Here is a 106,989-nt window from a genome sequence, read left to right on the forward strand (position 1 = left end):
ACGTTTTACGCCAGCTCATCAAAATCAACAATGTTCTCACTCATACTTCTTTGGAAGACACCAGGGACCAGTGCCTAAGCAATTATATTCAGTTAAATTTTGCCTAGTCTGGTGAGGAGGATTGCAAACTACAAAACTCCTTTTAAGGTCTGTCTTAGTAAGACTGCAACATGCTAAAGCACTAAATAAGGAAAATGTCAGGGGCTAAATTATTTGAGATGACAAAGGTAGAAGAGTTGCTGCATTGTTCCTTTTGCCTAGAAGCAGAGAAAAAAAATGCAAAAGACAGTGAAGGAGGCAAAACCAGAAATTTAAAGAAAAATGTAGCCATCCTGGAGCTGGGGACAAAGTAGCCATTTGGATAACTGACTTATTTCAGTGATCTTAATAAAGTCAGTGGAAAATTAATAAGCATACTGCCCCTTTGAGAAACCCTGCTCACATTACATACTTTCAGTGTGTAGTTGCTAGTTCTTAAGGGCACCATGTTATTACTAAAAAAGGCTTATCAGTTAAAAATTAATGCTCATTCAGAAGCCTATTGCACTAAAACATACTTTAGTAAGTAGGCAACACCCAAACTAATTTTACAAGGTTTTTTTCCCACTCATTCCTACAAAGCTTTCATGAGTTGAAAGAATATTCTGCTCCAGCTATCAAGGTTCCCAGGTGTCAAGGAAAGAACTCAATTGAAAAAACTGAATGTGAACATTTAGATTCAGCACAGCTCAAGTCATAAGTAGTTTGTAAAAGAACAACAACTTATCAGTGAAAACAAAATATTCTTTTTCATCTTCCGAGTTTTGGGAGAAGGTAAAAGGATTTTAAAAAATGAAAAAATCTTCTGGTAGGAAATCTCTTTGAAACTGGTCTTTCTGATGCCTATGTAGTAATCTTATCACTCCAGTATCAAGTATTTTCCACTGAGTAACGTATGGTATGCAGCTACCACCCATAGGCTTTAGTCCACACTGCTTTCTTCTTGAACTCTGCAAGAGATCTTAAGGCCAGAAGTGTAACTGTGAAGACAAAACCAAATTTAACAAATTTCATTAATTTGTGAAGTTCTGACTAGAAAAGATGTGAGTTCTCACTACTGATTTTACTAACACAGTAAGTCAGTTCTCCTTTTACTGACTCTTCATTACTTTTTCACTTAGCCCGACAGTTTCTGATGTTACTTCTGTGTTCACTAGATACTCTAGTCTCTACACCCATCATCTGAAATGTTATGTTCTGCTAAGCTTTTCATCTGCTTTATGGCATATATCCTACTGAAATCACATCAGCTGCAAATTATAGCACCTCTCTGGAGTGGCATGTAGGTCAGCTGACACTGCAGCAGGGTTTAATTCAATGAGTAATGATGCAAGGTGGGATGCACGGGGAAAAGATGGGGAAAAAAGTACAATATTTAAAGTTCTTATGTACTAAAGTTCAATGTACTGATCTATGCTATTCAATTCGAAAAGATGTGTAAAGGCAAAAGTCAGCAATCAAAACAATCACATTCTAGTAATCCAAAAGGAGGCTTAATGTTCTAGTACTTTAAAGAATAAAAACAATGGAAAACCCAAGGGAAATAATGACTCATCTCAGTTAGGACACGCTGAAAATATACTGATCTAATGTGCAGAGAAGATTCTCCAATTATCCTTAGCATCGTTTCCAAAGGATATTACCAGACACAGCAGGGGAGTTCTGAAATTTATCACAGACTGAATAAAGATTACATACCCTCAAAACAAGGCTAATTAACTTAGTAACACAAAGACCTTATAACCTGATTTTGAGAAGCCATGTTTAAGACCAACAATTCAGGCAATTCCCTTTATTATTGGAGAAAACGTACAAGCACATTCACTTAACATATTCGTGGTGTCCTCTTAAAATTACTTCAACGAAGTGTATTGACAACCCTACACCTCTAGGAGAGCAGTGGGATGCATGATAGGGCCAGCAGGCCATTGCTGTAATTCAAAATATGTTTTCCCACCTTTTTTTTCATAAGTCTTCTAGTAACCATCATTGCTCTTTCCTTTTTTTGCCAGACCACTCTATCAGGCTGTCATTGCCTGTCTCCTATCCCTTCTCCACAGTTCAGTCTTCAGTTGCACCTGAATAAACTGTTATGTGATTGCAACTGTAGTACTGAAGTGTTTCCACCTACTATGTTGCATTTTATATTTAAGGATAACTTCAAAAACAGTTGATAGATCTGTAAGTGAATTTCTCCAGTAGGACCAGATGTACCTTTAGGTCATTAGGTACTTCAGTTGTACATCGTAATTGTCTGCAGATGAGAAGCGAATGTAACAACGTGTTACAGACAGGAATGTTACCTTACCTATGAAAGTTTCCTTAAAGACAAAATACTGTTCTCCTATACATGCTAAGAGCATAGATTCATCTCACTCCTTTTAACAACTGGATTTTGAACTGTACTGAGAAATAAGGACCCAATTAAAATATTCTACCTTTCAGCAGGTCCACAGAAGTTTTTGACAATACTTCCTCAGGACTTCCCAGCATATCGATCATCCAGTCAATAAACTAAAAATTGAAATATGAAAAAAAAAATGAATTAGAAGAGCCTCTGTATAGAACACCACAAAATCTTTTCAGTTTGACCAGCAAAACCTGATGGGTGCTAAACCCACAGTTATCTAATCAGGGGCAGTGGTCAATCAAGCTTGGGCCCAGGCTACCCAAATGACCTAGAGTGTCAGTGCAATGTCTGCCACAGCTAAATCTGAAATTCTCTTTGTTCCTCCTCATAACCCCAGCAATAATTCCTTGAAACGAAAAAGGCACAGTATCTCTCTCTACTTGTTCATGCCTTTAACCTAATAATGTGATACTTTGTAAACAGTCTCTAGTCCAAATGTTTTACTGCAAATCCTTCAGAAATCCTACTGTCTCTGTCCCTCTTTTGACCTCTCTCATTTTTCCCTGTTTTTCTGGCAGTGCAGGGTGCCTAGAGGACAAAGTGGTATTTCAAACTTATCAGGATGATTTTTCAGGCACAGTCTCAAATTCTTTCCTAAAGCTTGATTAGACACTTGCATATTAACAGCCCACTCCTACATTCCTCCCATATTCCGAATTCTGACTTCATTTGTAACTCTGAGTACTGGAGTGTGCAAGAGCAGTCCTTTATGGAGTATGGTTTGCACAACCCAGCTAATTATTAATCTACTGGTTCATAGCAGTATTTTCAAGTAAAACAAGATAGCAACCACAAGAAACCTCCCAGTAGGCTTGCCAAATTAGGCACAATTTTCCACACTTCTTGTAACTTATACTTAAAAATAAATGACATGCACTACAAACAGCACAGATGACCTTTGATTGCCCTAAATTACCACTGTGATGAACTGCAGAGTATCTGCCTTTCAAGTGTTCAAAAGACTGGCTTGCTACCGCCAGCTGCCAACTCTCCTCTCCAGCAGTACTCTTAAAAATTTGAATCCCAGTACTGGAAAGTTTTTTGTTCGTTGCAACTCTCATATTTCAATTAAGAAACTACATCCAAACTTTTGAGACAAGTCATATCTGATTGCAAATAAATAACAACAAGATCACAAGTCAGATGCAGCAGATACGGAGGAAATAACTGCTCTATTTTAAAGACTTGATCTGACTTCTAAAACCAGACTGCTTTCTGGCTCTTTCAAAATGCTTACCATGACATGTAATTTTACCTTTGCTGTGTGTTCCTTCCAAGGCTCTTTAGCCAGCAAAAGGGAGATACTCCTTGGAAGAAGTGTGAGAATCTCTTGCATGGCAAGCTTGTCAATGGGGTGATTGCCAATGTGATCCTCAGGTAATTCTGGTAATACTGCTTGGTGCTTCCATGGGGACCAGTCAGCACTGAGGCCAAGCAGTAATGGTGTACCATGGTCAGCCCAGGCCACCACCAAAGCTGCAAAAAGCCACAGGAGGAAATCTACGGACTAAACAGGAAGCAGGCAAAAATACATTTTAGTAAATTAATAACACAGAGGGGAAACACCAAACCAAACCGAACACAAACAAAACAAACCAAAACATAAGCCAAAAATCCAGAGGGTGGCTTGCTCTTCAAAACAATCTTCTGCAAATTCAGCTAACATTTAAAATGCAAGAAGCAAAGAGTTCTTAATATTCTCACACCCTTTGAAACAGCATGAGCTTTGGACATGCCCTGGTTTGGGTTTGGGTAGAGCTGATTTTCTGTCTTGTGATTTTGCTTTCAGCTAAGTCTCTCTTAAGGACAGGATTCTCTTGACAGGACTATGCTCCAAATTAAACTAACATGTCTACAGAAAAAAAAGTAAAACTATGCTTTTCTAAAGTCATCCTTTAGGTTAAGGCTGATCTACACTTCATCTGAAATTAGGAAGCAAACCCCAAGCAGCGCCACAGGCTGGGCACAGAGTGGTTGGAGAGCAGACAGACAGAGAGGGACCTGGGAGTCTGGATCGACAGGAAGCTGAACATGAGCCAGCAGTGTGCCCAGGTGGTCAAGAAGGCCAATGGCATCCTGGCCTGTATCAGGAACAGTGTGGCCAGCAGGTCCAAGGAAGTGATTCTGCCCCTGTACTCAGCACTGGTGAGGCCACACCTCGAGTACTGTGTCCAGTTCTGGGCCCCTCAGTTTAGGAAGGATATCGAGGTCCTGGAGCAGGTCCAAAGGAGGGCAACCAGGCTGGTGAAGGGACTCGAGCACAGATCCTATGAAGTAAGACTGAGGGAGCTGGGGCTGTTCAGCCTGAAGAAGAGGAGGCTCAGGGGAGACCTCATCACTCTCTACAACTCCCTGAAAGGAGGTTGGAGCCAGGTGGGGGTTGGTCTCTTTTCCCAGGCAACTTTCAACAAGACAAGAGGGCACGGTCTTAAGTTGTCCCAGGGGAGGTTTAGGTTGGATTTTAGAAAGAATTTCTTTACCGAGAGGGTGATCAGGCATTGGCATGGGCTGCCCAGGGAAGTAGTGGATTCTCCGTCCCTGGAGATATTTAAAAAAGAGACTGGATGTGGCACTCATTGCCATGGTCTAGTAACTGCAGCGGTAGTGGTTCAAGGGTTGGACTTGATGATCTCTGAGGTCCCTTCCAACCCAGCCAATTCTATGATTCTATGAAAGCAAGCTGACTGTTAAGGGAAATTAGCGATGGCCACATTTGTGGTGCTTCAAATGGTTGGGAAATATTGTAGCAATGTTATGAATGACTTTCTGATCTAAGCAGTAGATTATTTTATGTTCTTAACTAGAAGACTTAAAGAGCTGAACAGATGTAACAATGAACAAGCTCACTAAAACTGCCAAAGCCCTCTGTGCAGCTGCACAGTTTTGACCAGCATGGACAGTTTTACTGGTGATTTCAAGTTTTGCCTTTAACTGTTCTAATAGCTTCAAATGTACTGTAGTTATTTCCTTTAGCTTCTATCATAAGTTAAATGCCATGGTTATTTTAAAGTAAGAGTTTGAAATACAAATACATTCATGAAAATTGAGATATATTTCTTTATGGAGGTAAAAATACAATCTTCTACAATACAAAAAGCCTGATGAATAATACTTATTGCTGAGGAAGTCTGTGAAACATATCAAAACCTCCTTTTTTTTCCTGAAATATACAATTTAGTTTCACAGCATGTACCTCTTTAAGACCAACATGTCCTGAGACTGTTGACTTGTATGCTAAATTTCTGATGTAGCCCATGAGGTCTAGCAGCCAGTCCCTTCTTTTCAGCACTCCTAAAAGAACAAGAACATTGCCTCACATGAGACATCAGGATGCACCATTTTCCATCAAAATGTAAGCACAGGCAATGACTACAATGGCAAAGCACTGACTGTGGAAGAACCACCACCAATACCACTGTGACATTTGATTCAAGGTTTTCATTGACAGAAGGCATGCAGGCACTTAGACATTACAAAATCTGCTTATAATGCAGGCACTGGACACACAGAAAAAGGAAAGCTGTGGCAGAATTATTTCACCTAATGACAGCCTGCAGGTCCTACTAACCCTGTCTGCATATATAACCACTACAGAATTCAAAAGCCTCCCTGAAGTTTTTGCTCCAGCACTGATATCATTGCACATCGGGCAAAAAACGTGGGGAGCCCTGCAAAAATCCTTCTACAGTGCAGAAAGGATCAGTAGGACACAGTCAAATAAAATCAGCCACCAAGTGAAGAATGGAACACATTTCATTGAGTCAGATTCTGCTGCCCAAAAAACATGCCACAAACTATCGTCCTCACCTTTCAGACCATGACACTTCAAGACACTGCCATCTCCTTATAGTCTTTACATGTGCACTCTTTTATGTTGCCTCCCTTCAGTCCAAAGGAGCCTCACCACTTCACTCACTCAAAACATAGCTGGCAGCTAAGTCATCTAGCAATTTAACACTTTGAAGTCATTCTGTGAATACAGGCAGCCAAAGATTCTTCTGCAATGAACTCATTCTTGCTTCCCTCTCTTTTTAGTCCCTCTTGCATCTTCCTGTGTTATTCTACTACTTCCCTTGCATCAGCTTCAGTGCTTTATCAGACCCTTAGCTGAGCTAGTCCAGCTCATTAATCCACCAGCTAACTACATGGTATGCTTATGAAGAGGCAGAAGGGCAATTTGTTTCCTGTGTTAATGCAATGCAAGAATTTCAGCAAAGCAAGATATCTGCTAGGTTCAACCAGCCTCATAGGAAACTTCTCCCTACACACTGTGTCACAGTTAAGTCAGATATTAGATCTGAAGGCTAGCAGAACTGCACTACTACTGGTCTCTGATGTACATTTCTAACACTATCTTACACTGAAAATCCAAAAAGACTAGGAGACATGGATCTAGTCAAAACTCTGGTTTGCAAACCACCTGGCTCAGATAAATGACCTGCAGCTGATCTACAGGAATATAACTAGAGACAAACATTAACCCAGTATTTAATAAAAGCACTGGAAAAGCAGAAAAAAAATCTGAAGATTGAGTGGTCTCTAAAATGAAAAAATCTTGAAACACTTGGGTTAAACCATCTGAAAATTATCTTTAGAGTATCAATGTAGTTTCATTTATTTCTGTTTACTTTCCAGCTGATTCTTCTTTAAGCCTGACTTACCTGTGTTTTCGTGGCTCACAATACGAGTGTGATACAAACCATGCAAAAGCATCCATAAAATACCATCCTTCTGGCCACCTGGTGCAACAGTATCAATCACGGCAGTAAAGTTCAAGAGAGGCAGTCTGCCTTGAGAAATTAAATACACTTTCATGAATGTGACCTTCTCTATATTGTTCTGCAAATGAAATTCAAAATATGTTAAATTAAAATATGCCTTTCTTGTTGGAACAGTAGATGCTACATTCCTACTTACAAAAAAATGAGGTAATTTCTTTGATTATCTAGCAGGCTTATCTTTCTGCAAGACAAATTATGAAACAGAGACTGTAATTTTACATGCAACTCAGTTTTCATACTACTTTTAATTTTACACTCCATTTTAAAGTGAAATGAGACAGCTTGACAGTTCTGGATGCTCAAGTCTTCTTGCAAGACAGATTCACTGCAGTGACAAAAAAGGTTTTCTCAAATGGTGTTTTCTAGTGTAGAAATACGAACTCAAAGATACAAAGAAATGACAGTTCTGCGTCTCTGACCTATTTAAATGCTTGATTGTCTAGTGAATCTTCCAGAACTCAGAACAAGGTTTTATCTTACGGATGCCTGCTTTTAACTGTCAAGTTATAACATCAAGTCCTTCCATACAGGTCAGTTCCTCAGCATTACAGCTGCTAAAAATTTCACTGCCAAGGGATTCAACTCCTGAGCTAGAAGATGAAAGTTTTTCTATTCCACTGTCATCCTTAGTTATCTTGTCCAGCAGGAAACATTTGAGTGGACATGTAAATACAGCACATGAAGTCAAGAATGAAAGGTTGTTCAGTCAAAATCTCTCACATTTTTAACAGAAGAAAGGATCTACATTTAGTCACTGGGATGCATTTACAGTCTGTTTCAAGTAGCTGTTTATGTTAACCAAAGAGATTCTCTTTGCACCAATGGTATTGCATTCAGAAGATCTAACACTACTGTTCTAACAGAGCCCCATCCAAACTTCATCATGTTACTGAAGAGTCTCCACTTCCCAGGTGAAATCAGTAGTACCTCAGTTGCCTTGGTAAAGTTTTGGACATGAGCTCTTATTACATTTGCTTCTCTCTGCTCCCTGATAATTAGAGTCAGAATATTCTTACTTGCATGGCAGAAAAAACAACCATTGTCGCAATGAGCTAAAACACTTCAGTGTTGAGCAAATTGGCAAGGCATGCCTGCTTCACATGATTTAGTGATAAAGGACTAGGAGTAAAACACCATTACCTCTGAGAACTGGACAATGCGCTCAATCTCTGAATCAGACATTTCTGAGATACATTTTGCTGTGTCAATATACATCTCCAGTTTGCCTCTCTGGAAACATAAAAGTAAATGCCTGTTTAGATTAATAAGTACAGATTTCTTCACCTCTAAAATCTGTGAGTCTACAAACTTTGTTAATAATTATGATGAGTATTTTATCCAGTCTATAGTTTAATCTTATTTATTCTATTTTAGAAATTTGCTGGGGACTTCAATTTACTTAATTTTTAAGGAATATCTGTCAGCTTTCAAAGAGTTTGTTTTGTTTTTAATCAAAAAGTGCCCTTCCTTTGAGATCTCCTCTGTAGCTGAACAGTTTCTTTAAACCACTCTGACAAGCCAAATCCTCCAGTGAACAGAAAAAACCTACCATCCTGATTGATTTGCTTGTTTCCATAAGACTCATTTCACTACTAACACTGTATTTTTCCATTTATGAGGGAAAAATGTACATTAAATTAGTTTTGCAACTCAGTCATACTTTAAAGGATATCCAAAACTAACTTAAATAAAAATTATTCAGCAATCTTAACTACTGCCATTAAAAAATGTACATCTACTTCATGTTTCAAATATGATGGATCAGTGCAAAAAGATGGGACTTACCAGAAGTAAAAATACCCAGTGACAGTGCTTATGCACCTCATACTTTCTGCTTACCTGAATCTCATTTGGTAGGAGCTCAAATATTTTCTCCACAGCCTGGCACAGAGAGCTCCAGCAGTATGGGGCAGGGTTGGGGAGTTTCATTGCTTGCATGAGCCCCTGTAAAATACACTGGCAAATTTCTGGGGTTTTTGTGTGGTTCTTCACTTCAAATTGTTGTATCAGAAACACTTTTGTAAAAGACTGTAGTTTGTCTTCTGCAACATGTTTCATCCACAGAGCCAGGGACTTGAAAAGGTATTCCTGAGTTTTCATCTGAAAAGCAAAAATGTTTGCTTAGTTTCAGATTAAAGCTCTTCATTGACCTCCAACTATTGATATAAAGGATGAAATACAAAGTGGCTCAAACACCACTTTAAAATGCACTTGTAGTTAAAATATTTCTCAATTCTTCTTCCCTTTTTTGATGAATTTCTTGAATGTAAGAGTTCAAATATGTCAATATTTTATTTTCCTTAAAAACTGAGGAACTTTCTTCCAATGAACCTTAGGAATCATGCCTCTGTGCTGGCAGAACAATTGTGATTTTCCTACATGTTGCCCACTGCATTCCTACATAAAATACACAGACTGACTAGACAGCCCAGCACAGAAGTATGGTACTCTCTAGTACCATTCATATTGCCAGCAAGTGAGGAAGGAATCTAAAGCATACACACTTTGTGGCTGAGCTCATTTTGTGACCTCAAATCCCAACTGCAGAGAGAAACTGGTATTCAGAAATAAAATCTCTCTTTTTCTGGTAGCTTACTAATTCTCTATCTTAAAATTCCCCCCAAAGATTTCCATGTCTGTAAAATAAAATTTATGAAACAAAAATACCCCTTGAACTGGAAATGATCACAGAAATCCACAATGGATTTTCTCAGAACTGTCATGAACCCATTCCTTAACTTGTATAAACTCACAGAACTGCACAGTGGCATTCAGGGCATTTTACATACTGTATCAAGGAGTTCATGTTATACGTCTGTAACAAAGAACTGCACTGTAGTGGAGTATAAACTCAAATTTGACTATACTATAGGTTAGCCTATGTGTACAGAATCAAGGTAAGGTTTCAAGAAGCAACACGTTTCACTAGATCAAGAAAATTGTTGGAAGAAGCAGGCAAGCTCTTAGATAGCCAGGCTGCATTTATTTACTAAGACTATCAGCTGGTGAAAGAAAAGATTTTTCTTTCTCCCTACACTCCATGAATTCTTACATCTCTTGATTTTTAGAGCTATAGCATGAAGAGAGAGGAAAAAGGTCTTAAGCAATCTAAGTGAAATCAATGAAGCAAATCTTAAGTCTACCTTGAATTTCAAGGACCCAGAATAGCCTTTCTCTCACTAGAAATATTTGATAAACAATATATCTGCATAATTCTGAATTTAGCAATCCTCTTCTGGTAAGACAACCTAAACATCATCACTGGTGAACCTTATAGGAAAGAGGTGCTGAGGCCCCTCATATTTTCTGGAATACATACACTGAGACTGTAGACAAGGGGAGGTGTGACCCACATCCCCAAAAGCATTGCTGCATTTTGAGATGACTGGGCCTGTGTCACAGCCACTTGAAGGCAGAGATATTTTACCTCATCACCTAAAGAAGAAAAAAAAACCAAACAAACAGAAATTATGAAGAAATTATTTTGACATTAAATTTGTCCTCAACACATAAAATAAAGGGAGGGCTATTGTCCTACTAGAGCACTACATTAATATTTGCTTTTCTGGAGATGCTAATTAAAACTTTTAACACATACATGTTAGAAGTATGTTGTCTTCATGCACTTGCAGCAAGAAATCTCTGGATTTGTCCACATTCATTTCAGTTCACACAAGGTTAAAAAATGAGGGAACAGTAAGTAAGAATTATGAAACTCCTTGCCAAATAAAGAAAAGATTTAATCAATATTTATTCATATGTTTCTACTCTTCCAGGTACACCATGCTCACGTTCCACATCACAGAACCACTGCTACTGCTGTGGGTGCTTGATAGCAGCAATCTCCAGGTTAACTAGTGGGAAGAGCTTATGGTGCCTAAAGGTTACTATGGTTATGGAATCCTTATTGGTTTCTCTTTAAAGTCCCCTTAATGACAGGCTGTTTCTTAAGCCTGTTTCTTTATAGAATTACTAGTCATAAATATGCTGAAGAGATACTTTAAGCAACAGCATGGCTTCCACATGGTTCACGATTACTACAGCAACGTAAGGACAAACAATTTAAGTATTACACTAGCATTTGACCCATATCTTTCTGTAATGAAAACAGAAATCTACATAGTATGACTTTAATAGTTCACCAACATCAGTGCATGAGCAAAGCAAAGACTTAAGAATCTAGCATCAGGATCTTTGAAGTAAAATACATGATAAGTCATTTGCAGAACTCTGAGGCCGTGATATTGTAAAAGAATACTTTGGTAATCAGTTAAAAGTTCTGTCTTACTAGCATGAACTGCTAAAACAGATTATGATTTGCCTATGACTGCTTACTTTAGGACACTAGTGAATAGTAAGGAGGTACAACACTTTAATCAGGTTATATGGTTTCTTCTCAGCAATAACTGCAATAAATTTCCTAAGATAGGCAAGCAATTTGTTGTTTTAAATATGTTTACTGATGAACAAATCTTCAAGTAGAGTTTGTCGGACATTTAAGGTTTACAAAAAGTAATGAATTCTCAGACATGAATGATGGTGACCTAGAGAATCCATGAGAATTGAACATACAGCCTAATGTTCAATAAAATTTTCATGATAGAGCTGTTCCAGAAAGTGTTAGAGTGGCACATTTCTAGGTGGACTGTTAGGTCCTGTTCTGCTAGCACAACTTAAGTATTGCTCACGAGCACCCAGCAAGACCTATTTCTGCATGTATATAGAGAAGGGAGTGCAACTTCCACAACCCTACAGAGGGACAGTCAAGAGAAATTATGTATAAAAGTGTAGACTGTACAATGCTGTCTGAAGTCAATAAAAACACAGCCACAAAACCAATTTACTGTTTCCATTGGAATTCCCCCGATTCACAAAACTAAGACTCTTAAATGAAAAACAGGAATTAAAAAACCCCCATACATTTAACAAGTTTCAGCTATTCATAAGGTTGCACACAAATTTGCATCAGCATGGACCACAGAGATTAACAGGAAATTCTTTGATTCTTACAAAAACCTTTATAATCAATTGCAAGAATATAAAATAAAACAGAAGATGCAGCTCAAGTATATGCTAATATTTTTATATACAGACAAATCTTTCTGCATCTAGCAAGTAGTTGTTCCTCACAGGACAGGTAAGTGATTTCTAGTGCTCTTGCAAGCACTCTGTAGAAACAAAATAAACACCAGAAATAAAAAAGAACAACCTTCCATATTCTGGACTCTAAAGCACATCAACAAGTCCAACAACAGTACTTGCTCAACTAAGTTGTAAAAGAATCTGCAAGGTACATAAATCAAGAGAAACACAACTCAGTGGAATTGAAGATGGGAACACAAAACTTTACACAGCAGTTTGCTGGATTTTTTAAAGGAAATGAGTTTGAAACTGAAGATACTGATATGAACAACAGTAGACATGGATGGGTATCTTGTATAAAAAATTTTACACAAGCTGTCCAACACAATACTTCAGGATCAAAGCTACATGGCACCATTAGAAGAAATGTTCTTAGAAGCACTGACAAAACCAGGATCACGATGGAAAAAGGTATATGATTTTCTCTACCACTCAATGTGACTTAGTAGGAAGTGTATTTCAGACAAGTGATAGCTAAACAAACTACAGCACTTTAAACTAGTGATAAAGCTGCCTGCAGCCTTTCATGCAGGCATTGAAACAGCATTTAGTGGGTACTGAAAATAAGATACAATTAGTTGAGTTTCATGATGGGCTCTTCTTACTGTGATGAGCTCAAAGGAAAAATTCAGTTCAATTTCACCTGAGTTTTAAGGAACTTCCAACACTGGTCCTCACTTCTCAGTTCTGATTTTATCTAGTCTTTTCTTGAGTTAAAACTAACTGTGTCCATGAGGAAACCACAAACACATGCCTGAAAACACTAAAGGCTGGTCTTGAAAGCACAGTAAACACTTCAACTCCTGCAAGAACTTCATGGCCTGAAGTGGGCTCTGAAGTTTGTGAAAGCCCTTCCAGTAAAGAATTCCTGTGCAAGTCCAAAAGACTTAATAGAAAAATATTAATCTTACCAAAGTTTAGCCTCATCAAAGGAGCTAGAATAGATGCCCAGTTTACAGGTGGATACTGATGGCTTTCTCCAACTAATGCAATGGGTGCCATCACTACTTTCACCAGCTCAGCCTCGACAGATTCTGGGCCTACAACAGAAGATTCAATCAGTGTCTCATTTTAGATACACACATTTGGCTAAACAGCCCAGGAAAGAAATGTGAACACTGTAAGGAAGACCAACCAGTAGTGAAGAACTGAAAAGCATTATAAAATTACTATTATTTACTTCTGTATCTGAGAATTATCTATCACTTTGTATTTATAAAATTCATGTCCTATCAAATAAGGCTTTTTTCTATTGATAAATAAAAAATTTCTTGAACCAATTTATGAGTTAATTACTGATATTCCTTATATAGTCATGTACTATTTTTTCATTTGTTATGACAGAACAGTTTTGTCACACCGCTGTCCTTACACACCCTTGTAAGGTGTGTAAGTGTAGGCCACAAAAATAACCAGACAGATCATAGAATCATAGATGGTAACCTTTGTGGCATACGGTATTACCCAAATACCGGGAGTTAACTCACTCAGACTCTTCCTGGAGAGTAACTGAAAGCAAACCCTGATTCATAAGACAGCAGTGAGATCACTTAGCTCCACACATGAATAAACTCCTCTGCTTTATCTCTCTTAAGACTGTACTCCAAGACAACTCTCTTTTATTAGCATTCTTTATGCAAGAGCACACTTCCTTCAGGCTCCTTTGCATTTATCACACATTGCAGTGAGCCATTTGAATACCTCTCTGTTACAGAAAATCTTGACATAAGATCACTGAAATAAGGGACAGCAGAAAGTCTACCTGATGATGGAATATTTCTGAGGATACGTGGTTAGCATGTATCACTAAAAGTGATTTGACTTTCATTCCCACATGGAAGATACATCACCTGACAGGCACAGTGGGAAGAAGGTTTAAAAAGTCATAAAAATTAACTGGAGGTAACTAAAAGCCTAACTACACAATTTTATCTTTTCATGATTAATCTGTAAACAAAAATTGAATAAATTTCCCAGATTAGTCAAAAGTTCAATTTACTATTTACAAGAGTTCTCTTGGCAAATAAAAATGGGTTATCAGGATCCCCTTTAATAGTCATAACAATTTCCCAGAGCGATCCCTTCTTACCTTTCTTTCCACTTTCAATGGCAAAGTCGATAGCTGCTCTGATAAAGCTGGTTTTAGGCAAGTAGCTAAAATCTGGAGGAACTGTGAAGACAACAAGATTTATATACTAAAACATATCAGCAGAAATTATACCATTATTGTAACTTCTGTGTGGTTTTTAACCAGCAATAATAAAGCATCTTACCGGATGACCTATTCTGAGTAGAAGAAGAACAGGACATATGAAGGCACCCCAGAAGTCCTGCTGCATTTGTCTGAAGGCCAATCTGCCCTGAAAAACTGATGAGCTGTTGAGACAGTAAGCCACCATTTAGATTGACTTCCATATGTTGCCTCATCCAGGCTAGACCCAGACATTATGCAGTTTCTTTAAAAAGATTTGGTCTGTGCGTGCCAAGAGGCAGAGTAGCCTAGTGCAACATCCAAAGCAGGAAACAGAGGCTTCTTACCTGTGTAATAGTTCTGATGACTTCATTCAGCTTACTTTGAAACTGGGAGGACTGAATGCTTTCAGATTTCAGCTGCCAGAGAAAAAGAGAAAACACTTAATGTGATTTTTTTTTAACGGAGAAAAAAACAAACAACAAAACTGAGAGAAAGTGCTGAGAAGACAGATTGTATTTGCATGCATGTCTTTTTGTTGTCTACATGGCTGTAAATTTTTCCCCAGTAGCACTGCCCATGGGACACCTAATGTAAAAATGATACAGACCCCATTTTACACCTTGTACTTCTATCCCACTTGGTTCATAACCAACATGACTCACAATTGATTCAATGGGATGCCCTGGTATATAACCACTGCCATAAGGATACGGTGGAAGTAATTCCATCTTGCTAGAAAGATGAAAGTACCATTTGTTGTGTGTGTTCTCACCTGTATCATAACTTCTTCAGAGCCCACCAATGCAACCAGCCCATTGACAGCAGCCAGACGCTGCATTGTTGGAGAACCCTGGAAGAAGAATTCAGGATCAACAGGTTCATGTGGTCACACTGCACTACTGTAGGACAAAACACTTGTGTCTTCCAACTTAAAACCCATAACTACTACCATTTTCACAACTCTCATCTCAACAACCTTTTCAAGTCAGCCTTCAGCATGCTGTATAATTATTCATCCCTCCCTTGGTGAAAGAAGGCTTTATATGGAGCTCCACAGACCAAAATCATCATGCATTTCTCCCTAATAAATTACTTTCTCCTAGCACAGCCTGTATTCCACAAAATATGTCAACACAATTCACTCCAAAACACCGTTTCTTTATAGTAATTGAATCTTTAGCTTCAAATTTAATCTGTAAATCTAGAATTTTATTTCAAATAGTGCATTTTTGGTACAGGGAGATAAATGAAAATTAAACAGCTGAGTCACTATAATCACCATTCTGTTAGTCTAATTTTGATACACAGCACCTCATTTCAAAAGACATTTTAATTTAATAATCTAGTTTTTATCCTTGGATAGTATGTAGTAGTGAACTTGGATACCACATAAGCAAAGATGTTCAAATTGAGATCTAATTGAGATGATTATTTCACATAAATCATTCAAGCAGAGAAGAATTTTTTTCCCTTTAGGAAACAGCCCCCAAATAGATTTTTACTTCTAAATATCAAATCAATAGTCCTAGCAATATTCCTGCATAAGCAAGCAAAATTATGTCCCTACTGTTCATTTAAAACCACCTCCACCACAAGAAACAGGACATGAATTCAGACTCCTTTACCTCTGCAAGCACAACTTTTATCCAGGCAGTCATTAGTCTGTGACTCAGATCTTCTGCTCTCCCATGACCACAAACTGACAATCCATGTACTATTGCACCTAGAGCTAAGGCAAAACTATGGGTCTGTAAGGTGGAAAAGACACATTAAAACCAGATATTCCAAAGGATTCTGTATTCTTTTTAATACTTATTATTTCCCAATAATTAAAAGTAATGTTTTTGTCTAAAATACTGAATGCTTTCTTATTTAATATGTTTTCTCATACCAAGTAACATGATTTTCTGGTATTAAATATTGATCTTTGGAACATAGGTTGCTCTGGAGCCTTTATTTTAGAGCAGACTTTTTAGGGCAAAAAGCTGAGGCAAAGGTAGTTTGTTTTGACTGCTTTCCAGGCTTTGAGTCTAAATGGATGACTTTTTTCTTTACTCCCCTGTTTCTTCTCGTAAACATTTAATAAAAGAAGAGCATGTAATTAAAAATGGAGATTATTTTTGGCACTTTGAGAGGGTAACATTAGGACACTAGGGCTAAAGCAGCCACCTGGAGGAGCTGGAGCTGTCATTACCATGCACTGTTTGGAAGCTAAGGGGAAGATAAAATCCAGACAAATGCTAGTGGATGCATTTGTCTATCAAGAAAAGTAATCTAAAGAACATGTTATAAATGACAAATTTCAGAATGCAGCGATTAAAGAAATGGAAAACTCAAAAGTAACAACTTCCTGTCTAAATGCAATCAAACAAATAAAACTTGTCTTCATTTCACTATCTGGTAATTGCTATACATCTGTAGACAATACATGAATGGATCAACTGGTATTCTTGGCAGCTTTACAGTGTGCTCAACACAATGTTAGCTAATGCTGAAAGTACATCAGTATAATTTTCTTGAAGTTACAGACTGGGTAAAGCACAGTACTAAATAGATACGAGAAAAACAGAACAGAAGCAAAGCCAAACACTGAATAATGACCTGCTGATTATTTTCCACTAAGGTCCGTAACTTGTTCATGGCCTCCTCAGCCTCAGCTGCTTCTATGATTCCAACACTGAAAGCAGAGACACAGGAGCAGGCCACAGAATAGGCAAGAACCTGAAAAAACACAATTAATTCTTTTTATGAGTGTCCCCTCAAATTTAATGTAGCAATATGCCAGCATGATAAAAAACCCACAACATTTTCAACTTATGCTTTCAGCTGTTTATTCCCCTTTCCGAAAGATTCTTTATTGATGCTAACATTAATAAACACAAGTAAAGCTTAGAAGTACTTCTGATTTTATGTAGGTCAAACTCCTGATCTTCCACACAAATTTACTTATCCTTCTCAGCACAAGTACCTGATCATTATTTATGTGGGCACAGACAGCATGCTGTGATCCCATCAGAGCTACAAGCATGAGGCCAGAGGAGGAGCATGCATTGTAACACAATGCATGACACTAGCCTCATGTCCTTGCAGAAGGATTCACAAGCAACACTGCTTTAGTGTTCTTCAATCTTAGACATGGAGAATAAGGAAATGAAGCTTGAACTTTCAACAAGACAACTGTGCCAACCTCCCTTGTTTAACCTCCTTTGCACCAAAGCTTAGCAACCGAGCATCACACAGCTACAGGCGAAGTAAAAAGCAACACTGCCTACTGGGCAAGATTAACAACAATTTGACTTTGAGCAAGTAATACTCAGATTGTACCTCCTGCTGCAGCAGGACAAGTTACCTTTGAATGCCAAATGTCAAACAGCTCTGAAACTCGTGCACTTCATGAATATAGTAGTGTGCATCCTAGAGTGCTGGCCAAATTCTGCTCAAGTAATTATCTGCACAAGTCCTTATGGAGTTTTTAATTGAGAAAGACAGGTTTTGATTCTCATCCCAAATGATCTCATGATGTTAAACAGCCACAGTTTTCCATCTCAGAAGTTGCTATATGACCCCCAGTTTAAGTTTAGTAAAGCACTTTGACATCTCCAGAGAGAGATAATTATGTCATTATAATGCATGAATCCTAAACTGCAAAAGGCTAATTCCCAACACATTTGAACTGCCAAAAATTTAAACTCTATGAAAGACAACCTTACATAAAGCAATACAATGAGGGAAAAGGGAATAATACTTACTACCAGTCTCTGTTAACCCCTAGTCCTGGTTTGGGCCAGGATAAAGGTGATTTCTGTCTTGTACTTTTGCTTCCAGCTAAGTCTCTTGTAATAGTTGCACTTGCTGAAATTAACAGCAAGTTTCTCAGACAGTGTCTGCTTCTAGGATTGATAACACTCGATGTTTATAGTTACAGCCAGAGACTGGTGTGCAGAGCCAAGGACACTGCTCAGCTCTGAGGGACATTTTACCCTACAGAAGGAGAAAGGGGTCCCACATGCAGCCCTCCTTTGGGGAGGAACAGACAAGATAGATGCCAGAACTGACCAAACAGAGTATTCCATCCCATACACGTCATACTCAGTATAAATGTGAGGGATCACAAGGGTCAAACCCCTTCCTGCCCTTCCTGCTTTCTCTTCTTCATGTGTTCCCTGTTTGCTTCGCCATCCTGGGAGGATTCTGTCCATTCATCTGCCTGTGGTCCCGAATCCCTGCTAGTGCCTCTAGGCACTGCTGCTGACTCCAGGAGTCCAGCCTGGACTTTCCCAGGGCTGCCCTGAAGCCTTGGTGGTGGCGTGAGAGTTATTGGGGAAAAGGGGGGAGGAACACAGTATCAATTTTCCTGCATATTTGTATATATTTAGTAATTTTTCCCATTTATCATTACTGTTTCATTAAAGCTGTGTAGTTTAGTAGCTTAGTTTCCATAAGTCTCTCTCCCTTATTCTCTCTCCTTTCTTTATCAGGGAGGAGAGGGGGATTAATAGAGAGCATCTGGCATTTGGTTTAATTGCCAGGCCAGTGCTAAACCATGACACCCATTTAGAAGGAACAGAGGATTACTGCAACTCAGCTGTTGAGCTGATGCAGGCTTACAGCTGTCAGGTAAAGGGTTGATTTTTTTTTGGGGTGCAAAACACCTGCTTATTCCAATTTTTGTTTTCTGTTGTAAACTCCTCCACTTTCATGTTTTCCTTAATTTTTACCTCAGCAAGGTTAAAGACTTCCTGTACAGACATCAAACCTTACAGGACACACACTGGCAAAATAAACACATGAACAGCGCTCTGCTAAGCTTGAGCAAGTTATAAACACAGTTGTAAAGAGAAAAGCAAACAGGGCCACAGCAGCATTCACAAGTTCAAGATTCACATTAGCTAGTTACAGCAGTGTTCAAAGAAGGACCCAGAAGACATACTGAAGGAAGAAGTGTTAGCATCAAGGTTCTGTAGAACATCAGATGAGGAGTAAACTCTGTATGAGAGATTCATACCCATAGTTACACAGGACCCAGCTTTCACTAATTTAATTTGAGGTTAAGGAAGTAAAGAAGCACCTTAAAAAATGGCACCTATTAACTTTTTTTAGGCAGCTTCTTAACGTTTGTGCAGCATTACAAGTTATTTTATTACTACTATTACTGTTTGCATGGGTACAAATGAAACCATATGCTGTGAAAGAAATATAAGACACCAAGAGTTCCAGTAATGCAGATATAAAAAGCTTCCATAAAAAGTCTACAGTTACTAAAAAGGAAGGCAATAAAATAAAATAAAAGGACGATTTAAAACTTGCAATAAAATAGGTCATACCTCCTGGACCCATCTGCTTTGGTTCTCACTGGTATCCAGAAATTTGCAGAGTTTTCTCAATGAAGCGGAAACATGCACTCGTGATTCTGTTTGGCTACTGTAACTCATAAGTGCAAGAACAAGTCCTAGTCCCAAAATACATCCAGTGCTTAAAGAGAAGAGAAAACGGATTTAATACACGTTAGCTGCTCTGAGCTCTCTTTTCACCTCAACATTGGTTGCTGAGCAAAAACACCTCTTGAACTCGCCTACTAACTAGCCCTGTGGATAATTACTTACCACAGTCAATTTTACAAATTATTTTTACTTCACATGTAGGTGGTGCTTTATGGGAAACACAGAATAAAAGAAGAGCAGAAGAAAATACTCGTTTAAAATAGTAAGTCCTACGCATACAGCCTCATTATTCCTTTTGCCCTGAAGAACCAATAACCCCATTAAAAAGCAAATCCTCTAGTATGAAGGAAGTGCGAATCCAAGATGTGACTGATTTATACTGCTACCCCAAACTCTGGTATCACAGCTAAACATACAAACTGCAAGTTTGCTGGCTGTATTTCAGTCTGTTGCTCTCCTACAAGAGATGTTCCAGTTTGCAAAGATAATGAAATCAATTACTGAGCTGGAGAGGGGCTATGGCAGCTCTATGGATTAAGGTATTCACCTGCATTTCAGAAAATGAATGTCAGATATACATTCTAGCCCATGTGCAGTGAAATACACTTAAGTAACAGTTTGATGCTGAGGATACTTAAAATTGCAACTCAAAGAATATAGCCTCAAAGTACAAAATTTAATAGGGCAGCTGGCACAAACAGCTTCATGGTCTATCTCCTAATATCAGGAGTAACTGCAAAGCTTCTAAAACTCTGCAATCTATGGAACGGTTTCAGTTATGAGCTGAAGAAGCATCATACGAACATGCTTCGTCATCTGAAATGTTTTTCCCCCTTTAAAAATTATGAGTTTCAGTTTTGGTGGGTTTTTTTGTCCCTGTGTGGTTGCAGCAGATAAAAGCATATTTATTGATTACCATTTCTCTTACAGTGTTATTTTCTGAGAGGAAACTTTAGAGTATTTTACTCGGCTTACACAGAGATTCTAACAGAAGCTAAGTGGACTCTCACCGAGCTAAAGGACTGTCTCAGGGAAAAATTCTTAATATTTATTGAAAACAATCCTTGTTCATTCCTCTTATACCATTTCCCCTTCCCCAATTTTCATAAAAAGAGGATTTTCCTAATTAAATGAAGAAAATTACATATAAACCCAACATTCCTATCACGGCTGGCATCATCAGTGAAGCACTGTGTGAGTTCCAGTTTGCACAGCACAGGCACCTTCTTAACTAGATGGGTTAGAAAAATAAAACAAAATGAAAATCCAGCAAAACATCTCTCTTTCCTGACACCATACTTGAGAGTGTGAGATGCCTCACCTAATGACCCTGAAGAATTCTGCTACTGAGCAGAGAGGCCCCTTTTGTAAGACAATCAGGAGGCTTTGCAGGGAGACAGGTGGGGAGCAGACCCCTGCCAGTCAGCTGTAACCCCCTGGCAGCCACAGGAGTGTCTATGCATGATTACCACTGGCTGTCAGAGAAAAGGGAACTCCATCTACACATAATATACCTACTCTCAAAAAACTTGCAACTTATTTTAACGGAAAAATAATTGCCATTTTAGCACAGGTGAAACACTGATGAGAAGGTGAGTGCAGCATTTATGTGCCACAGATGGCCATGCCTATCATACTGGATGAAACAGTAGAGAGGCCCTGGAATAGAAGTTTTAAAAGGGTAAAAATTACAAACTTGGTAAAGTCTGCAGCATTTGCAGCTTTAAATTACTTCTTTGTTCAGAGTGCTCACATTAGACATCAACTTACCATTAGATTTTCAACTCAGAATAAAACTACCCAGCCTTCAATCTTCCCTCTCCTTCCTATCTGAGTTTCACATCTTCCTGGCAGCCTCTCACTACCAGAAAAGTCTAGTTTGGCTTTTCTGAGTAGCATTTATCTCCAGCTAACAGGCTACATAAACAAGAAGCAACAGGCATAACAAAGTGATGGAGCTGATACAGACCCTGTGCACCATGACTCTCACCCTCTGCCTCACAATGATCAACCAAATCCTGATTGATCTATACGAGTTCACAGCCCAGAGGTGTGCAACTGTGACCCCTTACACCTTTTTGGAAGGTCCAGTGGAGAGGTGAGGGCTGAGGCAAACAGGATTTATTTCTGTGTTTCCTTTGATCAGGGAAGAACTGGGCAGAATTATGTTCAAAATAAAGCAAAATTCTATGCACTCACACTGAGGCACTCTAATATACTGCAGTTCCTTCCCTGATTTAAAAGAGAAATTACTGCTGTGGAACTCACACACTAGTATGTTATGTTAGTTGCTCAATAGCAACTGACACATGGTTTATTGTTTGACTATTCTATGTTTGGCAATGCTACTAATTGTGCAATACCTTTCAATAACTTTGTGCTCCACAGCTGGGCTGCTCCTTTCTTTGAGACACTTAAGGGCCAACTCCAGTTGGTTAAATATAATATATTTGCTTTACTCAGTATTCAACAGGCCATCCACAGCTGTTAAATTTACAGCCTGGCTCTCTCAGATAAATAACCCATGTGAGGCACCTGTTCTCAGAGCTCACATTGTATTAAACAGACATGGATATTCTGGTAACAGGCTCTGGGCTGTTTCATTTAGCTTTCATTTAACACTCTGGCAACTACCCAAGAGCACCAAGGGAGGATCTCCAAAACATCTTTCATTAATGAACACACGCAGCTAAGACAAGCAAACCTATTCCTAGAATTGCTATCTTCCACCTGCACATCTGTAAGACTGTGTGGTTCTCTGTACACTTCCAAGATGGGTTGGCAGGGATTAGGATTGGCCATTCCTCCTTTTCACCTCACACTAGGGACTGTGTGAAAAAACTGTGTGCTCGATATATGCACCTATGCATGTACTTATGCATGCTCATGTATAAAGTATTACTAAATATATTTACTTATGGACACACTCACTTAGAAGAGACAGTACACAGAGAAATAAACCGCAGAATCATTGGAAATTCAAAAGCACCAACTCGCAGTCCTGCCACTGGCAACAGACAGACTGGGACTTGAGGGGCTAAGCATAAGCTCTTTGTGGACAGCTCTGGGCACTAGTGGGCAGCACTAGTGAGCTGGCAACATACATGCACCCAGGCAGTGGTGAGGGCCAGCAGTGCAAGGGCAGCATGAGCAAGACAAAGACATCAGAGCCAGGAGAAGGTCACCCCTTTACCGTGTGCTGATGAACACACCTGGTATACTGCCATAGTTGCAGGAAAAGCACCAACAAAACTGGAACAACTTAATGGGAGGCTATCGAGGCAACAAGGTGGAAGCCCTCAGTTCAGGGCAGAGGCTGTGGGACTGCAGCTGATTCACCTGCAGAAAGGAATGGCTCTGGGAGCTTCCAACAGTGTCTCCAGAACTGACAGGGAAGGACAGAGGTGATGTTGCTGGGCTCTTGGATGGTGGGAGGCTGAGAGGCAGCAGGCACAAGTTTAAAAATCAGACTTTCACATGGGGATAAGCACAGCACAGAAGTGGAGTCAGGGCCCAGAGACACTTGCTGTCTCCAGATCTGGGGCTTTCAAACTATGACTGTAAAGCCTTGGGTAACCTAGTCCACGTTCATTGCCAAGTCTCTTCTGGGGGAGGGGTATGGACCTCCAAGGGTGCCTGCCAGCCTGCATGAGTTGGTGATTCTATGCAAGTAATCAGAACAGGCTATTTCCTTATCCTATCCTTATACTCTTTGTAGAATTAAGGAATATGAGAATGCACTTAAAGCAAAATACCATCAGCAAGGAAGAAAACTCACTTATACTCCAGACTGGTGTCAAAGCAGCAGTCTTCTAGTGCATCCAGGGACTTCATTAGGACTAAATTAATCTGTTGACCAGATACATCACTGCAAAAGCAAAAGCAAAAGAAAACAAAATTAGAAACATATCTCAGCTCTTTCAAACATGTAAGATATTAAACATCATGGTAAGACTGAACGGGCCAATAAATAGAGTTCTTTTCTTCAGGAGGTTCTCATACTAGTCTTTAAGCAATAACTATGTGACTGGTCAATTGTGTTGTAAGTACAAAGATACACTTTTACACAACTAATAAAACAATATTCAGCTCTTAACTGGCAACCATTACTGCTACAAGATGCAGAAAGAAAACCAGAGCCTAGGATTTGTAAGATGTGCCTGACAGTAGGAAGAGAATACTGACAGAATGATTTCTTGTAAGCTGAAAATCAATGAAATTTTAATATATTAGCTTCATAAATCTCTCTCTCCACCTCTTCATCTAACTTACTGAAAAAGAAGGAAGCATTTACACCATTACAGGGACATTACAGGGACTCCATTATTATAAAACATGTGCGGTTATTAATCTATGATTTGATATGGGATATATCTACATTCCTATAAGTTTTGCTGTTGTTACAAGTCAAAGCCTTGAAGAATGTGCATGATTAAGCTTGGAAATTATGCAGGGCAGTGGAAGTGGTAAAACTGACACAGTCTGTAGGAAATTTTTAGATACAATTTACTAATTTCAATACCCCTCATCAAACAAATGAACAAAACCCAAAATAAAAATCCAAATGCCAAACTGATCTAATGTCATTTAATGTCTTTTAATACTTGTGTGTAGGTCAGTTGTCACCACTAATCATCCAGAGGTAGTCCATCACCAGACAACGTGGCTGCATCAGAGGCAGCATGGCATCAAGACACCAAAGCATGCAGATCAGAATGGGGAAAAGCTGCACCATGTCTAAAAAAAGGCAGGTGTGTTTGAAACATTAGCTCCATTGAGCAAATTAACAACTGACAGCCAAATTTGCTTGATAGCTGTGCTTATGCACAAGTTAAACATGTGTTATGGGTATACAGAGAGAAAGAATGAATCCCTAGCAGTTCGAGGAGTGTAAAGCCAAACCTACTTCTTTCTTTCTCAGGAATTTTGCAACTGAGATACACACTTCGTTTAAGGTAGCATCTTTTACCAACTTCAGAGCATCTCTATTGCCAACGTAGCTGTAGCAGCACACCTTTATGGCAGTCCATTGCACTACTTCTGCTGCAGCTCCATCCCCATAAACATAACTCACAATGCAAGTGGACACTACCTAGTGTCCAGAGGACCACTTGAATTGTTTAACAACTAATCTCCTCGGGTAGCTATTTCCCTTTAAAAGCAAATGTGTGGCTCCTGTAGCTGACTGCTTTGTACATGTGTTTAGGATATTATGAAGATCAACCATTTATCCTGAAAGAATGGCAAAATATCCAGGATAGCACCTAGTGTGTGGAGGTTGAAGACTGATAACAAAAGATACTTTCAATTCATGAGGGACACTGCAAAGCCCTTCAAGAATCATTTGCCTATGACTTGTAAATACTTTAATTTCTTATAACTTACAGGTATATGTAGAAAAAAGGAAGTTATTTCACACACTCATTACATGTTATAATCCTTACCTTACTTTTTCTTCATACAAACGTGAGATAAACATCCCCAAACCAAGGCCCACGTGGACTTGAAGAGCCTGAGACTCATCAGCATTTGGCTTCCCAGGTAATCTGTCAGTCAGCATATTCAGGACCTCCTCAATCCTCTCCTTGCATGACACTACGAAAACTGGCACCAGGAGAGACAAAGCAGTGGCTGCACAGGAACGAGCGATAATACTCGCAGTATTTTCACCTGAATAGGATTTCTAGAAAAACATTAAAATTACTTTATTTTTTCTCCTGGCAGAAGGAAATAAAATTCCTTTACAGATAGTAATACTCAGCATTTTAGGAATTATAAATAAATACATTTATAGCAAACAGCAGCACAAATGTATTGCAATAAACAGTATTTCATGGAATTGCCTGTGATTACATTTTTATTTGCCTTACCTTGCAGGCAGCTAAAAACTAGGGTAATTCAGAATATACTATCTAAGTGTAAGTAAGATTATTAAGTATGAAACTGAAAATAAAGGATGAGATAGGATACAACTAGACTTTAAAAGCCATTTTGTGCATAAATACATCCGTCTACTTTATTTTTCACCTTCCTTGTTAAAATATCCAGCAGCATGATTAGAAGGGCAAACAAAAATCAGCCATGATCTTAATAAACTTCTGTAATTACAACACAGGAAGAACTTAGTGAGCTGGAAAAAGCAGTAGCTCAAAAGCACCACACCTAACATGACAAAATACGCTATCTTGCAAGATAACCAGTAGAGATGCTTTCTAGCAGGAAGATCCCTTAAAAAGGTTTTCAGTTCCGCTCCCTTTTGATAAGCAAAATACACACAGCTACCTCTACTTATAAAAAAGTGGCTTGATTCTAATTAGCCTAATCTATATTTCTCAATTTCTATATGAAACTTTGTAAACGAAAAGATAAAAAAATCCCATCAGAAGGAAAGGCACCCTAAGATGGTGATTGCTATTGTGTGCTTTAAAATTCTGAAAGCATGGGTTTTTTTTCATTTTTTTTATTAGAGTGTATCTTTAGAAATTAAACATTAACACTTCATTCCATCTTAAAACTACCTCTTTTAAACAGCATTATTTTAAAAGGCAGGAGTCACAGACAATTTGGCAAGAACTGCCAGTGCCAACCTAGCAGTATAATCTCCTTACATCCAACCAGTGTAGCATTTACTTAACACTACAATTGATTTCGGTGATCTTTGTCCCCTATCACTGATGACAGAGGTCACACGCCAGAGACGACTCATGTCCACCAGTAATTTTCAGCTTTTTGATGCAACATCTCACTGTGGGACTTACTACAGTTCATGAATGCAGTTAATAAAATCCCGGATAGAAAACATTAAGATAACATCAGAAGGCTGGTATTTGGCACTGTACAATTCAAGTTTCCGTCTTCATCCATGACACAAAGTCTCTCCAAACTGGTCATCTGGACCAAATATAGTCAAGAGTTAGAAATACCTCTCTCTTAAGGTCTACACTAAGCTTTCAGTCTGTCTCCACATCCAACTTAAGAACTGCCAGATACTTACATGACTTGAGAATTTCAGGCTGGTTATCACACTGTAAGGACATTTGATTCAAAGTCTACTGGCCCACAGAGGTTCAAGAAATACTGTATAAGATACTGGCTTCATAACTAGTAGGTTTTAAGAAATTATAACACTTCAGAGCTCTAATGGATGGTGTCAAGAATTTGATACTGTGGTGTCCTGGTTTGGGCCAGGATAAAGGTGATTTTCTGTCTTGTAATTTTGCTTTCATCTAAGTTTCTTGTAACTAATTGCACTTGCTGAAATTAACAGCAAGTTTCTCCGACAGTGTCTGCTTCCAGGACTGATAACGCTCAATGTTTATAGTTACAGCTAGAGAATGGTGTGCAGAGCCAAGAACACTGCTCAGTTCTGTGGAACAAATTGCCCTCTGGAAGGAAAAATGGAGTAAAAAGGTCACACCTGCAAACCCTCCCTTAGGGAGGAACAGACAAGACAGATGGCCAAAATTGACCAGAGTATTCCATCCCATACACGTCATACTCAGTATAAATTTGAGGGATCACGAGGGTTAAACCCCTTCTTTCCTGCTTTTCTTTCTTCACCTGTCCCTGTTTGCTTCAGCACCCTGGGAGGATTCCATCAGTTTATCTGCCTGTGGTCCTGATCCGTGCCAGCCTGAATCTGTGCGTTCCTGCCTCCAGCTCCCAACTGCTGCCGACTCCAGGAGTCCAGCCTGGACTTTCCCAGGGCTGCCCTGCAGCCTCAGTGGTGACATGAGAGTTACTGGGGGAGAGCGGAGAGGAATGTGGTATAAATTTTCCTGTATATTTGTACCTATTTAGTACCTATTAGTACCTATTTCTTCCTTTTTATCATTACCATTTCATTAAAGTTGTGTTGTTTAGTTTCCAACCCGTAAGTCTCTCTCCCTTATTCTCTACCCTTTCTTTATCAGGGAAGGGAGGGGAATTAATAGAGAGCATCTGGCATTGGGTTTAATAGCTGGGCCAGTGTTAAACCATGACAGATTTATTGGCACCCAACGTGGGGCACATTGCTGGCAGTGGGACCCTGCTGTGCTGTGCCTGCACAGGCATTTCCCATGGACCACATGGAAAACACCAGCTGCCCTGACAGGCTTGAATCTGACAACAGGACGCAGTGGTCAGGATGGCCATGGCAGCAGCAGCTGCCTTTCATGATGAAGTCACAGAAGTCATAAATTTGAAGAGGCTCCATTCCTATTAGAAGGTTTCCTATTCTGGTTTTGTACACACATACTCTGTATTCTAAGTTTTCATGGTATTTTTGTTTTTAAATTTTCCTTCATTTAAGTGTCCTCACATGTCATTTTTAGTCTTTTGGTAATAAGGCTCAAGACACTGAGCCCAACTGAGCCAAAACTCAAGACAACCCCAAATATAAGCAAAAAGCACAACTAAAGGAAAAGACAAAAGCAAGAAAATTTTGATTTTCCTGTATTACAACTACTAAAGGGAGAATAGAACCAGGAAATGCTAAGAACTCCAGGTATGAAGCACAGATATTTTTTTAAACAAAACACATACCTGATAGAACCATGGGAAGACTTGACCTTTAGGCTGATAGCGGCTATTAACAATACTAAGGAGAGTCTCTGTGACCATAGAAATCCATTGCGTTGTGGGAAGAAAATCAGGTTCAGTCTGCAAAAATCACACCCAAAAATTCACTGTTATTCTTTATTAAATCAGTTCATACCTAACAGAAGCTCAGCAGCTGATATTCCAGCTATGATCCATGAGAAACGACATTATTTTCATTCTTTAGTAAGTAGCTTAATTTACTTGCCAGTGCTGACCCTCTGCAACTAATTTTAATCATACACAGCAAGCAAAAATTATGAGAAAAGAGGATTACTGGGTTTCATTGTACTCTAGCTCTGTATCTTAACTGGCAAAACTGACAAATGTGTTAGTCATTATGTTTCTTGTGAGAAGGGACCGACATGTTCTACCTATTTTTGTATAGATCACACAGCAGCTACCAGATGGCATGCATGCATTTATTGATTCATTCATTCAGCAAGGTGAAATTTGAACGTCAAAATGTGAAGTACTCACCAGCCTCCCAAACATCTGGTTATATTGCTTCATTACAGATCACTTAAAGTAGAAATCTCTTTCTCAGATGGACTTACCTCAGGCACCCCTTCAGTGTCTGAGGAAAGGCTGCTTTCGTGTTTGGCTACAGCAACAGCAAGTCCAGTTAAGGCAAAAATAGAATTTCCCTTCACCACTGGGCTCTCTCTGGACAGAAAAAGAAAAACAGTTCAGAAGCATAATAGATTTAACAGGAAATAAAACATATATCTCAGTGCAGGAAAAGTTATGCTACAAGTGATCCAGGAAGGAAAGCCTTTGAACCAAGCAACTTTATTTTGCTGAGCTACATGACAGCTCAAGTTTTTGCATTTTACCTGCATGAATTAGTGAAATAGTGGGTGAGAAAAGAGTTTCAGCCTTTTTTTCTTGTCTATCACATAAAGCCTATCACACAGAAAGTTGTACAGAAACAGAAGCTTGCTTCCCTTATAATGAGGGCTGCCAGCCCTCAGGACAAGTACCAATCACAGAAATGTTAGAATCACAGAACATTTTGGGTTAGAAGGGAGCAACTGGTCTACAAGCACAGACTGACAGCTCATATTAATCTTCTGGTCCATCATCACCCCCACATTCTTCTCCTCATTCATTTTCTTCTCCCAACCTGTGTTCATTCATGGGATTGCCTCAACACAGGTGCAGAGCCTTGCAGTTCTTCTTGTTGAACTCATGCATCAAACGAAACATCGGAACCCATAGTTTGCATAAGCCCAGGTCTCAAGCCTGTCAAGGTCCCTATATATCAGTAATGCATCAATTGGTCCTTCCTAGTTCCATTTTCTACAGAAGACAACACATCTCTATCTTCAGACAGAGAATACAATACAGGCAGGGGCCACTCCACTGCAGTGGTAGCTGTTCAGAAGATTGAACAGAGCAGCCATCACTAAAATCTCACATTAGAAAAAGGTTTTGGTTTAGTTCCCTATGCTGTGAAAACATTAACATAACAGAAAACTATAGGTTTTAAAGAATACTAACTTCTACCACAGTGCCAATTTTTACTTTTAAGGAAAGAAAAAAAAAAAGTCCACCACCTAACAAATGAGAAAAATCAAACTGTTCAGTTTCATGAAAGGATAGATGTCAATATGCCAGTCATTTCCAGAAAAACATTTTGCAATATAATGCTGCTTGAACTTTTAATTATTTTTCAATAGCAGCTGAATAGTACAATGTACTAGATCACTTGTAACCTTGCACTCGATCAGCACAGTGTACTACACCTTTTGCTTTGTCTTCCATTTCAAAACACTTCCTCAACTGTTGCTGTAAAAATACAACCCACTAAAAATTTAGGCATTTAGCCTAGATCCAAAGACTTTATTTTCACAATAAAAATATTTTCTGGACTCAGCGATCTTCAGAGGACCCTTCCAACCACTGACATTCTATGATTCTGTAAGACACACAGGTCTTAGTAGTATATCATTGACCTCTCCTGTCTGGAACACTGGAACTATTCTCTTCTTAAAAGATATCTACAAATTACACAGCTAGGTGCTTAGTTAAGTTCTGTAAAGTCTCTGTGTACATCTTGTCTTCAATAATTTACCAATTTATGTGCAGCATGTGTTATTCATCAGCTTCCAAAAAGGTTATATTTCACGATGTACTTCAGAGAGAAACTTCTAAACCTACATACACAGAAAACTGGATGCTTTAAATTTAATGAAGGCAAAACTCATCACCTCAACAGGCTCCATGAGGAAAAAGAGCAGTGTCTTACTCTATATTGAAAATATTTGGGAAAAGCCCAGTATTTTCTTAAAAGAAAGTCAGTAAGCACAAGAATTTCTAGAGAGGTGATCTATGGTCAGGAAATCCCTCTGCTGTTACCTAAAGAAAATTCACCACTCCCTCATAAATTAGCCCATGCTTCTACCTTAAATAGTTTTTTGCTGATGAACTTCTATATCTAAAATCATACCTTAATTGTGAGACACAGAATATGATACATTTAAAGTTTATTATTTTGTTCCTTTTTCATTTATCACTTTCTGCTTCCTTATTTTAACACAGCAAGTTATTGAGTAGCTTAAATATCAAATATATCTTCCTATTTCATCCTGTTTTAACTGACTACTTCAAGATGGACTGATGTGCAAGGAAGTGGAACCAGAGGGACTACTTTAAATACTTGAACTTGAATACTTGAATACTTGAATACTAAGTTAAAGAAGGAAGAAGTTCAAGCCTTTGCAGAAAGTCTCATTTAAAATCTCTGGAACTTTCAGTGCACACAGGTACTTCAAACTAGCCTTTTCTACAATTACAAGAACAACAATGTTGGAATGGTCTATGAGATGGCACTGTAATTCTCTCACTAATGACACCTTTATGATTTTCTAAGTACTTGTTCTTATGAGGATTTACTACTTCTGACACTTCTGCTTAATCTGATGCAAGTAGCCAATTTCTAGTTAACTAGCAACAAAGCATTAAATAGGAAGAAGGTAGCTGCCACGGGAGGGCAAAAGGAAGAAATCAAAACACTTCAGTAGGCTATAAAGAAAGATTAAGACTCTCACTGCTACCTGAAAGCCATGTGCTAGTTCTAACAACAAATAAGTAAGCCTAGCACAATCTCACCATTATGTAATTTCCTGTACTTAAGGGGCAACAGAAAGACACCTGACAAAAAAGTGGGACAATTTTGAAGCATCCATACTCCAGTAAAGACAAGTCAATTTATAGATAAACCTACCTGAGGCAAACATTCTTCTTGTTAAAAATAGAATAGACAATTAGTGCATATAGCATTATGCATGCTTTACTCAGTAAGGCATCAGCCTTTCTAGTAGATATAGTCAGTGGCAAAAAATCTCAAACCACAAGGTGGCAACAAGTTCCTTTCCTGAACAGCAGTCATATGAAATAATAAAAATGACAGGATCACCAACTGCAGAAAACATTTTCTTATATCTTTGTTACAAAGATAAATCATTATCATCTGTAATAAATTTGCTGCTCTTACTTGGAAGCAACCTTGATGACATCAGTCAACATATCTCTGACCCTGCAACAGAAACAGAAAGAATTTACACATTAATAATATCATAGCATTAGCTCAGGTAATTTTCCCATATGACTTACATGTGTCCATTCTAGGTTAACAACTATCTCATCTAGGTACCAGGAGATATAGCACAAATGAATCACAAGCATTAGAATTCTAAAATTGTAAAAAATGTACCAGTCAACATTTCTTCATGATCATGTACACTACCAAGGTTTATAAAAGGTTCTTATTTGACATTCATACCACTTTTTGTAAAATGTAGGTACATGTGATAGACATGTGTTCTTCCAGTGTATACACAGAAGTTTCCACATAAATGCTATTCCTTAGCATAATTAAATAAGAATGTTTTACAACAGATTACTATTTATCCAACACTTACTATACTCCTGCAACCCTCTATGGGCTACTAAACTACTAGGCAGTACAGTAATCTGAATCGATTTAAATGAAAGCCATAGTTGTTACAATCTTTAAACACATTACTACAGTCAATGTATAATAAGCTACTTGTCTGCATTTGTTTAGTTTTGCATTCATATCAAGACAGAAGAAGAGATGAAGTGAAATGTCTATATTGCCAGGTTTGAGTGAGGAAGGAGATCCTCTATATTAAAACACACGATACCATTCTGGCCATGACTGTAATCCCACAGAAAAAAAGATATGCTCCAATCACAGTTCCACAACACATGATTGAAAGACTAAAACTGAATGCTTCATAAAATAGGACCATGTTAGAAGACTGTTATTCTCAGGGTTTAAAAGAAACCTTCTCAGGCTTGCCTTGGCAGCTGTATTGTTTTTGCACACAATTTCAAACTCATCTAACACTAGGAATACACCAGCCCGGCAAACAGTAGTGCAAATTGCACAGTACTTAATCAAGCATGGACACAAATCTGTACCAAGGTGCCCTCAATCAGGTTAAACTCAATAGGAAAAACTAATGCTTGACAGGTATTAAAGTTAAGAGTCCTGAAGCACCAATAAATAAAAGGGGAACAGGAAAAGACATGTAAGACATATAGGGCTTCCAGTTCACTTACTGCTTTGATTTCTCAGGGAATTTTGTTAATTTTTGACATAGGTTACATTAACACTGATCAGGAAATACAGAGCAAAAATTACTTCAGGAGAGATCTGCATATGCAGCATTGTTAGAAGCATTCTTCTCACCCCAAAAATGTTCTTCCTTTATACCCAACCAAGAAAGGGATCAGGCAGAGAAATGACAGCAAATGTTTGCATTACTACATAAAGAGTCTCTCCTACAATACTGTATCACTCTGGATCTTACTGTGAAACCCTCCAATCTAGAATTAACTGGAATAAAAACAATAGACACAAATTTTACATTCCTCTTGAGTGGCACCTGGTAACATCTTTTTGACTTAAACAGGCAAAGGGCATTTTGGTTTTCTTTGTATATGCTTTATTCTCAATGAATTTAAGAACAAGCATGGAAACAGACACTTATACTATACTCAGATATACAGCTCCTCTCTGTGAGGTCTCCCACTTTGTCTCCCACCTTGTTTTCCTGGCCATGTGCATACATGGGTAAACCCTGACAGACTGAGAGATACTCCTCGGCTGACTAAACCAGAAGTAGTCAAGGATGTGCATCAGGATGTGCCCCATATGCTTGGTTTTAAATAACATCCTCAGGCTCAACATTGCTAACTTACCACACCAACTGAGGTGTGCCTCAGTTCACTATGACATACATCATACAATGGCTTAGATTTCTCTTATTGAGGCATTTTTAGGAAGACAGCTTACTTAATCTCTACAACTAAGTTTTGCTCTCTGCACAATCCTTCTGCTTTAACAATGCAAGATAGTTTTCCATTCCTTACAGTTGCTTGTCCTACAAGGTTTCAGACGTTACAGAGCTGAGGTACCTATGAACCTGTGCATAAGGGAATCTTGACAGTAACCCAGTAGTCTCTTTCTTCCTGTTCCCCCTACCACCTTAGTTATTGTATCTGCTGTTGGGGTTTTTTTTCAGTATTGCCCACACAGTCTCTACACCTGCAAAACTAAAAACTTTGAAGACTTGCCTTCCTCTGCCACTTCAAATTGACATGACAAGTGAACAGGAGCAGACAAGCATTTCCTTACCAGAGCCAGGCTGTGAATTTTTTGTACTGCACCTCTTCGGGGTTGTCTTTTCCATGTTTTAACTGCATATCCAGCTCTGCCTGCCTCCCCTGTGGAATTACAGAATACATTAGAAGGGGACCTTACATGGCCAATCACCCTAAGATTTCTCAGAGAACACTTGGGTAACAGATGTAGCACTTCACTTAAGGGCTACTTCATAAGTGAACTTGACTGCTTTCATATGGAATTCTTCTGTAACACACAATATGTAACATAAAAGAATTCATAATTTTTTATTCTGAGTAAGGAAAACAAGCTGCAGATGGCATAAACAGACACATAATGAGACATTTCTCCCAGTTCATTTGAAGAGACAAGTTGCCTTGAAACATGGTAGAGCAAGCAGTGAATGAGATTTAGAAGTCTGCTAGCTAGCAGCAAAACATTACTATCTTGATTTGCTACTTAAAGTAGAATTTATCCCCCATTTCTGTTCTGTGGTCTCAATCTTCCTGTGACCTCCTACAACAGTTCTTTCTGCACCTTATAGGAAATTATATGAATTCTGACCCTAACACCTGTTAACAGAACATAATAAGGAGCTTTTCTTTAATATTCAGTCTCCATCTGTGAGACAACTACGTCTGAACTTGTTTGGGTTATCAGTTACTGCTTCATAGTAGGTTATTAAGCTTTAAATGAAAAATACAGGCAGATAAGCTGTGTTTTGCAGGCACTGAATGCTGGTAGTTTGCATGTGCATAAAAACCTAAGAATACAAAACACGTCAATCCTGTAAAATCCTGATGTCACTCAAAAGGTCCTTCTTCACAGAGATTAAAGAAGCATGTAAAATACATTAAAGAGAAGGATGCATAACAGCTGTGCAAAAATCTAGTGCAATGACCCCAAACATGTCAACACTGGCTTAGGTTCCGAACTAAATCAAGACCTGCAGGGTCATCATGATGACATTGATTTCAGTATCAAAAACATTCTGAACACATGAGCTGGCAAAGGTGCTTAACCATGTGAGCAGACATAATGAAGGCAAGAGGACTTTTAAGTGTCCAGAAGTAAAAAAAAACCAAAAACTAGTTTTTCAGTGAAGTTGACTCTATGAACATCTACCTCCAGACTGTAGAAGTCATCACTCTACTCGCTGTTCAGAAATAATTATGTAGTAAAAAGAATACTAATCTTAAATGTACTATAAATGTCCTGTAATGTATATAAATGTATTATAGAAGTATCAGGAGTAAGTAAAGATACTAAGCCTCCAGCAAGGGATTCTAGAAGCAACAGAACTTAACCTGTAAAACAGCATGAATTCATAGAGGTTTTCAGAGACAGGACTGGTAAGTAAGTGCCAAGCTTCCCTGAAATCTTGCCTTACAGGGGAAGCAAAATAGGAAAGTAATTAATGCAACAAACAATGGCCCCCTCTGTAGGTACAACCTAAAATTACAACCTGGACAGCTGCTTCTGGTTTTGTTATGGGGCTGGCTTGGCTTAGAATCTGATTATTTTGCTGATGTACAAGATAAAAACTTGTTTTGAACATGTTAGAGGAGCATATGTTTGGCTGCAGAGCAAAACAAGGAACAGTCAAAGTTTCTAGAATTTGCTCTGAAACTTGAGCTGCTCATTTTGAAAGCAGATGGTGTAGCCTGGAAATACAAACAAGTAACTCTTCTAGTAGCACAACGACTTCTAGAAGACAAATATTTGTTAAAAGCTTTTTAGATAATTTTCCTGTTGAAAAAGAAACCTTACATTGCTCCAGATATCACCTCAGCTAACTTAATTAATACTTCCTAATCACTACATAGGGTGGAAAAATCGTAGGACGTATCAGTCCCTTCCAGTCTGACAGCATATAATGCTGGTTAAGAGAAATTCTTTTTAATGAATCATTCCTCAGTAGCTGCTGTCTTCTTGGTGATACTATTATAACCTTTCTACCCAAAATAATTATTTAGAGTTCCAGTTAAAATTTCACATATAAAAATTCTAAGAAATTACACATTCTACAACTTGACACAGGAATGAGAATCTGAACTGTAAGGAGAAATTATACTTCTACAAAGTACCCCAGATTGTCCCGCCATGAACTGAAGACTAATCGTATTTTTACCTCCTATTCGTAAATTTTAAGGAACAACGCAAACTTTGCTTTTAAATCTTTTGTAATTTGCATGGATGCTTTTCCTGGCAAAATGAAATTCATGCCACTTGAATGAGCATTAATGTGTACAGTAACAAGTATCTCAAAATTACCTGAAGGACTGCACTGTAGGTTCGACTCAAAAATCCTAACCAGGCCTGAGGCAGCAGCATGGAGCGGTGCCATTCAGAAGGCTGAATGTTGACCTGTGCAACACATCAGAACGTTTAGAAACAGTTACATTAAGTCCCACATATGCAAAATGTGTACCTCCTCCAACTTAAAATTTGCAGGCAATCATTTGGTCACACCCATAGGACATCAGGCATCGCTGTAAGAAACTGAAACGATAATGCACTTTGTTCTCCCATTAGGTTTTACCCACATCAAGTTATTTTCAACTTTGCAATGAAGGCAGACAAAATTGGTCCCTTCAGGTAGTTCAAAAGATAATATATCCCGCAGAGAGCAGAATTATATGAGGCAATAAGCACAACCATGCTAGCCCCAGTAGGTAAAAATACATGCATAGCAATATACAGCAGTCTGTATTTGTTATAGTTTTAGAGGCTTCTAAAAGCTTTAAACAGGCAGTTAAATATAAGAAGGTAACTATCTAAATACAGGAGATTATTCGAAAGAAGTTACTATCCATGGCTGAGGTATAAAAAACTGTGCTCCAGTACCAAGTTCAAACTTCCATTAAATAAATTGATACAAAAAAACCCCAAAACCAAACAAAAACCAAACCAAGCCAAACAAATAAACAAACCCCAAAAACAACCAACAAAAAAACATCAAAACCCAAACCAAACCAAAAAACCAACCAAGACAAAAAAACCAACCAAAACAAAAAAACCCACAAAGTTTCTCTCCAGGAAGTGCCCCTATAGAACTTAAAATAGGAAAACACCAGCACATCGAAGAAAATTTAAGGAAATATGTAACAGCTCTCCCTGTCAGCCTCCACACCTCACACAGGTCTGACAGACTCAGCTTCACAACAAAAAAATAACTCAGTCAACTACACAATCTGCTGTGTGTACTCAAACTTTCCTCAGGAGCCCAAGCTTATTCTCTTCAGTGACCACTATAGTTAACTGGCTTGAACACTTTTCTGGGGGACATCGAAATACAAAACTGAAGTTGGGTGATCCCAGTAACAAGGTATTTTCTAGCCACGGTAGCATAACAAAGTAATTGCAGTGCTAAATTCAATAGAATGAGTCACAGATTCAAGGCCACAATGTTTTTCCAGACATTAAGAGTCCTACATGATATGTATACCTTCCTCTGCAACTTGCATGTTATTCAATTTATAACCCAAAATATATTAATGCACAAAAAATATTTATCACATCTTTCAGCCTTCTACAATGTTATAAATAGACGGATAAACGAGGGGAGAGTAGTGAAAGTGTTCTACCTTCAGCAAGGCTTTCGACACTGTCTCGTGGCATCCTCACTGCCAAACTTAAGGAGCATGGATTGTATCATGGGGACAGTGAGGTGGACTGGGAACTGGCTAAAGAACAGAACTCAGGGAGTTGTGGTGAGGCAGAGTTTGGCTGGATGCCTGTGTTCAGTGGTGCTCTCCGGCGGTCAGTACTGGGTCCAGTCTTGCTCAATATATTCATCGATGACTTGATGAAAGGACAGAGTATCCTTAGCATGTTTGCTGATAATACAAGACTGGGAAGGGTGTCTGACAATGCCAGAAGGCTGTGCTGCCATCTAGCATGACCTGGACAGGCTGGACAGCTGGGTGGGGAGAAATTCAACATGGGCAAATGAAATTCAACAAGGGCAAATGTAGGGTACTGTTTCTCAGGAAGAATAAACTCGTGTATCAGTACAGGTTAGGGTCTGACCTGCTGGAAAGCAGCTCTGGCAAAAAAGACATGGGAATCCTGGTCGATAGCAGGCTGACCATGAGCCAACAATGTGCCCTTGCAGCCAAGAAGGTAAGTAGCATCCTGGGGTGCATCAAGAAGAGTGTGACAAGCAGGTTGAGGGACATTATCCTCCCCTTCCACTGTGCCCTGGTGAGGCCACAGCTGGAATACTGCATCCAATTCTAGGACTCCCCAGTTCAGAAATGCTGGAGACAGTCCAGCACAGAGACACCAAGATATTAGGGGACTGCAGCATTTACTGTAAGAGGCAAAGCTGAGGTAACTGGGTCCATTTAGCCTGGAGAAGAGAAGAAGGGGGGGGGGGGGGGGGGGTGTCTCTTCGTTGCTTACAGAATATCTAAAAGGTGGGTGGGTGTCTGGAGGATGAGACCAGACTCTTTAGTGGTGACAGGACAAGGGACAACAGGCATAAACTGGAATACAGGAGGTTCAATCCAAATATTAGGAAGAACTTTTTTACCCTATGGGTAACAGTACTGGAACAAGATGTATAGAAAAGATGTGGATTTTCCATCTCTGGAAACATTCAAAACCCATCTTGTTGTGGTCCCGTGTGATTTACTCTAGGTAGTGCTGCTCTGGCAGGTGGGTTGGACTGGATCATTCTCAGAGGTTCCTTCCAACACCTACCATTCAGTGGTTCTCATACATGAGTCTCTATTTCCTTCTCTCCACAACTGTCTTAATTGCAGCAACATTTCATTAAAGGAGTATAGGAGTTCAAGTGTCCTTGCTTTTTAAAAGGCTTTGTTTTTCACACGCACAAACAACAAAATCTCTGTAATTAAAATTATAGCTGTGTATTGCTATACCTCTTCCTATTCCATGGTGGGTATACAGAATTGATTTTTTGCCACCATCCAATTATTTCTACTGCCTGTCTCTACCAAAAAGATGAAAAAAATGTATCACAACCATTAGGTCTCCATGGCCATAAGTTATTTAATGTCAGCACTTTCCAGGGTAATAAGTTTTTAATAAAGGAAAGGCAAACATCTCAAGCTGAGCTGAGATGGAATATATCTCTGTATCTGCTATGACCTACATTTTCTATTTCTAAACTAAAAGTACATGCCAGACTCCTTGAGTTATGGAAAAATCCTGAGTTGCAATCAAAAATTGTGCAAAACCTACCTACAGTTATTAATCTTGCCAGGCTTAATCCCAGAAGGTGGTTATTCTTTCTTTTATTCCTCCTATTTTATTTTTTTATGGAGACAAGTTGCTGTTAACATGTAAAACATTCCATGACTCAAGGTATGCAAAACTCTCCTTTCTCCATTATGTGCTCCATAGGTCTCCTCTGTAGAGAATGGATAACCAAGATAAACAACGAAACTCCCTTTGCCTATTTTACCTTCCAGCTTCATCTCCTCTATATTGTGACCCTCCTGATATACATAACGCAGTCCATATATTTTCATTATATGAACCTCATAACAAAAATGAAGGACCATGCTAAAGCTTCATGCTGTCTCTCAGTGGTGTTATTAAAACAGTTTTGAGTAAGTACTAATACATCCATACAAATAAATGCAATCTAAAAGACAACTGATTAAAAGAGATGACATACTCTACCCCTCAGCCAGTATAAATACACACTGTAGAAAAAAAGGAAATCTCCTCTTTTAATGATTCAATAACAAGAGCCCTTCCTTTCTACCCAAAATTTTATACACCCACTCCTCTCAACTCTGCTCCTCCAAACTGATAAGCAATCAAGGCTCCAGTCAGAACTGTTTGCCTTAGGTTCCCAAGGCATCTACAGCAAATCCAGTTTTCCTCTTTGCCTCTTCTCTGAAGCCATTTTAGACCTGTGTATTTGGATTTGTCTGGTTTCCTGGCAATCTGTGAGTTCAAAATATATTCCACAGTGATGCATAAGAGCAAAAGCAGACCTTCAAAACACTTCAGTTTGTGCTCATGCACAATATATAAAGCTTTAAATATATGGCATTACAAGCAACTATACAACATAGTCTAATCAGTAACATTATTAGCACCCTGCACATCTAAAATTTGTGGATGTGCTTGGTGACAAGCAGAACTGGTGAGAAGCTTTTGATTAATGAACTTTCTTCATGGTGCTAAACATTCTGTAGATATGTGTGTAGAGAAGAAGACAGAAGGGGACAGAGTTTTTTACCACATGATAAAGAACACCCAAGTAAAATTCATCTACAGCTGAAAATTATTTGACATAGACCTGAAGATTACAAGAAAAGTAGTGCTGATACCCACCTTTTCAGTACAGGAAACCAGCAGTCTTTATTCCTCTGTCATTAGATACCCAGTGATAACAGCTACTGCATAAAGTGCTGGTTAACTAATGCTAACATAGACAAAGCTGACAATAAGTGAAATTCAGATTCTTTTGAATGTACAATGCAGTTTATGTGTAAGAAGATAGTGAGTAGGTGGAGGCACAGAGAAGGAGGCTCAAGGGACTTCGGAACTAATGGCAAGTGGTTGTGAAAGGCTGCCACACTGCTTCTGGGATGTTCTTAGGAGCCAGCATTTCCAGACAAGACTGCCAAGAAGTTTTCAAGGAAGAGCAGCAGCATCTGAGGCAGCAAGAAACTGCATGGCCTAGGAGCTAGTAGCCTGAGCCTGCTGATCAATGCTTAACAAGGACACGCCTCTCAAAAGACACATAAATATTGGCAGTATTGGCCAAAACCTAATACAAGGAATGCTGGCAAACCACAGGAGATAACTACTGCTGTGCTTGAACACTTGTGAATACACATGGCACAAGTTTTGCCTTTTTGTCTCTAAGATGAAAAGCAATTTAAAATTAAATCAGAAGCTCATTTCCTCTCTCCAGTGAACTCCCACTAAAAATCAAACACCGCAGCAAGATCTAGATGAGCTTTCTTTCAGCACTAGTGCCTTTGCGTTGTCATGGATCTTTGTCTATTGCTCACTTGTTTTGCACTGACACGTAGCCAGCAGAGGGCACACAACACAAAATTAGTGAACGCTGAAATTAAGCATGTTTCTATCAGCTCCCTGGATACCTAACGGAGATAAGAACATAGAAATTATTATGTCATTAATATTTATGTGCATCATAGAATCTGCTGTAAAGCAGGAAGACTGGGAATTTCAGTAAGTTGTTTTACAAAGTACAAAAGGTTTTCACCTCAACAGCCCTGCCAACTCACATGGTTGCTAAATTCAGTTCAGCTCCACTAAATGTGTGGCTGTAAAAACTGTGTATGTCAGTGAAATCTTAAGGCATTTATTTAAATGCCCTTCTCATATATGAGACAGAGAAACTGCAGGTTAAGTGATTTAATAAATTAGGGTAGCATTATGTAGCCATATCAATGAAACAGCAGTAACACCTCCTTTAATCTTATATTTTGTTCAGAGGCTCTTTTTAATGTACTTGCATGCATATATTTCCAAATCCTCCCTCCAGTATTCCTTGTGAGAAAATAAAACAAACTTTCTCCAAGGTACATGATACTGATGAAAAGCAAAAATCTGTCAGATTTATTTCCTGAATACTGTTTCACCACTCGAGGAGATACATTCAGTATATTCAGTAATAGAAACCAGCACAAAGTAATGCATAATTTGAACTACACCTATTGAAATACCTAGGCACAGAAGAATGTGCTATCCTGAATTCTGCTACAGAAAATGTAATTATCACCTTAAGATATTTCACACACAAGGCTTGAATAAGCCCTTGAATCTACTGATTACACAAAAATAAACCAGGAAAGAAATGAGAAGGAGCTTTCCACTTCAGTGCTCAAAGATGCACGTCTTCACAGCACATCTAATAAATGCACTCAATATGGAAGCAGGGAATGCTTCTTCCATGCGTATACAGAATGCCTAACATGATTAATATTTGTAGAGCAGTATTTAATACTGTTCAGCTCAATACCCTCCCCCAACATTGCAATTGCGTCTGTAAATATCACGAATTATTTGCACAAAAAACCCTGTGCTATTTCCAACACAAAAAAGCACTTGAAATTTAAGGCACACACAAAGGCAAGACCATCCTTCTTCATTTTAAAAACACTGCATCAGTTCAGACTCTCAAAACCACTTTTTACCACATCTGTGCTGTAAAAGCAGGTTGCCTCTGTGTTTTTTGCATGTAGCATGAACTGTTCCCCTCCTCTCCAATAAAGGTACAAAGAAAAGATGGGTAGCTAGCTGAAAACCTACTAACTTTAACCCAGAACATACATTTACAGAACCATCAAAATGCATGGTACATGAGGTGAACATGTGGGACTATTACTTCTCAATCATTTTCACAACAAAGGTGGAGTGCAACTGGTAAGAGATTATTCCCATAACTCCTAGGAAAAGAATTACTCCAAAATCTGAAACAGTCACAGGCAATTATTAACTAATGCATCCCAGGTGACCATGATTAACCTAAAGGACTTCTTGCATGGTATAATCCAGATAGCTGAACAGAAAACAAAGAAAGCCCATGGTCTGTGTGACTTCTGACCACTGTGACTACAGTATCATACATGTAATCTCAAAGACAAGCTAATATGCTCTGTTAAATTACCAGTCTAATAACACTCTGTGGGAAAAATTATGTTCTTTCAAGTCACTAGTGACCAGTAAAGAGCAAACTCAATGTTTCAAATCTAACACTGCTTATTAAACTTTTGTTCTGCCTCTCACCAGATACCAGTTCAAATAACATTGGAACCCCCCCTTCTACATCTTTTTCTGACCCCATCTCACAGGTATTACAGCTGCAACAAATCCCTAGGAAATAGAATGAACCTGGCTCATTAAAGTGTAACAGTAAATTACACTTTGTTGTTGTTACTGTTAGATTTCAAAGACAGCTAAACACAGTTATTTATTATTTGAATGCCTCAGACTTTTAAACACACAATAAGAAATTCTTTCCTCTACGTATAAAATTGCAATCGGTTTTTTTTTGTAGTTGAATCTCAGGCATCACACTTCTACACATAAACAACCTCACAAAACTAAAACCAGTTGGCTTAAGCCCCACCCCATGCTCCAGTCTTCAAAAAAATAAATATAGTAATGGCACACACAAATACAGAGATGTGTAACCTGAAGGTACATATTCTACAGAAGCAATCATAGATCAAATCATGGAAAAGTTAAAAATGCTATTGTCCCAGTATAGCAATGTATTGGTTACTGCTAATCCCTAACTACAGAAGTGTCAACTGCTGGGGATTTTAAGAGACCAAATAAATGGATGCTTGCTATCTCCTCATTAATTGTAATTTCTTGGTGTTTACATCCACCTCATAGGTATCTCAAGAGTTTATGCCATTGCAGTGCTTCAAAGGAAACTTTTAACTTTCCTTTTAACAAAATTTCTTATGTTATTTATACAGTCATAGTAACAATCACAGAAAACTCCAACATAAAAAGAGTCAAAGCAGTAGCACAGAAGTGTCACTCTGGTCACATGAAATCCCTGAAAAAAACTGCTTAATGTGCTGTGTTGAACTCTGAAGCAATGACTTTGCAAAAACGTGTTAATTCCTATGGACTCTGCAGGGAAAATACAAGTCTAGATCCTACTAACTCGGTTTTCTTGGACCAGTTGTGCAATTTGATAGCTTTGCATCTTAAGATCCATGCTTTTACTTTTGAACTCTGATCCCCTAGAAGAAAACTGAGGACTAAACAAACAGGAAAACATAATATTCAGTCACATGAGCTCAGGGATTCACTCCTAGCCAAAGCCTCAAATACCTTCTTCCTGACAACCCTAACCCCAGCTATCTCTCTGTACAAGGAGGAAAAAAGGCACGAATAATTTTTTTGTCTTTTAAATCACTGTAGGCAGAGAACACAAGTACTGATACATTTTGGTCAAAATTTTGTAGGATTTTCTCTAAAAGCATGTATTAGAATTGTCTGAGGATGTTTTGTGATTAGGCTTATATTTCAAACATATTTGTATTTCTTCTTTGTATTGTCTCTCAGTCATTGTTAGGTATTCATTACCTCCACCCAATTCACCACATTAAAAAGAAAAAAAAACCTAGGCTTTGTCATGCAGACAATTTTAAGGTCATATTTGTATGAAGGTAGCTTGTTAGGAGAGGAAAGTAAATTTTTCATGTGCTGCTTAATGTTGTAATCTCTGCTGCTACATACAAATAAATAATTTAACTTTTTTACTAGTGACTGTACTGCACACTTCAGCAGGACAACAGGGAAAAGCAGCAGTTTAGAACTGATCTCCATCCTCCTGTAATTATATATAACATGTCAATAAATGCTTTTTATTATAACATAACTAAGTATGTTTTTCGCCAGAACCTCTGGTACTGAACCCAAGTCCCACAGAATGAAGCAGCTGCGTATAAGGTAGAGCTTTTATTTTTGAATGCTATGCAAGTCTACACTTCATTCATAAGATGTCTAGTTGAGAGGCATCCCTGCCCAGAGCAGGGAGGCTAGAGTAGATAATTTCTAAGGTCCCTTCCAACCTATGCCATCTACATCTACTCTACAATAACCTGTTACTCTAAATCAGCTCTTCAGACATATTTTGTAATATCCCTGTGGATTTCCTGTGTCTCTCTCTACTGAAGTACTGAAGTAGCTAGAAAACATTCATTGCTTTACTTGTACACTCCTGTGATGATGTGGGTTATCTCCAGTTTCTCCTTTCATCTTCAGCAGTAAAGATGTCAAGATGAAAAACTGACATCTATTAATTTGCAAGTTAAAGCTACTAATTTGCATAAATTATTAGATAACTCGAGATTTGTATTTAAGGATGGTTTGGTTTTTTTTTCAGTTACACTAATTTGAGAGAAGAACTTGCCATTTAAAGTACTTCATACTTTAAGTTGACACCTGTTGACACTTCTATAACACAGAGAGGGATTTCAATGCCCCAGTGCAGCTGAAGTGCAGAATGGCTTTTGTCCCTGGACCACTTGGCCTAGCTTCTGTGGGGATCTGTGTGGTGTCTCTGTGGACACAAGACATTATTAATGCTTCTTGGTCCTTTTGAACTGAAAAAACCACAAAGGTTAAGATGCTATATGATAAGTAAAAATTTTATGTCTGTCCTAGCATGTGGAAGCGTTTGAGATAGGGTACAGAGGTAGTAAGACTGCACTACGTAGAAGCAGCCCATTTTATCACAGTACACATTCACACATTTTGACTGGAAGCTTCAGGCAAACTGTGCTGCAGATAGATTTGCTAAAGAGGAAGCCAGTGTGTTTGCTCCAAAGAGACCAAGACAGTGAACAAATACAGAGTGAACAAGCAGGGAGCAGGACCTGAGAGCAAAGCTGTTGCGTGCCAGTCACGAACCAAAATCAAGACTCAGATATGCTCCAACCTGCAACCCATATCTCATTCATTCTACCTCTTCCAATCTCTTCAACAAGTACGGTACGACTGTTGGATAAAACTCATCCCTTTATTACACAGTTCTGTTTGGCTGTTAACATAGGACCCATCCTGTGCTTTGAAGAAAAGAATTCTCTCACAGAACAGCACAAAATCTAATTATCTTTAATAGCACCAAACTGCCTGTGTATGGGACAGAAAGAGGAGGGACTATTTAAGCACTTCTATCTTTGAAAAGCAGAACAAGAATTGCTGGGTGGAAAGAAGTATTTAAAGTGTCCAGATATTCATACATTGTTTTCATTTTCAGACATAAAGCCTAAGACTTTATTATGTAAAATTTAACTTTTATAGAAGTTTTTTTCTTTTATTGTCATCTATACTCTCCAGCTTATATCAGATGGATACAACTGATACATTCTTATTTATGTCCTGTCAGCAGAAACTTCACTGTCAGATGCATGAAATTAACCTTTGTAGCAATACAAAATGATTGCATTAACAGAATTATTTTATTAATTTCTAAAGAGATTAATACACTTCCACTTGTGTTAGTAATTGCTCTCACTGGCATAAACTTGGGAAAGGAACACTTATTTCCCTAGATTCAGTTTAACTACTTATTTTGTTTGAGTGTACTCAAAATTTTCAAAGATCAACTTTCATATTAAACATGAAAGTATCTTAATTCTATATTCTCTGAAAGATTTTGTTACAAGCACAATTTTTCCTGCAATAGTTAAGTGGGGCCTTATTTCATGCCCTTTATGAAAACCACTCCAAAGTGATTTCAGCACTGTAACCTTTGAGAGAGCTCTCTCTCCGATCAGAGCTAAAACATTTAAAAGACAGAATAAACCAACAAGTCTTAGCAAGGTGTAGATACTGTTTCCAACAGAGTCTCATCATTGTTCTGACCCACTAGTCACCTACGTGACACATGACAGATACAAGCCAGGCATCTGCAAGGCAGGTAAAGCAAAGGTCAGCTTCTGTTTTTTCTATTGATTTTCAGAGGAGATACTTAAGTAGCGAACATTTAAGTAAAAAAAAAAAGTATTTAAATACTCGGTTCAAGTTAGTTGACCATCATAGCAACTTCAGTTAATTATGATACATTCATAAGTGCCATTTTTAGTTGATAGTAATTTCTAGCTGCTGCAAAAAAATGAAGTAGTAAGGCAGGGACAGAAGTGTAGTACTTCTGCAAAGGGAAGAAGAGACAGCACCTTACCTTGTGGATGAGGTGCGCCAACATCTGCTGGAAACTGCGGCCCCGGCTGGCCAGAAACCGAGGAATGGGCTTGCCATCTTTGCCCATGTGGACTGGGAGGTCGTAACAAAACAACAAGCCAGCTTGAAGAGGGAGGGAAGGGAAAAAGGAAGATCAATAACCACACTCATCCTAACACTTCAGAAGTTTTTCACAACTCTGTGAAGTACTCAAGCAAACTCAAGCAAAGCAAACTTAATCAATCCAACAATTTAAAAGCATATGTAAGAAAATGCAAGTGGCGTAAGACATCAATGTTTCTTAAACTGACTCACCCCCAGAATTATACAAATCTTTGGGTAACAGCATACATACTCATCTAACTTCAAGAAAGTGATGGTTTACCTGCAAGGCCTGCTGTCATGCCTGGTTGCTCATTCCTCTCATACATTTTCAGCATGAAATTTGGAACACCAGCGACAGTCTTCCCCCGGTCTGTGCGTATGGACCCTCCTCCTCTCAAGGCAGAGTGATACACACCACGGGGCATGTTGGTCATCTCCTGTTTTACAAGTGATGCTGCAAACTCTTCAAACGCTGGATGAAGTACAAACAAATTAGGGGAGAGATGTCACAAGCCTGATGACTGACAAACCCAAAAGTCCAAAATGACGTGAGTGATTCAGGAAAGATACCCTTAGAAAAACTATGAGTGAAAACATTCAAATAAACATTCAAGGTTAAAGCTGAGAACTCTTAGCAAGCCTCTCTGACTCCACACTTGCTGATACTGCAAAAGCTCCGAGTTCAGTCGAGCTTTAATTATTCCATGAGCTGTTGATTGAATTCTTTGATTGCTACACCAAAAAACACTGTCACATACTGACAGAAGAGAGAGACATAAAACTGATGTTTACCAGTGCAGTGAAAAATATTGTCTCTGAAAACTGGGAGTGTAAGAGGTTTAAAAGACTCACAAGGCAAAGACTGAGAGAAGTATATGCAGAAAGAGAAAATTATTACCTGTGTTGAAAAAAAAAAAAAAATGTGTCTGTATGTACAGATATGACTGCAGGGTATTCATTACTGTATCACAACCGTGAGTCAGTGCTGTACCAGCACTTTGCAAATCTGCCATGTTGAAAAGTCTGTCAGTCCTTTTATAATTCAGCTGAGTTTTAAGAGGATGTATAACAGCTGTTTCACAATGGCTTGAAAATTTGCCATACAAGTTGCCAAATCATACGCAGTCCTGCTTTAAATATGAACTATAGGACAAAAAATCAAAAGGAGCACTCACTCATCTTTTCTGGGTCAAAGACTGGCAGCTTGGAATAAAGTAGTTTTATATTGGAACTTCCTCATGGTTCTTATTTTCAGCAAGTTCCTATGATTTTCAGCAATGCTTTTTCCCAATTCAGCTTCATGATGGAGTAGCAATCCGAGTCTTGCACGTTTTTATGCCATGGCAGAAAAGGCATCTGTATGTGGGTTGTTTGAGGGTTTTTTTCCTCAATATATAATACAAATATTTTTCAAACAAAAACCTTAGAATGTAGTTAGCAATTCTCACTATAGTGATTCAGACAGAAACTATAAATCTTTGGACACAATCCTCAATGCTCTTCTCATACTCTTCCAACAAAACTGAATTTAGTGACAGGAAAAACTATTCACTACTCCAGACTTTTCTAAGTTCTCCTTTGTTTAGGGTGACTTCAGCAATAGCTCAGCTGAAAGAGTTCAGCTCTTTCTCTGCTAGTCATCATCCACATTGACAGACACCCTAGCACAGAAAGTATTACAGCTGTCACATTACTATACTTGCTAGTTATGCCGAAGGATTTAATACTTAAAAGCCATTCCAAAGCAATTCTTCAAGAAAGAGGTATATCCCAAGGATCTAGATTGCCAGATATAATTTAAATCCAGATAAATTGAAAGAAACACCTCGATCTGCAGCAAATGCTTGCACATAGCATTTTATTGCTTGGGATCAGTCTGAAGGGGAAAAAAGTCATAACATCACAGGAACAAAATTCATAGCATCCTTCCTGCAGATATACTTTTTAGTAATACTACTAATAATTAATTAATAACTATTATCTGAAGCTTATAGTTTGTTATATGAGATTATTTTAAATTCTCTGACTACCAAGTTTCACAGGAGTCTCAGACATCCATAGAGAAAACCTATTAAAATAAAAAAAATAATAAAGCTCTTACACCCTTCTGATACCCTGTGGACTCTGGTGCTTTGACACATTATGGAAACTGAAAAGAAAAATAATTTGTTAACAGAGTCTGACAGAAAATACTACCTAAAGCTTTGGTTTCCAATACTTCACATAAGCAGACAGCTATGGTAAATTGGAACTGCAGCATGTCGCAAGCAAGTGCTATAAGAAGTCTACTTTTAGAAGAAAATTCCACACTCAGAGAAAAATTCCACAGTTCAATAGTAATGTCATCACCAAGCCCACCTTCTGGTTGGAACCTTTTAACTGAAGCTGCCATAGCCTTAAGTGCTCAATTCTTCAGGAAGAACAATGCAGAGGCTGAAAAAACTAGATGATTTTCCTCCTCCTGGGAGTATTAAAGAGGGAGGGTAGAAAAAGAAGTAACAATTCAGAGCTTAAGGAATCAAAAAAAAAAGCAAAAAGGAGATTTCACAAGCAATAAGCTAAGATTGCTTTAGAACTTCCAGCTGATTTGATGTGCAAAACAGAGACTGTCTTTCCTAAAAAGCATCTTGGCCCTTTTCCTTCTATGCAGTAAGGAATCAGTGAATTCATCTCAGTAATGTGCAATAGGAGGATTGCAGCATATGAGATGGCACAGATTCAGCTCCCATAGAACGGAGACTGTGGCTCTTGGCCTGTCTTCAACATTGCCTCATGAATCCTATTTCATACTGGTTCACTGGAGCAACTAACTCAGAACAACCACTCTTGCTTGTCACTGAAGCTTTTACTTAACTGTTCTGTATTATATGCTAATGAACAGTGTTAGAAGATGAAGACTCCTCTGAGGAAGAATCTATTCAGGGAATGTTTGGGTTGGAAAAACTTCTTGCAAATACATTTATACACCAATCTGTGCTGGCTGCATCTATTTATTCAGTCTGTTTTCTCTGAAGTCCATTCTGGTTTCCCTGTCTTCCCAGTAAGCTGCCTATCTCAGCCTATTAACCCATTACACAATTTGATTTTCCTGCCCACTCTCATTCCTTGAAATAGGTTACACCAGGCTTCCCTAGAAAGTTTGCAGAGGTTAACAGTAATAGTGCATACAGACTCCCATACTCCAGACTAAGGAACAAAAAACATAAAAAAGGTTTCACTTTAAAACAAGACGCTCCATTTGTCCATTTTAATAAAGTCATGCCTGTGCAGTCACTGTGATTATAAATCTAAAATTAAGTAACCTCAAATACTGAATATACTATACCTCCTAAAACAGAAGCTGGTGTTATAGACAACAGTTTGATGTATGAAGAACCTGGAACAAAAATATCTGTCTCCTCCTCTCCATCTTCATTCATGTCTGCCTCCTGTGAGTCAACTTCCAATCGTGCCTGAAAGATTTTTAAAAAGAGAATGTCAATATAAAAAAATGTTGAATCCTCATGATCTTTCATGATTCCAAGTGTCAAAAAAGTGTTGAAAATAACAAGCACATAAAAAAAAAATCCCCATTTCATTAATTCCACTCCATTCCATTAATTTAAAGATGGAAGAATAAAAGCTTTTCTTCAACCAGAAGGAAAGGCAAAACTTATTAATAAAAATCACATAGGTATGTCAATTAATACCTGTTACAGTATAAATGAATCTTGACACTATAAACTGAATTAATACTACTAAAACATAATTTTCATTCTCATTGTTCAATTAAAGCAACATTCTGTGCTGGCAGTTTATCACACAAAGACCATTTCTGCTAGACGTTAATTGTCTAGACTAGTTTTCAGAATCTGAAATACTGCAACATATTTACAGTGCTTTCAATGAAAACATATTTGTTTTTCTAATACGTAAATGGAGCCAATCTAACAATAGTGCAGTAAATAAAAAAATTACAGAAGTATTCGATACAATGTAAGTCAGTGGACTACTGATAATTGTCTAATCTCTCTTACATGTTTAATGTAAAAAAAAAAAAAAAAAAGTCACATAGCTTTACATGTTTCCCTTCTTTCATTCTTTCTTTCATTTTGTGAGATTACTGAATCAACTTATCACACTGAAGTTTCAGAGGTTAACCTTTTCAGTAAGTACTTCAGTTCCTTTCTGGCTGCCTTTACCAACAAAAAAGCAAAATGTTATATTGCAAAAGTTCAGCACAGAAATGCAGAAGTTTTAAGCTTAATTCCTAAAGGAGCAAATTACTTTTCAAAATTCCTTGCACACTTCAGGAACTAAAGCACTAAGAATGAGTGTGACTGCAACTGATGCAGTAGTACTTACAACAGATATTTTAATGTCAAGTGTCAACTGCAACCATTAAAAGAAGAGCATAAAATGTAAATCAGGCACCCCAAAATAACGTGCTGATATAACTAATGACAGAAGAAAAAAATACCTTCTGAGTGCATAGACCTCACTCAGCCTCTGCTTGTACCTTTACCCTCTCCTAAGTCTTAGTTGTACAAACCAGACATAAAATCCCACTTCACCAGCACGAGCTCATACTCCCTCTATGAGGCTCTGATGGTTATCTGCTACAGATGGCACAAGGTCTCTTTTTCCTTTCGAGGGGATACAACCCATGTTGATGGAAGTGTCAGATGTCCTTACTATTAAACATACAATGTTACCTGTTCAGGAAGATGAAGAATTCTATGTTCTTCAGAGCCAAATGACGAGAGCGATTTATAGGCTGAAATGGCTACAAGAGCATCCTGGGAAATTAACAGGAAGGAAAAGAAAATCATTAGCATAGAATATGATACTGCTACCTACTGGAAACTCCACATACAAAAAAATCTATCCACTAACTTTTGAATGCTGAAAAAGACTTTAAATTAACAACGTTTTCCTGGGGCATATTCTCAAGTAGTTGATGAGAAGCTCAACGTGAGACACCAATGTGCCCTTGCAGCCCAGAATGCCATCTATATGGTGGGTAGTAGCAAAAGAAACACAGCTAGCAGGACAAGGGAGGTGACTCCCCCTCTGCTCCCCTACTGTGAAATTCCAACTGGCTGCTATGCCATGTTCTGAAGCCCTCAACACAGGAAGGCCACGGAGCTGTTGGAGCGAGCCGAGAGGAGGGCCACGAAGGTGATCAAAGGGCTGGAATACCTCTCCTATGAGGACAGGCTGAGAGAGTTGGGGTTGTTCAGCCTGAAGAGGCTCCAAGGATACTTTATGGAGGCCTTCCAGTACCTGAATGGGGCCTACAGGAAAGCTGGAGAGGGACCTTTTACAAGGGTGTGTAGTGATAGGGTAAGGAGTAATGCTGCTAAGTTGGAAAAGGATAGATTCAGGTTAGACACCAGGAAAAAAATTATTTACTCTAAGGCTGGTAAGGGTAGTAACTCCACTGGTTACCTGGGAGTTTGTGGATGCCTCTGGAAGTTTTCACCACCAGGCTGGTTGGGGCTTTGAGCAAGCTGATCTAGTGGAAGGTATCCCCACTCATCCAGTGGGGTTGGTACTATATGATGCTTAAGGTCTCTTCCAACCCAAGCCATTCTTTGATTCTAATTGCTTTCTTTACATATACAATGCAAAATAGTAAGGCCAATTCATTACCTATGCTCAATAACATTTTGCTTGCCACATTCCATTACTGATGTGATAGTAATTTACATAGAAATATCTAAGATGCATTTAAACTAAAATACTTCGGTTCTACTAGCCCCATGATGATGCTCATCCTACATCCCCACTGCATTACAACAGCCAGCCAAAGAACTGAGCTGGCTGTCAAAGCTGCAGTTTTGCTGAGCACCTTTCACCATTATGGACTACTTGATGAGTCCACCTATTTCATGTTAAATTTCTCTTTGGGTGTGGCAGTTACTGCCTTTCACATGCATTACATTGCTTAAAAAAAGTGTCAAATGACACCAACAAAACCCTATTAGAAAAAAAGATTGCTGACACCCATAACCTTACCTTGACAGAAAGTTACAAAACTTAATATCCAATTGCTGACATTAGGAAGTAAAATTTGCAGTTTTATCACCTACCTTGTTTTGTGTGTTGTTCCAAAGGAAGCTGATAACTTGAGCTTTGAATTTCTACAAAACCAAACAGAAGAGGCATTTAGATTTTCTTTAACCAAATAAGCCGCTGAAATAAGAGGCAGTTAACTGAAAAAAGCTGCTGCCACATCACCATTCACTGAGCTAGGAAAGTACAAGGGGGACACATTTGAAGCAAATACATTTGCATGTCCTCACATTCTGGTGATGAACCTTACACTGGAATGTCTCACCTCGCAGAATTCACTAATGGAAACTAAAATTTTGAAAGTGGATGAAAGTGTGCATCATGATTAATATGAATTAGCCAGTGGATGCAATTCAAAGGTATTTAAACCAAGCAGGCACACTTAAAACTCATCTAGATACACTCAGAGGCTCAACTTAGTCTGTTAATTACATACCTCATATTCATTTGTATTCACTGTTAATGAGGGAACCAGGGCAAACAATTCATTCAGAGCTTTTAAAATTAGGGGTCTTGTATCACAACTCAGCTTTGGTGACAAGGCATTCCATGTAGAACGGATGCAAACAACCTGGAGGGAAAGAGGTAAGGGCACCATTACCAACAGCAATCTCAACTCAGCTTAAACAAATTTCAGCACTTGCCTTCTCTCTTACTGTTTGGGAATAGGAATGAATTGCCCATATGGAGAAAAAAAGAAAAAAAGCAAGCATATTAAAAATTCACTTATATCAGACACTCTCAACTGACATCATTCAACAATACTGCATAACACTTCAGCAAATAAAGCAGCTACAAATAGGAGTAAATAGGACACTGTTAGCAATACATGTAAAGCTGTAGACATTACTTGATTTGTTCACATTAGCTTAACAGCAAACTTTCTCTGGGAGTTCAGCAGAAGACAATTATGGAGGAAGCTATGTTCCCTGGGAGCCCTCCAGAACAAAACACCCTTAATCTTGAAACACAATCAAATCCAACCAAAATGGCAGAAGACAAAACCTGCACAAATCCAAAAGTAAGTGGGAAAATGTCATTGATATAATACCTTCAATAAATGAGAAAAGAAAACAAAGAAAAATTTTGGGAAACCACAGATGATAATATCATAATGCTTCCAATTGTTAACTTACAAAACCTGTGAAACTAGTTGAAAAATCATAGAATTTATTATGTTAATAATGAATTTGGAGTCTTCTAATTTTCTTTCCAAGTCCTTAGAACACAGTAAATTCAAGCCTTTCAATCTGCATTTGCAGTTAACACTATAAAACAGGTTACAATGAATTTAATAGAAGTCAAAATCACTTAGATATGCTTCTAAAGTCTCAGATATTAGGTCCCCAAGAGATTGGAAATGAAAAAAAACCAAAGGAAACCAAACCCATATACTGGCAATATCATGTAATAAACAGGACTAGCTGCAGGTTTCTATGCCCCAAAGAATCCAGTATAAGCTGGAAAAATCACACTCTTTTTTTTCAACTCAGAAAAACAAGTAGTAGGAAACCTCCAACAAAAAGATAACACTGTGCATAGAAAGAAACCCAGCCTGCTCTTTTTAGTATGTAAGAAGGTAGAGAAAGCTGAACAATTACATTTCAAAATTTAATAGCACTAAATAAATGTACCCTAGTGGTTAGGTGGCAAAACAACCACTAGAAAAGAATTCTCACGCAGATCCAACACACAGTAGTAGTACAGCATGGTAAAATGAGAAGGTTACCAGCTTGACAGATCAGAGTTTTGTTTGCTTGCTCGTTAAAATATACCCACCAACAGCCAAAATGCATGAAATTTGTCAGCTGTAAGAAAAAAATTCAACAGCAAATATCTGGGCTTTGTTGCCAACTATGACTTCTCTAAAAAACTGAGGATGACTGCCTTTTGAGTTGAATATATCTCAGAAATTGAAAATCTGGGAGTATACTTCCAGAAAAACCTAATCTGATAACATCGCACAAGAAAATCATGCCTCTCTTTCCCATTTTTCAAAACAGAGTTTAAAATAAGGAAACAGCTCTCTTCCAGTAACCAGAAAGACAGACATACCTATTAGTACCTAAGCTTCTTACTACACTAAACTATCTAGACAATTTAACTTTGTAATGACCTAGTTTTCTGGACACATAAAATACACCTTATGTTAATACACAGAGAAATTAATAAAGTTGTGTACTCCTTGGATCTTTTTTGACATTGTCATTTAGAAAGACTATAAAACGCTTACTTGGCCAAGATTGTTTCGTTTAATTCTTTAGGATTATACACGTAACTCCAATTTCAGCTCACAGGTGAAAAAAAGGCCATAAAAATAGGCAGCAATCTAACAGAAATTTCATGTTTAGCAGATACCCATACCATGTCTAAGCAATGGCCAGTTGCAAACTGTTTGAAACAACTGGACATATTAGCATTTCAGTCTTAAACCCTATGAAGATGGAAATCTGCAGGAACAACTTACATCAAATGTCTTCTATCATTTATATTGAATTATATAATCATTCTATCATGTATATTGAAACAATATATTGGCTTTGGACCATGGGTATTTGGTAGGCCAAAGTCAGTTGCCCTCCATTAAGTCCCAAATAAACACTGGTATTACAATCATCTGGTATCTTACACAGTATTCTGACTTTCAGAAAATGGCTCTACAACTTAGAAAGTTATAGAGAGGGGTATGTTTATTCAGTGCTGGGTTCACGAGGGGATAACTCCTCTGAAATCTGTGAGCACCAATCTCGCAATCAGGCTTTTGTTATGTACACTGAAGTTCTACATATTCATCAGATTTCCCAATACACCTATACATATTCATCACCTACTCCCGCTTCGTATTAAAATTAGTCCCAAGAGGTCATTTTCATGATATCCTCCCTCCTGCACTTGCATAGTGTCTCCTGGTGGTGGTTATGGGGGGTCTTGGGGATGAAGTAAAAATGAAGCAAAGGTCTTTCTCTGGGTAAACTTTTCACCTCTTGTTCTCCAGGTATGCTCATTTCTTCAGTCTTCAGCCAAGCTGACAACATGTTCTGTTTCTTATCTCAAGGTTGCTCTAGTTATCAGTTTAGCACATATATTTCCCTCATAGGGTGATGATAACCTAAACAATTTCTTAGCTCCTATTAAACAAGCATTCTGTGTTACCCTCTATCAGGTCAATGTGACCCCTAGACAATTACTAGCAGGCATTTTATATTAACCCTTACATCAGTTCCACTGAGGATTTTTTTTTCCACACATATTCATGTACATGTAAGCATCATATCTCAGGGTTGCTATAGTTACCAGTTTAGCACATATATTTCCCTTACAGGTGATGACTACCTAAATAATTCCTTAGCTTCTATTAAATAAGTATTCTATTAAATAACTATTCTACCAGGTCAATGTGACCCATAGACAGTTACTAGCAGCCATTTTGCATTAACCCTTAAATCAATTACACTGAGGAATTTTTTTTCCATGCATGTACATGTAAGCGTCATATTCAGTAAGTACAGTATTACTGTTGTACATGATCTAATACTTGGCTGAATGTTGTGAATAAACAGTATTTCAATAGTTTGGTCAACACCACAATACTGCAACTAGAAAGATAAATTTTAATGACTTTTTTCCCTTTTTTAAGACTTTTTAAGCCTTGAGGTAGTGGCCAAAGTCCCAGATGAATGATACCACTTACTTGTCCAATATATGCAGTTCCAGTCTTACATAGATTATAAACTCAAAGAACAAAAGGCTCAAGTCCTGCAGAACACCGAGATGCTAGCAGGACTGAACAGCATAAAGGGTCTTAACTTTCAGACAGAACAAGGATGCTCCTGCCTAAGGCATTCTCCTGTCTTCTCAGTATGTGGCACTCCAGACCGCCACTGAACGCAGGACCATATTTACCGCAGTCCCATCAAATAGCTGTGCATGGTGCTAAACAGAGCACCTGGAAGGGACTTCTAGAGATCACCTAGCCCAACCCAACCCACAAAAAAGGGCCAACACTGGGATTATTTCACATTCTTTGTAAGGAGAAAAGGTACATTTACCAGTTGCAAGATACTAGCTACAAAAATGGCTTGCAACATTTCTTAGTTCTTTATATAGTTGTTCAAGTTCACCCTTTGCTATCTGCAGGCATCACAGTCCCTTCAAATGGAAGCAACTTTCAAGATTCCTCTCTTTTTGACCACAATTACGTAACAACAGCTCTCAAGCCTTTCACTAGTGATTGACATAGATGATAGTTCCCAGTGTTGCAGTCAGTCATCATCTTACATTCTGCATGTCTTCTATCCCAAAAAAACACATCAAATGAGGAAAGGGGTTTTTCTTCTTGGTTTTTTTGAAGTCAGGACATACTTATACTGCTCAAAACTTCTAGCACTCTGAAAAAATTACTTAAGCAGAATCAGGCTTTTCAAATAAACTAGAAATTACAACTAGAAATGGGTCTCATTTAGCAGTTTTCTAAGCAACTCCATCACCTCTCAGCAACTTTAACAGCTTTTCCTAGAATATGCACAGAGAAAAAAAGGTATTCCAGTAGAACTGAAATGCTTATTAAAATAATCCAGTAGCTTCATCAGAAGTATAAACCAGACTCCTCTGTCATTGTTCCAAAATGATCCTCAGGTAGCTACTCTTGAATTATTAGTCTTTCTTTCCTGATTTTTGGTAAAACCTTAAAACTGAATTAGTATACCCAGACAGTAAATATGTCAGTAACCCAATTCAACATATGGTATTCATCATTTATAGCAGAACAGTTCCACATCTGCCACTATGATTGCCTCAAACTCAGATGCCCTATACACTTCAATTAAAAGAAAACATATCATAATCTTTCCAGAATGTACTTGCAGCAAAACCCACCAGGACACATCCTCTACCGCAAAGTGTTACACTTAACAGCCACCTAGAGAAATATCTGCAACTTGCATGAAGTGCAGAACATACTACTGCTTTGCATAAGTGCTACACACTGCGACTGACCAAGAAATAATGAAAGAAGGTTCAAATGTGCAAAGGTGATATGTCCATGAAATTAGGGGGGTGATGCAGGGTGGGATTAACCACAGCTGTAGCAAAAAAAACGACTCAATACAAAGAGGATCTCTGTTTTAGATATACAACTACAAACAGCTCAGTGGTTCAACCAACAGCATAAATGTCTCTCCAAAGTTTACTAAAAGAGTGTGAACACCTCCCTGAATCAGTCAGAAAACCATATGGGGGAGTGAATTCATATATTATCTTCATATATTGTTCATATATATTCATATATTATCTTCCAGAAACTATTAACTAATGTCGGAAAAGAGGAGCTAAACTTGTAAGAGGAAAAAAAAATCTGCAACATTTCAATGCATTCTTAAAAAGAAGGCAACTAGTAAAAAAGTCCATGATCCACAAGCAAAGCCCAAAAAAGAGGAACAAGCCAATGTTTTCTTACCTCAGCCTCACAAAGTGCCCGAAGACCCTGCAACACTAAGGCAGCAGGTGTAGCTTGATCAGGTCTTGTGCATTCATTTAGTACCTGGGAAACTGCAGCCAACATATCTGCTCCGTGTTGGTATGGCCTAAGAAAAAAACATGAAGATTCCAAGCAATATTCATGTATACACACAAGTTCCATTCTTTACACAAATACTTACTAAGAATTGGTTTTGTTTAAGCAGCAGCTGAGACAGACTAAAACTGGGGAGACTAAAAGATAAAGAGTACTTAAAAAGGCTATGTGGCATGAAGAATAAAGTAGGCATCAGGTTCCAAATAAAAGATCACCAAGTAGCTAAGCTGTGGAAGATTTTGCCCAAGGATGTTGTGTATTCTAAAAGATTACATAATTCAAGAAGCGACTGAGGAAGAAAATGTACGTGTGCTGTTGAAGACACTATTTTTTGCTTTTTTTGTTAGATTTCTGTAAGTAGCTACTACTGTGTATTGGTGGGGATTGTGCCAGCAAGACCTCTGGCTCTCTTATATTGAATAGCAATGTTTTTCTGATTTTTTTTTTTTTTTTTTTTTCTGCAGTGTCATTTGTCTCTCCTTCATTACTTGCATGGGCTGCTTGTTTCTTTCCATTCTTTCAGTATCTGTTGTGTTTTATTGGACGATGGTGAGGAGGTGTCTACTGCTGATTCTGTAGTTTCTTGTACTACTTCTGCAAGAGCTTGAATAAAACAGCAGTTATCTAGGTGCTTTATATGAATGAGACATTTTCTGGAAAAGACCAGTAATTTGCATGTGACAAAACATACAATCTTTCTTTGAATAGATCGGAAGGTAGATCACTGGTTAATTTTTCTCATGTTTCATCACTCTCTTTTCATAATTCAGAAGCAGTATGGTTTAAGTTTCTACTTTGTATCTGCATAGGATGCAGATTTTGTTTCAGGATGAAGTAATTTTAATATTATTAATATTTCCTTTCTGTAAGATATAAAAGCCAGAACTGAGAATAACAATGACTAAGTCAGTATCTCATGCAACTAGAAATGTACTACCCATGATTAATAAAAGAGAACAGGAAAAAATAATTATTTAGCTTCTCTGAAAAAGGATTTTCAAATTAAACATATATATTGTTTTCCTTTACAAAGACGCAAGATGGGTAACAATTACGCTTACCTATGCCTACAAATATCTCTTATACAAGCAGCTTTAGCAACCAGCTTTTCCCACTGAGCATCTTTGTCAACAGACAAAGAGAGCATATCAGACATCGCCAAGAACTTCTGCAATTCTGGGTAAATTCGATCCTAGAAAGATATAATTAAAAAATTATACTCACATCTTCAAAATCTAGTGACAGGATTGCTAGCACTTTAACATGACTTCTAAATACCACTTTTATCGCATACCATAATTGGCTTTTCTTCATTATTTAAATCTAATGCTGCATTGAGATCTAACTGGCAGACCAAATCTCTATTGCTACTTTATAAACACAGTTTTCAAAAAAGCTCAAGGGGAAGAAGGAAGTTTACAGTTATGTGGAATAAAGGGCTGACCATTTGGGAAGATTCCAAGAATGCTGCCAGAGTGGGCAGGGAGGAAACAAGAAAAGCCAAGGCCTTCTCTGGATTAAGCCTGGCAAGGGATGTCAAGGGCATCTGGACAGGTTATATTGGGAGGCAAAAGGAAAAGCATTCTCATAGGCAAGCTTGGGAAGTGTGGGTTAGGTAAATGGACAGTGGAGTGGATGAAAAACTAGCTAAAAGACAGAAGGTTGCCACTAGTGGTGTAGAGTCTAGCTGGAAGTCAGTAACAAGTGGTATTCCTTAGGGGTCATTACTGGGTCCAGTCTTGTTCAATATATTCCCCAATGACCTGGACAAAGAGACTCTCAGCAGTGTCCCCTCAGCAAGTTATCTGAGGACACAGAACTGGGAGAGGTGGCTGACATACTAGAGGGGTGCACTGAGATCAAGCATGACCTGGACAGGCTGGAGAATTGAGAAGAGAGAAACCGCATGAGCTTCAACGAAGGCAAATGTGAAATATTTCATCTGGGAAAAGACAAGCCCATATAATACTACAGGTTAGGGGCTGACGTGCTGGAAAGCAGGTGGGCAACTGGCTGATCACGAGCCAGCAGTGTGCTCCTGTGGCCAAAAAAGCCAATAGCATCCTGGGGAGCATCAAGAAGAGTGTGACAAGCAGGTTGAGAGACATGATCCTTCCCCTTAACTCTGCCCTGTTGAGGCCACATCTGAAACACCACATCCAGTTCTGGGCTCCCCAGTTCATGGAGGACAAGGAACCAGCACAGAAACACTTTGATGATTAGGGAACTGGAGCATCTACCATATGAGGAAAGGCTAAGGAGCTGGGTCTGTTCAGACTGAGGGGAGATCTTGTAAATGCTTAGAAATATCTAAAAGTAAGGGCAGGTGTCAGGAGGATGGGACCAGACTGATTTTTTTCAGTCATGTCTAGTGACAGGGCAAGAAGCAATGCTCACAAACTGCAATACAGGATGTTCAACTGAAACACAAGGAAAAACTTCTTTAAGAGTAATAGAGCACTGGAACAAAAAGGCTGTCCAGAGCGGTTGTGAAATTTCCACCTCTGGAGACACTGAACCTTCTCTGGCAGGGGTGTTGGACTAAATGACCTGCAGAGGTCCCTACCATTCTATGACTGTCATTTAGCTAAGGTCTCATTCTTACTGCACATTATGAAAAGCATTAACACTGCTCATCAAATTATTTTTTTTCCTAATTCCAGTCTGAGATCCCATGATATGAAGGTTTCATGAAAGGTAGGGCAGACCACAGAAATTTTTCACTAGAACAGTGAATGTATCAATATAGGCACCACTTCCTTCATTTTATACTATTAGTATAAGCCATGTTCTAAAATTAATTTCCTTCCTTGGATAGAAGTAAGAAGTTTTTCAACTACACTTATTTTAGTAGCACTAAAAGATTTTTCTAACCTGTCTTTCCCATAAACATGTCATCAGTCGCAAGGCAATTGCTCTAAGCTTTGGTGTGTTCCCCAGAATGTGTATGGCACGCAGAATCTGAGCTACACACACCTGAAAGAAATTTTTTTAATGAAACGTCACTTATTTTTTAGGTCCAAGAACACATACTAATCTGCAAATCCTTATTTTACAAAGAAAATGGAAGAAATTTTTTTAAAAAATAATGAGTTCAAGAGCATAATATAATTATATTTATATATAAAAATATATATATGAGCATGCAGTGCATACAAAGCATAATTTACATTTCACCCTTTACAACACATTTGACATCCCATCCAAAATATTAGACATTTATGCTGAAATTTACAACTCAGTTATTTTATACAACTTATGCATAGCTTTGTTCAATTTTTTATTAAATAAATGACCTTTTATTGATACAATTTTTGTTTCACTAGAGTTTTTTCAATCTCACCTTGTGTACACCCAATGTAGGCAATGTATACAGTATATCCCTGTACAATACAGGCTCCAAAGGTCTTCCCAACTTAAATATCAGAACTGAGATCAGACTTGGGACCTAAAATAAAGCAGAAGCAGGAAATAAACTTGTAACTGGATTGCCAACATGGTATCTTAACAGAAGACTGTGAAGTTGTCAGAATGTATTAGAAACTCCTACTTTTTTTCATTATTTTTCTGGCTAATAGGGAACAGAAAGAATAATTCAGAAGTCTATAATTAGGACTCAAAATCTATTTCTTTCTAAGTTACCATCTTAAAAGTACCTTGTTACATATGTTCAGCTGTAATCACTGCAATAACCTATTTTGCACAATAAATTAAATTTTACTTGAAACTCCATTACAGGCACATTGAAAGAATGTAATTACAAAAACTGTACTTTGAAATGCATACCAAAACAACAAAGAAGCAATTCCAATTCAGTTCTATTATTACAGAGAAATTCTGTTTATGCTATCATATTCCACACACCTGCCATATAATACAATGGAATTTAATGCATTCTTTAGTATGTGTTGAAAAAGCTCCAGAGAGCTGCCTCTAAAATGTCAACAAAGGAAGAGAGATTTACCTCTACTCTCGTTTTACAAGGTTGGATCCAATCTTTAACCCAATCTACAATTCAGCAACCTTACATCTCTGAAAATTTATTTTATTAAATCTAACTTTTATATACATACATACATATATATATATATATATATGGGTGGTTTATACATACATTGGCTGAAAAAACTACTAATGGGAAATTCTGCTACAACATTCTCTCAGTATGTAGTTTTACTTCAGATGATAAATTTTTTCATTGTAAAAAGTTCTGTCTCAGTCCACAAAAACTAAAGAGTAAGAATAATGAATCAAAATCTGAGGTTTTCTATAAATTCCTCTGTAATCACTGCTTCCAAATCACAGACAAAAAACTCAACACTGTTTGTTCTATGGGACACCACTATCTTCTTAGATAGCACCCTTCCTCCCCTTTTTTTCCAGGTGTTTGGATTGAAGATAATGTCAGGCAGTGCTTGTTATGTGCTGGTTTTGGCTGGAGAAAAGATTAATTTTCTTCCTAGTGTCTGGTCTGGGGCTATGTTTTGTCCTTGTGCAGCAAACAGTGCTGATAATACAGGGATGTTTTAGCTATTGCTGTGCCATCAAGGCCTTTTCTGCTTCTCAGACAGGGAGCAGACTCACTGCCTCACTAGCAATGGGCCTGGGGATGCAGGAGAGGCTGGGAGGTGACACAGTAGCATAGCTGACCCCAAATGACCAGACGGATATCCCAGTCCATGCTCAGCATATGAAGATGGGTGATGACAGGACAGAGAGTTGTGGTGTTGGTCTTCACAAGTAACATTTGTGTGACGGAGCCCTGCTTCCCTAAGGATGGCTCAGTGCCTGCACTTTTATCAGTTGTAGCTACATTGGGCTAGACATATGGCAACGAGACTGACACTCAAAATAAATTGCACTAATCCTTAGTTATAAAAGCATTTGACTCTTTAAAGTCAATTTTCTCAGGACTAGCATTCATTAGCTATGATGAGTTGCTCATTCAAAGTCCTGTGTCTGCATTGGTTTTGTAATTATGAAGCTCATTCTACAGGTATTAAATCCAAGCTCTACAATAATTTCTATGCTAACATTTGATAAACAGACACTACATTTGGTTTTAAAAACTATCCGGAAAAGACTAAGCATGAGCTACTATAAGGCTAGTTTCATACTTCATTATTGTTCTTTGAAGCGTATTTGTTTTGAAATTAGTAAGTTATAACATCAGGAAAAAACCCAAAATGTTCTACTATAGCAAAGCTACTTCGCTACCTCATTTAATGGATATACTATGCGGGGACTCATTTAAATAGCAAGTTTGTCTTAAATCATCATGAAGGGCATAACAGCTCCAAGAAGCTGATACCATGATTCATCAGCTTCCAGTGCACTGGAAGCAGGAGACGCATGATGCCTGAGAACTCTGCCCTCTGCACCCCCTGCAGTCCCAGAAGATAAGAGTGTTTAGGTCAGGTCTGCCATTAGCAACCCAAAAAAGGGTTTTTCAAGATCACACAAGTTTTTTTTAAAAATAATTTTCTTCTCAAAAATGATGCTGAGGTAAGTAAAAAACACTCTTTTTAAAAGTAAGATTAAACATGCAAGACAAAATGCTTTTATTTAATAAAATGCTTTTATTTAATATTTAAGAACTGCTCTTACTCTATGTAATTTGGTGGTCTGATTTTTTCTTTTTTCTGAGCTACAGGGCAGTTTTTATTCTTCCAAAGCACAAACTAAGAGAGGATAGCAGTACAGGAAGATAATCCTCTTCCTTCATATTTCTTTACATTTTACTGAAGAGAAACCGTGTCCATTCAGCCCTTGTGTCAGAACAAAGAACAAAAGCCAACCAGAAAAAATGGCAAGTGAAGTCATGTTCAAAAGGAAAAACCCATTTCAAAAAAACAATCCTAATAACACATGCTGTCCCCCTTTTAAATTCTAAAATTAGAATATCACTTCACATTATTCACACCACACTTTCTTTGCTTACGTGGGTATGGTGGAGGGTTCCTTGGGGTCAATTTTAATATTAAAAGCTCATTTCCATCCCACCCTCCCTCCCCAAAAACTCTCACAAACAAACAAACCATCAGAATCTAACCAAAAGGCAAAAAATAAGTATCATCCAGATGTTATTTCTGAGAAATGTCAGGCTGAATTTTGGAAGAGAGATCCATCTAGATTCATCTTCCAACTCTGGAAGAGATTAATCTAGTTCTCCAGTAGGCAAGATAGTGAAATGAGCACATTTTCAAAATTACTCAGAACTCTGGCATATCTTGCTGCAGCGAGCAAAGAAAAATACTTAACAAGTCACACAAATGAAAGAACCAGTTTTTCAGACAAGTGCACAAATGAGGATAAGTACAATAGCTATAAAATCAACCAACCTCAAAAATAATTTTTAGAGAACGTAACCTGAATTTTCAAAAGTTTAATGTACTCCAGCAGGATCCAATAAACTTGAACCATGGAAATCTGTCCACAACATATGACTGTAATTTGATTGTTTCCCTACAGCTACTTCCCAAACATAATGAGACATAGAACAATACACCAGGCATCACTTGAGTGTGCCAAATCCACTTCAACATATCACTAAATGTGTTTTTTACCCAAATAAAAATGTATTTTACCTTTTTGTTTATTTTTAATGTAATCCCAGCCACCAAAACCCACAAAGTAATGCCTCTTCAAGTGTATTTCCCAAAAGGATGTAATTTAGCACTAAATTATTTCATTCCAGCAGCTGAAAGACCATAAAAGAACGGATGTCCTCTAGAGTCTCATGATCTTCTAATAATGGTAATAGATCTTGTGCTACTATTCACCAGTGACCTCTTGGTCAGATGTTTTAATTTCTTTCCCTTGCAGGACAGCTGGTTTCACACAGCGTGTAATAACAGTTTTTGCACAGTAAGAAAATCCATCCGATTAGAAGGGCTACATCAAGTCTTTCATGAACAGCACTTGTCACTGCAGCCTCTACAGTAATTTGATTTAAGACACCCTAAAAACCCCACACACTACTCTTCATTCATCAGCCACTTTAAAATATTTCTGGATTTTCTACCATCGTGTTTCAGACCATTACTCCAAAATGCCTCAGTTAAAAATGAGTCTAATATCAGCACTAATCTTGCACCACGAAAGGCCTTTTCTCAGTGGGGAAGGAGGAGGTACATACACAAAAATACTGCATAGAGTCTTCTCATGAAAAGGGTAAGAAAACACACCAAAAAACCACACATAACCAGAAGAGTATGCAAAATCAATCATGGTAATTATTTTCAAACCTAGCAAGGTTTTTTAAATGTTCCATTAGTTTACTGCAGAGGAGAGAGACACACTACATAAACAACATTTAGGGTGGAAATTATAGATCCTGCTTGTGACCCACCCTCTCCCCCTTCTGGAGTTTAAATAAACATGAAAGCAATGAGGGTAGCATTCCAAATACACACTTTCTGACCATACTTTGTTTTGAAATATAATTCTTCAACTCAGATTTTGCATTGCAGTCACCCAAGTTTGATATCCACAGCTACAACCATTAATTATCTGAGCCATAAAGTAACAGAATTTCACTATCAGCAGAATTATTTTATCTTGATCACTTAAAAAAAAAACTTAAAAGGAACTTGAGATTAACAGCTATTTTCTGTTCTTACCACACCTAACCTCTGATTTTCTTCTGTTCTTCTTCAGAACAGCTTTCTAATTACTGTGCTGCACACCACCTTTCACTGCATCCTTCAGAAAATGCCCAATGGAACTGAAGACTCAAAACATTTAGCAAGTTTGCTGTGATGAGCTTTTCACTTTCTTAAATTAAATTACATTACAATCGCTGTTTTACCACTTACTTTCCCTTTTATAAAGCACCATTAACTTATGAGTTGAATATCAGAACCAAATAAAGAAATTCCTGAAGTGCAAATCTGCCATCAATATGTTAGTAGTTGTTGACATCACACTGCCCACTGACTTTATTATAATAATTGGTTATTTCCCCCATCCATGGCTTTCAGTGCTTTCTCCCTCTGTACTAACTACTTTAAATGCATGAGAAAGACCAAACAAGTTCTCGTGATTCTTCCTGCCTTAGAGAAAGCAATATACCTACAAGAAAAATATTCTAATTTTTCACTGCAGTACTGTGCAATTAAGCACAGTAGACTCAGACTCAGAGCTCAAATAACTTTTCAGTCAAGACAGATACTAGGTGATACCAAGTTCAACTGAGCCAGACCTAAGTCCCAGTTCAAAAGCATTATGAACATGTAATTTTAAAAAACACAGCAATGCATAAGATATTGATAAGTGGAGAATATTCTGGTGTCCTTGGCTGCACTAAACTAAGGACTGAGAGAGGAGATATAACCTTAATTTAAGCACAGTGTTCTTGCACTGAATTTCTAAATATTACCCAGCAGAAAGATGCCCGCTGTATTACTAATTATATTAATTGCTTTATGTGGCACTACTAAAAAGACACCTGATTATTTTACAAATCTTGTAGAAAAGTATTTTAAAGCTCACAGTAATTTAAAAGACTAAAAGCACATCATGTGCAGTCCCTGTTAGCGAACAAGTGATCCAGTTAAATGGTATCAACAAATTATAGTTTGAGTTCTGTATTTTGTTTCTAATTCACATAGACTTAGACATTCACTTAGATATTAGGGAAACAGAAAATATGATGTAATTTGGACTTGACACTACATTTGGGCACAAGTAATTTTTCCCAGTGCCAGGAAGGACATTTTCACCACCTTGATGGTCTCTGAAGTAGTCCAATCACCACAGTTAGATCATGAGGCAGTGTCCATCAACCTTATGTACTGTATTGGTGAACAAAAGCTTTGACTTACCCTGAGCAGAACATATTAGGTAAACCCACTCACATCATGCAAAATATCAACAACTTCAGGTTTAATTCCTCTCCCTGTACGTATCTAAAGATACTGCAATTCTGAGGATTTGCATTTAAATTTGTATCTAAAACTGTTAATTTAAAATCAGTGGAGTTATTTTAGACTATTAGAATGAAATTCAAAAGAGATCATTCAATACAATCAGTGTTTAGGAGACTCTGCTCAGATGACATAGTACTTGACTAGTGTTTTTTTTCAGCAATTTATAGCTTTTGAATTACCATCAAACTGATTTCTCACTGCTGCCTTCAGATCATATTGTTATGTTTGGATTAAAATTTTCATTAGCTGTAGTAAAACATTCTTTCTTTTCTCATTGATTGGCTCCACACCTTTCTTGTCAACCTGAGCTCTAAATGGCAAGTAAGAAACAAAAAGTGTTACTACCCTATTCCTAACATGCCTGCTTCCTAAAGGATTCCTTTTTGTTTCCTCAAAATAAGATGCTGAAACCACTTATTTTTATGGTACCAGCTTTCCAACTTGTATTTAAATAATACAGTCAAACTTTCATGAACCTGAAGCTTTGTACCCAACACATTAAGTAAACTTTCTAGTACAGGCTAAAATACCATATAGTAAGGCCACTTCTATTCTAGCTAGAGCTGGTCAAAAACCAAATTTAAACTGGTGATTTAAACTGGTGAATTTAAACTCCATAAAATGCCCACCTCAAATCCCTTAGAGTGCATATAACCCAAAACCTCTGATGTTTCTTTCATAAGCATCATTTCTGAAGAGAAAAATCAGTGTTATCAGTAAAGCAGAAAATCTTTCTCAACTGATGAATTTTATGTCCAAGTTAAATCTATATCCTGAGTTCTGAAAAGTAAGATGTATTTTTAGAAACAATAATCTATGGTTTCTTTACCGTCTACCTCTTTACCTTCCCACAAAGAAAGTGTGGGGTGTGTCATTTTTAAATATTTTAACTTAAAAGCATAAAGCCTCTTGGTAAGAAAGGCTTAAAAATGCTCAAGGCTTCCACTTCTTTCAAAAAAGTTAAGTAACAACTTAACGAATGAACTCTATACCATGCTCACTCCAAAAAATAGTATAGCATGGTGGTGTACAGTACCTGGTGATCAGCAGGAGTACCACCACCATGTGGTAAATGGCTCTCCTTAGCATAGGTCTTTTTATAGTTTCACTATGTCTGGGAAAGCAAACTATGAGCTCCTAGTGAACTCTATTTCTTCCTGCCACAGAGGCTTTGTGATCCAGTATTTTTCACTATAACATTAAAAACCCACAGCATTGGTGTCTTAAGATAAGCAGAATAGAAGAAACTTCAGTCTATAGTTATTTGAGGAGGAAGTCATCTATCTGCAAGAAAGTAACAGCCATTCTAAGAAAGTAAGAAAGAATCATTAAGTGGACAAAGTAAGAAGACCAAAAGATACCCCAAAAAGAACAAAAAGAACTTCATTTTGCATATTTCCACCAGATGCCTAACACTGAGGAGTCAGTTCTAGAAGTTCACTATTGCCACTGACGACAGACTTGCATCATGCCAGGGCAGTTGTTCTACACACAGTTCAACAAGAAGTATAACAAGGAAACTGAATAAATACTAAAAAAAAAAAATAGCTGCAGGAGAACTAGATCTTGTTATTATTTTGAACTGTAAATAAGCTGGGTAGCCTAGCAGGTTCTTCCTAAAACAAATATTAATACTGAATTTCAGGCTTTGTATAAGCAACCACATCTTGAATATGCATTTGCCTGTGTTTTTAGTAAAATTAAATAATTACTGACATTAGCTAAATTAGAGCAGTATACACAGGACAAGCCAGGAACTTTAAAATAAAATTTAATGAGAAAGCACAATACTTCTTTATTTAGTTCACATACAGAAATGTATGTACTATAACCTTAAGCTGTCTCATAACATTTTCAATTCAACTGATGGCTACTTGTGATTTGAAGTGTACTACAGATGTACTGAAGATAGCTCAAACTGGCTGCACCTTTCAGTTTAGTTTGCAGTCTTCTCTTCACTACTGTATCTCTTTCCTATATGCTGCATCCATACCTACTCTGCTCTAATGAGACACCGCCCAGAGTACCGTGTCCAACTCTGGAGTACTCAGCACAAGACATGGGCGTCTTGGAGTGAGCCCAGAGGGTCACAAGAATGGTCAGAGGGCTGGAATACTTCTCCTGTGAAGACAGGCTGAGAGATCTGGGGCTGTTTAGCCTGGAGAAGGCTCCAGGAAAACCTTACTGTTGGCCTTTCAATACTTAAAGGGGGTTTGTAAGAAAGATGGAATAGACTTTTTAGCAGAGCCTGTTGTAATAGGACAAGGGGCAATGGTTTTAAACTAAAAGTGGGTAGATTAAAATTAGATAGAGGAAAGATATTTCTTACGAGGAGGGTGGTGAAACACTACAACAAGTTGCCCAGACAGGTGAGAGAAGCCTCATCCCTAGAAAAAATAAATGATGGGGCTTTGAGCAACCTCATCTATTTGAAGATCGACCTGCTCATTGCAAGGGAGCATAAAGGTCCCATTAAAATCATGCTATGATTCTGCCAGACAACTACAAAAATAAATAATTTTTTAAAAAATTCTACAGTTGATACAAAAACACCAATTTCTAACCAACGAGATCTTCCCTTTTTTATTCTTCTCTCCAACATACTGTATTTATTTCCTCAAGCCTTACCAAGAAACTAATGAGCTGAATGTGCTTCAAAGTTACATACTTCTTGAAAACCCATATACAGTTAGTTTGGCTATGATGTAAATAATACATTTCAGTACCTTTTTCAGAGCAGGGATCTTAGAGTTCACATAAATTAATAGATTCTACATGTTCTTCTATTACCATGTTAACACTCAAAGTCCTCATCAGTAATTGTAGAGCAAAACTCTGCAGCTTTCTCAGGACTGATAAACTGTGTTTTCAAACTATTCTATGTGGTTTGAGCAGGAATCAGAATTACTTTTTCCACATATCACCCAAAACCCAAGCCCGTATTTTTAATTCAGTAGTTAACAAATTTTAAGTGTATAGCAACAGAAAACAAAAAACCTGAAACTAGCACCACTTAAGCCTAGAAATACAAAATAACTAATCCCCACAAAACCTAATTATAATGCAAAAACATGACCAAATACAGTACTAGAAAGACAATAGTAAAAATGCAAAAAATTTGGTCAAACTAAGAAAAAAAATTAATCAGACACTCCAAAATCTCTATTGAAGTGCATTATGAAACACACTCAGTGCAAGAAAACAACAAAAGGCCAGCTTGAAAAGGATTCAAGAAGAGACATGAAAGGTTAACAGCAGGTAACACACATCAGATAAAGTTGTGATCTGGTTTAAAAACTTCTCCAGCTTAAGAGATAAGAGTTATCTCCAAAAGCACTGGCCTGGGTTAGAACAGCAATTCACTGGATTGCTTCCACGCATCTGAACTACAGCGCTCAGCAGCCTGAGTCATCAAGTGAAAATTCTCTAAGTTTTATGTTCTTCCAAATTATGTGCTGCACTGTATGATAACTCTTCAAGAGATAAAGAAATTTTTTAAAAATAAAGCAAATACAGGTCATCTTTATGGCACATCTGAAATTTGAAGCAACACTTCTTCCTCCCACACATTTTTTGAATTTTACAAATAAGATATGATTGTTTCTTTATAATGACTCCTGCATTACCTGTTCATGTTTCCAGATATCTTTCCAAGTTATGTAGATAAGTATAAACATACAGAATAATTCTTCCCTGAATTCAGTACTGACACAGACAAAGACTATGCACATATTTTTACAAAGCAAGAATAGAGACATCACAAAGTCTTCCAGTAACCACAAAAGAACACAGCGAATAATCTTTGAGGTCACCAGAAGTTAGAAATAGTTGGTAGTCTCTTTCAACTTCCTCGTTTTCCTACATATGATATTAAAAAATAAGCCAGTCTTTTTTCCTAAGCTTGAACAACTTCAAAACACTCCAATACAGGGTTGAAATACATATTTTCTGAACATGACACACAAAAGGGGTGCCAGCCAACGTGAGGTATAGGTATCTGTCTGCGTAAGTGTGTACACTGTGTACACTGACCATCTAAGCCCCATTGCTACAAAGACCCATGCTACACATACACATATCCATACATTGTACATATATTCCCACTCGTAAATCTACATCCTACTGACCCAGAAAGAAGAGTAGGATAGGGACTCTGGTGCTGTTCTGTGTTATTCTGAGAGCTCTGTGCATCTGTGTAATACACATAAAAGCACAGGTATGTAGTGTACATGTGTGCTGCATTAATGGAAATAGATGCACAGTCGTGCTATTCGTTGGGAGTAATGAAGCTGTGGCAGCCTTGCCTCTCTCAGCCTGCTGAATCCAGACCAATTCCTGTACAAAATCCACCAACAGTAAGTTTTTACCTGAGAAAAATCAGCCTTGGCTATTTCTGTAGTAGCCTGGAGTACATCATGAAGACTCTCTCCACTTTCCTGGATCACTAAATAAGCCAGCAGAAGAAAAACATGGGCAGGGACTTCAGTGGTAACAGGCAGCAATGATTTCACTGAAGACAACCAGTTGGTAACTGCAGACTTCTCCTTCATGAGCTCTATGATTTTCCAGGTGGTATACAATGCACTGTAAGAGCTGGTTATGGGGCAAAGGAGTTTGCAGGACACCTACCAACAAGCAAAACAAACAAAATTCTCAACCAAATAAGTAAGGTACCATGAAAGACCACAAAAAAAACCCCAACCTCAACCCAACCATAACTGATCTATACCTGTTATCCAAAAGAAATTTATTTTTAGAGTCCCAATGCAATAAACATAAAGAATAAATTGTGATATATTTCTTTACTATGCTTTATATGAACCCTTGCACTAAAGATGTGTGGATGGGTTGCCAAGTCCCTATTCAGCTAGAAAATTTCATTCTGCCAACACTGAAAGAAATACGTAAAATCCCTCAACTGTAAAGTAGAAGTCCAGGTTATCCAAGTCCTAACATTTTTTGCAATCTTGGGACTACAAGTACCACAAATCCACATTACTTTCACTGCTGAAAACAAACTAACAAGTAAACATGCTTTTGGGTGTAGTTAAAAGCAAAAAAAGCAGCATAGCAGCTATGAAAGGCAGCTAAATACCCACTGAGGACTACAGGAACCTTGCTAGGGCATGAAGAGATGCAGGCAGGAATGTCAAGGCTCAGCTAGAGCTGAAAATGATTAGAGATGTCAGTAAGAACGAATAAAGGTTTCTACACATAAGTGAGCAGTAAGCAGAAGCAAAGGGAAGACACAGCCCCCTTACTAAACAGTGTTTAGTATTACTAATGTAATGTATTACTAATAATAGACAAGGCTCAGGTTCTTAATACTTTGTTTACCTGTCTTCACCAGCATGGCTGGATCCCCTATCACAATCTACATGTTTCTACAACACGTGTCAGCCCACCAGGAGGGGCTCTCTGTAAGGACTCAGCCCACACAAAACCAATGGGCCCAGACGGAATCCACCCCAGTGTTTTTTTTAAAGGAAGTGGCTGACATTGCTACAGTGCCACTGCCAATTATCTTTAGAAAGTTGTGGAGATCAGGGGGCATCCCTGAAGAGGGTAAATTTCACACCTGTTAGCAAGAGTTAGGCAAACAAGCAGCTTTTTCCCCATCCTTGTTGCATGTACTACCAAAGATCTGCCATGCTACATCCTATGAACTCCACAAGGATGTCTATCAGTGGGACCGAAATGAAGAGATGGTCAGAAAATTCCCACCAAAAAGAAGTGTCTTTCCAGTTTAACATGGCTAGCAGAGAAACTTCAAGTCATCACATATTATTTAAGCCCTTAACTGAAAAGTTTTCACATGCTTTTCGAAGCAATACCAGAAACAGTATAACACCCTCCCACAAGAAGCCAGCTTTATACAACTGGAATCTGTGCCCTACAGTAACACACTAGTCCTGTTAAGGCATTATACTGGCTTCTAGAACACAGAAAATAAAATGGATGGGCCAGCATTCCAGAGCATAAAGGACTGAAGTACTTGGAACACCTCTCACTGAAACAAACCTTCAGTGACATCTGTACAGGCTGCCACACAGGAAGCCTCATTATGAGGCAGTGAGCAGCCTTTTGTGCTCACAGCCATCCCACAGACTATTCTTCCAGGGCAGAATAAGGGGTGTAGACTTCAGCAATTAGGAGTTCAAAAGTGCTTGCCTTTTTAGAGTCATGAAAACAGAAGATGAAGCTGGGGACAAATTTCAAGGCAAGTAAACATGGAAGAACTCTACAGAACTCCACACTGGGATGTTTTGCTGTTTCCCTCTCATCACATCATTACCTGCCCTAGACTACATAATAGGGCTGTAAAGTAGAAAAGGATCTTGGCTTCCATGGTGCTAGGAACATCTTGATCAATTATACTTGCTGTCAACTCTTCTCAGAACAGATGGAACAGTTAGGCATGATGCAGCAAAACTGTTCAATGCATCCCATACCTGCCCCCAGAGAAGGAAAAAGAACTGTAACTTTACCGATTCCTTTTTATTCTTCACATGCTCCCCCTGTAATAATCCCAAGAGATTTACAGCCAGCTGCTGTCTGGTAGTTCCCGTAACATCCCCTAACAGGCAGTCTCCAACTGTTGTAGAAGATAAGATCTGGAGCACAGGCATAATCAAAACAAGGGCTGTGGTGGAAATGTTCATTGTTTCTGAGCAGGAAAGGAGCTTGCAGGCTATTTAAGACAAGGTGGACAAAACCAAAGACCAATTAGGGAAAAAAAAAAAGCTTAAAATTTGTACTTTTACACAGTCCTAGCAAACACTATTGTCAAGTTACAGTCCCCAGAATTATAATCTAGGCATTAAAAAAGATTTTTTTGTAAAATTCTAATTCTATTTAGAGACTGTTGTTTATACTAAAGCACCTGATGGCTGCTGATAGCAGCATAAAATATAATAATGGAATGTAGCACAGCCCTATGCTTTTACTGGAATAACTGCACTAAGTCAAAAGCTCAGCCAAAGATTACCTTGACTGTTGGGCTTACTCTGTTAAGATCCGTCAAAAGCAACCATTCAGAATACATGAATCTGAGTTGAGAATATCCTGTCATTGACTCAAAAATGAAGCAGATAATATCAAAAGTAGTACGAAGCTAGCTTAGAACACAGTAACATCCATGGCAAGGGTCAGTGTAGCTGGAAAATTTATTGCCATTAGACCAAACATTATTTTTTTTAAACTCAGGAAAAGACCTGCTCATAAAAAAACCACCTCCTCCTGCAATCCAGCTTCAAGGGAATGTAGTGATTATTTTCATAAACAAGGACACCATCTTAAGAGCATGGATTCTTCTTTCACAAGAAGAGCTTTACCTAGACTCAAAAGAGATTTCTGCTGACTGTCTGGTGTTTGCAGCAGCAAAAGGGCTAGCCCAACTATATACTGTTCCACTGGAAATACCTACAAAATAAAAAGAAAGACGTTCAAGTCTTTATATTTCAGTAGCATTGAAAAGTACAAATAGGCAACAACCAAAATCCTGCAGGGGGTTTCTACATGAATCACAGTGAGTGCACACACAGTGAGTGACACAACACATGAAATGAGGCACACAAATAGTGTAAAGAGAGCATTTTTACTGAATAACTAACAACCTTTTGATTTATTTCTTTGGTAAACCATTTTAGGTCAGTTTAAATCAACTCCCACACTAAAAGGCTAATGGATATATATTCAGAAACAGTTACACTTTTGGCTCCTGAAGATCTCCAACCAAGAAAAAAAATTAGAAGTTTCTGAAACAACACTTGTCACTTGGGGATGCATGCCATGTATCAATGTCTTCTAAATACTGCCTTAAACATAACATTTTCAATATGACATGTTTAATATAACAATCCTATTCTTTCACCATGAACTCCTACCTTTTCTAAAAGCTCAAGGTTGTCCTCTATTAAGGAGACCAAAGATGAGCACTCTCCTGTTACATTCAAACACACTTCACAGAAGCATAACAGTTGCAGACAAAACTGGGGTAATTGATCTTTCCAAAACACAGGATATTGCAGTAGGCTGAGGAATAGCTCTTGCAGAAAAAACGAGGCTTCTGTAACTTGCATTAAATCTTTAAACTGTAGAGAGGCAGATAAAAAAAGAAAAAGCCACATTCTGGTTTAGATGCTGGACAGATTAATAGATAGCAGACTAGATAGCACAGATGGATGCCATCTATGCTAAATACCCAAGTTTAGAATTAGTTCTATTCGCTCTCTAGTTTCCATTGCAAATATTACTAAGACCTTGAAGAAGGTCTTCCTATGGCTAAATGTTATGAAGTCAGAAGCTTGGTCATACATTCAGGATACAATGTTATGCTGAAGATCAGACAGAATCCAGACAAAGTAAGAAATGTTCCCATGTGACTAGAAAGAAGTCAGCACGTACTTGTCATCACAAAGTGTAGATCTTTTAGTGTAGACCTTATAATGCTCTAATTGCACACTTGAAATGCAATAATAGTAACAACAAAAGCATCATCATAATTATCGTTTTGATAGCATGGATTTGTTAAAGGTGGGGTCAGGCAACAACTGTACCTGAAGGTGTGGAATCAAATCACACAGAAGCTGAAGAATCTGGCATTCCATCACAGAGGGTGCTGCTTCTTGCTTTGGACCATGAGCCTGAAGTAAGATCTTAAGTAAACCCATTCTCAGTTCAGCATATTCCCGTGACTGAGATGGTTCACAATACAGGTATCTTATAAATGGAGTCATTATGCCAACACATGAACTCTGTGCCCTGCAGTTCAAGAAGTAAGCTTGTCAAGACTACTTTTTACTGAAAATAAAACAAATTACATCGAAAATCCAACCAATGCACATTCCCTGCAATAATCTACAAGATGAAATTAACAGAAAGTTAATATGAAGGCATTACTAAATATCACAGGAAACTTTTGAATGGTTAGTATAAAGTACTACTGCTTATATAGCAACCATACAAGAAGTGCAAATGTCAAAAGATTCAATATTTAAGAATGAAAACTACTCTGTATGTAATTGCAGATTACTATGCTCTTATATTTAGACTTCTTTTTTTTCTCATTAATTCATGACAGTGACTGCTGAATGTCATGAGGGACTAGTGTGCCATTCAGAAGTGATATTTGGACAAGACTATTCAGAAATACCTTAAAACACATAAAAACCTAATTTCACTTAAAAGAGCCATCCATTCCTCACCAGTTTTTGCCCAGTGGTCTTTAACAATTACATGTAAAGGAACTGCTTTAATCAAGATGGCTTCCTGGTACAGTATTTACCACAGAGCAATTCTTTTGTCTTGACCACATTAGGAATATCAGCTTTCCTGACATTACTACTTCAATCAAATAAAGTTAACGATTAATACATTAACAAATATATAGGGAATCAAATTAAACATAAGTTTTAAACAAGACCCAGCCCTGATGCAGAGTTTAAGGAGAACTCAGCAACAGATCTACACCAGCATACGTGGTGCTTGTTGACACACACCCCTTAGGGACATGTTTTAGTGACAGACTGGGTAGCGTTAGGTTAATGGATGGAGTTTTAAAATGATCTTTTCCAACCTAAACGATTCTATGATTTTGTACTTTCATTATAGAACAAAAACCTTTGCATAACAAGCAGCAAAGGAAATTTAAGATGTTTTCTTTTTCAGCAAGAACAACCCCTATTTTAATATTTAAAAATTGTATCAGCATAAAGATTAATTAAAAATCTGTAAAAATTTATTTCAAATCAATTATTCTAGTAGTTTATTAACAGCCAATGTTTAACATTTAAATACTGTAATTAAATTTCACAATAATCTCTTTCAAATGACAAAATTCTTACTTCTCACTGCAACTGCCTGAAGGAATAAAATTACACTGATACAATTCAGTTATCTACATTTTGTATGTTTTATTTATTCATTTACCATTCTGGACACTGGTGGAAAAATACTATTAACTGCTGCAGCAGAAGTGGCCAGCAGTCAGGTCTATTTTCAAGGACAGTGATGAAGGGATGAGGGATGTTCCTGAAACACAAAGAAATCACATTTGCATCTAAAAGGCAGAAAGAGCATGCAAAATAACTATGTTCAAAATAAAAGCAGTTGTAGAAATCAACCGTTTAAAGACCTGGTATTACTAATTGCTATTGTCAAAAGCACGCATTTTATAGGAACTTCAGGAAGCAAGATTAAAACAAAATCACCACTTGAAAAGTATTGGACTTTTTTCTTTTCTCGGTTTAAAAAATAAATGTCTAAGATTCATTGTTCAAATGTGTGGCCTGTTTTCAGTCATTCGTAGCAGTACCAGGGTCTTGCAATGGGCTCCAAGTAAAACCCACAGAAAAAAATTAAACCATGTCATACTCCAGTCCAGTCTTCCAAGCACCACTTGCATACAAGTCTTCAGCAACCTAGATCAATAGAGGCAACCATCATTCCACTTGCTACTTTACAACTGCTCCCAACTTCTTTATGCATTCTGCCTTTTTTTTTTTTTTTTTTTCCCTTGTGGTGGTAAAAGAAGCAGGAAAGGAGAAAAGCAGGCCATACCACCAGCCTCAAGACATCTTGTTCCTGCCAGCCTCAGACAATGGTTGCACTTGAAATGGTCACTGAGTCCTAGTAATCACCTGCTCTTTTCACATGAATCTATCACCATCATGTTCCCCATCTCCAAAGTCAAGGACTGAAAGTGACTTAAACCACCCACAAGTGTGACACTCACACAGCAACTACCCCTGTACAGTAGGAATGAAGAAAAAGCTGGGCAGGGGGGGAAGCCTAGAGTATGTAATTTGTTCTCTCAGAAGCAAAACCAAAGTAGTTTAACTAGAATAAGTTAGCATACGAAAGTAAAAGAATAGGAGATTCTCAACATTACATTACCTGGAGAGGTGAGAGATTGAAAAGAATTGACGATGTGAGAGCAAGTTCCTCACTACCTCAAATCACCTCCTTCTGGATCTTGCCCACAGTCTTTGCTGTACCTGAGCCCTTTCCTCCTACTTGCCTTTCCCACAGTTTCCTTTCCTCCTTTAGTAAACCACAAGCAGAGTAGTGCTAATTTTTCTCTGGGATACCAAGAGCTTAACAGCAGACAGATACTTTTTCCACTTTTTCACTTTTTCCACAGAAGCAACTTCATTATAGCAAGAGAGAAAAGCTGGAAGTCTTGCCAGTTCCTGCAGATCTGCTAGACACATGTGAGAGAGCAGAACTATATGAATAAATGGAAACGAAACAAGGCCAAGCAGTCATAGAGGAGAGCATAAATCTAGGCAGATGCTGTAGACCACCACGTTCAATTTGGTTAACCATCTTTCCTGTTCACATATCCAGCAAGTCTGTGCTACACAGCAGAGAGACTTTCAGTCAGGTATACTTACATAGCACAAGATGATCTGAGACTCACACTTTAGGTGGAACATCTCAAGACAGACTTGTCTCGGTTTCAGACACCTACCATGTCTTATCATGGCACTTACCAGCACACGCCCCCACTACCCCCCCCCACAACATTAAGTCTCTGTGCCCAGTGGAGGAAGGGAAGGCAGTGGGTGTAGTTTTTCTGGATTTTAGTAAGGCTTTTGATGCTGCCCCTCACAACAGCATCCTTCTGTACAAGTTGTCCAGCTGTGAGATGAGCAGGTTCATGGTGCAGTGGATGAAAAACTGGATGAAAGGCCAGGCTCAAAGGATTGAAGAAGAAGAGGCTTCATGTGGCTGCTGACTGCTCAGCTGCCCTGCCCCTCAGGGCTCAGTTCCAGGGACAGTTCTGCTCAACATATTTATCTGGATGGTGGAACTGAGTGCACCATTAGTAAGTCTGCTGGTGATACCAAATGGGGAAATGTCGCTGACGCTCGTGAGGGACAAGAGGTCTTGCAGGGGGATCTGCACAGATTGGAGCACTGGGCTATCATTAGTGGCATGAAATGTAATGAGAGCAAAGGCCAGAATCTGCACCTGGGACAGAGGAACCCTGGACACAAACAGACTGGGGGAGGAGTGGCTGGAGAGCAGCTCTGCAGAAAGGGAGCTGAGGGTGCTGGTGGGTGGCAGGCTCAGTGTGAGTCAGCTGTGTGCCCTGGCAGCCTGAAGAAATCTGCCTTTAGGTCCCATCCAAGTGGTCTTTTCTTCAACCTAAATATGTGTAATTGTCCTAGCCAACAGCATGATCACCAGCCCTGTTACCATTCTAGAGGTACTCTACTAAACATGCTCCACTTTATGATGTCTTTCATATGCTGGGGCCCACAAAATTGGACACAGGACTCCAGATACTATGTGGTAAGTGCTAAGAAAAAAACAGCAATTTCTACCAATCTACTGACTGTTGTCTTGTTCCAGTGCCCATCTTCCTAGGTAGTTATTAAAAATCTGTAGAGGTTTTCTTATTCTCATGACTGTCTCATGAAGGTCTGGAAAGGCATATCTCTCAGTATATATAGAAGGTAAGAAGGATTAGATTAAGGTGTAGTGTCATTGTGGCCTAAATACCTTTATCAAGAAATGAGATTTCAAAAAGCAAGAATTAGAGGTTGGTAACTTAAACAGGAACATTCAGACTGAGGAAGAGAGATTTTATTTTCAGTAAGGAACAATCAGTCACTGTAAGAATTTGTCAAGCTCAGAATAAAGCAGAATTTTTTGCCTTTTTTTAGAATTCCTTTTATTTTCTGTTCTCCTTCTGCTCCTCAAATAACTTTTGGTGTGTTTCTGTTGAAGTAAATAAATAATCTAAAGATCAAGAGACTTTCAGAAAGCTGGCTCTTGTGAAGGACCACTTGAAGCATGTTCAGAAAATCCATACTAAGATCACAAAGTATGCGTATAGTACAATTCTGGCCTTCATATTAAGGAAACTTCCCACACTCATTTCTCTAAAAATTGCTAACATACACATGGACTTCATATGTCCACCTTCCTTGAGTCTGTAAACATTTTACTAAAGCTACAGAGTCCTTTAGAATCTGCATACAAAGACTAGAAAGGCTCAAGTTATTGCCTGCTTAGCACCTGAATACCACAAGACCATCATTATCAGGCAGGAAGCTAGAAAAACTGTTCTCAGACTATGCTAGAACCCTGAAAGTACACAGCTCTGTATAAACACGGAGTCAAAGCAGCTGCTTATTTCAATACTTGTGTCGTATTTTAAGAACTGGTTACCTTTCCTAATAAAGAAAACGTATCTCCAGTCATTTGCGTGCTGTTATGACACTGAAGTCAGTGGAACCTTCATAAAAACAGCACGACACATTAAGTATAAAAATGGTTTATTATCCAGAAAAAAAGCAAGCATTTTACGACAGATTTTGTGTGTTCTGAAACTAATATAACTCCACTGAACTGAACAATGAAAGAAATTGGCTAGGCTTCGCAGTGAACAGTGATCAATAATGAAACACTAAAATGTGCAGCACGGAAAGCTTCATTTGACAGTGCTACTAGCAGTAGGGGAAATGAGGCATGTAGATGACGTTTATCATCACCTCCAACTTAAGAACTGCTGGCACAGCACTGTAAAACACACATCTTTAAAGGACATTACAGGGGTGCTACCCAAGATTATTGCCACTGTGCTCAGGATAAAACAAAATACACCCAAGACACATAAACACCTAAGTGTATAGGGAAACAAAGCTAAATCTTACATGAGGGGCAACAACAGAATAAAAATAAAATTTAACTTCTATGTCATCTCAACCTCTCTGTTACATCTCTGAACATGTGAAATGCAACCTGGTCTAGAGCACAAATGCATGGACAGATTGCTTTTTTTGTATGAGGAAACAATGCCTGCAGTCATCTTATTTTTCTGAATAGGCAGCTGTGACCATGGACCTTTCAGAACCATGGAACAGCACTTTACACCATCAAATATGCATTTTAAAAGCATTTTTCTAACTGTTCTGAATTATTTCAGAGAATTAGGAGCTGAGCAGAATGCTAAGACACCAAAAACCATGTGTGAATAATGTAAAATACTATTTCTTTTTTTAAAAAGTTGGTAGCTCTCAGCACAGATTTATAGCAAAAGTTCTGTAAATGCATGTCAAAACCTCCCTGCACTGACAGCTGACAAGCACTCCTCAAAACACTTCTTCCCTGGTTCCCACCTTCCCACACAGCTCAGCTTGATACTAATATTAATATACAGAGTAAACAGACAACTTTATGCCAGATGAGAGATAATAAATGCTCCAGGAATGCTCAGTTCTCGTCCACAGTGAGAGCAATTCACAGACTATTTCTGTCTGCTACAGATGGTCCTAATTTCATAATAAAAAGCACAGACCATCCCATGTGTAAGTAAAAACTAGTTATTAAAAAAAACAGCAAACAAATTACTGGTGCAATAGTGCACGTACACTGCTTACAGACACAATTAGGAACCCCAAAATTCAGCGATATATAAGCAGTTTTCTACCAAATTACATATACAATGCAAGACAGGATGCCACTGGCCTTCTGGGTCACCTGGGCACACTGCTGGCTCATGTTTAATTGATTGTCAAGCAGTACTTCCAGGTCCCTCTCTGCTTTGCCACTCTCCCCCTAGCTTGCAGAGCTGCATGGGGTTATTGTGGCCAAAGTAAACCATCATGAATTATCAAATTTCACCTTCCCTGTATGTTACCAGCAAATTTTCTATGAAAGAGTAGTGAGGGGTGAGGGCCAGGGAGAAGAGCAGGGGGTTCCCCCTAACCCTAGTGGGAAAAGGCTATTTATTTACTCCAGCCACATCCTACTACCCTCTTCTTCACAAAGAGCCTGCATTGAGCTGCTTCAACTCAGCCTCTTCTATCAGAGACTTTAAGTAAATTAATTTAATATTAAAGAGAAAGTTTACAAAAGAGTGCCATATTACTACCCTTTACTCCCATCTTTCCAAGTAAAACAGTTTTGTAAGAGTGTGGACATTGTAGAAAGAACTGATACAGCTAGAAAAACAAACGCACAAAGGGACTTAAGTGTGCAAGTGCATCCAAAGCACTCCAAAACCTGTTTCACTTTTCTTCACTGTTTCATCCTGCTTAAGAACATGATTCTTGTCTTTCAAATAGTGCCTTTTATATCCTTAAAGCATTATAGCTATAGCCTGCTACAATAATGCCTCTTCACTGTATAAAAAGCAACTCGAAAAACTTTCATGACATCTACCAAGCTGGGAACTTCTCCAGAGAAGACAGAGCAGCAGTTGTTAATGTGAGCACTTACTCACAGTTTCTCAAGAACTGGATGAAGTTACTAAGATGTCCCCTTTGCAAAACAGCTATTGAATTAAGAGAGGCTTGATATGAGCACCCCTGGATGCATCTTTATATCATTGACTTCTACAGGACAAACATTTTAACAGGAAATACATTAACTCTGATAACATGAATAAAGCAGGAAAAAGAAGAGAGAGGGAAGTGGACCACAGTCTTAGAAGGCTTAGAAAAAGCACTATTAGCAATCTTCCAGCCACTGTATTTGATCACTCACAGTATTTATTTGTTCTCTCTCTCAGACACAGCTTTCATATTGCCATTGCCCCTTTTGAGCAATGGGGAGACAATGTTCTCCCTAAAAATTTTAACAACAAAAAAATATCTCAGAACCAGGCAGTCACATAGGTTAGAAGGGACCTAGTCAGATTATCTATCCCAACCTACATGGTCAAGCAGAGTGAGCTACTAAAGGTTGCCCAGCATCACACGCACTAATGTTTCAACATCTCCGAAAATGGAGATTCTACAATGTCTGTGGGAAACGTGTCAGTGCTGAATTACTCCACAGTGGTCTACATTTTTTAATGGAAATTAGAACAAAAAATTGTTATGGTATCTAAATAAAACCAACATGAAACTAACCTGATTCCATAAAGATTCCAAACAGCTTCATCTCCATCTTTTTCCAGTTTAAGAGCTTGAATTTGTAGTAATTTTGAAATAGTTTTTACTAAACCATGCACATTCCTGTTGACAAAAAGAAACATATTAATGTCAAATATGTAGTTACATTAGTTGATTAGTCCATAAAATGAGGAACCCAGAAAAAAAATGACAGTCTTGAGTTCTCCTGAAGGACCTTCTCACATCTGCCTATGCACTTGCCCACTACTTTTGGGCTAGTAGTATATCCATGCCTTTTTTTTTTTTTTTTCTTTTTCATAAAATAAGAAAAAAAGCTGTGAGAATTAACTCATCAACTTAAAATGTTACTGTTTGGCTTCCATCTTATCTTACAGGTAGATTTGCTATCCCTAGCTTAACTGAAACTTATGCTTTTTATATGTTAATAGAAAATCAGCTCTTCTCCAAATTCAAGTACATAGAGGAAACATTCAGGATGGTACACAAACTTCAACCATGCCACTATTGCCTAGCAAGAGAAATCACACTGTCAGAAAAGACACTTTAGACATCTACTTTGTGCTGACTTTTGATCTTGGGAGCCAAGGACTATAAAAAATAGTTATATATAGATATTTTAACTCCTGTGCTGTTTATTTTACCATTCAGGAAAGTTCAAGAAACAACAGTATTTCTGGAATTTCGATAGGATTTCCCACACTGCCTTGGAGAGACATCAATGAAATTAACAAAGTCCACCACAAGGGGACAAAAAAAGCTCTGTGACCATGCAGCAGAGAGATCAAGAAGTCCAGAGCTTATCACTGAGCTTACAAAGACAACTTTCAAATTTTTTCTGTCCTCTTCATAACTAGGTCCTTTCCTGGCATTTCTGACCTGACCATATCTAATCCAACCCAATCCCTTCCCATGCAAACAGTCCATATTTCATAAAGAAACACTCATGAGGTGAAAACGTAGGAGAGGACCACGGCTCATTCTTTGATTTTTCACATAGTACATGCTATACAATTGCATCATCTTGCCCTAAAAATCTATCAGATAGCTTAGTCATCAAGCTAATAAACCATAATTACTCCTCATTTTACTCACAAAATGAACAGGAAGACCTAACTCAATATACAGTAAGAAGAGATCGCACCTTGCAAAAAGTTTTGTCTATCACCAAGGAAAAGAAAAGGAAGGAAAAAGAAGTTGATGGGTTTTTTTCTTGTTGTTGTTGTTTTTCGTTTTGCCTCTTTTTCCTTCCTAATAGGAAAAAATGTGAGAAATCTATTTGATCTGTAATTTCACTTCTTCATCAGTGAATAGCAAAGTGCAAGAACTCCTACTACAGTAAGCTGAAAACAAGACATTATGCATAATTTACGTAACCCTCCCATATGACAAACACACCACAATCCTCATTTAGCACCAAACTGTGATTATCATTCAATTTATGAGCAATCTGAGATATAGTCATATTAAAGGTTGAGCACAGAGTGTGGTATGTTGGAATATATTCTAAATTATGAATGGATATTGATACGGTCCAAGGTAACATTAAAATTTGTATTTGTTTTGGATCTGCTAAGCAAAGTCCAACCTTGGGAGGGTTGGGTGCAAGCAGACTTTATTTGGCAATTGGCACAAGCAAATCTATAGATCCAGGCAAAAGAGGGAGAGAGGAAAAGAAGATATAAGAGAGAGAGAAAAGTGAAGAAAAGGGTAAGAAAGTGGGAAGAAAGAATGAGAGAGAGAGAAAGAGGGAGGGAGAGAAACTGCAGATGTCCCAGCATTGCAGGCCCTCAAAAAAGGGGAGTAGTCTCCACACATCCACTAGTTCTTAGTTCTTATCTCTTTCTGTGTGTCACCCCCTGCTCAGCTCTGGCCAGTTCAGTTCCTCCACTCCAGCCAGGGCTATTCACTTTAAAATCGTTCTTGTGACACAATTTCAAATCAGAGAGATCAGACTCTCACAGACATGCATATGTTTATACTTTAAAGCTAAAGCTAAAAGTCTGAACAAATTTAAGCAATTTCTATTAAAAAACAGGTATACGCTTGCAAGTGCCCTTCTGCTGGTCGCCACTGGCAACTAGATTCTAATTTTCTTTATTTTAGAGAAACTGTGTAACAAGCAGTGCAAAACAGCAGAGCAAACCTGGATGACAATCTGGCAGGGAACTGGACAAGGAACAGTAGGCTACAATTCTAAAAAGGTCAAAAAAAATAGTATCAGCACTGAAACAAATGAACCTGAAATTGTCAGTTTAAACAGCTCACAAGGCTGTTTAACTACAAACTTCTGTGGTTAAGCTATATAAACACTGCTTTGCAATCCACAGTGGATGTGGTTTGAGTTGTGGCAGCCTGGGGGCAGGTAAAGAGAGAAGAAACCAAATATAAAAAGTTATTGGGTAATTTGCCAGCATTTACTATAGCAATCAGTAATATATTCTAATTTCACACATGGGAAAATGTAAGGATGGTGTAGAAACAGGGCAGACCCAAGCCCTTTCAACATGTAACTCTGATTTGTTTTTTAAGGTTAGCTCAATACTAAATATCCCATTTAAAAGTTTTGATTTTCTAAACTACAAAATTGTAATCACTTTCATTTCCTTACTAAACTCTGATACTGTAACAAAATGGTAACTAAAATCAGAATTTCACATTTCTTCATCTGCTATCCACAGCTAATGAAACTTTTCCTCCATCTTATCCCACAGGACTCAGCTGCTCAGTCTAAGAACATGTGCTTTTACTTCTTAGGTACCAATGGAGATTCCTCTCTTAAAACTCAAACTGAACCAGTAAAATTTCATCATTTGAAGGACAACGGTTTGCAGGAATTTCTCATAAAACATATTTAGAAAACCCTTCCTAGGGATCATAACTACCTACTGCAATTTGAGAACAGAATCAGCATCCTGACAGCAAGATTCCAGCTGTAAACAAGTCACAAGGAAACAGCCTTTTTAAAAATACCTTATTTCTTAAGTATTTAACTGGTATACTCACACCGAAAATTACCTTTGGCTCAGCCTGACCATGTGAAACCTCAGCATGAAGCTGACTGTGTGGAGCTTACAAGGAGTGAAAAACATGTCTTGAACCACGGTTCTTGCAACCTCTATCCTGAGTCCACCAGTATAATACATCACCAGTGTGGCATTTCTACCTTGGCTAAAAACTCTTAACATTCTCCAAAAGCAAATAAGAAGGCTTAGTGCAGAAAACCACTCATTTGCCAAAAATCAGAAGAGAAATAGATAGTCCAAGGAACTTTATAAGAGAAACATCCTACCAACCATAATTTGACTTCCCACTTAAAAATTTTATGCACAGAGTCTTTTTCCTCCACTGCACAGACAGTCTAGCTCAAAACACCATTTTAAGATCCAGGCATTTCACATGCAGAATTTTCTAAGATGAAGCAGCTGCAGAGCTAGGTTACAAAGCCTCATCCAACTTGACCTTAAACACTTCCAGGGTAGGGCATCAACAACTTCTCTAGGCAACCTCTTCCAGTATCCTGCCACTCTCATGATGAAGAATGTTTTCCTAATATCTAACCTAAATCTATCCCCTTTCAGTTTAAAACCATTACCCCTTGTCCTGTCACTACTCTCTCTGGTGAAAAGCCCCTCCCCAACTTTCCTGTAGGCCCTTCATGGACTGGAAGGTTCTCTAAGGCCCCCCCAGAGCCTGCTCTTCTCCAGGCTGAACAGCTCCAACTCTCCCAGCCCATCTTCGTAGCAGAGGTGCTCCAGACCCCTGGTCATCTGCTTCTCCATTGTGGACATGCAAAGCAGTCATCTGGAAAACAAACATCTACACTCCTTTTAAAGCTTTTTGTAGTCCATCAATTCCTGAGTACACCTGATTGTCACTCATCGAGTTTGGACATCTTGTTGTGTGATTTCTTCCTCAGCAGACAAGGAAACAAAACTCATTATTCCTAATCCCCACCCAGTCTTACGGTGACTCCATTTAGCAATTAGTTATTTGGACAAACTGATTATGAAGTTATTTCTCTCCTCAATAATGGAAATTTCTGCAATTTTTTTCCCCTGTCCCATGACAGAAGCAACAAAATGGGGCATTGCATTGATTTCTGAGGTTCCACAGATCAACACTCAGTGTTAGTCTGATCTGCTAGCAAATTTAGGTTATGTGCATAGGATATGCACTATGAGTTCTTAAGTCAAACCCACACTGTCACACTACCAAGAAGGAAGCAACAATCTTCAGTGGACTGGCAAGGCAATGGCAGTCGTAAATACAACAACTTATTTGAAGATAGTGTCATTTATTGAACCTTTCCTCTTTCCCTGTACTTAAAAGGTAAAAAGCAAGGACTGACGACAAGCTGTCAAAAGACACAAAATCAGGCAACCAAATACTACCTTGCTGAGGGAATTAGGTTGAGAGCTCCATGAAGAACATAATCAAGCTCAGCATGTTCCTCTGCAACAAGTGCCACCAAGCCTTCAGAGCAGGCTGTTCGCAAGGCAACATCCTCACTGCAGCACTTCTCCCAGAGCAGGTTCAGAGCAGGAGTCTGAAGTCAAAAGCATGAGACACAAGCAATGAGAAGGCTGGCACTGATTTTTTTCTTCATTCATCTCAAGCACACTTTTAAATAAAAAACAGCTCAACAGCTTCTCTGAAGTCTTAGAAAGCACAAGAGATAAAGCTGGGGTACAGATCTTACGTCAATAAAGGCCTTTCCCAGAACAGTTCCCGCTTTTATGCCCCCTGCCGCCTATGCATTTGAGAAAAATTAAGGCATACAAATTTTTCAGCTGTGCCTATGCAGGTACCATCAATTTCACTTTCCTTAAAAAGATCAAGATGTAACTGGAGACAACTCAGGGACTGCTATGTCAAGCTATGTCTACAGCAAGGCATATAGCAGACAGCATGATCTCCATTTGCTGAAAGCACTAAGATTTCACAGCATTCATCAAAATTGCTGCTGTTTTCATGCTAAATTTGCACTCATAGGTTAGTTTGCTGACTTCATAGCTCCAAATGAAGAAAATGTTTTTAAAAAACTGAGCACTGCAAAATGCTCCCCTATGAAGAGGGTCCCTGTAACGTCAAAGCAGTGCAAAGTTTTGCTTTGTGTTTTAGAAGTTGTTGCTGTGTTTCACTTTAATACCTTCATGGGGTGGCAAATGAGAAGAGTTAGCTTTGTAGCTCAAAGCAGAACACCAGTTGGGAACATGAATATGAACAGGGCTGTTAGAAAACTTCTGTTAGAGAAAATACACACCTCCACCTGTCTCTCACATCAAAACTCAGCACTATCTACATTTGATTTTGCTAGGCTAGGACATGGAGGTTGTTTACAACTTCAGACTGTGAGGAAAAATTAAAAAAAAAATCAATAATTTTTGCTTATTTCTATACTAATAAATTTGTGTCGATCACTCACCAATGACACTTCACTTGCAGTAACAAATAAACTCAAATAAAACTCTCCTGAAGTGAGCACAGGCGAATGTTGGTATTCTGCACAATTCAGACTTCTGCCATTAAGACTTCTGATGGAGGTAAAACCACTCTTCTAATTCCAGAAACTATAGTGTCTGCCTCTACGCACAGACACGTCGCTAACTACCTTACTTAACTTCTAGGATTTATTAAAATGGAGAATGGTAAATCAGGGAAAAACAAGCACATATGGATGCGAGAGGAGACACAAGTGAACAAATGGCACAGACCTTGTCAGACGCCTGTCTGATCTTCTGTGAAGAGACATTTTCTTTCAGTACTGCAGCAATCAGATGACTCACCGCCTCAAAGAGAAAAAGAAAGAAGATACGTGCAGATCAAGCATTGTTTTTCAATTCTCCATTAGGAAGAATTTGCACTGCTGCTGTACTCAATCATTTTGATTAGATTAAAAATGCCAGACATACTGGTATAGAGGCTGAAATACATTTTAAGGCTAAAAATCTCCATAAAGCAGGCATACTACTTTTTACTGTTACCCTGAGGCAGAAAAGAAGGAAACTTCCATAGGGCTCCATGTAGATGCAAGCATCTCTTTGCATAGAACTTCTTACAAGATAGGAATCAAATATGTCCTCAGGAATTGCAGATAATTCAATGAATAATGGTAATAGACATATACAATTCCACTGTTCTACAGATCTTAGTGTACTAAACAGCACTGGTAATTACTAAATCCCTTACTTTAAAGAGTAGTAACTAAGAAAATCAAGAGAGGAAGTAGAACACATAAAAGCTAAGTAACTTGCCCACATTTTTGTATTTTAAGTTTTGCTGAACACTGATGATAAACATACTATCATACTCTAAAATATTTTACATACTGCCTAGCATACCTACTGCCAGAAATCTTTTGTTTACTTTGAAAAAGGCATTTCAAATTTACAGTATTCCTCATAAAGCTATTATTTGGCAGAGATCATGAACAGGATTTATATTTTCAAGTTTTTCCAAAAAAACCCAAAACCAAAAACAAACAAAACAAACAAACAAACAAAAAAACCATAAACAAAAAAACCCCACTTCAGTTCTAAAAAAACAGGATATGTTTGATGATTTCAGGTTTAAGATTAAGTGCCTTTTTCTATTAGAATGCCTGATTTCCTCAAACTGCCTTTAAAAGTCTAAATGTGGACTGAATTACTGAACTACCTCCAATTACCCTCAAAGGCTCAAGGGTGTTTGAATCCACGCTTTTATTTTCTGACCCTCCTCTAATGCCTTACTCTATCTTGTTCCATTATCGTTGGTACTGCCACAGAGCATACAATTTCTGTGAGACAGACACCTTTTTACAGTAAGAGGAAAAAAATGTTTCAGATTATCAATGTAGCCCCCATCTGGCTGCATCAACTCTTCTGTGGTAAAAGACAGATCCTAACTTCTGGAAAAAATGAACCAGGAAAGCAGCATCTCTCTTTTATTAGTGTATAAAGAAACAGGAACAAATTATTTTAAATGTTTTTAGGTTCTTTCCCCTCTGAATATTTATTTAGACTTCATTTAGACACTATTTGCTAGCCTGACATAACAAACAGTAGCACTGTCAAATAACAATTCATATTTCAAGGAAAGATGACAGTTTGCATCTTCCTCCACTGCAAGGATTATGTCTTTCAAAGGTTTGGATATGTACTCTAAAATATTTGATTTAAAAAGACAGTTTATTATTTGGGAATTTTACTCCCTTGCAAACAGAAATAGGATATGGAATAAAGTCAGATAGTCTTATCTGTTTCTCTGCAGTTATCCCACTGCAAGAGCAACAACAGCAGGATTTGATCTTTTTTAGTGCTTTTACCAAGTGATTCTTCTAGTATTTTTTCTTTTTCCTGATTATAAGGAATTTCAGAAATTAATTCATACTCATATCCTTATAACACCTTCTTTACACTGGAAAAAATGCTTATCAATAAAAAGTAGCTTTTGCAGTGAGCGACACAGGAAAGTAAAAATGTTGATTAGCCCGCTGCATTCCAAGAACTTGATTCACCAGTAAAACTTTTTGACCTATGAAACTATCCTCAAGTTCCTCACTTCACTGATCCTTGTCTATGCAGGTTACATGCTCTGCGGAGCAGATGTCTTGGTTGGTCCCAGAAAGAGAAGACGACATCTGTCACAACGTTGAATCCTGGGCCTGATAACAGTTTGAACATTGCAGCCTGATTTTCAGAGGTCACAGAACGGAAGAGGAAACTAGCAAAACAACCAAAGCAACTCAGCAGCTCTTAATGATGTGCAGCTGTAGTAATGAGCCAAGACATTTCAGAAATACTTGTACCATGGGTGAATTCTTCTGCACTGAAGGAAAATGAACTGGTTCAAAGATGCTGAGCCCGACCAATCCAGGCTAGCAGCAATTTAAACTCTTCTTCAGCACAAGACACTTCGCTAGACCTTAGACAAACTCTAGCTTTCAGGGATATGATGTCCTCTCCTAAGTGCAAAGCTGATCACAAGAGGACTTGTGCATCTCTCTTTGAAACTTAACTGTAGAGTGTGCCGAACAGAACAGTCAACAGAGACATCAGGTTGCATGGACTGCATTAGCTCTACTTAATCTATCAAACAAATTACTATATATTTAACCCTGAATACAAAACAGGAAGAGGAAGAAAGCAGAGGTTAGCAGTGATATCACAACCAAAGAGATAAAATTTTAATACTGAAATGAGAAATAACAAAAGCAAGGAAAGTGTTTTTTAAACATAGCCTATTACTTTCTTCCTTCCTGGCCCTTAAAAGTACTATGATAAACAATCTATGCACATAAGAAAATTTCACATGAACATTTTCAGGAGCCAATACACAGATCTTAAAATAAAGGGGATTGGTCTGCTGAACACAGTGGAGCTGTATACAGTTACTCTTTGATGACAGACAAGACTGCAGTAGTTCATTAGTTCTCATCAACAGGAAGAAAACAGATCAATCCTCAAGACAGTTCTATGAAGTACTGTCAAGTATTTCGACCCCACACATGACATCTGTACCTCTCGGAGTCCCTCAGGATCACAAGGTCACTAAAAAACATCTGGCCCCACTTAAACCTTCTAGTCCTGGAAAGTTTCTGATTTTCCTGCAGAGGCTCTACCGTCATTGGCAATTATGTACAATGTTTGGATTACAGCGAGGGCAATTAACATTTGTTTGCAACCTAAGATAACTCTGCTTCTATGGTTTTCTGCATTTAAATCAACCCCTCTTCCTCCTGCCTGCACTCTCCCCTACAGGGAAAAGAAGTCTTCCTTATCACTTTTTTCCAATCAGGCAGCAGACCTTTGAAACAAAAGTTTCTACAGACAATTCGATTTGTTCAATTTCTTGAAAAAACATTACCTGTGACTGAATAACCACATTAGGAAATTCAAACCGCTTCTTGATGTCCTCCAACATTTTGGCTCCGTCATATGGCACTAACTCTGACTCTGTATGAGAGATTAAGAAAATATACTTAGGACTAGGAAAGAAAGCATGCAACTAGCCAGAACAAAAAACCAAGATTATGTAGCACTTAGCAGCAGATGTAAGCATTAAAGCATTTTCTTCCCTCTCCTAAGCCCAGCATAACACCTTGCTTTATAGGCTTAAAATCAGGAAATGCTGAATACTTTCACACAAAGAATAGTTGACCAACAATTCTTAGAGCAAATATACAGTTCCATATGATACAGAGTATAGGAACTCTGAATGCACTGATTGTTGAGAGCATTTTAAGTATCTCCCATTGACTTTAAAATGGAACAGCTCAAGCGGAGTGGCAAAATTTTCCATAAATCTTCCACTTATTTCATACAGAAATAGAAGCAAAACAAACAACCGCCTGTGAGACTGTAAATGGTAACTGCAGTTAGGGGCTGGAACACTTGACAAAAAAAAACAACCCTGAAGTTGGGGGAAGCACCCACTAGCACACAGAAACCAGCTTATGGAGAGAAATAAAAAATTAGCTTAACATGTAGCACAGCAGTGTTCAGAATCTTGCCATTTATTTTCAGTAAGACAGAATTAAACTCTCGAAACAGGCAAATGCAGCATGTATCACAATTACCATTCAGAGTAGGAAAACTCAAAATTAATAGTTATAACCACAATGAACATAAATTCCTGGCAGTTAAATAGCAAAGTATTCCCATATACTTCTGAATTACATTTCTGAAGGTTTAGGACGGGAAAAACCCAAACAAACAAACAACAAACCAAACCAAAAAACCTGCTAACTGCACTCAGAAGTATGCCAGCATGGACTTACATTATTTTAGAATAGACAGAATTGTATGTTAAGAGAGTAAGTGTCCATACAATGAATGAACACCTATTAAACTAGGGCTGACATCTTCCTTTTTTAAAAAAATAAATATGATTGCTATAGCAAACAATTCCAGACAAATCTAGATCTGCTGAAATAGTAATTACTGCTGCATAATCCAGTGGATCTAGATGCATTCAACCAATTTCTATATTCCAACTGAGTCACACAAAACAGCCCCCTCCAGTTCTACCTAGCAAGCAGCAAGATTATGTGAGGTTCCTTCCTGGGTAGTTTTGACACCAACACACTGTCATTATATGCTTTCTACCAGCACAACGTTCTTATTACTCATATTAAAAGCAGAAACTATGCTAGAGAAAGTACAGAAGATATTTTCAATGGAAGCTCAATTCTAGTTACTCCAGGCAGATTATCACAGAATCGTCTGGGCTGGAAGGGACCTCAGAGATCATCAAGTCCAACTCTTGAACCACTACCACCATGTTCCCAGCCCATGGCACTGAGTGCCACATCCAGGCTCTTTTGAAATATCTCCTGACACGGAGAATCCACTACTTCCCTGGGCAGCCCATTCCAATGTCTGATCACCCTCTCCAGAAAGAAATTCTTTCTCATCTCCAACCTAACCCTCCCCTGGCACAACTTGAGACCCTGCCCTCTTGTCTTGCTGAGAGTTGCCTGGGAAAAGAGCCCAACCCCCCCCTGGCTCCAACCTCCTTTCAGGGAGTTGTAGAGAGTGATGAGGTCTCCCCTGAGCCTCCTCTTCTCCAGCCTTAACACCCCCAGCTCCCTCAGCCCTTCCTCACAGCAATTCTGCTGGATCCCTTCACAGCCTCCTTGCTCTTCTCTGGACCTGCTCCAGCACCTCAATCTCCTTCCTGAGCTGAGGGGCCCAGAACTGGACACAGGACTCAAGCTGTGGCCTCACCAGGGCTGAGCACAGGGGCAGAATCCCTTCCCTGGACCTGCTGGCCACGCTGTTCCTGAGCCAGCCTAGGATGCCATTGGCCTTCTTGGCCACCTGGGCACACTGCTGGCTCCTCTTCAGCTTCCTGGCAATCCAGACTCCCAGGTCCCTTTCTGCCACTCTGTGCCCAGCCTGGAGCTCCCCATGGGGTTGTTGTGTTGAACCTCATCCCATTGGGATCAGCCCAACTCTCCAGTCTGTCCAGGTCTCTCTGCAGAGCCCTCCTGCCTTCCAGCTGATCCACACTCCCCCCCAGCTTGGTGTCATCTGCACATTTGCTGATGATGGACTCAATCCCCTCATCTAAATCATCCATAAAGATACTAAACAGAAGAAGAAGTCTATTGCTTCCTGGTCCCTCCAGAATCAATTCCTCAGTTTCCATCAATCTAGACTAAATGTCTGCAGTATATTTACAATGCAATAGCAGTATCAATGCAATGTAATGAGTTTAAATACTACCTGAACAGTTCTTCAGCATTCACACTTAGCAAACACACTTATGTGTGCATATGGAATGTCTGGAAATTTTACAGGATCAGTGGATAATTAAGGCTGGCAGAGACCTAAGGACTTCTCCAGCTCAGTCTCCTGTTCAGAGGAAGTTCAGCCATGGGGTCACACCAGGTTGCTCAAGTCCACCAGGACTTGGAAACCTCCAAAAACAGAGAAGACTCCACTTTATTGAGCTGTTCTGATTGATAAAAGCTCTCTCGTCATCCCTATTGTGAACTTTTTTGCCATGTGAATAGCCTGGGTGCATCCCCTTCATCCCCCTCCCATGGGTGCCAGAGCTACTGCCAGGTGCCCCCAAAGATATCCTTTGTCCCCGCTGAACCAGCCCTGGTCCCACCATCCCTCCTTACAGGGCAAGGGCCCCAACCCCACTATCTCAGTGGTCTCTCCTGATTTCATTCCTGCTGGTCAGTATCCTTCATATACCAGGAGTTTCAAAACTGGACATGTCAATATGAGGCCTATTGAGTGCTGAGCAGAGGGATACAAACCTGGCTTCCCACACTGAGGATTTGCTCAGGGGGTTGCAAAGGTGGATCAGCACTGCTCCATGCAGTCCAATTCTACTGGAGTACTAAGTGGATCCAATGAGAGGAATTAGAATTCCAGTCCCCTACAACGGTTCCCTAACCCAGTCCCTTACACTGGAGAGCCCAAATTCTGGGTATAGCATTCCACACACTGTCTCATGAGTGCCACAGAGAGAGGGGAACAATCATGGTCATAGATGTCACATTCTTACTCATACAAGATGCAGCTGGCCTTCCTTACAGCCACACTGCACTGCTCTCGTGTTCATTTTGGGGTCTAATACCTGCCACTAGAGCCCTTCCTGAAGTCCTGCTTCTTAGGTGGCCAGCCCTTTCCTGTAATGGTCCATGGAACTGTTTTATTCCAGATGCAAGACGTTGCATTGCTCCATGCTGAATTGCAACAGGCTCCTGTCACTCCATGTCTCTGAAGTGTCTAGGTCCACCTGACGAGCACCCTACATATCAGTGCTCTGAATGCGTTCTACAAGTCAGTGCTGTCCAAAAATTGCTGAGTGCCCTCCATCTCATCATCCCAGTCACCAATGAAGGCACAACCCAGATTTGGGACCATTACTGATGCCTGTGGGATACCAGTACTTGCCACTCTGATAGACCCTGCACAACCAATTATCACCTTTTTGGCCTAACCAGCCAGCCAGGTTTCATTTGACTACACTGGACACTTAGGCAGTATTTCACTAATCTAGTGGTAGGGAGATGGTAGTAAGACTGTATGAAAGGTCTTCCTAAAGGACACAACATTCACTGCCCTTCTCTTGTTCACAGCACAAGGAACTTCATTGTAGAAAGCAATGAGGTTGATCAGGCACACATAATTTGTTCTTCGTAAATCCATGCTGACTGCTCCTAGTCATACCTGTCCTTCTTGCATTTAAAAATGACTTCTACAAGAATGCATTCCTCAGCCTTTCCAGGGACTGTTAACAATATCAACTAGCTTCTAGTCAAACAAATTCCCCTCCTCCTCATGCCTTGAAATGTGTTCCAAGGGAATGTGTTCCATGATTTTCCCAGAGACTTAAGTGAGGTTGACATGCCTGTTGTCCTCCAAGCTGACCTTTTTGCCTTTTTCAAGAACAGGACAACACTTGCCTTTCTGCAGTCATTGCAGATCTCCACAACTTTCTTGCAGACTAGCAGAAAGCAACCTTACAAGGGCACTGGCCATCTCTCTTAGCAAAATGAAAACGTCTCACTTTTTCTTCTCCAACATTTACTATTAATGTAACAAGGTCCTCTTGTTGCCATTAACATCCCTTGCAAGATTCCATTTGCACTGAGCTCTGGCTTTACTAACACCACCACTGTATGCTCAAGCACTATTTCTAAACTGGGCCTCTGTACACTGCTGCCACTTCTGCCTTCTGTATGCTGCCAATTTTGCACTGGAGTACACTGTATAGTCTTCCAATAAATCTAGCTGGTTTCTTGAGTACTGGGACGATCTTTCCTTGCACTTGACGCTGTGCTTTAGTTCTGCAAGCTTTCCTGAGGGCCTTAGCCCCTCAAAGATACCTCTGGTAGGGTCCTACCATAGCGTTGTCTGAGTAAGTGAAAATCTGCTCCCCTAAAGTTCAGAGTCTGTAGGCTATTAACAGACTTCCTCATCCCTCTGTTTCCAGACTTTAGACATTTACAACCAAAGGTACCACAAAGAAATAAAATATCACACTAGGAAGAGGGGAAAGGCTGAATCCTCAGTTGAACAGTTGTTTCCAGTTTCTGATCTTAACTTCAGAATTAGAAATCAAGTGATTAAAAATTAATGCAATTCTTTCTCATTTCCCTGCCTCCTGAAACAAAAAATAATACAGGAATACTATAAAAGGGAATAATTGTCTTGCAGATTATTACGATAGTCCTCACCTAACATATTGCAAAGAACCTTGTCAAAAGAACCGGTCTCAACAGGTATACAATGTCTACCAAACATCCCAAAACTTAACCCATGCATGGGTTAACCCAGCTGCCTACTTTGTTGAGTTGTAACTAATTACATCTCTATTTTCCTGATGTCTCTATTCTAAGACATATTTTTCCAATTCTCATCGCTGAAGAGGCACTCTACACCATAAACCACACAGATAAAAAAACAACCACCCCAAACAAACCTTCAACACACACACATGAAAGATAAAGAAAAAAGAAGACAAGGTAGAAGAAAGGAGTCCTTGCTTGTTTTCCCAACATTATCAATATGAATGGCAAGCCCCTGTGATGGATTGAGCTTGGCTCGCTGCTAGGTGCCCAGCAAAGCCACTCTTATCACTCCCTCTCTTCAACTGGACAAGGGAAAAAAATAGTGAAAGGTTAGTGCAACAAGGTAAGAACAGGGAGAGATGACTCACCAATCATCATCACAGGCTAAAAAGACTTAACTCAGGGAAATTAATTTGTTACCAATCAAATCAGAGTAGGATGAGAAATAAGAATAAATCTAAAAGCAGCTTCCCTCTACCCCTTCCTTCTCCTGTAAATAAATTCTCTTACTCCCAACTTCTTCATCTCTTCCCTCTTTCATACTCCTCCCCTCTTTCTAGCATGGAGTCCATTCCACTACAGAAAGTCCTCCACAAACTTCTCCAGAGTAGGTCCTTCCCACGGGCTGCAGTTGTTCAGAAACTGTTCCAGCATGGGTCTTTCCACAGGGTGCACCCCTTCAGAAACAGTCCCCCACAGGGTCACAATTCCTGCAGGGAACCTGCTCCAGCATAGGCTCCTCCCCAAAGGGTCACAGCTTCCTTTCCATGCATCCACCTGCTCCTGTGTGGTGTTCTCCACAGACTGCATGTCAGTATGTGTTCCACTGTGGGCCTCCTTTGGCTGCAGGGGGAAAATCTGCCTTATTATGGTCTTGACCATGGGGAATCTCTACTCTGCCACCTGGAGCATCCCCTCTCTCCCTCCCCCTCCCTCCCCCTCCTACTTCACTGCTCTTAGTGTCTGTTGGGCTGTTTCTCTCACATATTCTCACTTCTCTCTTCCAGCTACTGTCGTGCAGCAGTATTTTCCCTTTATGTATGTTACCACAAGGGTGCTACCACTGTCACTGAAGAAGGTCCGCCTTGGAACAGTGGGACCTGTCTCTATCAGACATGGGAAAAACTTCTGGCATCTTCCCGCAGAAGACACTCCTGTAGCCCCCCTGCGACTCTAAGTTTGTCACATAAACTCAACGCAGCCTCCCGATGCTAAAAAGGATAAGTATTGCTAATACAACAGAACCAGAATGGATTGTAATGTGATTACACCTTTAACTCTGGACCATACCGGTTTACCAAAAGTAATTATGACAGGATAAACTAAGGTAAACAGCAGAAAATGACTGCTGGGAGTACGGAGCTCACGTTTTCCTAGATATATTGCTTTTTGCTCATTGTTAAGGACTGCAAACTCAAATCGGTGATTTTACCAACCCAGCGGGGACCCCCACCACTTCACAGCTCCTCAAAGTAGCCGAGTTTAAGAAGAAAAGCAAACAAACAAACCAACCCCCCCCAGCGATTCCGCTGCTGTCCGGAGGCCGTCCCGCAGCCCCCGTCGCGCTGCCATCCCCTCTCAGTCTCTCCGGGACCAGCCCGCCCCCCTGCGAGCCCGGCCAGACGCCGGCAGCCCCCGGAGATCGCCCAGGAGGCGAGAGGCGGCTCCAGCACCCCCCGCCACCGCGCTGTCACCGCGCCCCACTCCCGCAGGACCCCGCGCTCGCCCCGCGGCCCTGCGCCCTCCACCTCGGCGCCAAACCCGCCCCAGCACAGCCCCACCTCGCCTCGTTTCGCACCCCGTGCAACCCGACCGCCTCTCGGCCCTACTCCGGCAGGGAGGGGAGGCGCTGGCAGCCGACAGTCCCCCTCCTGCCGCCCCCAGGGGCGATGCGCCTGCGCGGCTGCTGGCGCCTGCGCAGCTGCTGCCCTGCAGAGTCCCGCCCGGGGGTGGGCGGGCACCGCGCCGCGGAGTGGGGCGGGGGGCGAGTCAGGTGCGCGCAGCGTGGTTCAGTCAGGACTCGGGGGGGTTCGGTACTGTTAGAAGCGATGCCAGCGTATTAAGATGGGTTTTAGCCACCAGGATGCTTCTAAGTTATCTGGCAGTGCGAGCGCACCGTGCGGGCAAGCAGAATCTCGCCTGGTCCCGTTGCCCGCCGAATCCGGCTGCAGGTTTTGGCCGGGCTTGATGTGTTGGAGCTCCGGGGACAGCACTCTGGGACCAAGTTTCTGTGCTGCCTTTAGCACTGTCCCACCTAGTGCTGGGACAGATTTGGACGGCTCTTTCCATCCAAACAGAAATGGAGATGTAAATACAAAGACTTAAAACAGAAGCAGTACAACTTGTGTTGGAAAGGCTAAGAATCTTCATTAGGTATTGCCTAAATAAAAAAAATAAAACAAAAAAACAAAAAACCAAAACAAAAACCCAAAAACAAAACCCCAAGCCAAAAGTTTCTATCAGCTTCAAAATCACTGCAGAGTCTCTTCAGCTTTCTAAATGTTTACACAGGCAGCGATCAGCAAGCTGCAGGGACATCGGGAAGACACCAAGCTTGCAGAATAAATGAGGCTGCCTTTGCTGCATGTTATGCAGCTTTCTGAAAGGTAGAACAGTCAAACCTCAGCTGATGTATTTTGATGGGCTCCTCCCAGCTGGGCCTAAAGAAGTTGTGTTTTCAATTAGGATTGTTACTGTAACACAGAACAGCACTTACATTCCTGAGCATGGAAGCAACAGGAAACTTCTCCAAGTCATGTATATACAACATCAGTACAGCTTTCGCTAAAAATAACTTCAAGAAAGGTCACAAGTATTTTGAAAGGAATTTGGTTGAAAAGGATTAGATTATTCTCTAATGTAATTCAGCTGTGAGATGGTTTGAGAGCAGCAAGTAGTCAAATGCTGACAAATGTGGAAAAAAGAAAAAAAGTAATAGTAGCCATTTCCATCTAATTTTTGTAAACTTTATTGGGTTTAAAAGACTAGGAAATTGCTTAGTATATTGGTTCCAGGTTCACCAACTATACCATAGGCAGTTTATGGGATCTGAAGGATGCTGTCCCTGCTTCCTTTCCATCAATGGGAAAGTACACATTGACACTTTAAAAGCCAGAAAAAGCCCAGAAGTTAATCACAGAATACTGTATTCTCTTGAGTTGCCTACATGTGCGTGTGCAAAGTAAATATGTCACATCTCATAGACCATGTAAACTGTTTGTCTTCTCCATGTGACTTCGCCGCCGTAACGTTTTGCAAACAACATGTACAAGTTTTTGTGATGTCATGTCCGGGTTAAAGAGTACCCAGATAAAAAAATCACCTGCATCCTGAGACCTCCCAGGAACTCCCAGCTGCTGCTACCTGACACTGGGGACAGAAGCTGTTGCTATGGGGATGAGAGGATGGGCCAGGTAATGCAAATGAACCAACCACAGTGCTCCTTTCTGTGGTGCTCAGTATAAGATGGCTCCCAAAAGAGTTTTGGCTTTTCTGGGTGGTGTGCTGACTGACTGGGGTTCTGTTTGCTATGGCTCTTTCTTGGTTCCATGCTGGAGAAGAACAGGATTTGTGAAAACAGGTCACCTTCTCCTGCTTTCCCAAGTAGGACTGGCTTGGCTGCTCCAAGGCTGTTGTGAACTGCTACTGGGACTCAGACACCCCCATCTACAGCTGAGTCCAGTTTGGGACTTTTCTGGTCAGAGGGTAGTTACCAGCTGAAGAGTGTGGGTTCCATATTTGTATATATTTGTATTTCAGTCGCTGTTATCATTAGTAATCTACTACTTCATAAAACCTATTCTAGTTTTGCTTTTATTTTTTTATTATTTTCCAACCCTAAAGTCTCTCCCTGTTGTTCTCCTTTTTATCTGCTCCTGGGAGGGTAGTAGGGAGATAACAGGGAGCATCTGTTACCTGGTTGTTGGTTAAAACAGTGATATGTGGCTTCCAGCACATGGAAGCCCATGATGGGGTCACAATTCCCATTGCTGCTAGAGTTGTAGCATCCCAAGATCAGCTAAAAGGTCCAGTGATGTATTTCAGTCTATTTCTAGGGGGAATGGAATGGAAGAAAAAGCAGTGTTCAGTCTCCTCTTCCCATTCCATCCTTTCTGCTTTGTCTAAGAGTGTTGTTCTCTTGGCAGGATGGTTGGTTATTGAACTGCCATGTCATCCTTCAGTCCTCATTCTCCATGTCGTTTTTGAGACACATGAGGAAATAGACCGCTGTCTGAAGTAGATTGGCCCTAATTAATGTGGCTTGGTACCCATTTCTCTTAGTAACCCATGACAGCTAGATTCAGAACTTGAGGAGTTGGTTGGTGAAATCACTGAATCTTAAATATGTTTAAAAATCTTTGATGGTGTTTTATTAATAGGTGCAGATGGCTATGTATTCCACTAAGTGGGAAGCCTTTATTAGTCAGGCTAGAGAATTTAAAGCTAAATGGAGAGAGGAGAGTCTGTGCTATAAACCGGATAATACTTCTGGCCATTGCTTACTTGGAAACAGACAAAAAAACATTTAGTGGACCTGATCATCTTTAGGGTTGTGAGGTCTTCATGTGCTGAACAGATTAAGGGAAGATGGGGCATTTGTTGTGGGTATTCTAGTGTGGGTTCCCCATCCCAGTAAGTTTGACTCAGCAGAAGAGTTGCATAGCTGAGTGTTCCCCCTATAGTGAAGGGTGAAAGTGGGATCTCTTCTTTCTGTCTAAGGGAGTGGAGGCTGAGGTGGCAAAGAGAGGTGTCACAGAGTCTTTTTCTGCATCTCAGGAAGAAATGCCCAGCAGCAAATGTCTTAAAGAGGAATGTAGATAGCAAATAAATCTTGTGTCACTTCAGGTAGTAGAAATCTTGCACTGGGCCCCAGGTGGATTTTACCATGGTATGTTTCACAGATCCCAGATGTGGAGAGAGGTTCCTCCTTTTTGATTGTTCAAGCTACTATACAATTTCCTTACAAGAAATAATTCTGTTTATAAAGGACATTAGCATGATGACTTAAGGCAGAACTTTAGTTAAGGGCAAGGCCATGCAAGGCAACATAATTGGCAGTAGTGATTTAGTGGTTGGGAGCTACCTGCAGGCTCCTCAGTGCTGGCTGTGTTTGTCCTGTCTAAAGGGACCTGTGCAGTGTATCACAGTCCTGACACTGACATGCAATGCAATGCAGCACAGCCCTGCACCTGATGAGGTCAGTTGTGATATGGGTCTCTGACTCCTTGATGTACAATGGTCTCCTGATCAGGATTCCACTGCTTGACCCATGTACACATTTACCTTTTCCCAAAATATTATAAACTACAGATTACATTAATAAAATATGAGCTTCTCTGGCCCAGAGAACATACACAGTCTATTTAAGATCCCTGGCTGGGATACAATGTCTTACACAAGGCTCCCAGTACAGCTTGTCAGGTCCCTGCCTTGCATGCTGCAGTGTTGGAGGGCAAGTCAGTCCCTGCTGCCACCACATCCAGTCTTGCAGTAGGAAGATATGGGGAGTGTGGATTTGTGGATTCATTTAGTATGCTGCTTTGTTTTTATCTCTCTCACCTTTTTTTTTCTTTCTTTTTTTTTTTTTTTTTTTTTTCCCCTGCCTTGATAGAGACTCTTTGTTTGTTGTCACATAGACTTTTAGCAAAAGAGCTTTCTGAAGCCGCCACGTTGCAGATCTTGCCTAGAGAGGGCAAGTGTGTCCCAGTAGCATATTTACCAAGGAAACTTCTTTAGCCATGTGTCAGCTCCACATTAAACCCAAGAGAGGAGACCTCTGGTTTCTGAGTACAGTGCTAAGTCTGCTATTTCCTAGATGATCATTAACCAAGATGGCTTCAATTAGATGAAAAAGGAGCATATAACCCTTTAAAATATTCTGATTCTGTTTATATATCTTGGTTCAAGAAGCACCTCACTGGAATGGCTTCATGCTTGGCATCAGGGTATGACATCCCTTACCTGGATTCAATGACTCTGGTACCTAATTCCAAGCACTATGTTAAAATGCCAAGTTTTGTGCATGGCATCTAAAGGTGTTGACATGTGGGGATATTGAGTATGCATAACCCAAACAGTCTAACAAGGCTTTCCTTGAAACAAAACAATCCAACCCACCTGTATGAAAGTATGTATGAAATTTACTGCCTTATTGTCTCGGTGTCTTTTCATACCATGTTTTTTTCTATGCCCAGATCTCAGAAGCAAGAAAAAAGTATAAGATATGTCTAAATAGACATGCTTAATGTATGTATTTGTTTTGATTGCCTTTAAATATCAGGTCTTCTAGAGCCTGGGTAAGAAACTAAAATATATTTTCTGTAGTTCCCTATTTTCTGTATTTTTGTCTCCAGCTTCCAAGGTCTTCCATTCAAGTCAAGTAAATATTTGGGAGTTACAAAGGCAGCATCAGTACTAAAGTCTTAATTGGGTTTGATTCACAGCAGTTCATAGCAGCTTCATATTATGCTACAAACTCTGTTTCTTCTAGTCAAATTTGAAATAAATTTAACACTTCTGGGAGGTGTCACCAACATTATTTCCTGCTGATCTCAATGGCGCCTATCTGTAATACAGAAAGCAATAAGAGAAAAATTCAGTTAGCTTGGATTGAGCTGCCAAATAGGTTTACTACCCTCCAGTTTCTGCAACAAGATCTTTTGTAAAGATTAGCAAATCCATGAAAAGTGCCCTGTTCACTGGCCTGTGAATTCTCTTCCAGGAGAGAAACTATAGACAGGTGTTACTCTTCTTCTAGGACATTCTGAACTGTTTTCTCAGGGGACAGGAGGGGTGATGTGCTGATAATGCTCTCCTAAGAAATGTCAGAAGGTTCTCTTGGAAGCTTTTGTAATGTTTTTTGAGTTATCCCAGGGACGGTTGTTACCCAAATGAACATGTCTAATAATAGCCTAATCTGCATATCTTGTTTCTTCTGTTTTATCCAAGACAGAAAGCAATTCCAGCTTTAAAATGAAGCCTTAAAAATTAAGGAAAGGAATGAAGAAAGTCATGGTTTAGCACATATTGCAGAAATCAGTAGCAGCCAAGCCTACCAGTATTACAATCTGTTTATTTTAAGTCTTTTAAGCCTGATAATAAAATATAGTTTTATCAAATGGGTCTAGTCAGCTATGTCTTTAGCCTTAATTACTAAGATTAAGTCTTCATTAAAATTCATTAAACTTTTAGATGCAGCCGCTTTTGCTGCAAACAGTGGTCAGCTATGAAGGACTAGCACTGCATACAGAGCTTCCATGGACCTCAGCATTGAAGGTCAGTGTGAGTGTAGAACTGAACAAAAAATCCCCAATTTTTACCCTCAAAGCCAGCTGCAATTAATAGGAGTTTAAATTGGTTAACAGTTGCCATGGAGGGCTCTGCAAGCCAGAAGATTAGAAATGCCTTACTAAACCTTATCTGCAGCAGTTCATAGATAAAAACTCCCTTTGTATTACTATGAGCGAGGCCCATGGAAAAGTTAGGCTGCCTGTAAATGTACAGCATTTGCTTAGCTGAAGGGTGGTGTAGACATTTTAAGACATAACCTTGGTGAAGATGAATAGCTGTCACTGTTGGAGCATTTTGGTTTTCTGTAGATTGTACAGAGTGGCAGAGAGCACAAAGAGGTATAAAACCCTAAACATGCCAAATATTTCTGACCTCCAAAAAGAAAAAATTCAAATGGCCTTTTCTCATCTGTTATTTTACTTGATATAGGTCTCTTTGCTTAACCAATGTGAATTAAGACACTAATTTATGATTTCTAGTTTAGACATGCCTATAAAGTGAGTGCCATATGACATTATTTCATCCCTTCCTTCTGATTAGTTGCTCCAACAAAAATGTAATAAACCCTCAAGTTAATTATACCTATGTGTACGAGCATACTTCATGGCCTTGTGGGCAAAGAAGTGTTGTTTCTTAGCTTCTAAAGCCCCTTTCATGCTCACTAGGGTTTTTTTTCTTCATCCATCTGGTCATGGGAGGTGACTGAAACTGACCATCTACTACTGAAGTCCTTGACTGGTCAAGAAGAGCTAGAGCCAGTAGACTACTTCTTGCCATTGGTCTTCAGGCCATTAACAAAGCAAATCTGGAGTAAAATTCAGGCTGAATACACTTCTTTGTAGATTTTACTTAATGTACTTAACTAGCTGTGTCATATGTTAACATAATGATTATTTTACAGAGGAAATAATGCTAAATGTTTGTCTGAGCATTCCTGAGCTGTATATCCAAATTGAATGAAACGACAGGGAAACTGGCCTTCAAATACAGACACTTTTCATGTGGGCTGAAATGGCTTTGGATTTGCAAGTATTATTGGGTTTAAGTCTTTGGCTCGTGGAGGCAAGTGGCCAGATTGGAAATGCTGGAAGACAGCAGCTTGTTTATCTTGAGTTATCCACCCCCTTCCAGCTGTAGGCTGTTGTGTCTGGGTCACACACTTGCACATCTTCTCCTGTTACAGTGTCCTGTTTCCCTGCATTAGATGCTGAGATGTTCTGTGTCACAGCATACAGACCCTCACCCTTATTGCTGTGGTTAGAGTTTCCCACACCTGCAGCTCCTATAGTTAACAATAGGAGAAAGAAAATTCTATTTTGCAAAGACTGATTTAAATTTAAAAAATTAATTAAAAAGGAACAAACCCCTTTGGAATGGATAAACTGCAATGTATATTCAGATGTCCGGTGTTACATAGTTTCAGTTTGCTAGAATCATAGTATCTTTCCTGTTGGGAAGACCTGAAAGATCATTCAGTCCAAACTTTGACCTGTTTCTACTAACCTGGCTCAACCAACCCTCTGCTAAACCATGTCCCTAAGCAACATATCGAAACAATTTTTAAACATGGTATGGTGAATCAACCACTTCCCAGGACAGCCCATTCCAGTGGTTAATAACCCATTATATAAAGCAATTCTTCGTTTCAAGACAAGAGGGCACAGTCTCAGGTTGTGCCAGGGGAGGTTTAGGTTGGATATTAAAAAGAATTTCTTTACAGAGAGGGTGATCAGGCATTGGAATGGGCTGCCCAGGGAAGCAGTGGATTCTCCATCCCTGGAGATATTTAAAAAGAGACTGGATGTGGCACTCAGTGCCATGGTCTGGTAACCGCGGAGGTAGTGGGTCAAGGGTTGGACTTGATGATCTCAGAGGTCCCTTCCAACCCAGCCGATTCTATGATTCAATGATTCTATGATTCTAACATCCAACCTAAACCTCCCCTGGCCCAATGTGAAGGCCAGCAGTGCACCTCTGACTTTCTGCAGCAACAAAAAAAAAAAAAAAAAAAAAAAAAAAAAAAAAAAAAAAAAACAACAACAACAACAACAAACCAAACAAACAAACAAACAAAAATTAAACTAAAAATTAAGAACTCCTAGATTTTGACCCTGAGATCCTGACCACTGTTACCTGCATGGAGCTGAGGATGTTTTCACAGTTGAAAGAAGGCTTTATGTATGGGCAGAGAGCAGTCAGAGCAGGGTCACAGAGCATCCGGACAAGAAGAGTTGAAGAGGCTGGTGAGGTAGTCAGGGTTATCCACCACGCAGTTATCCCAGGAGAGTGGTCCTTAGTGATGCTGAGAGTGTGAAACCTTGCTGGGAAGCTGACCCTATGGGTCAGGGCCTGGAACAGCAAGGCAGGAGCCAGGCAGAGGTTTGGCTGCAGTGTAGATCAGGAAGGCCCTGGGTGAGGGATGCACTTAAGTGTAGTTTCTGAGCAAAGCA

At 39.0% G+C, this 106,989-nt stretch overlaps 1 protein-coding gene across 2 annotated transcripts; it reads right to left on the minus strand.

Annotated features, from left to right (window-relative positions):
* Positions 1–291: 291 nt before the first annotated feature.
* Positions 292–99,136, minus strand: FOCAD (focadhesin). 2 transcript variants are annotated; one of them, XM_030467661.1, is made up of 44 exons: positions 99,048–99,136; positions 92,299–92,387; positions 89,166–89,240; positions 87,843–87,997; positions 83,449–83,553; positions 77,510–77,611; positions 76,138–76,342; positions 75,466–75,672; positions 74,914–75,001; positions 74,068–74,270; positions 71,947–72,204; positions 61,993–62,097; positions 61,524–61,625; positions 59,711–59,841; positions 58,533–58,659; positions 53,514–53,648; positions 53,095–53,145; positions 51,715–51,798; positions 50,346–50,472; positions 47,301–47,492; positions 46,917–47,038; positions 36,521–36,613; positions 34,259–34,347; positions 32,087–32,128; positions 29,145–29,253; positions 28,534–28,650; positions 25,452–25,690; positions 23,786–23,875; positions 19,891–20,038; positions 17,168–17,287; positions 16,192–16,314; positions 15,339–15,416; positions 14,911–14,982; positions 14,646–14,748; positions 14,462–14,542; positions 13,284–13,412; positions 10,550–10,665; positions 9,070–9,330; positions 8,371–8,460; positions 7,111–7,288; positions 5,643–5,740; positions 3,705–3,956; positions 2,478–2,553; positions 292–1,019 (listed from the first exon to the last, which is right to left on the minus strand). In XM_030467661.1, exons 2-44 carry the CDS (start codon positions 92,353–92,355, stop codon positions 946–948), a joined length of 5,409 nt encoding a protein of 1,802 aa, XP_030323521.1. In that variant the 5' UTR covers positions 92,356–92,387; positions 99,048–99,136; the 3' UTR covers positions 292–945. The 2 variants fall into 2 exon arrangements, with proteins under 2 accessions (XP_030323521.1, XP_030323520.1); XM_030467660.1 differs by having other exon boundaries at positions 99,031–99,136.
* Positions 99,137–106,989: the final 7,853 nt, after the last annotated feature.

This window comes from Calypte anna, chromosome Z (genome assembly GCF_003957555.1).
Source record: "Calypte anna isolate BGI_N300 chromosome Z, bCalAnn1_v1.p, whole genome shotgun sequence".
NCBI classification, from domain to species: Eukaryota; Metazoa; Chordata; class Aves; order Apodiformes; family Trochilidae; genus Calypte; species Calypte anna.

Bases quoted from the DNA above. Each gene is read 5' to 3' on its own strand.
- FOCAD (XM_030467661.1), bottom strand. From the start codon at position 92,355: ATGTTGGAGGACATCAAGAAGCGGTTTGAATTTCCTAATGTGGTTATT. The intron at 61,626-61,992 runs GTGAGATTGAAA...AATTTCTTTCAG, and splicing joins CTACATTGGGTGTACACAAG to GTGTGTGTAGCTCAGATTCT. The intron at 20,039-23,785 runs GTGAGTTTTCTT...CTTCTCTTTAAG, and splicing joins GACACCAGTCTGGAGTATAA to CACTGGATGTATTTTGGGAC.